The sequence below is a fragment of the Physeter macrocephalus genome, chromosome 1 (assembly GCF_002837175.3).
Source record: "Physeter macrocephalus isolate SW-GA chromosome 1, ASM283717v5, whole genome shotgun sequence".
Classification (NCBI taxonomy): domain Eukaryota; kingdom Metazoa; phylum Chordata; class Mammalia; order Artiodactyla; family Physeteridae; genus Physeter; species Physeter macrocephalus.
In genome coordinates, this window is record NC_041214.2 from 101,315,295 (window position 1) to 101,439,355 (window position 124,061).

A 124,061-nucleotide genomic window follows, 5' to 3' on the forward strand; every position below is an offset into this window, starting at 1 on the left:
AGGCTTAGATTTTTCCCTTTGAGGTTGACATACATCGGCTATTTCTGCTGTAGATTTGTATACGGTAGGAAAGTTTAAATAATTTCTTAAAAATTATTAGTACAATGCATCTCATTTTACATGTTTGTTTTCAGATTGTTTGGAGGAGCTCTTTGTGAAAATGCAAGAGGTCCATGTTACTCAACAAAAATTTAATCCTGAAAAAAGGCCATTAGAATTAATCCATTTCAACAGGTACTAAATGTCATAGCAAATAATTTAAAGTTTGTTTGCAACCTTATCTTGAAATCTGAAAGGAAAATATGAAGTTTATTTCAGATTTAATAAATTGAGTTGTAATTGCAAATGTGCGCTAAATTTCTTTTCTTTTCGGCTGCGCTACGCAGCTTGCAGGATCTCAGTTCCCCAACCAGGGTTGGAACCCGGCCATGGCAGTGAAAGCCCAGAATCCTAACCACTAGTCCACCAGGGAACTCCGTGCACTGAATTCTTAGGATGATGGAAGAGTGACTCACCTGTTGATTTGGGGGACAGTAAGATTTTCCCAACAAAACCGCATAACGTGACCTAGTACCCATCACTTCACAGTTGGACTTTTACAGCACGGTCCCCATGAGGATCACATTTTTAAGCTTATTCAATAGCTTTTCAATGGCTTAACTTATATTCTAAAAGACTTATTTTAATCTGTTGATATCCAAATAATTTTCCCTTGAGGTACCATTTTTTTTCCATTCTTGTTGATTTTCTCTTCTGCCAGATCTATTTGTTAATATCTCTGCATGTAATTTCAGCAGTTCTTTATCACTTCTTATTAGATAAAGGTGCTAATTGATAGGCAAAGCTGTTATATGGAGAAAAATGTTTGGGAACTAACTTTGTAAGTGAACAGCCCACAAGTAAATATTTCTGTGTTATGATGACACTTGCTTCTCTACCTTGTGCCTTTAGAGGCAAACTCTGATAACAAACATTTCAAGTAAATTTTTCTCAGAAAGAAGCCAGGGAAATTCATCATTTCATACATAGTAATCATAGTAACCATAGACTCCTACAGTCTTTAAGGCTAAACTTTCACCTGAGTTAGCCACTCACCTAATGCTTAAATTCTCTGCTAAGGAACCCCTATTTTAACACCTCCAACAGGGAGCTTACTGCTTCTGCATACATCTCTCTTCATCTTTGAACAGCTCTGATATTTATAACATTTTCCTTCTAGCAAGCCGAAATGTTATCTAGTATTTGGGCATATGAAAGTACAGCTATCAGGATGCTGGAAAAACACAGTGGGGAAAGGGAGAAACAAAAAAAATCAATTGGGTTATTTTTTCCACTGAGATAAATTGAGTTTGAAAAGTTGGATGAACATTTAACTGGCTCTACTGCAGTTGAAAACACAGGAAAGAAATTGGTTCTTTTAAGCATCTGTCAGATTGTTATGCTCTGAATATCTGTGAAACAGATAATTTCAAATCTCTTGCTAAGTACTTGTGTCATTTCAATAAACTGGGTGAATATTACTCATTTACACATAATAAAATATTTATTTTTCAAAAAAAAACCTCTTAAAAATAACGTCTGGGTTTAAAATATTGTTTGATGCTATATTTCTATTTATAATCACTTATACAGAAATCTTGATAATTTAGACATACTAGCTCACCATGAATAGTGTACATATGTCATGTTATAATGTCGATCTATTTTGAGACATTAAGTTAAAAATAAAAGTCAAAAAAATAAATTAAAAAAATAGTCACAATCTTTTAAAAATAACATAAATTATTTTGTTTATAAAAATAAAATTAGGGCTTCTCTGGTGGCGCAGTGGTTGGGGGTCCGCCTGCCGATGCAGGGGACACGGGTTCGTGCCCCGGTCCGGGAAGATGCCACATGCCGCGGAGCGGCTGGGCCCGTGAGCCATGGCCGCTGAGCCTGCGCGTCCGGAGCCTGTGCTCCGCAACGGGAGAGGCCACAAACAGTGAGAGGCCCGCATACCGCAAAAAAAAAAAAAAAAAAAAAATTAAAATCACAGTCTTCTTCCTGCCTTTTTCCTTTTTCGAAGTTTTAAATATAACTAGGTTAATTTAGGTCTACTGTGGTGAAAATAAATTATTTCCATCTTATTCCAGGTTTACACTCAGGCAAACTTCCTTATAGCCAAGTTGTTAAGACCCATAATTAATGGAATCAGTGCTCTTTAATTTCCAAATCATGCAGTTGAGCTGCTCTTTAATTGGAAACAGAGGCTCTGGGGCTCTGCTTTCCCTTCATATATGGTGGTGTTCTCTATTCAATTTACCCTGTGAGATGTGTCTCTAAGGGGTTTCATAGTTCCAGTAAATTCTGTGCCACTCACACTCAAAGTAGCAAGTGGTTTTTTCCTGAAGACCATGGCCTTGAGGCCATGCATTTCCCTTGCTCCTCAAGGCATCTTCTACACCATTTTCATCTGTTGGTTAAAGTTCAAAACCTTCTTTGCAGGAGGAAATCTCAGGGTGCCAAGCTCCACTCGGGTATTACATTGCAGGCATAAAGTCTCATTCCTCCTTTCAACTTGATCCAACTTCACACCACCACCACAAGTTTTCCATCATTAATGCTAGCATCAGTGCCTACTTTCCCATGTAACTTATAGGCTAGGAGAGCCCTGAGCTTTCTCTCTGAAGTTCTCTGCTCACTGTTGAAGAATTTGCAGCAGTAATGAAACGTTGATGTTTGAAGAAACTTATAGTGACAATCATTTGGAAGATGGATTGGAAAGGATGAGTCTGGTGGCCAGAAGACCAGTTGGAAGACTATTACAGCCTTAGAAGTGAGAGCCAACAGGAGACACAAAGTGTAAACACTGCTCTGGCTTCTGATTTCATGACAGATTGGCACAAAATACATAATAGGTGAGTCTCTTTCCAATGCTTAGTCATTCCTCTTTGTGTTTGATGCTTAGCACCTCTGTCTGACCCTTTAGCTCCTTCCCATGTTGTTTCATTTGCCTTTTGCCTTAGGCTAGAAGTCTGAATTTATGACTGCTCTTGTGTGGATACCATTTCCCCCACCATTAAGCTGAGTATTAAGCATGTTTCATACATTAAAAATAGCCATTCTCAGTCATAGAGACAGATTCATAGAGACAGAAAGTAGAATAGTGGTTACCTAGAACTGAGGAAAGGGAGGAACAAGCAGTTATTGTTTAATAGGTACAGAATTTCAATTTGGGAAGATGAAAAAGTTATGGAGATGGACAGTGGTGACGGTTGCACAACAATGTGAGTGTACTTAATGCCACTGAACTCTACACTTAAAAATCATTGAAATGGTAAGAGTTGTATATATTTTACCACAGTAAACAAACAAACAAGACAGAGAACTTTTGAAGCAAATCAACCCAAAATCTTGCCATACTTCAGAATGTTTTATTTGTGTGAGCTGACAAATTTCCTGTCATTTACAGCAGTTAGCCGCAAATTTGCTGTTATTTGAACCATGAAACACTGTAATAAAACCATCTTTAGAAAAAAAATTGAATCCTATTATTTATATAAAAAATAACCATTCACATTTTTATAGATGAAGAAACTGAAGTTCAGGGAGGTTGACACTTTGCCCACGTCACACAACTAGTAAACAGTGAAACTGGGATTCCATTCTAAGGTTTGTTTGGCTGCAAATTTTGTGCTCCTTTCTCAGAGGGAAAACAAATCCTATCCAATGAATGAGTGAACTCTCCAAACATGGAAACTGTTCTGTAATCAGGAATTTTTTTTCAATCTAAGCTGTTCCTCTCATTTTGATGCAGTTACTAACATTTATTTGTACTGATTGAATTTTCCCAATAATTAATGCCAAGGTTTCTGCCCAAATCCACCATCACAAATTATTTGTAAAGGGACCACATGTTTTTATTTCCCATACTTAACTTGTAAATAAAAATATTATTTAAAACTTTGGAATGTTACCTGTTAACATATTCAGAACGAATTCGACTTTGAACTTTTTAACTTGCTTTGAAGACCACATTGTATTTGATCTTCATTCTGGAGTTTTTGCAACAGACTTTGGTTAAAAGCATTTAAGTTAGAACAATATCATTTTTTAACAGAGATTTTTGAGATGTGATTACCAATGAATGTGACTTTTTTTTTTTAAACAGCGGAGTTCAAATTAATATCGTTGACTTCAAAGCAGTCATCTTAGGAGACTGTAGAGAGTGATGTTCCAATTATTCATTCATTGAAACACGTAAGTACTTATTCTATGCCAGACACTCAGAGCCTTTTCCTCCAAAACCAATTAAAGAACCATGCAGGAAACTTATTACTTTATAGTCATTTATTATTTTGACCCCAACCAGAATTATACAGTTTGATCATCTACCTCATTCAATAGACTTAGCTCCTTCAGACTATGACTAATACTCACCTCCAAAATCAAAGGTTGAAGAATTGACAAAGTTGAAGATATGCCAAAGATTCCTTGACATGAAGCATATAACCACTTTGATGAGGCTAGCCCTGATCATGTCTGATCACCCCATCTTAAATGGTACATTTCTTCATTCACTATTACTTTTCCCTTCATTGCTTTTCTTTAGAGTGCTTATCTCTCACTAACAGAATGTGAATTCCATGAAAGGAGCGATTTTTGTCTGTTGCTGTATTCCCAACACTGGAATAATGTCCAACACATAAAAGGTGCTCTATAAATAGTTTTTGAATAAATGAATGAATAAAATGAAGATTTATATTACTTTACATAAAATGTTTTGCCTCAATGTCACAATTCCTTAATTCAATGCAAGTATAAGGTTTAATTTTGATGGTTTATAGTGCTATGTCTTTTGTTTCTACTATTATTATTTAATAAATAGAGATAAAGAGACCCTCTGGTTCATTAAGTGTAGTTTTTTCTTTTCTTTTCTTTCCTTCTTTAAAGTGATATGTTGTAGTTGGGTTGTGTTCTGGGGCTTTGCCATTGCTCCTCTGAACTGTAAATTTCTGTGCCTTAACTATAGGCAGGGTGCTGTGAAGGATGCAAAATAAATGTAAGGCTATTCCATGTTCTCAGAAGCTTAAAGATCTGCTTGGAAGGGAAGAACCCATATATGAAGTACAAAAAGATCAGAAGAGTGATGCTATACAGAATGGCTTCTCAGAGAAAGGAAAGTGATTCATATTGGAGTTTCTGGAAAAACCCCATGGAAGAGATAGTTACAGGGCTTGCACTTTGCAGAATGAACTGAATGTGGACACATGTAGTAAGGACTTGTGGAGAAAGGGCCAGAGGTAACATATGGTTCAAGTTGTGAGTGAGAAGGAAGCACCATGAGCTCCTGCCTTTCTCCCACCACGAGCTACTCCTCCTCCCTGTCCCTTATCCTCTTCTCATCTTCTAAATATTGTATGCCAGGCCACAGAACTCTTCGTCTCCACCTATACTTGCTCCTTAAGTGATTTCTCCCAGCCTCATACTTTAAATAACATTCCAAATGTATAATCCCTGCTCAGTCCTTTTTGAAGTTTAGACTCATGTAACCAACAGCCTAATCAACCTTTGTACCAGAGTGTTAAATGGGAATTTAAAAAAAGAAATTGTGATTGTTTCTGCCCCAAACTACCCTTGTTGGCTCTATCTCCAAAACATCTACCAAAGAGGCTGACTTTTCTGCACCTTCAAGGCCCCTGGCACCCCAATTCAATCTACCCGACCTTTCGTTTACACTAGTACAATAGCTTCCTCACTGGTCTTCCTGCCGTCATTCTTGCCCCCATACTCCGTTCTCCGTGTAGCACCCATTTCACACCATGTATCAGGTTTTTGGAAACTCTACTCAATATTTTGCAATAACCTATAAGGGAAAAGAATCTGAAAAAGAATCTGAATCGCTGTGCTGTACACCTGAAACTAACATGACAGTTGTTAATCAATTATACTTCTAATAAATAAATAAATAAATTTTTAAAATGAAAAAAAAAAGCCCTCACCATGTATCAGGTTCTGACACATCCTCACTTAAAGTCTTTCAACATCACTCCTCTGAGACACATTTGTGACATAGTCCCTGCTTCAATGCCTATGTGCTTGCTGTTCCCTCTTACTTAGACTGTTCTTTCCCTCCCGTGATACTTGAGTGACTTGCTCCCCTAGCTTCACTTAGAATCATTATCCTTGACCCTTATCTAATACGGCCTCCTTCCTTTCATCAGCTTATACTCCCTTCCCTTTTAAAAATCTCTTCCAAGCACATGTCTAGGTGTAGGTCTATTTATTTGTTCATATTCTTATAGTCTGTTTCCTATTACTGGCCCAGAAGCTCCATGAGATCAGGGTGTTTTCATTGTTATATCCCTAGTGACTAGAACAATGCCTGGCATTGAATAAATATTTGTTGAATGAATGAATTACCATCCTTATGGCTAACCCCTCCTCATGTAAATAAGGTGATGTCCTGAGTGATGTGATCAAAACCTGAAGTGCCGGGTCAATACGGAGAAACAAATGAAAGGGCAATCCTAGCAGGACAAATGCAGGATACAGAGCCAAGATGGAAACTGGGAAAATGAGGATGAAAGGCCTGTCAGGCAATCTAGCACATCCTGCCAGGCTGAGTATCTTGGACTCTTGTGGACCCTAGCAGACTTTAGAGCCAATGGAATATACCAAGCAAGTTTTCCAGGTACCACTCAGGAGCTGCCACGGGAAGCCTCTTTCACGGTAAAGCCTGCTCCAGGAATCAAAGAGGCAAAATCTCCAAGAGTAGTGGAGCCATAGTCATGCACTGAATTTTTACATGAAGATAAAGTTGGCAGTACTGCTGCAAAGAGTATAACTGACTAATATTTGTTTATCTTCTCCAGTGGGCTGTGAGCTTCTGAGGGGAAGAGACTGCCTCATTCCCTACCATTCCTGGTATGAAGTCTGCACTCTTGCAAACATTTGGGAGAAAGAAATTGGACCATTGCTCTCTACTTGGTTATACCTAAGGGCATGGAGAGCAACATATTCAGAATTTTCCCCTTGAAACCTGATTGATATAAACTTTTGTATGCATTAAATGGCTAATAGCTGACTTTGAACTCAGTACAGGTCACCCCCTCCCAATTCACAACTAACCCTTCAAGCAGCAAATTGAGGGGTTAAAGACTTAAAATTTAAATGTTAAAGATTTAAAATGAGCCGTTAAGTCATTCACATAGTTCCTTAATCTCTGCTATGGCAAAAAACTTCAATTTGCTCTAATAAGGACTTCAACATTTTCTTAATTAAACAACTTTCCATCTGGAAAAAAATGCCTTGGCAATCCCACTACTGGGCATATACCCTGAGAAAACCATAATTCAAAAAGAGTCATGTACCAAAATGTTCATTGCAGCTCTATTTACGATAGCCAGGACATGGAAGCAACCTAAGTGTCCATCAACAGATGAATGGATAAAGAAGATGTGGCACATATATACAATGGAATATTACTCAGCCATAAAAAGAAATGAAACTGAGTTATTTGTAATGAGGTGGATAGACCTGGAGTCTGTCATACAGAGTGAAGTAAATCAGAAGGAGAAAAACAAATACCGTATGCTAACACATATATATGGAATCTAAGAAAAAAAAATGTCATGAAGAGATTAGTGGTAGGACAGGAATAAAACACAGACCTACTAGAGCATGGACTTGAGGACATGGGGAGGGGGAAGGGTAAGCTGTGACGAAGTGAGAGAGTGGCAGGGACATATATGCACTACCAAATGTAAATTAGATAGCTAGTGGGAAGCTGCCGCATAGCACAGGGAGATCACCTCTGTGCTTTGTGACCATGAGAGGGGTGGGATAGGGAGGGTGGGAGGGAGGGAGACGCAAGAGGGAAGAGATATGGGAACATATGTATATGTATAACTGATTCACTCTGTTGTAAAGGAAAAACTAACACACTATTGTAAAACAGTTATACTCCAATAAAGATGTTAAAAAAATGTACAATAAAAAAAAATGCCTTCAAGGTCCCTCCCACCCAAAAAAACCTCTGAAGTAATCAAAACTAAACGAATAAAAAAAGAATATTAAAACTGTTCTTCCCAATAGTTTTGGCCACTATGTATCAGGTAACTTTTATTTTTATTTATCTTTTTAAAAACGTATACACATACCTCAACTTCAGATTAAACCTGCGAGCTTGTTGACATTTCAGAGACAATTTCAGAGTGTTTCTTTTTGGGGATTACCCTTTCTCAGCATTTCTCTGGGCAGCCACAGCAGCAGCATCCTGAGTTCATGGTCATTGTGGGCTTTCCCCTTGACTTTGCTGTTCATTTCTTCAGTTTGTCCTACGCTGTGAATGCTGAGAAAGAGAAGAGTTCATTTTCATTCTGAATGACATAAATGTGACTGAAGACTGAACGCTGATTACAGTCTGCAGATGGAAAGGAAAACCACGCAGCATTGTTCCCCATGTGAATACTGTTTGTGTCTCTGCCACAAAGATGTGAAAAAATGGCTCTGCTATTCTTTCTGCTGGGGTACAGGACACTGAAGAGTTTGCACTTTTTTCCTCTAATTTTTTTCTGGTTTCCTCTTAAGCAAACGCTTTTTTCGGGCAATAGAACAATGTTTTGAATCGAGTCGGTAAGATCCACCGAGGGTTACTCTGTGTAGGGGACCAACTATGACAGAACCCATAGTTCTTCTAGGGTGCCTGGGACAGGATATTTTCCTGAGTCTTGGTCTCAGGTCGCTGCAGCCTTAGGTCAGCGTGGTTCTGATCAGTTAGCACATCAGCTTCCGGATGTCTCCTTACATTTACTCTCATTTTCATCAAATAATCACCCCCATCCCAGTGTCTCTAAAGCAAATCTGTTTTGCACATTCTTTCCTTCCCTCCCTCCAAATTACTATGTGACCAATGTCAAGGCAGTGTCTTGTCAGTGAATCCCTGAATTAGCATTCCTAAAATCTAGTTTTGAATTTCATTCTTTTTACCTTTCTCTGACTCAACATCAATCCCCCGCCCCCTTTCTAAAATCTCTCTCCTTTCTCTCTCTTCTCTGCAATTAGTTAATGTTTCTTTCTTAGGTTACAGAAAAAAAGGGAAAGATCTAGGCGGGAAACGTTTAAAAACAGGGCTCTTAAATCATGGACTAGAAATTGAGAGTCATTGCAAATCCTACATCATTATGGGCTTTTTCAGAAAGGGGTGCATGCTAACTTGCTTCCTAGGCCCTTATCAGACCTGTGCTCCCTGGACTTCGCTGGGAGGCTTTTCTGAGGTCCCAGGGAAGGCTTTGGGTGTTGAGGTTGAAAGCTCCTGAGCACGCAGGAGAAGTCGCATGCTGCCAGTGTGTCTGCGGGGCGTGTGGGAGCTTTGGGGAGACGCTGAGGCGGAGGTATGAGGTCCTCTCCCGCGTATGTGTTTAGCACGCCATCTAGTGGCTGAAGCTCACAGAAGGGAAGAAAGCCTAAGTACCCCAGAAGACCCAGCTCAGAGTTGGACAGGCTTCCCCTCTGGGTCAAATCCAGGTCGTTAAAGTGGCTTTATTTCAACTTTACCAGTGCATAGGTGACAAATGTTGTGCACTTCGTTGGGTGGTTGGTGGAAGCCATGGGACAATCAAGAAAAAGGATAAAAGAGTTTAAGGATCTATTAAGAAAGGCAAAAAGTACTGCTAAACAATTATTCCAGAAAGTAGGACTCTAAAAGTGTAAGTGCTCTGACTGAGAAAAATAAATGAGACTCTTCTATGAATATGGGGAACACAAAAAGAAATTGAAGGAAGAGAAAAAAGAGAGGGCATTGGAAGAAAGTGAAAGGGAGAGGCAGGATAACATAATGCTTTGTAGACAGTTCTACACCTGGGTTCAAATTTCAGGGCCACCTCTTAGTATTTGCGTGACAGTAGGCAGTTACTTAAACTCACTCAGTCTCAGGTTGTCCATCCGTAAAATGGGGATGAACCCACCTATCTCTTAGGGAGGCTGTAAGGGTTAGATGAAAGAGTATATGAAAGTGCCAAGACCAGAGCCTCATGTGAAAATGCTCAATGAATAGGAGTTGTTATCAGCAGGGAGAAGACAAAAGGAGGAGAAAAGAAAGAAGCGGGGAGACCTAGTAAGGGATTGTGTGGAACACATTATGGTATGAGAAAGGAAATCACATCTAGGACTGTCCAACTCAGCACAAGGCATTTGATCAACTTAACAGGTGAATCCCATGAAAGAGGAAATCTCTGCCTCCAGCGGACAGACAGAAGGTCTCTGCCTGAAGCCCACCTTTGTTCTGGACTCACAAGTATCTGAGAAGGCTCCACAGGAGGGCCTTCCTTCTTGGCACCCCTTGGTCTTCATGCTGTGGACTAAGAGCCTGACACTCAGCCCTCTACAGATCTTCAATTCAGTGCTGGGAGCTTATGTGAAGGAAAAGTCAATGACCAGTCGGAGATGGGACTGATCAAAGGGAGCAACCAGGGACCAGGTTTTATTCAGAGAGGGTAGCCATTAACATGGCCTAGCTTTCAAGGAACCTCCTGAAAACCCTGGCTCACCACTGTCCGTGGCAGTTGATGCTGACTGAATGCACTTGGAGAGGCTGGAAGAAATATCTGTATAACCCAAGGCATCTTCCCTCCCAACTAAAAGCTGAATCCTCATGGCAGATCCAGGTGATGGATGCACAGAGCTGCCTCAGTATCTCCTTTGGAAACCCAATATGGCTATTTCTAAGGATTGCCTCAAGCCCTCTGGACACCTGAAGCCTCCAGAGAGCAAGACATTGTGACACACATACACACACACACACACACACACACACACACACTCATGCACATACACTCGTGCCCTCTGAGGAAGCTCTTAGCCTACCACCTCTAGCCAGAGCCCAGAATTGGAGGTCATAATGGCCTTTCCCTGTGTAATAGCTGCCCACAATCTCAGGGGAACAGCAGCCATTGCCTGCATTTCTAACCTTTTACCAGCTTCCTTTCATGCCAAGGAGAAACTAGGAACAAGAACACAGTAATATGATCCCCAGTTAGCATAAAATAAAAACAACCCAGCCATGTTTTCCATGGGCTTGTCCAACCTCAAATGAAATGCATAAAGCAGGGAGAAAGAGATAAAAATACACGCATGGAACTATAAATGTACATACTGTCTGTGTATGTACAGCCAATCATCCTGACGCAAATGAGTATCTGTCTCTAGGAAAACCAAGCAGTCAGATGTAGAAATCTGAGGATTTTCGCTTTGCGAAGTGCAGTCTGTGTACAGACAGGAAGGGATAGTGCCCTGATGACTCAGTGGGGAAGGGGTTAAGTCCTCAGCCATCCTGTTCTAAAGTGATTTATGATGATGTGCAGTGTTTCAAAACTCGTCCCCACCCCACTCCGCCACCCGACCCCAAAGAACAGCCCCTCTCTCTTCCCCAGTCCAGGCTCAGGCTCACCATGCTGAAATGGGAAGGAGGCGGTGTTTTGCTGATCTGTTAAATTCTTAGTGAAGTTTCCTTGATTTCCAGTGGCTGCTGTTGTTTGAGTTTGGTTTGGATCAAAACTGAGGTTGTCCTGGCATTGCTGGGACTGAATCCAGGCAAGAGGAAGAAGAAAAAGGAGAAGGAAAAGAGGAGAGAAAAAGGTGGGAAGAAATAAAGGGAGGAGAGAAGCGTAAGGAAAAGAAAAAAGTCCTTTTTCGACATCACATTCCTGTGTTTTCCCTCAGCCTGGAAACTATATTAACCCCAGCGCTTTTACGCTCGGAAACAAAGGGACTAAGCCAGACTGTGGGGGAAAGGGTGATAAGAAGGATCCTGGAACTCGAAAAAGAGAAAGAGCGAGATTCAGAAATAGCTGGGGCTCCACTTTAAGGGGCGTCCAGTACTGTCGGCCGGGGGCATTGGCACACACAGACACACAAGCCTGAGCAGAAAGAAGCTGCAGACAAATGGAGATGCAAAGACTTAAAAGGACAGCTCCTTTCACCTCATTCTACTTGTCAAGAAGGTAAAAAGGCACAGCCAGAAAGAAAAGAAGAAAGCTCAGCCCTCAGGTCCAGACAGGCGGTGGTCTGCGTGTGGCTTTGGGAGCTGGAGCTGCAGTACACCCCTTTGTATCGGACAGCCTCGCAAAGGAGAAAGAGAGTTGGGAGGAAAAGTATTTCATCTAGGAACTGTCCTGGGAGCACACTTCAGATTGCTTTTTAAAGCCTCTGCATTCCATCTCCATGAGCCACCATGTAAGTGTGTAATTTTGCCTGTCTTTGCTGTGTTTGTTTGTTTCTTTGCCGCTTATTTGAAGAAATGAAATGGGAATGTTGTCATAATTAATATGCTCAGTGTGCATTTTCTCTGGAGCATCAGACAGTCAGTTGAAACAGTGCAAGCATGTTGAATGGGTTTCCTGCTTAATATAACTGTCTCTGCTAAGTACTGACAAATTACAGGGACTTAAATGCAACAGGATCTCATCGGACTTTCCATTCCCTTACCTCCCTCCTTCTTCTCTAACGCCCCCTTCCCCTCCCCTTGGCCAAGACAGAGAAAGAGATAATGCCCAGCTCTGTTTGCAATTAAATGATTTTCTTTCTTTCTTTTTTTACTCTGCCCTCCCCTTTCTGTCTTTTGACCCTGCTGCCTCCCCACAGTGGATTGCACAATGACATGGAGAATGGGACCCAGTTTTACCATGCTACTGGCATTGTGGCTGGTGTGCGGATCAGAACCCCACGCGCATGCCATGAATAGAGGGAGCCGCGGAGGGCAGAAAGCGCCTCCGGTTTCCCCCGTCAACAGAAGGCCAGCTCGGTTACTGAGGCACACGGGGAGGTCTCAGGGAATTGAGAGAACCACTCCGGAAGAACCAAACCTCCAGCCTCTCCAAAGAAGGAGGAGCATACCGGTGTTGAGAGTGGCTCATGCCACGGCACCGTCAGCCTCCCTGGGTATCCACGGGGCCCCAGTGAGAACTGAGCGGAGACCAGCAGCCCGGAGCGCTCCCCGTGAGATGGTCCGAGATGAGGGGTCTTCAGCTCGGTCAAGAATGTTGCGCTTCCCGTCTGGCTCCAGCTCTCCCAACATCCTTGCCAGCTTTGCAGGGAAGAATAGGGTGTGGGTCATCTCGGCCCCCCACGCCTCGGAAGGCTACTACCGGCTCATGATGAGCCTGCTGAAGGACGACGTGTATTGTGAGCTCGCGGAAAGGCACATCCAGCAGATCGTGCTTTTCCACCAGGCAGGCGAGGAAGGAGGCAAGGTGCGGAGGATCACCACTGAGGGCCGGGTCCTGGAGCAGCCCCTGGACCCCAGCCTCATCCCAAAGCTGATGAGCTTCTTGAAGCTGGAGAAGGGCAAGTTTGGCATGGTGCTGTTGAAGAAGACGCTGCAGGTAGAGGAGCGCTACCCTTATCCGGTCAGGCTGGAGGCCATGTATGAGATCATCGACCAGGGCCCCATCCGCAGGATAGAGAAGATCAGGCAGAAGGGTTTTGTGCAAAAATGTAAGGCCTCTGGGGTAGAGGGCCAGGTGGTGGAGGAGGGGAACGATGGTGGAGAGGCAGGAAGGCCAGGCCTGAGCAGAGAGAAGGGGAAAAAGGAGCAGAGGAGACCACAAGTGCTGCCAACCAGAGAGAGTCGGCTAAAGGTGATGAGAAAAGCGGCCACCGCTGCGGGGGCCCCTCCTCCACCGCCCACAACCCCACGGGCCACCACCCTGCCTCCTGCTGCAGCCACAGCAGTGCCTCGGGCCACCTATCGGCTGGTGACGGTAACTGCAAAACCTACAATCCCCATGGGCTTTCCGACCACCCAGAGGCCCTGGACGCCCCGGGTGCACCCTTCCTCGGAGCCTCACAGGGCCTCCGCAACAGCCGAGGTGGCCACTGCCAGGGGGCCCGTGGCCTCCAAGAACCTCTACCCTCCACCCAGGAAGGAGCAGCCCAGGGAGAGGCCGCAGACCGCCCGGAGGCCCAGCAAGGCCACCAGCTTCGAGCGCTTCACGGCTGCCCCTCCCACCACCGTCTCCGAGCCCAGCACCAGGGCTGGCGCCGGCCGTTTCCAGGACAACCGCACGGACAGGTGGGAGTACGGCTCCCGGGACCCAAATGTGGGGCCGGGTCCTCACAAGCCAGCGAAGGGGAAACCTCCCCCAAAGAAAGCCCGGGACAAAATCCTTAGCCATGTGTACGAGGGTAAGTATGGCGTCAGCCGGCCGACCGCCTCTCAGCTGGAGGAGGAGTTGCAGGTGGGGAATGTTGCCCCCAAAAAAGCGAAGGAGTCTAAACAGCACGAAAAGCTTGAGAAACCCGAGAAGGAGAAGAAAAAGAGGGTGAAGAGTGAGAAAGCAGACAAGTTACTCAAGAGTGAAAAGCAAGTGAAGAAGGACAGGGCTGAGAAAAAGAGCAGGCAGGAGAAGGAGAACAAGAAGAAAAAGGCGGGGAGAACGGAGCAGGACGGGCACCTGAAACCCACAAAACACTTCGCTCAGAGTCCCAGGAAGTCGGTGACCGATCTGCTGGGGCCCTTGGAAGGCAAACGAAGGCTCCTTGTAAGTAATCTTCTCCTTGGCATGGTTCTGTGGGCCGAGGCAGTGTTAGGGCTTGGTGTGTTATTTTTCTAAAATCATATTGTTGGATGGCAGCCTGTGGCTGAACGGGTGCTATGTCAGGAAGATCATGAGGTTTGTCAAGGAAAGCCAGCCAGGCCAGTGGTTCCTTTTGGTTAAGATATTCTATGAACCTCTATCCACACAGACCCACGGCCCTAAGTACAGAATCAATGACTGGGGGATCTTAGCCATGAGCCCAGGGAATAACCTGTACTCAGCTTCTTCCAAACCCATCAGGCCCATCCCCACTTTACTGCTCTCTTCCACAGGACAGTGGAAAGATACACAGGAGGATACCACTCCCTTTTGCCAAGTGCAAAGAATAAAAGAAGAATAAAAGAATACCTAAAGTGGAATGCACTGGCCATGGTCACAATTTAGGAAAAGCGTTTCTCTCTGCATGAGCTTAAAAACTAGAAGCATGTGTATGGGTAAATGGCAGGTGTCCTCCTTTCCCCCCTAGTTAGGTATATATCAGCAGTTGGAAGACTCAAAGGGGAAAGTAGGGCAGCCTGGGTGGGGAGTGGGTATGACAGGAGTGGGGAAGGGTCCTTGCTGGTCTGCCTCCAAGAATATACTTTTAAAACCAGCTGGCTAACATCTTCTCCCCTAAAGGCTCCCTCCCCAACTGCTTTGCCACCGTGCAAAGAATGATACCAGAACCTAGTCAGACACAAGAGGGCTTTGGACGGGAATAAGCACCATCTTAAACGTACAGGCAATTCTCATCAGTGTAGAGAAAGGCTCCTCTTCTCTCAATGTCTCCTTGCCCCTATTTTAGTGCCCTTCCAAGAAGAGCACTAAAAAGGGGCTAGGGGCCCTTTTTTTCCACTAGCTTCTTAATGTTACATTTTACTCCAGGCTGTCTAGGAGGAAAAGGGCATAATGCAGTTAATTCAGAGAAAAAGATCAGCAAGTTGATGTTGGGTAACCTGAGTCAGGAATAATTCTCTCAGCTAGCTGGGTGGAAGGGAGCTGTCCCATGCCATTGAGGACAGCATCTATCCTGCTGAAGACACAAGGTGACTCCATGCCCTGCATTCCTGCCACCGAAAGAGATGGCATCTCTTAGAGGGTCTTTTAGTTTTTCCAACTAAATTTGGATTAACGATCTGGGCAAAGTGACTCTGGTGTCCATGTATCTTTAGTGGTTTCACAAAGTTAAATGTGCATTTGAAATGCTATTCAGAGCAGAGTCCCTTGTGATGTTTATCATGGGTGGGGCATATCCCCAGATTCTCTTAGCTATTTCACCCATAGTGTGTGTATCAATGTTATTAGAACAAAGCCTAAGTTTTGGTTGATTCTACAAGTTCATGTGTGTGTGTGTGTGATGTGTGTGTCTTTTTACATATTTTTTGTATGTCATTACCTCGTTTTTCACCAGAGCCTTAAAGTAACTATATAAACTTAGGTTAGCAGAGGATGGGCTGACTGTTAGAGTAGTTTAACAGCTGCTTGGTTATTCCCAGAGTACACAGGTTTCCAGTCAGAACCAGAAGAATCACTGATTTCAGAGTAGAATTCTACCTAGTACAGAAACTCTGGGGGCAAAGTGCTCTCTTTGGGGTATGGGAAAGCATTAGTAGTGTGCTCTATTGCTCTCTTCCTGAGTACCTGGGACTTTGTCCAGCCTACTAAAGCATATCACCCAACCCTGGCCATTTGGCCAGCAGGGCAGACATAGTGTTCCTCATGGTCAGGTTTTAACCAGGGGGGAGATAATCATGGGTAAAATGTCAGGATTGTAATTGTGCACCCATCTGGCAAATACTTCCACCGCCCCTAGCTTGTCAGAAGAAAGGGGTTTTCATACTATATCCCTGATATTAGTCATGCCTTTCATTTCTCTCTCTTTCTCTCCACTCCCTTAGTCAGGGATTTGAAAGCCCAGCTGGGTCTTTTCTGCTTTTAACAGTATCCCTGATCATAAATTTCTAGCAAATGAAACTCAAACGACAGGTTCTGCTGATGTCATGTGAGGCAAAACAGAAACCAGCTGGGATTGCTCATGGCAGTGTTGCTCTTTGGGCTTGGACAGAGAACTGGGCTTGTTATTAGAAAGAAAATACCAACAGGAGGCATTTCAGTCTTGCATTTCAGTCCCGCGTGTGCTCAGCTGATGATCATATCGGAACTGTGTTCTCTGAAGAGTTAATGATGTCTAAAATAAGAATAGATTAGAAAAGACATGATAAAATAAACACAACATAAAGTCAAAAGATGGAGAGAAAAGTGTCTTTTTCACCAGACAGAGAGGAGACCAGTGTCTCTGGGTGAAAGATTTTGCTGGTGCCATTTATCTTTTTTCCATTCATTTTTCTTGTCAAGCATGGCTGATGTTATTCAGGAAGTTTCAGTGATTCAATTAATATTCATTAAGGCTCAGCAGCCTCCAAGCTGTTAAAGTACAGCTGACAACATAGCCCTCCAACTGGCCTCAACCTAACCCAGTGTGCTCAAACTGAAATGAGGTTTGCATTCCAAGAAATTGTGCTGGCCTTTTAGCTCACCTCTCCAGATTTTCAGTAACTTGGTGCCCAACTACAGTTAACCTACTGCTTTGCATTTATTTATATCATTCTTTAGATGTGAAAACATCACATAACTGCTACTTAACTACTTAGAGAAACACTGGCAGAGATGGTATAGGTTATGGTCAGGTGAACAGCATCCTAATGGTCTTCAAAAGGAGCTTCAGGTAGAGCCAGGGGTCCTATTCTTAGGCCAGAGGTCAAGCCTCCAAACCCTCTGCCTCTCAGCCTGTCAACAGAAAGGGGCACATCCTGCAAGGTGCTTTGCTGAGACTGTGGATTAATTTTCACAACAGTCCCATGAGGAAGGACTAATCAACTCCATTTACAGAGGAGGCAACAGAAGCTTAGACAAGTTGAGAAGTTTCCCAAGGTGTATAGCTAATAGGTGACAAAGCCAGAATTAGAACTGAGGTCTGTTTGATTTTTAAAACTGAGGGTCAAACAACTTCCCCGTTCTGCCTTCCCATGGGTGTGAGCTTATCATGGGCATATGCCATAAAGAGAAGGGGAAACTGAGAAATGAACCTGTTCGTTAGTAATACGGATGTTTTAAAATTCATTTTCAACCTTGAATTACTCATATGAAGGGTGAGGTACACCAACTGTCAACATTGTGTGTTGAGCACCAATGTAGAGTTTCTGTCTTTAATACCCAGCTAGTTCTTTGCACCTCAACTCACCGGCTTTCCACACAGTCAGTGGAGAACAGTAGATTGAATGCCAGTTAACCTAATCCCTCAGACTGGTTGGTGTTGGTTTGGGGATGACAACAGTGAGAATATAGATGAGCTGTTTATCACTAAAACACTGGACTCCGGAGTGTAGCTGAAAAGCCATCATGTTGTGCCCTGAGATCTACCTACTTGTCAATGAGCAAAGAGGGCTCATCACGCCAAAGTACGTAGATTCAAGTTCAAGTTTAAGCATTCTTTGGCGACCGAATCTCCCGTAATTCAAGTACGTTAATACTTTTAACCTTACCTCAGAAATTTGGATATTGGGACAACAATCTACTTATTTGGATTAATTTTAGAAAAGGATATAAAGCTCCGGTTTACTAAGGCAGACTACCAGCTGGGATGCTATTTCTCAGAATCCTGTCCTAGTATTTTGAGCTTAACACAGTATTTGGAATAAGTTGAGACTTAAAATATCTTCCCCCTGACATCTTCACATTCCTGTTTGTGCCCTTTCCTTATGCAACCTGGCTTCATTATACTCTGAAGCTGCTTGTGCCAGCACACCCGTTGGAACAGAAACATAAAAAAGAACAACACAGTTCTAAATTCACTTTACATGCCCTGACTTATCACCACCAAACTGGAAAGAGGCCAAGTGCTAGACAGTAATGTTTACTGAGAAGTTCTAGAATGCTCTTTTTAGGAAGCGGGGACTGGATACCATTTTAAACACTGTTTGATAGAAAATGAATGGGACGTAGATGTCAACACACAGGGAAAGAGTCGCTGAAATACGTTTAGATGATCAGCCTCTTTTACTTTCTGTGCTGCAAACTCGAGGAGCAGATTGAACATAAGGGAGAGTGTCTTTACCAACGGTTCATGGGCTGCATCTAGACTTTCATAACCAGGGAACCACTCCTCTGGCTGGAATGATCTGTGTAGCCTGAGGAACGTGGGCCAGAATTGTGCTTCTACTGTCTGCAGGGCAGCGGTGGGGCTGGAGCTTCAGTGCCTTGAAGAATGGATCCTCTGGTTGGGGAGATACGACATAAACATAAAACAAAGTGGTAAAAGGAAATACATAAATTTCAGGTGAGCCGTGCAGACAATAAGAACAGTAATTAAAAGGAGAAAGTGAGCATTGTGGGCTAGAAGACACTTTAAGGAGGATGCTGCATTTGTAGAATGACTCAGATTCTGATAAGGTGGAAGGGTGGGGAGGACTTTCTGGGTGAGAAGGGTGACATGGGTGAAGGCAGAGGAAGGAATGTGAGTGAATTATTCAGAGGCAACATACATCTATGATGCTCTGGTGCACGCAGCCTGTATATATATTATATGTAATATATATACTAATATATATGCTTGATTCTCACTACTTTATGAGCTCATAGGGAAGTTGTTCCATAGTAAAGATGAGAAAACTAAGGTTCAGAATGTTAAGTGGCCTTGTTGAGGTTTCAGAGTAGCCAGGGGTTGAACTAGGGCTAAAATGCAGGCCTTCCTATTTTGACTGCAATCACCCTTTCTCTGTGCCATTCCGTACAGATTCCTCTCATTTTACAATTTAGGCCGGTCTGGCTACAGGGTGAAGAGGTCACGTAAGGGAGGAAGAGGCCAGGTTGTGGAGGGCTGGAAGCTAGGAAATGAGTCATGCTAAATGAATGTCACCTCACGGTGGGTTAAGGCTTCCTTGGGCAAAGGGCCTGAGGTGGAAGTAAACATCAGAGCCCTTTATTTATTTAAGTACAGTTCCCACTGGGTATCCAAGGCCTAAGGCTACTGTATTCAGAGATACATGGGAGAAGCTGCCAGGCAGGGGAGAATGAGGTTCTATTTGATTACATATTCTCTGAAATTCTCAATTATGCACAAGGGGGAGAAAAAGACCAAAGGGGGCTTTGAGGACTCTTAAAATCCTGTCATATCATGGTCTGTCCATGTACTGTAAGGGTCCATGAAGGGAATGGAGTCTATGTATGGATTTGAAGTTACAGAGGCAGGTAATTATCAGTCATCTAGTGTATATTCTAAATGTGGGCCTATCCTTCTTTTAGAACAGGGAGTCCAGACTCATTACCAGTAACTCTTACCTTCGTTTTTTTACTCGTTTGTGTTCTCACTTAAACATTCCTTTTATTTATTTTAAAATAGCGTATCTGTGAACAAAAAAAAGCCAGAAAGAAAAACCTAAAACATACCAACTAAAAACAAAACTCCTGGATATGGGCTACCATGAAAACCTAAAGAATTATTTTCAAATGTCATGTAGCTAATTAAAAAACTAACAAACAAAGCGAAAATACCATCACTATATCTTTTTATAGCCACCTTAAATCTTTTTTAAGGCTAAGTATGAATCAATGAATAAATAAGGGGAAATTTTATTATTTTCCTCTTGGGAAATTATTTTTCGAAAACAAGCATTTCCTATTCACCCTGTCCATCTGCAGAGGTATATAAACACAAAATCAAAAATAGATGAAATCATGTCTATTTAAGATAAATAACAATCTCAGAAAAACGAAACAAAACAAAACTTCATTCCGGAAGAACGTTGTTAATGTTCCACTCAAAAGCTATTGAACTCATTTTGATTTCCACGAGGGATAGTATCTTCTCAAGCACAGAGAATTCTTAGAAGGGAAAGCCTGCAGGCAGCAATAAACACATCTCTGACAGAGCAAAATAAACAGCAGGATGAGCTGGGACCAGATTTATTACCATTTTGATAAAGTATTCGATAAAGAGGTTAACAACATGGTGACTTTCCCTCTGCAAAATGCCAAGCTAATAGCCACAAACTTCAGAAATATTTTATAAGGTTGGTTAGATGGGTAAGTAGAAAAGTGGTTGACAAATTTGAATTGGTCAAATGAAAGAAACCGTATAGATGGTGGTCCAGTGGTTAGGACTCCATGCTTTCACTGCCAGTTCAATCCTGGCCTCTGAGCTAATGATGAGCCTGCAAAGGGTGAGTAGACAGTGTTTACTGCAGACATCAGCCTAGTGAGCTAATGGGGTTAGTAGAGAGGTCAACAAAGACCTGTTCATCATCAGCATAAAACTTCACGTCCTTCCACTTCCAGGGTGAACAGCACATGCCCACACACTCATGGATTGTGGTACACAGTTCTGGTTTCTGCTCAGAAAGAACCTGGTAAAATTGGAGAAAGCTCAGGAAAAGGCAGCAAAAATAATCACCAGAGTCAAAAGGCTTTTATTTCGGGTTCAATTAAAACACTGAGGCATTCTTAGGGAGAGGGTTCAAGAGGAGCCCTAAAAAATAAGAGTATCCTCATTTTATCCAAAATAATGAAATATGTTTTCCCAGATAGCTGGTGACTAAAGCATCTCTTTCTATTGCTCTATCTTCTCTTTCCCCAGAAAAAGTCAGAGGTTCAAAGTGAGTGTGAGAGACACAGGGGCTAGGTGAAAAATACCAGTTCTGAATTGGAGAGAAGGCTGAACTGAAAGAGTAAAACCCATCCTGTTCGAGGACTCCAACATCAGACATCCACCATGAGCTCTATGCAGGCCCAGTGTGACAATGACTATATTCTGTGACAATACTGGGCCAAAAGGCTGTCCTAAAAATTATCTGCAAGGTTGCCTGATAAAAATTCTAAGCCGTTGAATGTTCCATAGTGCCCAAGGCCTGTCTATGAAACTCAACCCCGTGAGACATGAAATAATAGTGGTAACCATTGAATTCATGAATGTCTGAGCAGCCAATTAAGATAATGAAGATCAAAGTAGAGGAAGAAATGGGAATTCCCTGGTGGTCCAGGGGTTAGGACTCTGTGCTTCCACTGCAGGGGGCACGGGTTTAATCCCTGGTTGGCGAACTAAGATCCCGCATGCCGTGGGTGGTGCAGCAAAAAAAAAAAAAAAGAGAGAGAGAGAGAGAGAATACAGTCATTTAAAAAACAAATAAATAAAACATAAAACGAGAGATAGCATTTATTGAACAAATGTTGCATGCCAAGTATCATGTAATGCTTACATCAGCCTTGTGAAAGAAGCATTCCTGTGCAGAGTTCACAAATGAGAAAACCAAGACACATGGAGACCGGTAATGAAGGTAAACAATAGTGGAAATGAATAGAAAACTCTAAGCTGTCTGGAGTCATTAAAAAAAGCCCTTTCCAAATAGTCTCTTTTGGCCTTAATTATACTATCTATTCAACAAAACAATCAAGTTTCTTCGTTTAGGTGTCAGTCACTACCAACCCTCTATTCCAAATCATCCCTTTGGCTTTTGCCTCTGTGTGAAACTATCACCGTGAGTTAATATTTTCTCGCTTTCACCCTCCTCCAGCTGATCACCGCTCCCAAGGCTGAGAACAATATGTATGTGCAGCAGCGAGATGAGTATCTGGAAAGTTTCTGCAAGATGGCCACCAGGAAAGTCTCCGTGATCACCATCTTTGGCCCTGTCAACAACAGCACCATGAAAATCGACCACTTCCAGCTAGGTTCTCTGAAACACTTTATAATAATTATTGCTTTTCTCTCAGCTAAGTTGGGGCACACCTTATGGGAGAGGTCGGTGGGGAATCAAAAGGAAAATCCAGGTTTCAAGAGGGCTCTTTTCTTGTGGTAACAAAGGTCAGTCTGCCTAATTACTGATATGTAGCCATTCTGAATGGTTCTAGTTTAAGTTTTGGGCGCTTTAAAATGAAAAATATGAAAGCAGTCTGTGGTTTGAAAGTCAGTAAGATGGAGGAAAATGGGAGAAGTAATAATACAGTGTGTTGGGGGCAGCCAGAGAGGTATCCTGACACTTTCTTCTGGATCCTGAGTCTTCTTGCCTGTGAGCAGCACCATCTGATATTCCTGCAGCCTTTATGCTGCAGGCGACTCCCTCACAGATGGGGTTCCTGCAGACCCTTGGGGGTCCTTGACTCTGGCCAGGCTTGGGGGGAATGAGCCGGGGCTGAGAGAAGCTGTGAAGCTAAATGAAAAATCACTGGAAATACAGACTGAATGGCGCCCATGTCCTTTTGGAAAGCAAAGGGATTTGGCTGAATGTAGAGTTTTCACAATTTTTCATATTAATGATGCATGTGAGGCGTACAGCTCAGCGTTGGGCAGCTGAGGTCTAACTCACTGCGTTCTCATGGGAACATGGCAAGACTTACTGTGAGTAGTTATGCCTCATGATCAGAAGCCCCACCTCTAACCCACCCAGTTTCTTTTATAACCATTACATCTCTAGAGCTTTATTTTTTAAAAAGAAACGTTTTTTCTTACATGATTTCTCTACTTTTGTTTATTGTTGTTTCAACTATAATGAAAATCCTTCTTCTTGTACCATTTGTGTATCCTGCATATTTTTCATAAAACATATTTCATCTGAAAGCATATAAAACATATTTTTTCCATTAGTTAACTTTTGTTTTTCTGGCCGCACCGTGGCATGTGGGATCTTAGTTCCCTGACTGGGGATCGAACCCGCGCCCCCTGCAGTGGAAGTGCGGAGTCTTAACCACTGGACCACCAGGGAAGTCCCTCCATTAGTTAACATTTAACTTCATTACATGTAACATGTTACCTCACATATTTTTCTGTCATGTCATCTTGGTATCATTGAACACATATCAGTCATAATTATGTCACGATAATGTCAACTTGATTTTAATATAGTCTAGCTTTCTAAATCATATTTTTTATTGTGGTAAAAACACTCAGCATGGGATCTATCCTCTTAACTAATTTTTAAGTGCACAATACAGTATTGTTTAGTATAGGTACAGTGTTGGCCAGCAGGTCTCCCAAATTTATTTGGGTTTGAAATTTCAGTTATGCATTCTCTATTTTTATTAGCTCACTTTTCCCTGAGATAGTTCTAAAGGAAAATAAATAGCATCCTTTCCAATGTCCTCTCATAAATTATTGTGGATCAGCGATTGGTTTCTGGACATTTATCTCTGTGCTGTATGTATGTCTGGGAGGGAGAACAAAAAGAGAGAGAGAGAGAGAGAGAGAATGTGTCCTTACCAACAATAACAATAATCATACAAACAAAAGACACAAAAGAAGTTCTAGAGTTAAATAAAGAGGTTCAAATCCACAGTCACAATGTATTTGTTGTGTGACTTTGGGCAAGTTACTTCCTAAGTCTCAGCTTAGAACATAGTTATATACATTTCACAGATCATGGTGAGGATTTAATAGAAATTATATGTAATTACCTGTAACATAATAAGTACTACTATTGTGGTCATCACCACCATTTGATCTGGCAGGCATCTGGAGATCAATGAGCTGTCACAGGGACTAGAGCACATATAATTGAAAAATACTTGTAATTGCTTTCTGCTAATTACACAGGGTTGACAGGGAACCCTCACAACTGCTTCTCAGAGTCAGGCTGCATTACTACTCTTGGTGACAAAACTGAAGCCCAAGAGGGACCTCCCTAATGGTCCTGTGGCTAAGACTCCACGCTCTCAATGCAGGGGGCCCGGGTTCAATCCCTGGTCAGGGAACTAGATCTCGCATGCATGCTGCAACTAAAGATTCTGCATGCCGCAACTAATGCTCCCACATGCCGCAACAAAGATCCTGTGTGCCGCAACTAAGGCCCGGCACAGCCACAATAAATAAATAAATATTAAAAGAAAAAAATTTTTAAATGGTGTATTAAAAGAAAAAACAACTGAAGCCCAAGAGACTAATACTTCAAAGCCACATATTCTGTGGTTAACTGGGAGTCAACCATTGGCTTCCTGGATTTTCAAATAGTAGCATGAGCCAGTGAGCTTGGTTATAATCCAGATGTCTAGAGAGGAAGTAGGTATTCAATCCAGTACAGAAACATGCTGGCTGGTGATGAAAGCCTTCCTCCACCAGGTGTTCCCAGTGTCAGATATGTTATGTACCAACTCACACAAAGAATTATCACTCCTCATTTCAGAGAAGTTTGGAAAAATCATTATATCTTCCACCTCAACCTCTACACGGTCCTAACTCTTACAAGCATTTGGTGCTGCCTTGGCAAAATTTTAACATTAATCCTGCTGTCTTGTAGACATCTGGATTGAATATGAACTGTAGAGGACTGAGATTTTCTTTTCTGCCTTATTGGAAATCAGGTATTGTGATTTGGGTGTTTGCCACTTACTGAATGGCAGCTTGGACATGATTTGGGGGCCTTTTACTTTGTTCCTCATCTAATTCCTGGAAGGCCTTTCTCTCCTTGTGTCATGTCCCAGGTTACCCTTATGGGAAAGGCTGTAGTACTTTCAGCCAAGACTGGGAGTCAGCCATGGGAAAACAGGAGTTGGCATGTGCCATGGTCTCAGTGAACCAATCTTCAGCCTTGACCGATTTTCAGCTGGAAATCTATCAGATGGCCTTACTTTCCTCAAAATAAATCAAGCACTCTCTACTCTTCCAGTCTTTTACTGGTCCTTAAAAGCAGAGGCCCACATCCAACTACAGTGTGGGCTGTACTCATCAGCTGGCCTGTCTTGCTAAATGTATTTGAGTTATAGATGATGGACCTACAAACACCAGGAAATTTACTTTAAGGTTTCAGTCATTATTCATTCTTAAGCAAATTCCAATGCAGAATAAGCCCATCTGGTTTTGCCAGCCCAGAGTATATTATACGTGAGGGTTTAGAATGACCTAACACAAAAAGAAAATAAAAATTAAAAAAAAAAAACCCAAACCAAAAGACGAAAAATAGAATGACCTAACACATAAAGGTATTCTTAATTGTTAGAGATATTTAAAGTATCAATCAAAGATAGGAATATTGGTGTCTATGTTAAGAGAATGAATTATAGACGAAGTTTGTCAGGTGGGAAGGAGTTCCTAGCTAAAGGCATTTTATTGCAGAATGAAAAGAGAAGTGGGAGGAAAGCACAGCAGGCATGTATATATATATATATTTATGTGCTTAGCAAAATGTAGAGATGAAAAATATTTTGACAATGGTATTGATCACCAAATTTTAAGAGTTAGAACACAGGACATTTTTATGGGCAAAGGCAGTTTTTTGATAGTTTCTTTTGAAAGAAGAAAAAAAGGGAGGTGGAATAGTTGATGGAAGTTTAATGTGGCAACAAGGAGAGACAGTGTTGATTCCTTATTCATGTGAGTAGAGAATTCCTAGGTGAATCTCTAACACAACTTTCCTAAGTGAGAATAGAATACATTTCAGCCTAAAATACTCTACCTTCGATCCTGTTGAAGAGAATTGTTCTTTATGGACAGCCTCACAACCATCAGGATCCATAACAATGCAGAAATGCTGCTTTCCCACAGGAGCACCTGAAAAATTGACCCTTTGCCCCAATTCCTCCTTTCTTCAGTGGTGACTATGCCCGGCAGCTGCCTTCTCTAGACCCTGCCACTCTGTGCCAGGAGACAAGGCTGGGTGAGTGATCAGATTTCCAGACACTGCCTGTGGTCTCCCTCTCTGTTTGTTCAGTCTTTGATTATCAATCACTCCGTGCCCTAGAGGCTGGAGAGGCTGCCCCCTAACTTGTCCAGTCATCCCATTCAACATCAAGTGTATCAGTGTCAAGATTAACCCCTGCAAGCAAGGGGTGAAAAACACCTGATAAGTCAAGTGTATAAAACAAGTGCTTGAAGAATGTGGCAGAGGAATAAGCTCTTCCAATTGCAGTCATCACAGTACTGTATGTATCACAGAATTTTGAAAAGGGGGTGGATTTAAAGGAGGGGCCTTGAAACTGAGTAGATTTTTTTGATAGATGGTGACTCTATCATAGGTACTTTTTGTTTTTATTCTTTTTTTTTAAACAAATGATACATTTTTTGGATTCCAAAGTCAAAGCTACATAAAAAGGCATACACAGACAAGTCTTACACCCATTCCTGACCCTTTACCTTATTACTCTCTGCCCGCATAGGAATATTTATGATTCCTTGTTTATCCATTTAATGCTTGTTTGTGCAAACACAAATAAATATAAATACCTATATTCCTTTTCTCTCTCTCTCTCTTTTTTTTTTTAAACAGGAAACTGTTTTATTACCTTGGCTAGGAAAGACCTTTTTTTTTTTAAATTGAAGTATAGTTGATTTACAAAGTTGTGTTAGTTCCAGGTATACAACAAAGTGAATATATATATATATATATATATATATATATATATTCTTTTTCAGATTCTTTTCCATTATAGGTTATTACAAGATATTGAATATAGTTCCCTGTGCTACAAAGTAGTTTCTTTTTGTTTTCCCCTTCTTTTTTATACAAACCATAGTATACTATATGGACTACTTTGCGTTTTGCTTCTTTCATTTAAATATATTTCCTGGAGATCTTTTCTTATGAGTACATAGAGACCTTCCTCATTCTTCATTAAGCCATTGTGAGATTCTACCACAGTTTCTTTAACCATTACCCTTGATGGACATTTGGATTGCTTTCAGTATATTGTTTTTATAAACAATTTCAGAATTAACCTGTACACAAGTCACTCCATGTACGTGGGTATATCTTTACAATAGATTCTGAGAAGTAAGATTGTTGGGCCAAACAGAAAGTGTATCTAGTTTTGGTAGATATCACCAAATTTCTCTCCATACAAGTTGTATCATATTGCAGTCCCACCAGAAATGTGTAAGAACGTCTATCTCCCCAAACCTCTTCAATAGACTGTGCGATCAAACTTGTGAATGTTTTTAGGGAATGCAGTGTGTGAAAAATGGTATCTTAGTGTGATATAGTGTTAGGTTGCATTTCTCTTTTTATGAGCATGATCGAAGATATTTTCATATGTTTCAGGAACATTTATGCTTTGTTTTTAGTGTCCTTTGCTTATTTTTCTATTGTGTTGTTGGTCTTTTTAATCTCAGTTTATATGCATTCTTTATAAAACAGAAGGAAAATTCAGACTCCCTGGTCCTCTCCCCACTCCAAGATGCTGACCCAGTTTGGGGATGGGGTCCAGAAATCTGTTTTTAAAATGTTGCTCAAGTGATTCTGATTTGCAGCTAAGTTTGGTCTAGAGCAGAAGGTTGGGTGTAGGATAGAAGGGAAGAGAGGGCTGGAAATATAGATTGGCACCCGATTTTAGAGGATTTCAAATACCAGGACAAAGAATTCAAACTTTATTTGGTAAACCATGTGAAGTCACTAAACATTTCTAAATATATTTTTCAAATAAATTTTAAATAACTTTTAAGGTTTAGTAGTCAGTCTGTAGGATAGAAAAGCACCTGGCAGAACACATTCCTCATAGACAAGACAAATCGGCAAATTGGTCTTTCTAGACAGTTGAGACAATTGATTAAGGCAGAGGAATAGTGCCCCCCGGGGAGCATGAACCAGATAGATCTGGATTCAAGGATTGTAATTTTAACATGCACTCCAGGTTCATGATGAAGGTAGACAGTGACTCATACTTTGAAAAACTGCAAGAGGAAATTGGGAACTTCTGAAGCAATGGGAGAGCTGAAGTGGTCCCAGGACATTGGAGGAATGGCCTGAACTTAGGGATGAGAAGAAGGAAGAGGAGAAACCATAGATGTCACAGAGATGCAGCAGTCACAGAGGGAGGCTTCAGATACAATGCCTGGCACACAGTTGGTGTTTAATAAGTTGTAATTGGAGCTGAATTTTTCTGCAGTGTCATTGCTGTCTATAGTCAGACATGGAAGAACAAATACATGAAGAAACTTAATACTACCTGAAGACCACTGACTTTTGGAGTTGGAGTTCTTAAAGGGTGGGAAACTAGGCAGGTGTTTCTCTTCTAGGGCCAGTCCTCGAAGAACAAATACATGAAGAAACTTACTACTACCTGAAGACCACTGACTTTTGGAGTTGGAGTTCTTAAAGGGTGGGAAACTAGGCAGGTGTTTCTCTTCTAGGGCCAGTCCTCATCAGCACACAGCAGAGTTCATCCTCCCTTCTGTCCCTCCTCAAAAATCTTAGGTCCAGGGGCAGGTTGTGTGGAATGACCAAATCCTACCAAATGGGCTTGGATCTGTGAATCATTTTAGGTGGATCAGGACCATACGGACAATTTATAGGATGTGTTCTAAAGAATGTTTGCTTTAAGCCCTGCCACCCTTGAGGAGGACTAGAGATCTTTGGCAGAACTTGGATAAATTTAATAAGAAGCTGCCAAATTTATGTTGCTTTTCCAGACTGAAGAGAACCTCTTGTTTACCCAGCCCTGATTTAGACAGAATGCAGAGCGTAACAGAGACCTGTGTCAGGAGTAGGCAGCTGGAGACGGGAACTGGCCTCACGCTTACCCTCCTCAGAATTCAGCCAGAGGTAGACTCTGTCTTGCTCTAGAGTTGTCCCCATCCCAGTTGGATCCAGTGTTCATCAGGCCTTTCATTGTTTTTCTTTGGCAGATTCTCTCAGCACAAACATTGCTTAGGGATGTAGATCTTTCTGTAGGCTGGGAGTGCAAAATGTTTTATCATGTTTAGTTTGATCAAATCATTTCACAAAATATTCTAGTTGAAGGGAGAATCCAGACCATAAAGTTGGTTTTTTTTTTTTCCCTCCATATCTTAGTAAAATAAAATTTGGTTTACATCTTGGTCTTGGGTCATCTCTATCCTTGAGTGTGATGCATTTTGTGAAAGTAGAGAGAGGACTGGATGGGAGTGAGGTCATGTTACCTGAGTCCTAACTTGCAGTCTGTTATTAACTAGCAATGTGAACTTAAGCAGATTGCTCCCTTCATGGTGTCTGTGATAGATTGGTTCTCTGGGAAACAGACTCTGAGATTTGCATGCAAGAGGTTAATGGGGAGTATTCTCAGGAATAATACCTATGACGGGTGAGGGATACAAAGTGACAGAGAGAGAATTTGAATGCAATTGGCCCTTCAGCGTTGTTCACTTTGAGGCAAGGGGGCAGCTGTTATATCTACTCCCTCCCGCCCCCTGCAGCAACCACTGAATGTGGGCTGTCTCTTTGTAAGGGTGTGATTTGAGGAAAGGCAGCACTTTTTTAAGGAGAGCAGTTTTCAGAGAGGGATTCAGCTGCTAACATTCACAGCAGCTTTAGTCCTGAAGGTAGGATCTGGCCAGCACTGCAGTTTCCACTGCAGTCCTTGGTTTCATCTTCAGTAATGTGACTGGGTTGGGCCAGATAATGTCTGTAGCAGTTATCTATTGCCACAATAAGGCTATGTAATAAAGACCCACACACCTCGGTGGCATACGACATTAAACATTCATTGAGTCACAAGCCTGAAAGGTTCAGCTGATTTAGGCTTGGCTTGGCTAGGCTTGCCCATGTGTTTGCAGTCAGCTGCCTATTGGTTAGGTGGTTCTGCTGATCTTGGCTGGGCTTGCACACATGTTAGGGGTCAACTGGCTGTCAGTTGATCTGGGATAGCCCTGGCTGGGGTGAGACGAGAGTAACTTGGCTTGACTTATCCTCTACAAGGCTAGTATGGACGTAGTCTCATGGAAATGGCAGAAGCAGCAGGAATCCCAAATGTGCAGGCCCATTTCTAGCCTCCATTTGTGTCACTTATGTGAACACTGGCTAACCCTGACCGAAGCAAGTTATATAGATGAGCTCAGAATCAAGAGGTAGGACAGTTCAACCCATCCACCATAACAGGGAGCTACAGCTACTGGGCAAAGTGTAAGTATAGGGAAGGGTGGAGAATTGGGACCATTTCTGAAATCCACTACAGTCTCCAATTTCCTTTCTTCTCAGCCATTCAGTGGTTTTTGTGACTATCTGTTAGGTAGATATAAATGTTCTTATTCTGATTCTACTTAGGAACTTGAACTCTGTCCAAGTTACTTATCTCTGAATTCAGCACCCAGCACAGAATCAGCTTAGGACACTGGCAGCAAATATTTTGTTCAATGAACAAAAGCAAAAATGAATGTATGTTATGGATTAAAAATAGCAATTCCTAGGTTCAAAATAAAATCTGGTTTGTAAAGTCTTAGAATCAGAACATTAGTTGTTGAGGACATTTACAAATCAGTTTTTTAATGATTTCCTTCATTATTATTATTATTGTTGTTATTAATCACAAAGTAAAATATGCTCCTTGTTAAAATTTAAATAATATAGACTTACATGGAGTAAACAGTGAAAATTTCTACCTCACCTCCTCCCACTCCCCAGAGGCAACCATTTTTATCAGCTGTATGTCCTTCTGGACTTTTTCCTATGCATATTCCCATACGGATGTATTATGTTTTCTTTTGCTTTATTTCCTTTTAAGAATAACATCATACTATGCATTTTATTCTGCAAGTTGCTGTTTTTATTCAATGAGCTATACTAAACAAAAACCAACACCATGAACCTAACAATTCTTTTACTCTTCTTTTTTTTTTTTTTTTTTTTTTTTGCGGTACGCGGGCCTCTCACTGCTGTGGCCTCTCCCATTGTGGAGCACAGGCTCCGGACGCGCAGGCTCAGCGGCCATGGCTCACGGGCCCAGCCGCTCCGCGGCATGTGGGATCTTCCCGGACAGGGGCACGAACCCGCATCCCCTGCATCGGCAGGCGGACTCTCAACCACTGTGCCACCAGGGAAGCCCCCTAACAATTCTTTTAAATTAATTTATATTTTATTAATGATAGCATTCTCTCCCCTCTCATTATGATCTGCTTGGGAGAATGAAGCTTTTTGTTTATATACGTTCAACAATCCTAATCAAATAAACCAAAGTAATACTTAAATTGTAATTGTCCCCTTTATATCAATAAAAGAGTAATAGTCTGTGGTACTCAGCTGTATAACCTCTGTATCTGGAAAATTGTGTTTTTTTCTACTGTAGTACTATTCATTGGGTAGCAGTATTGATAATAACTGATAGATTCCCTTCTGTAATAGATCTGTTATCACATATTTTCTAACTTTAACTTTTGCACATTTTTTCAAAATACAGGGGATTATTTTGCAGATAAAAATTTTAATAGGGTTGAGGGAAACACTGTGACCTGTATGGGAGACAAGAAGTAAATAAAGCTGTCCTATCCTTTCCAAAATGCTTTCCAGACATAGTAATTTGCCATGTTCATACTTCCCATTAACCCAGTAGCACCTTTAGGAACCATTCTGAATTATAATAATTCGTTTTCAGGGCTTGATATTTGAAAAAATACCTCACACTAAAAACTTCCATAAATTCAGTAACATTTTACTTAAAATTGTATTCACTTACAAAATTTATATTATGAATAGCTTGACTTTTTTTTGGAGCCAAATGACCAGATTTGAACATAGGCTTTTTATTTTTCTCTATTGCAATGACATAGTTCACTGAGTCCCAAAGTGATTCTCTAAGTGGGAGGAACAGACACTGATTTTAGACTTAAACAAATAACTAAAACTAAAATAAAATTTAAAATGAAATAAAACTTAACCAAAGAATCTGGGTCTGGTTCCCTGGTGAGTTAGGGTGATGACTCATCCCCAGAATGAGTTGGCAGTCTTCTTCCAGGGATGACTCAGCAGCTTCACTCTCACGTTGCTCCTTCTGATTCACTATGACCAGGGTGGGCAGAGATGGCGGTTTGATCATCTTTGGAAGAGTGATTTTCAAAATGAGTTTATTCACTTGTTTCTGTATTTATTTGTTCACTTTGGAAACGCTTGTTCAAACAAAATGTTAGTCAAATGTGTGCAACTAACGAAAACTCTTCTAATTAACTTGGGATGAAGGCTCAGGGCCTCTACCCTTTGGTTTCCCACTGATTTCTGTTTTGTCACATCCATATTTATTCACATTTCATTTGCCTTAAGATAATGAGAAACCTATGCGTGTTGTGGATGATGAGGACTTGGTAGACCAGCCTCTTATCAGCGAGCTAAGGAAGGAGTATGGAATGACCTACAATGACTTCTTCATGGTGCTCACCGATGTGGACCTGAGAGTCAAGGTATGGGTTCCTGTTTTGGATGATGCAGTGACATTCCTTAAGATAGCAACTCAATTTTTTGTCAATGAGTCTATTAGACATATGACTAAGCACAAGTTATTTCATAAATCAGAAGGTTTTGAAATGGTCCAAATAGTTCCCATTGTCCTGTAGAATTTGTGTCTAGAAATGTGGTCTATGGAAAATATTGGATTGGATGACCACCTATGGCCCAGCTACTTGACCCAGACTAAATTCTTCTGTAACATCAAAGTCATGCATTCACCAGACAATTGTTCAATAGCTATGATGTTTATCACCAGCCAGGCCCTGGTGATAAAAAGTAAAGAGTATTTAGCTTCTGTTTTCAGAAAACCCAGATTTAACATAGGCCTACTTTGAAAGGGCCTGGAAGTTTACCTCCTGATCCAACATGGGCAAGACAGTAGGGTTTTACACCTACTTTCTTCCTATGATAAGGACAGAGATTCTGAACCCTGAAACACTGTGCCATGTAGTCATAATAATATTAACAATAATAACTAACTTTATTGAGTGCTTTCATTATGTCAAGCACTCACCTCAGATGTTTACAATCCTTGTCTCAAACCTCTAAGATAAATAGCAAGTATTATCATTGTTTCACAGAGGACAAATAGAGACCCAGAGTAGTTAAGTAACTTGCCCAAGTTCACCCAGTTAGTGTTGGACTTCATACCCACGCAGGTTGACTCCAGAGCCCATGCTTACATGAAAATCCTTTTAAAAAAAAGCTGTCTGGGCTATTAGAATAGCTGATTCAACCTGCAGTATTTTTCTGGATCTGGAGAGAGATCCCTTCAATAATTCATTCCACATTTGTGTTGTGCCACCTCTAATGTGAGAGGTTGGACTAGATGATCCCCAAGGTCTCGGCCAGCTTTCACATTCCATGATTTACTAAATTCCCATTGAGGGCACTTATGCTGATCAGCCAGCCCTCAAATCCACCTCAGGTTGCTGTTCTAAGTCCAGACAGCTTTGATGCAGGAAACTGAATTTCATTATCCCCAAAAAAGTTAGATCCAGCTTTTTTTCTGAGAATACATAAGCAAACATGACCTAATTTTAAGTAATGCTTGCTCAATAAAATAGTCTCTGGGAATCACAAAGAGTTTATGTAGATTTCTGATGACCACAGAGCAGGCCTCCTTCTGGTGGAAAATTACCCTTATTGCTCAGGTCAGATACTCTAACATGTTATTCCATTTGTTTTCTTGTGTTTAGTACAGTGTTTCTGACCTACTCTCCAGTTGTATAGTGAAGAGGAACCAGCTTAGTCCCAGAGGTAGTGAGCCTAGAATATGTGTGGTGAGGAAGGCATGGACCCTTCCCAGTAAAAACAGTGAAGTTAAGACCTTCATGGAAGGTAAAGGCTTTTGTTTCGTGGATTCAAAACCTCAAAAAATCAGCAGAGGTACTACTGCAGGAGAGAATTTATAAATCAAAGAGCCCTCCAGGCTCTGATTTCCCCGGAGCCACCCTGAATTCTCTCAAGCTCTCTATCCTCTGGACATAGGGAAGAAACACCTTTATACATTATATACTTTTTATTTTTCCTTCAATAGCAATATTATGAGGTGCCTATAGCAATGAAGTCTGTGTTCGATGTGATTGATACCTTCCAGTCCCGAATCAAAGACATGGAAAAGCAGAAGAAGGAGGGCATTGTTTGCAAGGAAGACAAGAAGCAGTCACTGGAGAGCTTCCTATCCAGGTACATCACCTTTGGAGACCCCGAAGAGGCAGACGGGAGAGTGTTCTGAGTGAGCTAATGAAAACCCCAGAGAAACACAGAGCAGACATGTGTGTGCAGAGTGACCTTCCCTGTGAGACGTCTGTCCTCTTCACGGCACTCTAGCCACCAAGCTTAGTCTTGTCCTTTTGGAAGTTGCTCTGGTTGCAGGGCTGGCTGGGGTCAGCTCCAAGCTTGAGTGTTAATTTGGTGGCTTTGGATAGGTCTTTTCTTTTTTTTCTGCCTTTTTTTTTTTTTTGGCACAGATACAGAATTCTGAACTTCTGTGAGGGTTAGTTTATTCAGTCAGTCAATTTGGAGGGCTTTGTATACTGTACTTTTATTTTACATATTTATTGGGCCCTTTCTAGTTCCAAACAGGATTTGGAACACTGCTTGATTTTCTGCTTCCTTCCAACTCTGCAGAGAACAAAAGCTCCACTAAGACCTCAAAAGGAGAAATCCTCTTGACCCAGCTCCCTGATTCCTTGGGGAGTATGGTTTATTGACAACCATTATAGGGAAACTCTAGTACATACACAAAAAAGAGTATAAAAAAAAAATCACTCTACTTTTTCCCTTCTCCATCCCTTCCCTCATGTTGGATGAAAATTCTACAAATCCTTGGGACCTTAAGAGGTGCAAGGATGCAGAAATTTCACCTAAGCATCAAGAATTCTGTGATTAGGAAATGGATAATCTGAATTCCTCTAGATTCAGGAAGCTTGGGTCTTTTAAGGGATAACAACATGATGTGTAAAGAGCATAGGACTAGCCATTCATCCAAATTTTCAGTTTACAATTTTCTAGGTATGTTGCCGCTATGCTTCCAATTAACCCTATCTTAAAAATCTCTCACCCATGAGAATAACGACAGCAAGTAGCCCTACTTCCACTCCAGGGTTGCTGTCATCACCTTTTGTGCCAAGTACTTCTTCTTCCCTCCTGAGTTTAATCTTCACAACAATCCCATGATCTAAATACTGTAACTACTGTCTTGCTGCAGACAAGACAACTCAGGCTAATGGAGATTAAATAACTTTCATCACTGAGCTAGTGTCAGTTCTAGAACTTAGTGGCCCCAGGATAATCTGGTTCCCAAAGTCCACGCTCTTATCTAACACTCATTTTGAAAATATAATATGAATTATTTTTAGTGTGAACCCAGAGGCCCAGAGTTTGAAGTGAAGAAAGATACTCCTAAAACCACAAGATTTCAGAGCTGAAAGGAACCCAAGATTCTGCCTTCATCCAAATTTTCAGTACAGTGCAAATACCTGGAGTGGAGATGAAAGGTGCATGCCTCCCTAAGGACATAAGGCTCATTCAGTCTTCAGGCCACTCTCCTGGCTGAAAAAGGGCTCTAGGGCTCTACTGGGCCGATGGCTTCTTGTCCAATCCTGGGGGCTCTGAAATATCAACTTTTAGTTCAAGGTCATCCTTCTAGATGGCAGTGATTTAGAAGATTGAGGATAAGAGCTTGCTGTTGTCCTTGAGGTATTTTCTTCCCCTCCCCTTCCCTTTCCTTCCCTTCTTTTTATTTCTTTTACCGTTCTGTCCTTTGTTAGGCAGAAAAGATTCTTTAGAAGTTTACTTTTGATTTTAACCAATAGTGTTAAATATATCCAAGTTATAAATTCAAGACCTTAGTTTTCTCTTAAACTTTTAAGTTAGGCTTTTAAATCTTATCATTTTATTTATAACCTGGCAAATTTTAACTATCACTCTTATTTAATCTCACTTATGAACTCAGTAATTAAACAATGTCATTATGCCAAACAGCCATTTTACATTTAATATCTTTCTTTCAATTCCTTGAAATAATCAAAACCTTTCTGAGTACTTAAATGAGCCATAAGTTTAATAAGTTAATCTTGTAAATACAGTGAATCTAAAGTTTTCTCAGATGTTCTAATAACTGTATACGCTTAGTAAGATTTCAACCTAAAACTATACATCTAAACCAAACACTCAATTACACATTCTAGTTTGGAGTTTCAAGGCTATCATTTTAAGCCAAATTCTCTTAAGTTTCACAAGAGCATAAATTATATAAAGAAAATCAGAAATGTATATTATTACTACGATTTTGATTCTTTGCAAACTTCCTCTTCTTAATTCTAAATCTTCTAGGGCTGAAAGAGGCATACCCACTGAACCAACCCATTAAACTCACATAGCCTGATCTCTAAAGCAGTAACTATCCAGTTCATTGATATTATTTATAACCAAGGATTTAGGCCAGCCATGAGACCTGCAACTACAGACATTCTGAGGGATTGTTCTCACCATTTCCAGGCAGAGGGTCTTTTTATAATCACAGTGTCATGGGTTTCAAAACTTGAAAGGGAAAACTGACGTTATGTCACTTTTGTTCACTCACAAAGCTTGCAATGCTCATTCAAGTTGATCACTGATTTGAATTTGTATTTTTTTGATTCTTAAGACATTACACGTATTTTGCATTTAAAGTCTTTTGAACTGGATAGGGCCCTACATAATGTAAATCTATTTTCCTTCTAATGTTAGAGCCTTGTGAGCTCTTATATTTACTACTATTTCAGGAACATACATCTTTTATGGATATTCAGAATGGCATATGATTATAAGTTAGATGTCCTATGGCTATCTATGACCTGTGGTCATGGAATCATCGTGCTGACAATTATCACTGATCTTAAAAATTAAAGTAGAATAGTGTGTTACTTAAAGGCATGAGTAAGACAGCCCTGAAGTTGATTCCTGGTTTCTCCACTTATTAGCTGTGTGACCTTGGGCTAATTGCTTAATCTCTTTGGGCTTTAGTTTTTTCATTTGCAAAATGGGCATAATAAATTTATCTATTCTTAAGATTGTTATGAAAGGTAAATTTGATACTAAAGGTAATGAGCTAGAACCTAGCACAAAGCAAGTAATCAATAAATGGTGGTTATTAGTAGTATTCGGGCCATTTATTAAGGTCCTAGTTAGAGAACTTTGTCATCAAAGGAGAGCTAAGAGGAGATTTAATAAACACCTTCAGAACTGAAACCCAGGCAAAGAGAACTGAAAAAAAAAAATTTTTTCTACCTAGCTGTTCTATAAATAAAGGAGTATCCAAATGGAAATTTTCCTTCATATTTGCTGAGCTGTTGATGGGTCTATACAGCCTGGTTTCAGCTGACCAGACTCTGAAGCCAGTCTAGTTTTTAGTGATACTCATATGGTTCAGGCAATAATTACCTTTCTCTGAGACAGAAGCCCTAAAGAGTGGGCAAATGCACACTAATTTGGAAATGCCAGTTAAAAGAAGCAAACACACGCATAGCTTGTAGACTTTCTATTTACTGACAAAGTAAAGTGACGGAAAAACAATTTGTCCCAAATAAGGATCTGGGCCACATTCACATCTCTTGTTACTTCCTATAGAAGTTAGTTCCATTAACATTTGTCCTTCAGTACTGGGAGCTGGGGCCTTGTATCTTAATGTAAAGGTCTGTGGGATAAAGAATCATCACTTAGGGGAAATGACCTTCTCTTGATTGTGTCTGGGACAGGGAGTCTCAGATCCCATCCTTCTCCAGTCTGACAGCATTCAGTGGTGCACACAGGTAAACAAGCCAAAATAGACCTCACCCAAAATAGCTCCCTCCAGGATACCCTGAAGCTCTGCGTGAGGCCAGGAAGGCTGGCCTGCTTTGGGTGCTGGCTGGGGTACCGGTGCCGGTCTGGCATGCCTCCTAAGGAAGCAGGGAAGATACAGGAGACCCTTTTCGTGATCCGAGAGCAGTCACTGTTCCGTTTCCCAGGAAACCTCAGACAGTCTCAGACTCTCCTCTCCCCTCCTTTATGCAAATACATTCATCTTCCTATCCTCAGTGGAGATTTTAGTTTTTCTTTCCCTTTGAAGCAAAACAAGCAGAGGAAGCTAATGTAATGTCACAGCAAGCAATTCTTGGCGAGCCTTGCTACAGGCACCCATTCAGAGGTTGTATTTCATCAGACTATCATTTTCTCTCATTCATCCAAACCACTATTCCCCTAAGAGGCCATTTTCTTTGGGACTGAAAACTCTCCTGTTCACTGTGAGGCTTGAAGGGGCACAGGGAGAGAAGCCATGAATAAAATCAACTGGCTTCCGGCTCCATGAGTGCACTGACACCCCGCAGTCACCAGCACTGAGGGCAGAAAGCAAAAAACCCTTCTCCAGTGAAGGTGGAATTTGAGACAAATGCATGCAGCGGCCCCTTGGAGGCACACCCTCTCTCCTTCCTATCCTCTTTGGGACCCTGAGGCGCCAGCCAAGCATCAGTACCTCTGAGGGGGTAGACTAGGGAAAGCACTGCACCAGGAGTCAAAGAAATCTGTATTTTGGTACCACCTCTTAGATTTACTAGTTAGGCAAGTTACCTCACTTCTCTAAGCCTCGTTTTGTTATCTGTAAAATGGGGAAAACAAGTCATGCCCTCACTGAACTCTAGTGAGGATCACATATTGTGTAGGTAAAAGTGAGCTGTAAAATGATACACAAACATAAGGATTAAATCGGTTGTTGTATGACATCATGATAGATAATGTCCAAGATCTGTTAATGGGGAAATGGACATTATCCATCTGTAGGACAAAGTTCTAAGTCAAGAAGCCTGCAGATTAAGACATTAAGACAGATCTATATCTGTGCCATCACATGCCTAACTTACATTGATGGGTTTTAGAGTTTAATTCTTATAACACCTCTTTGAGGTGGATGCTCTTTTTGATTCTAGAGCTCAGGAAAAACTATGACTTAGATGAACAGAGTGACATGCTCAAGGAACCCAAAAAAGTGGCAGTGACAAAATGTGGACCAAGCTTCCTGGCTGTAAGACAAAAACTCTTTCCACTGCCCTGCCGTGTTGGAGCTGTAAGAGCAGAAACAAGTTTATCATATAATCTAAAATCCTATGGCTCTAGGTTTAGCCCCATTCTACTTCATAGGGGTACTCTGTAAGTGGTGGTTCTTACTATGATGATAAAGTACATTTTATTTTTAATTTTTTTTTTGCGGTACGCGGGCCTCTCACTGCTGTGGCCTCTCCCGTTGTGGAGCACAGGCTCCGGACGCGCAGGCTCAGCGGCCGTGGCTCACGGGCCCAGCCGCTCCGCGGCATGTGGGATCTTCCCGGACCGGGGCACGAACCTGCGTCCCCTGCATCGGCAGGCGGACTCTCAACTACTGCGCCACCAGGAAGCCCAAGGGTACATTTTAGAACTAGCATTTGCCTCTGGAAGAGCCACTGGCTATTGAGGAAGGTACACAGGGCTTTATTTTCCCAGGAACCCTCCTTGACCCTTTAAGACACTTTCCTATTTTCCTTCTTCCTGTCACTGTCATCTACTTAAAATTCAGTTCTTTTTTTCCATACTATTTCCTGTCCATATATTCACTGCTCCCTGCCCCACCCAAAAACCCTAGGGAACTCTACCAGAACCTGAGTTTTCTTCAGTTATTTTCTGATTCCCTTATTTCTGTTGCTACAATTTAACATACAATATCGGCTAGTTTTCATTGTATCTGAGAGCTCCGTCTCTCCCTAAGTGACCTCATCAGGCATGGGGACCAGACTCATGCCTGATGACCAGACTCATGCCTGACACATCACGCCAATGTCACAGTAGGCAGACGGTGAAGGTACAAAAGAAAAAGTGCAAGAAATGTGGTAATACAGTTTAATATTAGGCTTTGAGGAGCTATGAAATATTTCTAAGGGTCACTGTTTTTTATTGGCACAGGAAAAAAATGACAGCCGAAGTTACTCTGCGTTTTCACACTGGCCTCTATCTTTTTTTTTTTTTTTTTTTTTTTAACTCCAGGAACTTTATCCTTCAAGCCATAGTGATCTAGCCATAAAGGTCTACATGTTTTGCTACAGAGCAGGGTACTGATCAGATTTCCCAGTTCACCCCGTGTGTCAATTCAAGGCCTCCGGGAAGTAGTTGCCAAGATGGAGTAAGAAGTATAAGAGATTTATTGGGATGTGACAAAGACTCTCCTTGACCAAACTTTACATAGGCTCCTCTGAGCCCTCTTTACTGCTAGGCCTTGTCCTTGGGCCTTGTCTTTGGCCTGCCTAACTGACTTTTATTAAGAATCCTGCTAAGTCAGTTTAATGAGAATTCGAACCCGTGTCCCCTGCATCGGCAGGCGGACTCTCGACCACTGCGCCACCAGGGAAGCCCTGGCCGCTATTGTTTGAAGCAGCAATTGTGGCCTTCTGCTTCTTTTCCAGGTTCCGATGGAGGAGGCGGTTGCTAGTGATCTCAGCGCCCAATGATGAAGACTGGGCCTATTCACAGCAGCTCTCTGCCCTCAGTGGTCAGGCATGCAATTTTGGTGAGTGGGAAGCCTCACTGACCTGCTTGTCTTAAAGCATCACTGCTTTCCCATACCACTCTCTTCCTGGTCAGTTCTAAAATGGAACATTAGGTCATCCAAATATTCCCCAGTCCAGACTGTAGATTCCTAGACACTTACTCAGTTATACTGAGGATAAAGTTGCTTTCAGACTGGAATCTTAGTCAACTGGGGTCTGTTTTTCTTTTTTCTTTTTTCTCAATATTCTGCCCTCTCAGGTTCTTCATTAAAGTGTTTGAAAATACCTGCTGCTTTACTTTAAGTGATCTGTATTATGTTGTCTTCTTGTTTGCTTTTTAAAAACTTGTCTCAAGATCATAAAACTCGGGTGTTATCACTTACTTAGGTAATAATTAGGTACCAACATTGTGTACTTCTCCATAGATTAACTATCTTTTGTAAAACAGGAATGGCTTTGGGAATTAATGAATGAATTGAAGCACACTGTACTATATTGCCATTCCCTTAGAAAGGATTTTGATCTCTAATTGGGCACCAGGAAGACAGCAAGATCTGTTCAACAGAACCTTATGCTTTAAGACAAGCAGGTCAAAGAGAAATGCAGTTTATTATTACTATCATTATTTGCAGTAAATTGCTCAGTGTTTTGAAAACTAATGTATGCTTTTTTTTACTAAACATTATTATCCTAGCGGTCAGAAAGAGCTAGTATCATTTTGAATATGGACATATAGAAAGGAAAGGAAATGCATAATACACAGAACTTATTACTTAGTTCTGTTTTGAACCAAAGAGATAATGGCAATTTCAAAAGTGAAAGAGATAATAGCAATTTCAAAAGTGGAAATCACAACTGAAGTCTCATGTAAGATACACCTCTGCAGAGGAAGAATTTTGAGAGAGTCATTAGAGGGGGGAAGAGTAGCTAGGGGGCCACAGATTAAAAAATTCATAATTGGAACATAGATGAATCTGTATTATTTCGATACTTCTATTAGGAAGAAGAATCATTTATTAGTTATAAAACTGTTTTTGATTTATAAAAGGTGGTGTGGTGGTATAAGTCTTGTAAAACATTACCAGAGCCTGGGCCCTTGCTATGACCCAGTACCTGAACATTATAAATACATTTCAGTTTTAAGATGTGAAATAATAACTCAAAAGAAGGCAGAAAATGAGCTCATAACAGTAAAAACAATTAGAAAATTCGTGAATTTTTATTTATACTCCTATTAACAAGGTTAATGCTTTAAGAATTTATATCAATATATGTAAAGAAGATTTGATTGTGTCAGTATTCTTAGGCAAAATTTAAATTATGTATAGCCACCAACAGTGCTGGGTAAGACAGAAGTTTTTAGAGCAGTTAATGACCCTCCACAATAAGAATATAAACAAAATCATGGTTTGCTAATTTTCTAAAGATGTCTTTGCAGCAGCTATTAGGTGATGTTTCATTTTGAATCTCTGCACAGAGCCCAAGTCAAACACTTTTGCAGTAGACAGGAAATGTGAACAAGTCATGTTTTTAAGGAATAATTAAATTCATGATCTTCCCTTTTGAAAACATGACTCAACAACATGTAGAACAGAAATGCTTCACTTCTCTGAGAGAAGAGTAAAAGCCACAAAATTTTTTTGTAATAGCATTTTGCCTGGATTTCAGCTCTTCCTTAAAAGAGCCCTCCATGGTGGCTTTCAGTTTTCTCCCCTGGACAGTCAACACTGTCAACATTCATATTTAGTTCCAAGTTACTACCATGACTAGGCTCGGATTTTGTCTAAAACCACGAAATCTGAATAGGATGAATCTAGAGCCTCCTTGTCCTCCTATGTTCTTTCTCCTGAATCTTTTCATATGTGCTTCATCTTCAAAAGAATTCCAACTAGCTACCAAGGCATGACCTTCTTTCCTTTCCTGAAACTTTAGCTGAGGCTGGGAAGCAAGCTGTGCCTGCTGTGCTACCCCTTTGAGTCTTCTAAAAAAAGTGCTAAGAACCTGCCCTTTAAACTGACAAACTTTTCTTTGAGGAAGCCAGAATGATTTCTTAAACAATCACAACGGCTAGGGTCTGTAGTCTTTTCTTTGAGAGAAAATTAAATTATCCATGCAAGCTGTTATAACTTTAGGCATGACTTTTTTCCAGAACACTAATCAGCTTAGATCATCTTAGATATTTTAAAGTTCTGATGGCTTCATTTTTGTTTTGTCATTTAGTAGAGTGAGAATCACAGTTTAAAAGCAAATTCTTCTATTTCAATCTGCAAAAACAAAACAAAACCAGACCACATCTGATCCTGTTGTTAATCCTAAAATCTGCAATTAGTCTTTTTTCAAGATTTTATAAGTATTTAAATATATCTTTTAATGAAAAAACTTTAAAAAAATGAATTATTTTACCTAATCAGGTTATGTTTTATATTCTTTTTAAACTTAGAGATTTTTAATTCTTAGACATCCAGTCTTTGGAAGTGAAAGAAGACTTACAGATTCTACGGTTTTCTTTTTTCTCTTAGGTCTGCGCCACATAACTGTTCTGAAGCTTTTAGGTGTTGGAGAGGAAGTAGGGGGAGTTTTAGAACTGTTCCCGATTAATGGTAAAGTGTTGTTACTTTAAAACAGTATAAACTACTGATAAGTTCAGTTAAATTATGTTAATTTATATGTAAGCAGTGGGTGTGCCCCTAGGTGAAGAAAGGTCACAAAATCCTCCCTCCTCATGTTTGCCTGTGTGTGTGTGTGTGTGTGTGTGTGGGGAGCACAATCACTAATATTGTTTTTACTAAAAATATCATAAGTGACAGCAAAAATATCCATTTTTTTAACTGAAATAAGTAATTCTTTTTTGTCTGCATGGGGCTTTATTGGCTTACAAAGCATTTTCATCTATGTTATCTCATTTAATTCTCGAAATAGTTTTATGAGGCACAAAGGTCATATCTCACTGATTCCCTTGCAACAGATGAGGACATATACTAAAAGGCTCGGAGAAGCTGAAAGAAAATGACAGTGACTAAAAGTTTCAGAAAGTAAACCCAGTCCTTCCATCCAAGATCAAGCACTTTACCTGAGATAATGTGTATAAATCCCTGGCACAGTGCTGGACAGAGCAGATACCCAGAAAGTGTCAGTGCCCTTCTCCCTTCCCTTTCTTCTTTTCACTAATGATAATAGTTTAAATATATTCCCAGCTCTTAGATAATTGGTATTTTTCACCTTTGACAACGAAATGAGAGTTTTGTTATAAAGACAACAGCATCAAAAGTAAAACTGTAACCGCAAACAAGAAACTAAGCTAATTGGAAGTAAACTTAGAAATATAAACAATATAATCTTTGTTAGTGACAAATTTTTAAGCAGTTGATCTTGCCAGGATTAAATGAAGGGACTGGTTTTATACTTTGTAACATTCCTATAAGGAGACATTATGTGCCCCAAAGTTTGATACACTAATAATGTTGTAGAACAGCAGGGACATTTCTTTGCTAGTAGAAAAAACAAGCAGACTTTTTAAATTGGATTTTTGAGCTGAAGAGAAGAGACTCCTGGGTCCTCTCTCTATTCTCACGGTGGTTTCTTCTCACTTTGATGCTTTCCTGAGTGCTGCCTCTTCAATCCGCTAACAACTTTTCTAATCCTATTTTAGGGAGCTCTGTTGTGGAGCGAGAAGACGTACCAGCCCATTTGGTGAAAGACATACGTAACTATTTTCAAGTGAGCCCAGAGTACTTCTCCATGCTTCTAGTTGGAAAAGATGGAAATGTGAAATCCTGGTATCCTTCCCCAATGTGGTCCATGGTAATTGTGTACGATTTAATTGATTCGATGCAACTCCGGAGACAGGAAATGGCTATTCAGCAGTCACTGGGGATGCGCTGCCCAGAAGATGAGTATGCAGGCTATGGTTACCATAGTTACCATCAAGGATACCAGGATGGTTACCAGGATGACTACCGTCATCATGAGAGTTACCACCATGGATACCCTTACTGAACAGAAATATGTAACCTTAGCCCCAGCCAGTTTCCCCTGCAGCTGTTGAAGCCACATGTGGCCAGCTATGTAAAGGAGAGTTCTTCCACACTGCCTACATTCCCTGCCTTTTTCTTTCAGTGTTCTTCCAAGATTAAATAAATAGCAAACTTTTGCCTACTCATGAGTTGTTACTGAAGCCTTAAATCATAAAGATGTTTAAAAGAATTGTTTGTCTAACTGGAGAGGATCTGGTGCTGAATAATGTTATTGAAAATGGATATTTTCCTTTTCTTAATACGGTGGACGTGATTGGGAATACAGTATTCTATAGCATAAGTATTTATACCTCTCTTTTTAGTATTTTTAATGGGTAAGTGAAAAGCATGACTGTTAAAGAAAATTAAAGATCGCAGCACAGATATTTTCAGATGAACATCTGAGCAGATGGGACAGAGCAGATAGCTTCTTAACCCTTTGTGAAATGTTAGTCTAAAAATGATTAAGACAGCTCTGCTCTATACTGTGAATTTCTTTCCTGAAGTTTGAAATTTTGAAACTACAGGAGTCCGGTGATATTGGCTACCAAAGCCAGGGCAAGTACCAAACTCAGATTTGTTATCATAGCCACTTCCCGCCCTGTTTCTGTTAACTTTTAGTGTCCTTTCAGGGAAAAGGAACTTCTAAATCACCACCAGAATCTGGCTGTGCAGCTAGAGGTGCTACTTTCAGAGTTCTATCAGGTACCATGGAATTCCCAGCATGGGAAACCTTGACTCTTCACGTTTGACTCCCTAATGGGCCCATTATCATACTGGCACCTTGTAAAATAAAATTACAAAGGAGATTATCTTTAGGGGTTCTTTTTGTTTTCAAAGGAAAATGTTACTAAATTAACAGTGGCTAAAATTGTAACTGGATTGCAGAATATAATCCTTGTCTTTGAAATAGAGCATTTATTTTTTACATATGGCATATAAACTAAATATTCTCCCTTCCTCCCTCCCTCTTTCCCTTCCTTCCTTCTTTCCTACTTTTCTTTTTTTTTTCAGCAAAGACCAAGTAATATTAACTAATATATATGAGCTTGCCCTAAGGTGATCAGATTCCCCAGCGTTTAGCATCCGGACAGTGCCAGCCTCTATCAGTAACAGGGATGCTTATTTTTTGTCACTGTTATTAACAACTAATTCTCCAAATAGTCTTGAAATTGGTTATTAACTCTAGTGAGCCTAGATATTAATAACTGCATTCAAGCCACATGTGAATACTACTAGCATTTAACTTATCTGTGCCTATTTGTACAAGTTTGTCTTTACATCATCTAAACTTTGTTATAATTATAGTAAAAGTAGAATTTGTACCTCAATGAACCTGAGGAATCACTTGTTTTGTCCCTATTCTCTATGAAGAACATTCATTCTTACCTGTTTTACAGGTAACTGAGGTCCAGAAAGTACAAGTGACTTCAGAACACAGTTTTCTTATTATATAAATTATGCTCCCACCCTACCCCTCTCCTATGGTGGAGAGCTTTCCTCCTCTCTCCTTCTAGAACAGTCTGTACCAGCTGCCTGAAGGGTGAAGGTGCAAGAACCAGGTTGATGTGCATTGCTCTTACATTTTTGCCAAGGTGAAGCACAGCTTAAAATTGCCAATAAGAATGGTTTTCTTTATGATTGTTTCTGAAATTACATAGGGACAATTTCTAAGGGCCCCAAATTGTCTCAATTTCAGGAAATATAATAATGAGGGAGTTTCATCTCCCAAGGAAACTAGGTAGGGATAATAGAAAATTTACTTATAGAATAATATGAATAAGGTTCTAGTTCCTACACCCAAAGAAAGACAACACTTTTTCATAACCTGAGATTACTTTTTCAAGAATTCTTCTGGTTTCAGTGACACTGAGATGATCATTAGCAAATACATTTGAAAACTCCTTCCTCTAATGAGTGGATGCAGAAGTCGTGTATAATCATTTGGGGGACTGTAGTATAAGCCATAGCTCAGCAAAAGGACACATTCAGAGGAAGATGTTTTTGGTAAATGTCCTCAAATTCTATAATCTAGAAAAATACAGAGTAAATCTCAGCAAATGGGAGGATTGGAGAATTAGGTAACCCGAATCTCTGTCTTCCAGGGGTATAGATGAGGTTGTTTGAAATCTGAGTATTGTTTTTTTCCTATAAAAGCATTTCCTTCCCAAAACAGCAACAACAAAAGGTAAGAAATAAATAAAATATAGTTTCTGAGAAAGTTTATGGTATTTAGAAAGAAAAGCACCCAGTTGAGTTAGGAAAATCTGGAAACCTCTGTAAAGGACACAGCCTCACCAAAGTTGCTGGTTGTCATAATTCCCTTCCATGAATTTCCAAGAATTGGTTTCCACTAGAGAAATCCCAGGGCTCTAAGGTGAATATTAATTCAGCAGAGAGATCCTCCTCCTGCCTGCTACAGAGGCTGGTGGCCCAGACGCAGCAGAGTCGGTGGAGCCCACTGGTCTCATTTTCTGGATTATAGTTAATAACGAAGCTCACACCTTCTCAACTCCTAGAGCCTTGAGGATAAAAATAGCTCAGGACCAGGGTGAATGATGGCCTCAGCTGACCCTGATTGATGATCTCAGCGCTCAGCACTGTAGGGAGATTCCAGAAAAGGAGAAGCCTCTTGAAAAGAACCTCTGTCCAATTCTGTGCCACCACGAATTCCCCTTTCCCTGCTGAGGAATCCTTTCTGCTCCATGGTTGCTCTGTACTTGACGGTTTGGTGTGTGTGGACAGAGGGTGTGGTTGCTGAGTACTCTTTAACTCCAAGTGAAGCTCAGTTAAAATGCTAACTACTTCTCTTCAGTCCTCTCAGAGTTGGTGCAAAGCCCCTAATGCCAGACTTTCCTCTTCATTTTGTACACTTATTAGTTATTAAGAACTCAAGAATCAAGGTCGGAGTGGTGCTTCCTGATGGTCTCAACCTGTCGATAGTGATGCTGTCAGCCAGGAATGCCCAGGGGCACTCACCTGGGCCTGTATTACAGACGTTTCCCCATAGGAACCAATGTTGTGGCTGGACTGGCCTTTGTGGCTCTTATGATCGCAAAGTGCACTTTAGCAACAACCATGTAGATGAAAAATTAATCAGTAGCAGATCTAAGAAAGAAATGGAAATTTTTATTCAAGCCAACCTGAGGCTTATAACCTGGGAGGCAGTCTTTCAGAAAGCTCTGAGGTTTGTTCTACCAATTAGAGGTCAAAGCTCGGTTACATACTTTTTTTGGAGACAAATGGTTATGCATCATTTGACAGTTTACAGATCAACATGTACAAAATGAGTAGTGGGTCATGGGTCACAGTGGCCCCTTACGAGGTTAAGAAGGAAGGTTATCTCCTAAGGAGGTCTGGTTAGTGCAAATGCATAATACACACTAAAGGGGAGGGAGGAGGCCCAAACAGGCAAAGAAGAATTTTAAGTTTTTCTCATCTTGCCATAAAATATGAATTTTATTTCATCAACCATCAGGAAACTTTGTAAAAAAAACAAGATTTATTATTCACAGGTCCTGGAGGATACACACAGCAAGGCTGCAGGTAGAGAGCAGAGACCTGGGGTTCTGCCTGTATTGGGGTTGAGGGTGGGGGTGCCTAGGGTTTCACGGGTTTACTTTTTATTAGTGAATTTAAACCTAAGAGTGGGAATTTAGGCACATGAAGGGAAAAGTAGGGTCACTCAAGGGGTCAGTTATGTAGGTCACCCAGGGCTTTCCAATAGGGGAACTTCATGGGGGTTGCTGGATCTTTAGGTAGTTGTGTAGCTGGCAACATGTTTATTCGAGATGGATTCTTTGACATGGATGCCTTAACAATCAAAAGATTAATGTTAAGCATTTACATTACTCTCAGAAAAGCTAATTGTCAGGCACTTACACAGAAGGTGATGAAGCGCAAAGGGCGAGTTGTAACAGAATTCGATGGGTGTTTTAAAAGGGCCGCTGGACTTGGGAAAACTACTGGTCTTTGCCCTGACCTGAGATGAGTCACTTTACCTCCGGGACTCAGCTTCTTATCTCCAAATGAGAGAGTGGGACTAGACATTTAAGTTTCTTCTAACTCTGTGACATTTATGCATCTTTCTTGGTCTTTAGGGAGTAGAATGCTAAGCTCAGAGAAGCTCAGAGATTTCCTATGATCCAATCAATGTTAATTCTCAGAGAACCCAGACTTCGTAGTTCAGAATCCAGTTCCAAGTTGTTACGGGAATTGGGAAAGGTATTAAGCAACTTCACTGAATTCTTCCCAGCACAGTACTGCTGCTGTGGCTGTGATCCAAAGCAGTCATCACCTCTAACACACAGAAACCCTCATCATCACCTTAACAGCCAGGCTGGAGCTTCCAAGGAATTCAGGCTGGCAAGGACTGTGAGCTTCCTGAACATTTAAGGAGTCCCTTAATGTGGTCCCCAAATTAGGAAATTTGTGTTGCAGCATATGCTTGTGCTTCAGCACAAATTTCCTAATTTGGGGACCAAAAATGCATCACCTGAAGCTTGGAAACTGGGCAGTCCCTGGGCAGACTTCACAGACCTTAAATATTAGTACTTCCTTCTAGAAAGCAAAAGAATGGTCCTCCACCCTCCACTCCATGGGTTGATACATGTGCCAAGGAGGCTGGGTGAAGGGGTGGGGTGATTTTAAACAGCTAAAACTGACCCTGGGCAACATTTTCTTTGGCTTTCCTCCTCCCCCATAAGCATCCCTTTCCTCTCTCCTGGCCCTTTTCTCCTTTCCCTGGCCCCTCTCTCATGAACCATTCTGGCTCACAGATGACTACAACTGATTAGGTATAACTGACATGCTAAAGGTACCACCCTTTCTAAGGACATCTGCAGCACAAAAGGAGATCCTTGAAGAAGGGCCATAGGGAACAGCTTGGCAAACCATTTCTGAAACATTGCTAATCCCTGGAAGCAAGGCTCACTTTCCTTCCCAAAAATGTTAGAGAAAGAGTAAATTCCTCCTGTGGATTTCACCATCATTCTGTTTGTCTCCTTTAGTCCTCTTTTCTATCTTTGGCTTGCTTCTTTTTGTGAATACTCTGTAGAGAGCCAAATTAGAACAGGGTAGGCAGAGGCGGGAATATACCCACATTTGGCAAGACGTGATCAAGAATGGCTGAAAGCCTTGAGGTGTGAAGAGAACCATCTAGTCATTCCAGGTCTTAATCCAAGATACTCATTTTCAAGTTATGCTCGTTATATGATGATTCCAACATTTATTGTATTTATATTATTTTCTATCTACTTTGCTAGAAACCAGTAATACAAAACTGACATTTTCCAGTACAGATTAGTAGAGAACAGCCATGTACACAGTCAATTATAAGATAGTATATATAATCAATGATGGGGGGAGAGGTATAAAGAAGGGACCAGGGAGATATAAGTGATGATAGCTCTTCAATCTTTTGGAGACTAGAATTATTACATTGCTCTTCCTGTCAGCCTCGACATGATTTGAGCAAGTACCTCATATTGACTCCACTATCACCATCGTCAATGGCTTTCGGATACTCACAGTGTAGGCACTTCTTCTTCTGGGAACTTCTTACCTCTCCCAGATTTAAGAAGTTGTCTGGGGCTTCCCTCGTGGCGCAGTGGTTGAGAGTCCGCCTGCCGATGCAGGGTACGCGGGTTCGTGCCCCGGTCCGGGAAGATCCCACATGCCGCGGAGCGGCTGGGCCCGTGAGCCATGGCCGCTGAGCCTGCGCGTCCGGAGCCTGTGCTCTGCAATGGGAGAGGCCACAACAGTGAGAGGCCCCGCGTACTGCAAAAAAAAAAAAAAAAAAAAAAAGAAGTTGTCTGGATGTCCATGAAAGGATGGTGGCACTAATATACATTCATTCATAAACACTACCCCCTCCCTGAAATAAACGGAAATGAACAATAAGCATGAATTTATAGAAGAAAACTTCATCAAGATTGAAACTAGGGAATAGCTTAAATCTCAAAGCATGAACTTCGAGTAATGTGTGTCTGTCTACTTACTATCCCCAACTTGGGGAAATTGAGCACTAGGAAAGATAAGAAATACACTTGTAGTCTATTGCTCAGGCAAGGATCAGCTGTAGCTGAGAGGCCAAAGTTAAGTGTCATGGCTATACCCTTCCCTTCTTTCCCCCTAACTTCCTAATTGGAGGAAGGAGGTTTGGAGATAAGGCTATATATATGCAGGGTGGAGTTGGTTTACAGCTAGACTGGAAAAGCTCTATCTCTGGGGACATGATGGTATCTTTTTCGACTCTTGGCCAAACTAAGGGCAGTGGGGTTTATGATGTGCTGTTTAAAGTTTGAAACTACCCCGGGGATCCCCAGGGTTAATTTCTTTAATGATGGTTTCCAACTGGCCTAATAGATTACGTAAACCTGACTGATTAGCTGGCTAGAGAGGCCATGAAAATCCTGGGAAATTCTACTTTGAGCTCTCCCAAAGTCAAGATTCCTCCCACAGATCTTGGTAGTTCCAGCTGGAGACAGTGGAGACAGTGCGGTCTCTGTGTAATAAGGACCCTGGGGAGCTCAGGCTTCGGCTCTCTTGGAACCCCAGTGTCTACACTCTCCTTTTCTTGCGGCACCATGTCCTTCACCCTTAAATAAAAGTCTTACGTGAGTGTCCTCTGTGGAGTCTGGTGAGTCCTTTCAAATATATGAACGTGGGAAATCTTTGCAGCAGGGCAGTGTGTATAAATTTTACATATAAAAACTTACAAAATATGACATGTTAAAATATTTTATACAATATGTTAAGTGTCTGTAACATATTAAATGTAAGAATATATACAAATATTATATAATTATATATAAGTATACAATATAAAAATTCTAGTAGCAAATTTCACAGTTGTAGAGAAAGTGTGTGCTGCTTTCAAGGCACTTCACTTAGCCTGACTTCTTACCAAAGCAGGGGGCTCAGTCTCAAACAGAGGAACAAACTAAAAGTCAAGTGATACCCTCTCCTCACAACAGGAGACAGTACTACCCCTATCTCTATGGAACTGGCACTCAAAGCAGGCATTTCAACCGAGATAGAGGAAAAGTACACACCCAGAAAGTTCCCTCGTTGCAATTTTCTATGGTCCTGCTTCCCTTCCACCTTCTTAAAACAGCTTCTAGCTTTAACACAACTTCAAAGATGCCATTCAGAGTCCAGATAAAGAGCAATTGGGTAAGGGAGATTTCACCTACACCATTTTGTGGGCAATACTGGGACTGATTAAAATTTTGTTTAAAGATGAGTACACAGAAATCTTAAAGATCTATACAGAGGCATCCATGCACTCAGGCTTAGAATATCAGCTCACCTACAAAAATGGGGAAAAAAAATATATATATACGCATACACACACACTTAGACATACATACACACATACATACATACATATGTAATAGAGCAGGGAAACAACTTTTTGGCAACACTAAATGATAAAAAAGATTTCTAAATGGAAAAAAAAAGGTGACTTAAGAATCATTTTTCAGACAAGCCATTATTTATATTAAATAGCTATAGGAAGTAATAAAAATGCAAAACCTCTGAACAATAATATGACTCGAGAAAACCTGCAGTAAGTAGTTATTAGACACCAAAAAAACCTCAGAAGTGTATCAGTCGAAAACACTTTCAGAAGAGAAAAATCTATTTTAAGACAGCTCCCAGCTGAGAGATGAACTGGCATTTAAAGTTATGAATAAACAAATTATGTCATGAATGAATAAAGTTTAATTAGCTGTGATAATTGGGATTACAAACTAAAAGGCAAACTATTAATTCTTGAAGGAAAAGGTGCATAATAAAACATTTTAAAAAGAACTTCCAAATTTCATCATATCCATGACAACATCAAATCTAAGAGACACCACTATTTCATGTCCTGCTAAGAAACACACTGTCAATTAAACATATTACTTTCTTGTCATTTAGAATTTTCATTTTAAATCTCTTTTTAAAGCGCTTTTAAAGACTTTGCATTTAACATGTAGCATTTTCTGATTACATAAAAAGGGAAACTATAAGTTAAATAAATTAAGCTATTTCTAGAATATCTTCACATTTTGAGCCAGAATCTCTTGAATCACTTTTGACGCAGTCGTAGATGTCTGAGGTTTTCCAGGCAGATAGTTCCCTGCACCACTGGGAGACGTGATGATGATGAAGCATTTTAAGAGAGTTTCTCTGCTGTCTCCAGGGTCTTCTTCCAAGCTATTGACACTCATTCTGTAAAATTTGATGCTGGCATGTTCTTGATCTTACCAGGAGGTACCAATGAAAGATTTTCAGACAACAACCAGAACTCTCATCCTCTCCTCAAATGGTCTTTAAGTGGTTTGTTGACTGAAACATCAAGAAGTTGTATGCACGTGCCAAATGCCTGCATGTGCAACCAAAGACAATTTCATTACTGCCAGGAGGCAGCAGCTATATTAACATGCCATTGCTTAACACACCCCAATTTCAGAGATGGTAATGTGAAAACATATGAGTCCTAGAAGAGATGAAATACAGCGTAGCAGACCTAGATAAAATTCTCAGAGCTTATTAAGAAAAACGAGGAGTTGGAAGGAAATATAATAACCTAAGTTCCTCATCTTTCAATGAAAGGAGTCAATGACTATATTTTAATTTTTGAGGTTGAAACATTTATAAATAAGGTTCTATGTTTGCTTTTAAAAATGTAGAAGTAACTACTAGCAGTGAAACAGACTAGAAATGCAAGTTGAATAAATCTAAAATATGACAAGAAACTTTCAAACTGCTTCAAAATATCAAACCAACATCAACTTTCTCAAAAAAGTTTTTACACAAAGGATGAGCCAAACTACAATAATAAATTCAATAAAAATATGCAAATAACAACAGGAAGAGCACAGATCTCATTTTCCAACCAAGTGTATAAAAACTAGAAATTAACAAAAGTAGGAATAAAATCCTCAAGGACACTACTCTTGACTCGAAACAGAATTAGAAAAAATAACAATGATAATGCTATATTTTAAAGTCTTTGGGGATTGGCCTGGAATCTACTTACTCCAAGGAATTTTTCTACTAGTTATAAACATGTTCATTAACAAGCAAGAAAGAAAACAAATACATTTGAAGAAGATGGAAAAAGAACAAAACAAACTTTAGTAAAACAGAAAATAATTTTAATAAAGTAAAAATTAGAAACTGCTCACTAACCTATTTTTTAAAAAACCAAGAGACACCATTCATACACAAAATCAAAAATGAGAAAGAAAACAGAACTATAGTAAGAGAGGAAATAAGCGAAAGAATTATGAGCATGATTCACAAATTCCTGTGCAAATAAATATGAAAATCTGGATGGTTAATTTTTTAGCAAAATATTGAATATAAATGATCAAGAGTGAATCAAGAAGAGGAGGAAGAAACAAAGAATGTTGTAGGGAAAAAAGTACTCCTCAAAAAAGTGCCAAGCCTAAGCAATTTTATTTGTGAGTACTTTCAAAGCTTCAGGGAACACATAAAGCTGACGTTTTTAAAATCTTTCCAGGGCATCGCGGCCAATGGGAGTTGGCAGCCTGACGCACACCACATCCGTATGGGATTGTTAGGGACATGGGTTGATAAATCCCAGCAGGATTAAATGCATTACCAGCATTGTCAGCAGGTTTCAGTTATCTTGGCAGAGACAGGATGGTGCTTGAAGCAAGTAAAATAGCAAGTGAGGACAGAAGTTCTGCAGATCTGTTAGGGAGTTTATTGTGATTCCATTTGAGCAAAATATCACCTTCTCACTAAATTCCTATTTGAATTGAAAATTTACTGCTTTTATAGCTTTATACTTTAATTGTAAATTTGTTTTGGTTTTCCTATAAAAACTATAAGAAGTTTATACTTTATGTTCATATGCATTTAAATTACAGTAAAGTGAAAAAAAGGTCAACACTGATCTATGAGAGGTTTTTTTTTCCTTTAAAGGAGGGATATATATTACTCAGTTTTAGAAAGTCTGCTCTCGGCTTTAGTGAAGGAAAACCACTCTCTTTCCTTTGGGTTTGACTTTCTCTGCCCCTTCACCATACTAGAATGGTAAGAGTTTGCAGGAAAAATCAGGACTTAAGTAAAAGGAGAAGTTGCCAAGGAGGACCTGGGCTGTGTCTGGTCAAGGTTGGGCCTGTACAAGAGCAAAAGGTTTCCCTGCAGCCCCACATAGTCTAACCAAGGTCACCAGCAACAGGGCTTCCACATGGGGATTCAGATGCAAAAAGCCTTAGAGTTATAAACAAAGTAACTGTTGCCCTGAGTCTCCTCTGCATATGGACCTTGAAAACCTATGGCAGCAGGACACAGCTGGCCAAGCATTTGGGATCTGGGTCTAATCCATCTTTCCCTCTATAACCAACAGCCACATCCTGCTTCCCCTCAGGATTAGGCACATTGCTGGATAGAAGTTTGACCCTAGGACCAGTGACAGAGCTGGAATCAGGTCACTGTAGGCCATACTTGTGGTCCAGCACATTAGTTGTAGGTCAAAACTGCTTAGAAGAGAATCTAAAAATAGGAAGGGACTTGAGAAATCACTTAGTCCAACTTCTATACCAATGATGGAATCTCTTCTAAAACATAATGCTGATACAATCTCTCCTTAACACTTCAGTGATCGAGAATTTACTACTACTCTCTACTACCCTTCCGGAAGGCCTTCTCCATTATTGGAAAGTATCATTTGTTAGGAGCGTCTTCCTTATAAGGAAAGAATAACCATCACCCTGTAACTTGTTCTTTAGAACAGGAAAGAAGACTACTTCTTTTTCCACATGACACTCGTTCTCCCCAGATTATGCACTTGATCCAAGAGCACCTAAGATGATAGGATATGGTTTCTAGACCTCTCACCTTCCAGTTACTCTATTAAAACAGTAACCCCCACAAAATACAGTTGTCCCTTGGTATCTGCGGGGGATTTGTTCCAGGACCCACCGTGGACCAAAATCTGAGGATGCTCATGTCCCACAGCCGGCCCTCCATATCTGCAGTTACGCATCCGAGGACTCAACCAACCGGTGATTGTATAGGACTGTATTTATTGAAAAAAATATGCATATAAGTGGATCCGTACAGGTCAAACCTGTGTTGAGGGGTCAACTGTACTCCAGTGCATCCACATCAGAACTTCACATTTTAGTCCCAGCTCCTTCCCTCTCTCTACTTAATTTGTAAATTAACATGAGTAAACCTTCCTTTGGGCAATAAATGCTTTCCTGAAAAGGAGGGTGAAAAAGCAACTGTAAATGAGAAAATCAATCTCCATGAATTAGTGGGATCTGCTATTTAATATATCCCATAGCAATACCTTCACAAGTAATACTGTTGCAATTTTATGTTTCATAAGTATGTTTTGTATGCTATATTTCCTAAAAGTGAGGTCTTCCTATAGCTGATTTTCTTTACCTTAAAATGAATTGCCATAATAAAGTAATCTTCCTGTTTCACATTACTCTGATGGAACGCCTATGATAAGGTAAAGTTTTGCTATTCTCAGAAGTCAAGATCTACTGAAAAAGAGACAGCTTTAAAAGTTCTTTTGAAATTACGGTTTGAAATTAAAAATACTCTGCATTCCACCTCATATAACAAAGCGGCAACACAAGGTAAGTGTTTAATAGTTATTTTATTTATAAATTTCCACCAACTCTTGCCATTCATATTGTTCTGGATATCACAGATGGATTATGTAATAGTATTATCTTATATTTATCTGTATGAAAATTAGGGGAAAGAAGAGATGTACAGACTGCATGAAAACGACAACTTAAAGCTCACATTTACAGTGTAGTGCTCTATAAACACACAGGCCTATTAGCTGAAGCCAACACTTGTCCTATCACCATCCAGCTATATGGCCTTGGGCAAGTCATTTCTGTTTTCTCATTTTTAAATTATCTTTCACCTGACTTCTCTACCTCATAGACTCAACTGGATGCATGCAAAAATACCTCAAAAAACACCATGCAGTTTAAGGGTGAAATATGGTTACTATAAAGTGCTTTATTTATTACTGGCCTTCCTCTTTTTAGAGTAATACTATTCATATTTCAGTAAAAGTCATTTGCTTGCAAAGTGACTCTTTTAAAAGAACTCTTCGGCAGTAGTCTTACTGACAACCTGGCATGATTCTGAAGCCAGTGTTTCAACCTTTAGGAACAGAGTATGAAATAAAGATATAAAATAGTCATAAGTTCTACTTAATAACTAATAAATGTGGCTTATTAGTTCTCCAAAATAGAATAATCCAAGAGCCATGTGGTCAAACTGAGGAGAAAAAACCCACCATGGCTGGTTTAAGTGATGTAAAATACAAGTGATAACTGTGGGGACTGGAAACCAACTTTCACCTAAACTGAAGCTTATTTGTGTAGAAAAACATCAAAAGACAACCACTAAAAATAAGATTTCCTACAAATTCCTAAAAATTAAAATTCTGAGATTTTTGTTGAAAAATTTGCTTCTTTGGCAAAACATTTAGCACAGACTACACTACTCTCAAATCAATGTTGTGGCTGGTTATTAAGGTCCTTCAACCAAATTTTTAGAGTCTCATAGCTTTTTAATTACAAAATGACTATCTCCATGGCCTCAAAATTCAAGGGTCAACCTAGGTGATATTTATAATGATAAAAAAGGGAAGACTATGGCATGCAGAGTAGAACTACACAGTTCTGAATATCTGGCAAGCTGATCTCTATTTGTATATTTATAGGGTACAGCTAACATGATTATTACAAGTTTTCTGGAATGGAGGAACAAGGAAAATAATCTGCAAATATATCTTGACCTACTAAGGACCAGGCCATTAATGCAGTCTCCATACTATTATTCTTACATCAGTTCCTTAGAACTTTTTAGCCTTTGGGTATTCTAAGCTTTGGTTGGAATTATTTAGGGAGCGGTTAGATATATGCAAAGAGTTTTATGCTTTAGAAATGTTCTTGGTTTATCAAAGTGGAAAGATAAATATCACACATGCTGAAAATGTGAAGATAAGGTTTGTGAGAGCTGACAACTATTTGGGTACCAGTTAGAAAGTATCTTCATCTGATTCAATATCACTCTTGGGTTTGGTAAGTCTCTCCAGTTCTTCTCCATCCTAAAAGGAAACAGGAAATCAGTAATTAATTAGGACAAAACTAGAAATGTTCCATTTTTAATGATTACTAAGGAGAAACCTTACTAACAAATCATGGATTTTATTTAATTAAACTATAATCTTGTTAAATGAAATTAAATAAATAAGTTCTTGGAAAGTTAACCGCAGGCATATAATGAGATAAAAAACTGGAATGCACTTCAGTACATTTGAATTTCAAAGTTAACAAGAGCAAAGTAAGGAGCGGCCTCTGCTGGTCTTGGAGGGAAATGACTAAAGGCTGCAGAAATAGGTATAAACTAGGCCTTGTTACCTACATTGATTTTCTTCTACCTAAAAAAGTAGGGCAAGCAGTGTTATGAGACTGTTGGAAAAGAATACAGGATTTCTAAATCTATATTCTAACTGAGATCAGAGCAGGCTTCTAATTTTTTCATCTGTTGTAAATATCATCACTTCAGAGGCATTACTGAGGGAAGCTCTGCCATGAACTCTAATAATAGGTTAACTTTCCCGAAGAGTAAAATGTTCATTGTGTGAACTATCTCATATTTTGTGTGTTCATGAAAACTTTAAATTTAAACCTAGATAAAGGACTCCATTTCATGTTTTATTTAAATATATATCTCCTAACTTGAGCCTCCAAGAGATCACTATGCATTTGCAGCGATCCTTTGGGGAACCTTGGGAACCACCATCTTACCGAGATAAACAAGGTTGCCCTTCTGGCACACTCTGGTTTATGAATAACTACCGGGAGAAGAAAGAAGCCAGGCTTTTGACTTATATTTAATAAGACTTACTAATGTCAAAGATCAACTTTTCTTACGAATGAGGCTTTTTTCCCCAACTACAGTGGAGTGGAAAGAGTAATGAATGGATTAGGAATCAGACCTCATGGGTTTGGTACCAGTTCTTTCACTTACTATCTGTAACCCAGTTAGCCTCTCTGAGTCTGTTTCTTCACTTGTAAAACTAGGAGACTAGATAACCTGTGATGCATCTTCTGGTTCTGTGACTGTAATATTCTATGATACAACTAAAGCATAAAGTCCTTGAGACTGTGATTTATACTTTTTCTCAACCCCTGAGAGCATTATCATGAGCCCTTATACATAAGGAGTCCAACAAATGTTTGTTGAATGATAAGTCACAGAGATCCAATATGCCCGGTGACAAATCAGCACTGATCTATTTCTTTTCTTGTATAACTACACTTTGAATTTGGGAAGAACAGGCAAAAATGCAGCATCCTCACAAACTTACCCCACTGGAGCGCTCCCAAAGACTGCCACTTAGATCTCGGATCCTTTCTTGCCTAGGTGCGTATTCCAGACCTTGAGGCTTGCTGGCATTATAAATAAATATGGAGAGAAGAACGGATGGGGCGTCTAAGAAAAACTCCAGGGAGGGCCTGAAGTCAAAGACCAAGACAGACACCGTTGTGATGATGACAGTGGTGACCTGGGCCATCAAGACATGGAACATGTTATCCAGGAACTTCAGGATAAAGGCCACCGAGAGGCCCTGGAATGCAGTTACAAAAATAAGGGCTACTGAAAATGCATTGTGGCCATAAAAAAACCCACAGTTCTTAACCTGATCACGGTTACTGCTCTGAAGGCCCAGGGTCAGCCCATTAAAAAGAATGCCAAAGAAATAGAGTTTGCTATTCTGTACAAAGATGCTTTCAGTGAGCTGGTTCCCTTCCTTCAGTATCTTTTCATTATAGATATTGGCCATCGAAGAAATAAAACACTGGACTATAATAAGAACATGGCCCAAGCCAAGACGGATATGACTGAAAACCCTGGCCGTGGTGTTCCACTGAGCTTCAGAAAAAGTCCACTCCTTTGCTGTGCAATTGTCTTTTCCGGAGCACTCACTTCTGAAAAGAAGACAGGAATTGGATGGGCTGAAGAAGGCATCGTGATGAAATCCATGTCCTGCCAGGTTATGCTGTGAGGTCTCAGTCCCAGAAGTGAGGGCCACAATAGACAAAAATAAAATCAGGAGGGAAGCCCACTGTATCCAGTTTAGATGCCTCCTGTTCAAAGATGAAAAGAGATTTTAATACTAGTCTTTTTTCCTCCTCCCCTATCAACTGTGTCTACTGAAAACTCAATCACTTGAGTACTTGGTTGCACGAACCATACTGTTTTTGCCAGCATTCCCCACAATTCAAGTTCAAAGGAGACCTGTTAGGGTGTGCCTGCTTCTTGAACTTATTATCTGCTTTTATAGTAGCTGTCCCTTAAGGCCATTCAGTTATTTCTCCTCATTGTAAGTTTCCTTTTAACCTATAGGTTTAACTAAGCCTCCTTTCTACCTTGGGAGCTGATCTTGGTTGTTTGGTACGATCACTTTTTAATCTCACGATAAAGTTATAGCAGGGATTCTCAATCTAGTTTCCATGAACCAGAAAAAATGTGACGAGCTTCTGCTATCTGTGAATTCTTGCAGTGTGTGCCAAATCTTCTACATAGGTGAATTCCTGGCCTTCCCCACCCCCACCAGGTGATCCTTGAAAGATCTGTCAAACTTTCAAAGGTATTCATGACCCAGAAATGATTTAAGGAGGAAGCTAGTTCCCAGATTCATGGCCTGATCATAAAATATTATACAGCAAACTGTTTGATAAGGCAAGGAAAAAAATATTTTCAGTGTTTCAGTTGATGAAGTCCTAACAATGCTTTATTTATTTCTTTATTTTGCCTAACAACAGACTTTTCAGATGTGGAGGATGTGATGATTATTATTCCATTTTGCAAATTCATGCAGTTCAACAGACACTTAATAAGCAGCAACTATGTGCCAGGCATGCTGGGAAGAGAAAAAAGACTTGGTCTCCATCCTCAAAGAATTTACACTTTAATAGGGAGTGAGCCATAGAGCTAAATGATGCCAATATAATGTGTGACATATGATACACAGAACAATTGGGGTACACTGAGGAACAACACCTGAGTCTGGAAATAGAGTCAGGTATTGCTTCGAAGAGGAAATGACACTTAGGCTGAAAGATGAAAAATAAATTGAAGTTTCCCATGTGAAAAGGGAGTTGGCAATATACCCAGGAAGAGGCAAGAGTCTATACAAAGGCTACAAGAAGGTACACTGACTAAGGAAAGAGGGGTATGGGACTCAGGTGGGGGCATCCAGGGAGGCTACTGCGGGGGGACAACATCTTCAAGTTTGAAGATCGATTAGTCAGGTGGAGAAGAGGCACACCAAGAACAGAGAGTAACATGAGCAAAGGCAGACGTGTAAAGCAACAGGTGAGAACTGAAGTTGTAAGAATTTTGGAGCCTTTGTTGAGCACCTACAATGGGCCAGGCAGTTTCTGTTCTAGGGGAGGAAATGGTTCTCAGAGGTTAACTGACTTCTCTAAGGTCATGTATTTATGAAGGAGCAAGGAAGGAGTCTGAGCCATGGTTTTGTAAGTTCTCCTTCTGGACGAATGCACCTCTTAAGTATAATTCTGAGTTCCCAGGATGCCTGTACAGGAATATGTCTGATTTCACCAATGGTTCCATAGAGCTTCATGCTGTGAAACTGCTAACTGCACAGATAGCACACACAGACAGCAGCACACCTGTGCTCCCTTTATGTCTTCTCGTGTACACACTTTCATATAACCAGATCTAGCATGCAGTGATGAGACCAACATAGCCCTATAGTCCATGAGGTCAGAAACTGTCAGCTAGTCACATACATTTCTGAAGGTGCAGGTGGTACACGTTTAGTAGTAGAAAGCAAATGGAATGGAAACCGAAAAGACAGAGATGAAAAATGGGTGCTCAATTTATAAAAATCATTATATAACCAAGTACTGTACATCAAGATAAATGAGGCAATGATATACTCTACAGGTCCTTTAGAAGTTTTCAGTTCTGATGGCTATAGATTTTCCACTACTATTGACATGGAGAAAAAAGAATCCAAGGAAATAAAGCCTTAAATAAGCTAACCAGTACCTACTGCAAATAATTACTCATTCAAGATAATGTTTTCGGAAGGTAAAAATTATTAAGGATTAGGGTGAAAATAGATTTTCAGCAAAGAAAATAAAACAATAAATCATCTATAAAGTCAGCTGCGGATCTGCACTCTTATAAATGATGACTGATTAGGCACGAAAGAGTTTGCTCCTTACAGTTTAGGTGATACAACAGTAGAAACTCACTTAACCGACCTCTCCACTGCCCCAGTAAAACATTCAGATTGATGCGCAGAGCTGAATGCCTCTGGCTGGAAGGCTGCTGAACCTGAAGGCCTCTGCTCCCAAGTGAACTGTGTGCTCACAAAGAGTCTCTGTTCCAAACCCTGTTTTTGCCAGGTGACCTCATTATTGTAATTATATATTTTAATGATTACAGAAATCATAAATTATGAGTGAATGAAAAGGATTGCTGTTTTCATGAAAACTAAGTTGAATGCTTTAGGAGGATTAAAGGCAAATCTCAAGACAAAAAAACTGCCTTTGAATTAGGTACAGGTAAGTTAGTTTAAGCTTAGGGAATGAATAATAAAAATCCAGAAGAATCTACTTTAAAAATATATTTAAGGCTTGCTCCATTATACAGAAATAGAAACCAGAAACCACAGATGATGTGTAATGAATGTAGGTTCAAGCAAGAGAGAAGCCAAAGAACTCCAATCAGCAAAGCCCACACGTATGCAAAGGAAAGGTCTTAGGCTCTTCATCAAAAGAATGATGAATCGACACTTACATACCTTAAGTTAAACTGTCTAAAGTATGTATCTTTTTAAAATGACATCCCTACTTTGAGTTTTCCTAGTAACTCAACAATTAGGTCCAAATTGTGTCAGATAAGAGCACTTCTACCATATCTGGTGGTAAACCAAGGCAGAGCAAGAAAATATTTAAGTGGAAAGACATAACTTTTTTCAAGAAACCATGCATCATACCTTTCTAAATAGCACAGAGAGTGACCAGGGGCAGATTTATCATGGGAAATTATAAATATTTATCAAGTGAATGAATGGTTTTGGAGAAATGCTTGTTATTACTGAGTGGCACTTTTATTTTTTCTGCTGGTTCAGAAAGTAAAGTTCATCGTAACTTCTAAGACATCCAACATATGTTTCAAAATGTGTTTTTTAATAATTTTTTCCCTTCCCTTTGAAGAAATCAGAGAAACTTATATACATTCTTTAGGTAAATGTAAGTGCTGGTCTTGGTTCTGTTCTCTAATCTCCCAAATCTCAATGGTCAGGCTGACATTATTATTCCCTAAAGCCTAGCAAACAAGATTATACAACTTTGCCAAGCCTTAAGAGCAAACCAATAGGGCTTAGAGGCATGCCTGCCACATTTCCACTTTGAACCAGTAACTCTACTTCAAGGAGGAAACCTATGCATTCACATGGGGTTTAGAATAAGACATTTGAATGGTGATACTTTTCACTTTTTCTCACTTTCAAATTCTTACAAGTGAGTTTTACATTAGTCACTGGACTCATTTTTTTCTACCTGTACAGCCTTATATCCTTTACCTGTATGGGAAAGGTATTTGATGGCTCTGCTAGAGTCAAGTATAAGACAAGAGCTTTGATATTCTAAATGAGTTATTTATGGGAAACAAATTAAGAACTTGTGATAGAACTCAAGCTATTCTTAGGTCAAAATTTTATTGCCACGGGTAAAAGACCGTCAAATAACTCACAAAGAGTAAATAGGGAAAAACTAACAAACAACATACACTATCACCAACAAAAAGATCAAAATAGAACAAAGCTGATTTTAAAACATAATAATATGTAACACTTAAAAGGCATTCCCATAAAAGATATTAGATTTATTACCACATTTTAGCTCCACTATTTAGAGTAGCTTCAAGTGCTGATTTGTGAATTAGTCAAACTAAGACCCATTCTGAGAACTAGCGCTTGTGGAAATAATAAAAATGGAGTGATTTTATTGTTTCTTTAATCTAAAGAACTTCTAAGGATTCAAAACAGAGTGGTATTAACAACAAAGCAAACACATGCCTAAGAATCAGTATTACTGCTTTGAATATTAAGAGGTAAAGTATGTAAAAAAAAAAAGTTTGAACTGTAGTTCATAACGTTGTTCGCCCCTCTGCCCCCAGCCTATCCACCTAGACCCCCTCTTCTACAGCCAAAGGGAGCTGCCCGAGGGCTGCAAAATGCTTAGTGGCTCTGGGTTCCAGGCACAGACTCAGCCTAACTGCACCTATCTCATGGGGTCATTGTGGGGTTAAGTCGAAATAGGGTAGAAAGGCCCTTAGGAGACCTTAGTGTTTTCTAGTCACTGGTGGAGAGCCTCCCCGCGCAGCCGCCCACATGGCAGTCGGGCCACCCTGGGCAGCGCTTTTCCAAGTGCCCCTCACCTTGGCCCACAGCCCTGCTCGTGCTCTGGGGTCACTAAAAAAAACAAACAACCACCTCTGGGCATAGCTAGAGCTACTGGCCAATTTCAAGTCAGGAAATACATACCTTTAAACTTCTCTTTGGTAAATTCGGTTATTAACTTAATTTTGACATAATACTTATGTATTATATAATAAGTATAATACCATGTGTACTCATAAACTGTCACTTCACAGGAAAAAAAAATTTTTTTACTTAAAAAAAATAGTTAAAAAAAACAGCCCCAAACAAAACAAAAAAAATACATGTTTTTGAGACCATCGCTCCCCTATTAATAGTGAGTATTTTATTGTGTGTCAGAGCCAACAATTATTCCTTTATGGAAATGCATCCCTAATTTTATCACAGGAATCAATACAAAAATATTATTGCTTACATATGTTTTCTCAGAAGCCAACTTTTATCCTACAAAGTGACTTTCGTGCTGACTTTAAAAACTTGAAAATGTTCTTTTGGATTAGCATTCTTTAACTTGCTAGTTCAATTAAATTATTCTCACAATTCATAAATAAAATGAAGAAAGTGATAGCAAAAGCAAATTTCAGTGACTCTAACATTTAAATTGGATGAAATGCTATGTTCATTTTTTTCCCATCTCTTACATCAACTATTAAATTGAATGTTTCCTCAGGGTAAAAGAAAACCTTTCAAGAATTTCATATAATTTATGTACTGAATGCATCATGGGATTCAACAAATAATTACTGACTGCCTACGTACCAAGCCCTTCATCCTTCTGTACACATCAATTATGAAAACACACTATGACATAGTACATTGAGAAACAAATTAAAAAGAGAATGTGAATGTAAAATTAAAATAAAAACAATCACAACAAATAAAACAAAAAGTTAATTTTATTTTCATCATCATCATCATCATCATCATCATCATTAAATAACAAATTAAACTGGAGTTAAGTACCCAGATCCTGTATCACCTTAGGACATTCTGGCCTTTGCTTTGCAGCAGAGCCTATCTGGACTAAAAATGTTTATTTTATTCAAACGTTCTCCTGGAGATGAATTAGTGATAGCACTTGGAAAGTTTAATAAGTTCACTCTTATTAATTGTAATTTTAACTAGATTCCTCATGCAAATCCTCCGCCAGTTAAAGCTTAAATCACGTAGTCATCTCAAAGAGTTTAATAAGGCATTTGCCACTTTTTATCACCTCCAAACTCCAAATAACAAATATATTAATCTTAGGAACTTCTTGGTTCCCTACAGAGAATACAGAGAATCTGCCAAAAAAAGCTAATGAATTCTTTGTTGAAAATCTGGCACTAAAAATTAAAAAATTAAAACCCAATCATCTCCTTTTTTTGAGATGCTAAGAAAAAACATTTCAAACATTGAATCGCAGAGGATTTAGACAGGCTAACACTGCAGCTGCTTTCCAGATGGGTTAAACAACTTGCCCAACACACAAAGCAAATTAGGAATAAAATCCCGGCCTTGGGATTCAGAGGGTATATCATCTGAAACAAGGTGGTGCCATTTTAAAGTATGATATATGCTTTCACAACAAGTTACTTACTTCAGCACTATCCTGAATAGAAGAGCTGTTGTTATAATGCTAAAATTTGAGAAGATAACAGCCATGGCCTAGAAAGAAAGAGAAGATAGAGTTACAATCCAAGCAAAGCACTGACCTCAGAAATCTCCCAGCTTGGTGCAAGTTCACCTGACAAAAAAAGCTTTTTGGTCAAAACCCAGAGGGGTTATTAGGGCAGCTACTTCACTAGAGGATTAAATTCTATTTTTATTGCTTGTTAAACTTACGTAGATATGATCAAATTATTGTACAGGCTTTGAAAATGTGTTGAAACTCAGCAAATGCCTGTGTAATAATCTTTATGTGCAGATCTGGAAATACTTATAAACTCTATAGGTTTAGGTACAGAAATAATGGTTACAATGATTATAAAGCATACTTTTTCAAGCTCTCAGAGACTTTTAACACTGATTCTATGGGTAGAGAGAAAGCAAGTACTGATAGGCCCATTTATACATTAAGAAGATGGAGATATAGGTTTTTAAGCGTTTTTAATGCTCTAGGAATTAAATCAATTTACCTGGTTGAACTGTAGTGATTCAATACCAGTGATTCACTACAAAACTTATATTCGACAGTCCTTTGGATTTATTCACATTGTTCTAAACACTTAGAAAGGTGTTAACCAGATTTTATTTAGGTTTGTTTTTGTGAATTTAGTTAAATTTCACATATGAGAATATTAATCTGAACAGATACACATTTTGGCCCAGAAAATATGAAATTTATCACTGCTCCCATAACTGGATCTGACAATAATTTCTAAAAACAAATCCTACTGCCTTCCTCCTTGCTGTCACTTTAAATTGACCAAACCCTAAAGAGTATCCACAATCTTATACAACCAGCAAACACAACTAATATGCAGCTGAATTAACGAAATAAGAGTAAAATCCAATAACTAGCAAAAATTCCAAGAATACAATATTGCTCTTTTTCTACTGAATTTTTATGGGAACCATTATTTTAAGGTTTTCTTTGCAGACGAATGCTTGTGAACCCCTGGTTAGGAGACAAGTAAGAGGAGATAAGAAAAGTACGTGGCTGGTTAAGAGTGGGGAAGTGGCGGCTCTGATCAATCACAGTTACAGCGCTGCAAATGTATCTAACAAAACAGCCTGCTGGCCTGGGGAATTGTGTCCACTCTGTCCAGGCAATAGTATAGAATAAATAAAATATCACAGCTCTTTGCCCCCAAACTTCCATGCATCTCTATTTAATTCTTTCCAACTAGGCTTGGGCATAGCACTACACAGAATATGTATGCCAAGTAATTTATTTTGTAATATCTGTGGTTGTACACAATCAGGAAGGAAGAGCAAAGCAATAAGCTGTAAGAACAGGAAGTTGCACTCCTGCTTTGGTACTAGGGATTTAGCAAAGGGATATAAATTTAGAGCTAGTCTGTTGGATACAAATAAAACACAACAAATATACACTTATTGAATGTGAATAATTATGTTGTTGGGAGGAATTCTCAGATCTGAAAAACAAAGTGAAAGAATTTAGGAGAGGACACATTTTAAATGGAATGAACTTTTACTAATAAAATGGATCACAGAGCTGAAAGCAACTTCAGGTGATCCCCTGGCCCAGGTCCTTGCCTTTGGGCCGGTATGGTAACACTATTCTATTTTACAGAGCAGTTTGGCCTTGCCTGGTTCTAATCTTTTAAATTGTGCAAAAGGATCAAACTCCTGTTTTCTACCTCAGTGCCCTCTTGATCCCTCCTTTTTATCCCACTTCCATACTGATTTGGCTATACTTAAGAGGCTTCAAATAGAGGACTAGTGTCAACAGAAATTCTATTTATGATCAAAATGCCTGAACTTGCTCTTTAAAGAAAATTAAAACACATTTTCTTAAATGTGGCAATAGAAACTTTCATTTTATAAAGAAAATATAGAGGGGAAATATACACGTGATCCAAACTGAGTAACAGGTAAAAACAGAAGACCAAACTTTAATTCTGATTACTAACAGCTCTCTAAATTGGCATAGGGGATGCCAGGAGAGATGAGAAGTATACCTAGTATTATCAGTTATGGATAGCATTTAGATTGGGAGGATATAATCTCTACCCTTAAAGAACTTCGTTAAATGACAGGACTAACAGAAAACGAAAATCATATCAAAAGAATATATACCACATTAAAACAAGTGTAAGAAAGAGCGGTACACTGAGTGTATAATTTTCTGAGTTAATCATGGGAGTCTGCTTGGAGGTCCTGGATGTTGAGATTAATATTAGAGGTGGGTGACCACAGGATGGCTTAGAAAATAGGCAGACTGGTTAAGGTTACACAGAGAGAGATGGCTCTAGATTCAGTGGTCAGGAAGCAGCTCCCACAGATCAGTCAGCACAGTTTAATAGTTATCTTTCACAGCGGGAGAGTCTTGCAAGTGGATTGGTAAGTCAGTGCTTATATGATTCTGCTCAAACCTCAGGAAGGCCAGTGAGGCAATGAGAAACTAACAGTGCCAAGGAAAACAATTAAAAAAAAAAAAAGAGAAAGGTTAGTTCCAGTATTCATTTCTCTGTCTTTTCAATGCTGTCTTCTTTGTCATTATTTACTTACAGGCTGAAGATAGGAAAGGACATAGAAGACAATCAAATTATCCAGGAAATAAAGAAAGGCAGGAATGGACCACTTCATGAAATTAGAGAATTCCTTCCAGGAACCACATCTCAAGTTTCTATTTTGATGATCTTCTAAAGAAAGAAATACCGCAATAAATATATGAGCTTGATGAGAATGCACATATTTTTAGAGAAAGCAAATTGTATTTAATTTCTGATATAATTCTTTAAAAGAGACTTAATGAATGTGCTTTCATAAGTGACTATTAGCCTTGAGAAATCAAGGACTACACAGGATTCCATTACGGTCTTTCTTCACCCCACCACCGTGCCCATCTCGGACAACAGCAACACTTTAGGAATACTGATTTTCTTAGTTCCTGCTAACTTGAGACAGACGTATTACTGAAGAAGGCAACTCAGGACACACTTATGTTTTCTCTTACTACTCTGAGCATAAAGCCAAGAGAGATCAACAAGTTAAAATAAGTGGAACAAAAAATGTAGCATTCATGCTGGGATTTTTTTCCCGGGGCCAGGGCGGTGGTGCTGTGGTGGGTGAGGGAATCAGGAAAGGGAGATACTAAGTGAAAGTTTATATACAGGGGAGTAGAGAAAATTAACTTTTACTCATCCTAGTATGAGTTATTCTCCTATCTCTAGGTTTACAAAAACTTAAGAAGGTACTATAACGGAGAATATAAAATAAAATGAAAAGATAGAAAACAATTTAAGTCTAACCCCTGTAAATACTTCATAAATTTCATGAGATTAAGAAATGTATTCCACTAACTAGAAACTCTGCAAAGATTGAAACCTCTGAGAATGAAAAGACATCTTTTTGGGCAAGCCCTTTAATAGTGTAAATTCTATGTCTACCTCATGTGGGAAGGTGAATCATAGTACAGAGAGCTAAGGTTCAATAACTGGAGAATTAATAGCCACAGAAGGGTACATACTTTTGATGTGAGAAAGGATAAGTACCCTTATTTGATACTATTTGTACCCTTATTTGATACTACTTGATAGTTGATGAAACTGGAGCTCAGAAAAGTAAAATAATCTGCCGTAGAATACAGTCTCTCTGACTCCAAAGCACTATGCTGTCCCCCTAAAGGCAATGGGGACTGTTTTGCAGTATGCTACATATCACGTCAGACAGCAGTGATTTAGATAATCCCGAATTTGAATAAAAACTAACTCGCTGTGTGACCCACCACAGGAACAAGTCAAGAGGCAGCACTGTGGACGGGACACTAGGACATATGGGTTGGAGTCCAGGCTCTGCCCCCTCCTACCCAGCACCACATTAACACTTACTACTTACTCTCTGAGTCTGCTCCTCGCCTGCAAAACATGAGTAATCATATTTCTATTTGTATCTTAGTATCCTCATATATAAAATTAATGGGCTAGGCTAACTGATATAAAATGTTCCTTTCAGTTCTAAAATTTTTTGATTCTGTGATTTTTAACCAGTATATAGTACCATTTCAAGACTCACCTTTCTTTAGAACCCAGAATGACACAAGCACACAGAAAACCAGCTTCACCAGTTCTGAGCACACATTCACAGTAGTTGGAAGATAATCATATTTGTTCTCTGAAATGTAACAGAAATGATTTTTAATTATAAATTTTGCTCTATATAATGCTTACATACAGTAAATAATTTAGAGCTGTTTCTAAACTTAAAAGTTGGACTTTAATACTGGTTTTATTAAACTTCATCCAGTTGGTTTTGGCTCTTTTGGATTTTTGAATCAATTCACCTAATGTGTTAGCTATCCTTACCTCATTGAGCGTTTTATTATCCTTGAAATTGAGAGATATGCCTCTTATGTTTTCCTTCAAGTTCCTGAAAAATGTGTTGAGGAGGCTAGGGCTATAGGCGAAGAAAGCTTTGTGGCATGGCATTAGAGACTACCTTCTAAGTTGACCATTAACTAACAATCGGGGCCTGACTTATCAAACAGCTATCAATCTAGGTGGCTGAATTATTACCCAGCTCATGATTCCTCTTGTGTGACTTGTCTGCCTTGCTTAAATCAAGGTACACTCTGTCTGTGATATTCCCTTTACTCAGAGTCTTCCAATCTGTTTCATATCATGGTACACATGGAAAACAATATTTGTTAGGCACTCTGGGACAAACAGTATGTTGTGGTAACAGAAGGAAGCGGCTTGAGGCAAGAGGCAACTGGTCCAGGGCTCTTCGGTGGACAAACACACTGACACATCCAAACCCACTGACCAATCAGGAAGCTATATCCCAACCTACAAGTCAATCTAATTAGGAAATGAGGTTTGGTTAGTATATCTTGACTTAGCTGTTATTTCTCTCCTTTTTCTAAATGCTTACAAACAATTTGCTCTATGATTTTGCCAAGGACAAACATAAATTTTATTAGTTACTATTTTGAGGAATGCATTTTCTCAAAAATATTTGCTTGTTTCCCTTGGTTGTCATATGAAAAACCAAAACTGGCCAAGTACAAAGGAAAAAAGCCAACTCGACATTCTTGCTCCCCAGAACACTCTTTCTTCCTCTTTTCTGTGGTTTTCCCTGACCTTCACAACCTATGCATAATCAATCCTTTATTCATCTCCGATCCTGTAGCACTAGTGTAAACAGTTAGGGTAGGGGGTCTCCGGAGAAAGAGAACCAGGCGTGGCTTTCTGGACATAAGAGAAGCCATTTTTGGCCTAAGCTATCTTGTGACTTAAGCCTGGCCATAATGCTTGTCCTTGAACAGGTCTCAGTAATTAAGGATCTTAAGGGAACAAAAGAATGCAGGAACAAACTGTTATCCAGCAAGAGAAGTGACAATAGCAAAGATAATGTATCAGTTGTAAAGACTCCCAGTTCAGTTTCAATGGTAAAGATGAGCCTGCAGTGCTCAACCACCAGATCAACTAGAACTGGATGATGATGTTGACCTTTTCTGACCCTCCTGACTTCAATCAACTAAAGCTGGATTCTGTCAACCACCCAAGCCCCTTCATAAAATGCATGTACCCTTTAGCTTAAAACTTCCCCAATTCTGCTGTTTGGGAAGACACTGCTTTGGGAAAGCTCCCTGGTGTTCTCCTTACTTGTTACAAGTAATAATAAGTCCTTCCTTCTCCCGATCTTTGTCTTGGTTGTGTCTTTTGGCTCAACACCTACCAAGAGGTGAACCCAGTTTTTGGGTAACACTACCTATAAACCTCTATAACAGTACTTGTAACATTGTATTATAGTTATTTTTTATGTTGTATGTCTTACCCTTAAAATGTAAGCTTTGGGGCTTCCCTGGTGGCGCAGTGGTTAAGAATCCGCCTGCCAATGCAGGGGACACGGGTTCAAGCCCTGGTCCGGGAAGATCCCGCATGCCGCTGAGCAACTAAGTCCATGCACCACAACTACTGAGCCCGCACACCTAGAGCCCGTGCTCCGCAACAAGAGAAGCCACCGCAATGAGAAACCCATGCACCGCAACGAAGAGTAGCCCCCGCTCGCTGCAACTAGAGAAAGCCCGGGCACAGCAACGAAGACCCAACACAGCCAAAAATAAAAACAAACAAACAAATTAAATAAATAAATTTTAAAAAGTAAGCTTCTTACAAGACAGGGATCATGTCTTGTAAGACATCCTAAACCTGGCAGTTAAGTGTTCTGCACTTAGTAGGCACTTAATTGCCTGTTAAACTTTCTCCATCATTCAAAGCTTAGTTAAAAACATGTCTTCCTCCCTTTTATGAGCTCAAAGCTATACTGAAATCACATACCATTATCCTCCAACAATACTTTGCTTTACTTTCTAGCATGATACACATGAGCAAACGTGCACGCACACAAATGGGGGGGACTTCATATCACAACTTTCAAACTCTTGTCACTGCTCTTTAACTCATTCTTGCTTTTCAACGTTTTTGTTTTTCTCCTTGCATTTCTCTCATGGTTGATCCCAAATAGTATCACAGCATCATGTGTGACCTCTCTCCACTCTTCTGCCCACACTCCAACCTTATCTATGCCACATTCATCCTTATTGGTTTCCCTTCACTCCCAGAGAGAGGAGCCATGGCCCCACTATTCACCCATTCTCCCCATTAAAACCTTCCCTTCTCTTCAGAGGCTCTGCTCCAATAATTATTTCCTCGGGCTTCAGTATATCTCCTTTATCTTTCAATTAACTGGCTTCCTCTCCTTTCCTACAAATATGTTCAAAACGCCAACCGAAAAAAATAAAATATAAGATCCTCCCTCTCCAGCTACCATACCTCCTCCTAATCTCCATAAAAGTGTCAATATTCATTATCTCCACTGTACCCATTTTCCACTCAGATCTTGCCCCAAGCAGTTTGGTTTCTGATCCCACCACAGTACTCCAACTACCTAGTTCCTGAGATTACCAAACATCTTCTAACTACTAATTCCAAAGAGTGGGTTTTAATCCTTATCTTATCCTGATGTTGCAATTTCCTCCCAGTCAAACTCCCTTCTATAAGTCATATGCATTTAGTTCTCTCATCTCTCTAATTCCTTCTTAATGTCCTTCTGAGTGTCAGTACTCCTGTTAAATGCTGGCATTCCTTGGAGTTCTATCCTTGGCTCTTTGTTATTTTCTCATTCTGTGTGGTTACCCTGAATGAGCCCTCCGCTCCTTGGGTTTTAAATGTCAATTTAATATAAATGTTTCCAAATCTGTATTCTGGAACATTTAATGCTCACTAAACACATCCATATGAATAACTATCTCTTATTTATTCACGTAACTGGCATTTCCTTGACGTGTGTGCAGTGCTAAACACCACAGGATACAGCAGTAAACAAGGACACAGCTCCTGGCCTCATGGAAGGTACAAGAGCTAAAACTGTTAATTTCTCTGAGCTCTGTCCAACCTGCTCTTCCTTCCTTAAGTCTACATCTCAGTTGAGAACATCATTGATCTACTCAGCATCCAAACCAGAAACCTCTGAACTATCCAATACTTCATCTCCTTTAATCTCCACATTCCACACATTCTCCAGGTCTTGTCTTTTCTATGTTTAGAATATTTCTTGAATCTATCCTCTCTTCTCTATTCCTACTTCAAAAGCCTTGGTTAGTTTTCATCATCTGTGGCTTGAATTTGTAATAACCCCCTAACTGGCTACTTCTCTTCCCCTTTAGTCCATTCTCCATCCAGCTACCATAATAGTCTTTCTCATCTTACCCTGCCGTTTATATTCCTCCAAGTATTCCTTGTCCCCCAGACTCTAGGGCCTAGAGAATAAAGTCCCAGATGCTTAGCATGACATATAAAGTCCTCAGCTCTCTGATGATTACTGCCCTCTCTGGCCAAGCACTCCTTCCCCCCTCGTCCAAGTCCTTAAAACTTTTTGCTCGGTAATTCTGAACTACACATTCTCACAACCAATCCTGCTTTTTTAATACATCTGTTCATTTTTACAGGCTGTTGCTTCTGTTTTGAATACTTCTGCCCACCTTGTCTTCTTGTGGATCAACTGTCACCTTATCAGGGAAGTGTTCCCTGACTGCTTCACCGTCCACATCATGCTCTCCCAGACAGAATATATCACTTTCTATGTAAAACTACCTCTGTATCTTTGGTATAGAACTGCACTTATTATACTGCATTTTCATGATGCACTTACATGTATTTCTCTTCTAATCAACTGTGAATTTTTGAGAATAAAGTCTATATCTTATGCACTTTGAACCCTGCTAGTAATATCTAGCCCAGCGCCTGGCAGAGAAATGTTAACTGAAAAAGAGACTTATGTACACATCTGACTCCCCAGACAGACCATTAACGATCATGATGTCATGATTTTACGTGTACTCAATAACTAGTGAGAGGTTCTCAACACAGTTTTGTGGAATTAAACTGTTTGAATACAAATTCTTACATTAAGAATAATAAAAGATTTCCTGAGTACGTATGTATCAAAGCTAATAACCTGTACTGCTCCATTGATAATGTACTTAAAATAGTACCTCACAAACGCCAGGTGACCAAATATAGCTCCTATTTCAAAATAAGTTATAATATATATTGCTATAGGCCTAGAAACCCTGTTGATTAAACCACCAGTCAGATGTTATGATCTGTTCTGCAAAGGTTTTGATTCTGTACTTGACTGACCCAAATTTCACTCAGCATCAAAAATTTTTCTTGGTAAGGAATGAAAGTTTAAAGAACCAAATTTAGACATGCTTTATCACTGACATGAAGCAGAGTACTTTTAAGGATATTACCCCCATTTTATATCCAAGGGAAACTAAAGACAAGAAAGATAAAGTGTGATTAGATGGCAGTGCTCCATACATATTCCAAATCTTAACTTACCTTCATTGGCTGAATATTTTACAAGTAGGATTCGACTGGAGCTTAAAGCAATGAATATGGCCCCCAGCAGGAATGTATACATTGCTGAAGAGGAGCTTAACACGGGATGACCACAATAATTGCTTTCCATTCCACTGTTTTTTAATTGCCTTAAAGAGAAGAACAAGTTCATGAGCAACCCTGCTGGCAGATTAAGCATAATGCAAATATTTCTTTGTGAAGAACAGAAAAGGAATTTTTTAGATGTTTGGTTATGCCTATACCCAAAGCAAAAAAGTTGGGGAGTACAAGAGAAACTATGGGAAAAGGAAAGGAAAGAGTCAAAATTTGATAGGAGGGGGAACTCTAGAGATTGAAAAGGCAAGAGCCAGGTTAGAAGTGCTGCCAAAGGTAGGACATTTTAGGACTGCAGGATTCTGCAGAAAAGCAATTCTTTAACTTTCATTCTTATGAGCAACTTTGCTCTAGAAGATAATTTCACATTTGTATTTTTCTCCTCAGTAGCAGTTTTTCCATAGAAGGAAGAAAAAGAGCTTGATGGGAAAGATTTCGTTACAATAATGACTGAAATAGAAATATCTGAAACACTGTGTTAATTTATACTGAACTACTGTTGGAAGTATAAGACAACTTACAAATCAATGACTCTAAGGCCCTCTTTTGATATGTTAAGACCATTAAACTCCAGGTCGGGTAACTACCCAAAGAAACCCAGAGTAAGGATAGTGCAAAGTGCCTGGGGTATTGGTGAGAGATGGGCTGGAAATACCAATGCCCACAGCCCAAGTGGGGCGTAAACCTACCAAGGCCAAAGAAACACCTCCCCTTCTCGGGAAGAGAAGCTTTCCTTCCAGGATCTAGGAACGCCTTTTTGTCACACATGCGCAGGAGGCATCTCGTCTGGCGCGCCCTCCCCTCAAACGCACGCGCACTTCTTTATCCCGGGGGGCGCGGTTACCTCGGTCCCTTGGAAGAGGTTCTAGTGGAAGAGCGTACATCCTAAAGCTGAGACAGTAACTGTCTAGGTCCGCAGCAGCAGCAGCGGTAGCTTTTAGGGTCCATACGCGGAGAATCTATGGGAGAAAAAGAAAGGCGAATAAACCTTTGGACCCGACCCTCCTATTCCGGAACAAAAAGCACAATAACGACCCGACTAGGAAAAAGCAGACCTGGCGCCCATTGCGCAGGCGTGCTCACTGTTACGCTTCCGGAGGGAGGGGAGAAGCGACCCGATCCCGCCCCAGCGCGGCCTTTCTCGCGTCACGTGCCCGGAGACTCCTGTGTCACGTGAGGCCCAGGTGGCGGCGGAGCTACGGCGAGAGAGCGAGAGTAAGAAGCGGAAGCCGGAAGGGGCGCGAGTGAAGGTTGGCAGAGAAGACTCCTCCCGAGAGGGCGAGGGGTGCGCGTGCGCCCTCTTCTTCCAGCGCAGACCCGCCGCCCTCGCTCGCGGCCAGGTGACAGCTGGGCCCGGCCTGCTGCGCGCTGCCTGGGGCGCGAGGAGCGCGCGCCCTGCCCTTGCGCGCCGTGCCGGCCGCCCCTCCCCCTCGTCCCGTCCCTCCCGTCGCGTCCCGTCCCGTCGGGTGCAGTCGGCCGGTGCTGAGGCGAGTCGGCGGCAGCAGGGACATTTTCTGACTCCCGACCACTGTCCCAGCTGCCCTTTCCTCTCCGACGCGGGGCCGGCCGCTACTCCGGCCCCAGGATGCAGAATGTGATTAACACGGTGAAGGGAAAGGCACTGGAAGTGGCTGAGTACCTGACCCCGGTCCTCAAGGTAAGCCGGGCTTGCCGGGGGCTGTCAGGGTCACGCTTGGCTCTGCAGGGACCAAGGACCGAACGCCGGGGGAGTCATGGTGTTGTCCGGTGGGGAGCGGTGTAGGAAGCTGGCAAGGGTGGTACGCGGGAAAAGGTGCAGCCCCCTCCTGCGGTCTTATCTAGCTGTTCTCTAGGGTAAACTTGGAGCGACGCTCTGTGCGTACTTCACCCGCCAGAACTCAGCTCGTCCGGGTACATCGGGTTGGAACGTAGTCCGCACCTAAGTGGGTTTTAGAACATTAAATCCTAACATTGGAAGTCTTTTGAACTTTTTAAACAAGGATTTTGCTTATTTTAAAGAAATGAATCAGTGTTTGGTACTAAAATGACATGTTACTTTTTTTCTTTCAAATTTCGTAGTAAGGCTTGTAATTAGGAGTTTGAAATAGTAAGTTGTGAATGAGGTCGCAGCTTATTAGATTTCAGTGGAACAAGGTGAAATTTGCAACATTATTTCTTTCAGTACCGTTAAACCCAGTTTACAGGCAAAACCCCCTTTCCCAAGTTTTAAAATAGCTGAAACTAGTTCATCTTGGACGTCAGTGATAATACGGAGCAGCTTGACCCTTCTAGATACATAATTTTTTTTACATTGGCAATAACAGCATTTTTAAACTAAAAATTGTGACACGTTAGCTTTTACAGCAGTGACTGACTTTCTTATTTTCAAAGATAAATTTCTAGAATTGCATTCGAGTTTTTCTTTTATAACCCTTTATGGTAAGTTTTTTGTTATTGTATCTTTATTTTTCCTTTCTGAAAAGCGAGCAGTGATAGTAAATGAATAGCGATTTCTTGCTTAAGTGTTTTTTTTCTTGAAGCTTTTATTAAAATTTTACAAATCTTAGTGTAGGATGAAATATCCATGGAAATGGTTGCTCCTCTCTAGTCAAGAAGTTACTCTGGTGAAGATTTTACTTTGCTCCCTTTCCATGACAAAGCGAAATATTAGTCCTGTAGTTTTTAAATACTTATTTCTAAGAATGGTTTAAAAATGATATCTTGTTGGGCCAAGTTAAAAAAAAAGTTTATAAATGAGAACTCCAACATTCGCTACGCTTACATTTGTTTACTGTGAAACCCATCATAATTAAGATTATTCAGTCAACTTTGAAAATAATTTTTTTGACATTTGAATCGAATGATTCTTTTGCATATTATGTCATCTTATCAGAAACGTCTAACTTACTAGGCATACAGCATTGAAATAATACACAATTATTAAAACTTTTTAGTTTCAGGGAGAGAGGAGCAAGAGAAAAAACCTCCCAAATAAAGTATAAAACTGCTATTTTGAACTTATAGGATTATGTATTGAGAAAGCATTCTACTTGTTCACCAAACTGAAAGGATGTGTTAGCTTGTATGTATTTTTAGTAATAAGGAAAGCAGAATTAATGACCCTATCCTTGATCTTCCCTGTGCACACTGTTGGTTTACAGAGTGAATTCTTGTAGTTTCCTACTAGACATGGGAAGGCAAGGAGAAAAAGCTAAATCCCTGGGAAATAGATGATGATTTATCCCAACGAGTAGAAATTAAGAAAAATCATGGTTTGGAAGGCACATGTATAGTAAAAGCCAAAGTCCTTAAAATGATCTTCAAGCCTATACTTGTTTGGCAGAGGGTCCTTACTACTGGCTTTTAAGCAAAAGCCCTTGTTCACTTTTGCTTAAAAGCCAGTCGGAGCTCTATGTTATCCATCAAGCACTCTCTTGCCTTGGGTTTTGCATTTGCTCTTCCTTCTGCCTGAAATGCTCTTCCCCCAGACAGCCTTGTGGCTGGTTCCTTTCCTTAAGGTCTCTGTAGTCACCCATCAGTGTGGTCTTTGTTCTGTTACCATCCTATTTTAAATAACCATCTCTCTCCCTCCACCCCTGACCAGTTTCCTCTCTGCCCCATTTTTCTTTTTGATATTGATGACCATTTGGCTTTTCTCCCTGAACTAGAGTTTAAACTTCTTATGAGGACAAGGAGGGGTATGGTCTATTTTATTCACTCTATGTCCCTATTACCTTAAATAGGGCTTGGCATATAGTAGTTATTTGGTATTTTTTGAATCACTAATGTTCATAAATGAATCTTCATTTTTGTAGATTTCTACCATAAAATTTGGTAAGTAACATCCTTGCTTTAGAGGAGAGAATATTGTATAATATCTTGGTGGAGATGAGAATAATGGGAAAGTATTAAATGATTTAGGACTTCTAGATTTGGTTTCTAATGTTACTCAAATGAGACATTGGCTGAATTGTAATATATTTAAACATCTTTAAGACATTTTTCTGTTCTGTAAAATAATGATATTTTCATTTCACAAAATTATTTTGAGGTTTAATGTTTGTATAAATCTTTGAATGTTTTTCCAAAGAACTTTGCTCTAATATAGCACTGATCACATTATGTTGTGATTATTTTCATGTCAGTTTCCTCTGTTATACTTACATATTCCTTGCGGTCAGGTACCAGTGACAGATTGTTTTTTTGCACATGCTCCATTACCTAGATGGGTACCAGGCAAATAGTTGCCCACAAACATTTTTCAGTTGAAAATGATAGATAGTGTAATACTGTTACTCTTTTTACTTTCTTTAGGAATCAAAGTTTAAGGAAACAGGTGTTATCACCCCAGAAGAGGTGAGTATTGAAGATAACAGTATAAACCTATTATATTCTACAATTACATAAAACTGGGTGGCTTTTGTGTTTTATAAGAAAACATCTTGAAGTTTAATCTTGATTTGAGTAAAATTAGATCTTGTTGACTATAAGCAATTTTGTAATTGTAATTACAATTTTGTAATTGTAATTATAATAATAGCAATTTCTATTTCCCATAAAAGAAAATGTAACTTCCGTCTCAGTTTGTCATTTCTCATATTTTTCTGTAGTTTCTCTTTATTTAGAGATGAGGGTGGGAGAGGAAATGGAAAAGATTCCTATAGTGACTTATCCTTCACTCATATTTGTATTATATTGAGCTGTGCCCTGGACTCTGGTGTTTGTTGTCTTGCTTTTTTCTACCCCAAACATGAGTTTTCATGGCTTTCCATTTGGAAACTTTGTCTCAATGCTTGGATATTAAGTTTTCTATCAGTATTCAGCTTAAATATTTTATTGCTACATATTTAACATTGATTTTTTTTTCCCACCATTCTTTCACTTTTTCTACTAACCAGACAATGATGAATCTGCTTAACGCAGAAACAAATGGCTCTTTTATAGGCCAGTTGTGTTTTATTGAACTTTTAATATAAATTTATGTTTTGAGGAATCATTTTACTTGTTCACTAAATCTGTATAATAAAAGTATTGTCTTTCCTTTAGGTAGTTTATTTTGTTGTCTTTAGAGAAATGCATTCTGGTCTAAAAATCCTTTTGGACTCCAGTTTTATGAATAGTTAAGGTTACATCAGACTTATTTTTTAGTCTTAATGAATGGCAAATAATTTATTTAAGCTTCACCTTTAACTCTCATTAAAAGTACCAGTCATTGGCAATGAAACTTTGTTGAAATGAGCCATGTTGTATGATCTGGTTGTAAATTCCAAGACCTCAGGCCAAGGAATTAACTGATCTTTTAGTTTTCAATTGTGATGGAATCTCTTCAGTCCCAAATCCTTGTAAGGTCAAAGGATGGTGTGCTTAACTGACAGTTTTATCTAAAATTTTTATCTAAAATTGTCTTTATGTTTAGTGAAAACAGAATAGTATGGATAAAACCTAGAAGACCTGCCTTCTAGACCCATTTCTCTAATTTCTCCTATTCTGACTCAGGCAAATCAATTAATCTGTCTAGGCACAGGCCTCATGTTTCCTCATCTTTAAGATGAGGGATTTTGACTCGACATTCTCTAAAGAACCCAGTCTGCCTTAGGCATCATGAGTTTAATACCTTGAATGCCAAATAAAACTAAATTTTGAGCTTAAGGATATCATTAATGTTCTTGAAACTCAGTATCTAAAATAAAGAGCAGAGATGAAAGTGCGCTGTTTTTCTTGTACTCTTCGGCTTTATCTCCTCTATGTGAAAATGGCTAATTGGTAAATAGATGGTTGGATTTAGAGATACAAGTCTGTGGTCATTGAATAGAATTAAGCAAACCATTTTAAAACAGCTACTAATCCTACAGTGAATAACTCTTACACTTAATTGTATCTGAAGTGATTTATGAATTTCCCCATTTTTAAACAAATGCAAGGCAAAAACTAGCTCAGCTGGGTACCAACCACATAATGCTGAATTGAGATAGAGTGCAATTATGGGATTTAATTAGATTAGAATGAGTCTAGAGGAAGAAAACCAGAAGACAAAATGCTTTGGATCAGTACTATACTGAGTTGATCTATTCATTTGTTTTCTCTTACTGTTTCTGGGCTTCTGGCTGTCAGCCTCTAACTATCTTTTTGTTTTCATTGAGAGGTGTGGAAGTATTGTGTTTAAAAATAAGGACAGGCATTATCTAATATGATACTGTCTGACTAAAAATACTTTAATATACAACATGTGTATGACTTGAGTAGAGTACTAGTAATAGAGGATAGCTTGAAGAATAAAGTTGCTCATCAGAATGTTAATATTGATTCTACCTTGTTAAAGTTATTCAGTCTTATCCAATATTTAATCACTAAGAGAAGGCTACTGTAAGCAGTATTGAGAATTTAGAAACTTGAATCTTTTGTTTGAACATAGGAAGCATGTAATAATAATAATGGCCACTGCTAATGAGAGCAGATATATACATGTACTAAATATCATTAGTAGCATAGGAATTCTATGTTCTTTTATATTTTTCCTTATCTTCTAGTGTTTTTGTTATTTTTTCAATGGATGCCACCGGGGTGCTGGGGAATAAAATATTAGAGTCTTGTGATCTCAAGGCAGTATCATTAAAGAGTTTTTAAGTTTTTAATTCTTTGCTTTGCTTGCATTTTGTTAAATTAATACTTTTTTGGTGATGATGAATTAGTTCCCAATAGCCATAGAGTTATGCAGCATCTGGTTGCAAAGACCCAAAATGCTTAAAACCTGGGGGAGAGGGTATTGCTTTCATTTGGGTTTTTGTCTTTACCTAATCCCTTTAAGTAGTAAAGAAATTATTTAAATAAAAGAACAGAAACATTTTGTAAAGTTACTGTTGGGAGTATGCTGCTAAATCTTATCTTGTTAATCTGTCTTCTTAAAAGAAGTTACTGTCAGAATTCTTTATAGAGTTTTATTCTCTCAAATTAAAGCAAAATATCATACATAGACATACTTTTCTCAGAAAGACATTAGAAGGTTAAATATAATTTTTTGCTGTGTAATAAACCCATGAACAATATATGATTTTAAGTTAGAGCTGTTGTAAAATAGTAATTGGGGAAGTATGTGTGCATATAGCTTGAGTTGGGACATTGCAGTTATGTTTAACAGACTTTCATTTTCTGCTCTCAAGAATAAGCAGGATTTCTGTCTTGCGATAAGATCAGTCCATGCTCATCTATAATGGAAATTCTCAGAAGATTAAACCCTTTATTCCTGAGTCTGTTTTTCATTTCTGAAGAAAAACAAAAATTTGTACAATGTTCAACCTGCCCAGAAAGTCCAAGATGTGTTAGAGGATTCAATTTCTTAATTGTCTTGGTGTTTTCTGATTCAATCCAAAAGCTTCTAACTTTTTCCCCATTGTTTGCCAGTACATTTCTCACTTTTATTAATGATTCCTTTAATAGTGTGGAAAAGCTTTCAAAATTAGATGTTACTTAAATTTTTTTTAAATGAGGAAGAAAAACTGTGTGCACTGTGATGTAATAAACAATTCTTACATCATAGACCTGTAGTTATTTAGTAATTTTTTCGAAGATCTTCATTGACTTTTCAACCATTAGCAAGAATCACTCTACATTTTATTCATCCATAAAGTGGTTTTTGGCATTTTAAAATCCTATTGTGTTACCCTTATTCATTTCATGGTACTGTATGCTTTTGGCATTATCTAAATCCAGTGATTACAATTGAATAAAAAAATTAACAGCACTCAATATTTTTTCTTCCAAAATTAATTTACATTTTCATGGATGTTAAAAATTTTGTAGTTTATTTTAATAAATACTCAAAAATAAATCTTTAGGATGGTAGAGCAGGTTGGTGCTGTTTGCATTTTAATTGATTATTTTGAATCAAGGTTACCCAGGATGATCCCTTTGGTATTTTGCCACCTTACATTCAATGATGTTCACTTTTTCTTTTTTCCTTTTTTCATATTTCTTCTAAATCTTCAATAGTTTGTGGCAGCTGGAGATCACTTAGTCCACCACTGTCCAACATGGCAATGGTAAGTACTCGAGTGAGGAACAGAAAGTTTATAAAAGGTGTGATTTCATCATTTTGGCAGTTTACAAAATAGATTAGTGCATGAAAATTAGAATGACCTGTTTAACCCTCCTCTAGTAGATTTTTCTATTAAATAGTGCTCCAGTGTTGCTAAAGTAAAATAAATGAAGAAAAACTGAACATTATGCCTGTTTTGTTTTGCTCTGTTAGCACAAAAGATGGAGATTTTTGAGATAAATGCCTTACTTCCTTTACCAGTATTCCATTTCTTTATAGTGTCTAAGTCTGTTCTTGTGGTGGGTCTTTAAAAAATAATTTTCAGAAGTTTAATAACTTTGATTAGCTTTTTTTTCTGTTCATAAGCATAATATTTAACATCTTTATTGGAGTATAATTGCTTTACAGTGTTGTGTTAGTTTCTGCTGTGTAACAGAGTGAATCAGTTGTATGTATACATATATCCCCATATCCCCTCCCTCTTGCGTCTCCCTCCCATCGTCCCTATCTCACCCCTCTAGGTGGTCACGAAGCACCGAGCTGATCTCCCTGTGCTACACAGCTGCTTCCCACTAGCTATCTGTTTTACATTTGGTAGTGTATATATGTCAATGCTACTCTCTCACTTCATCCCAGCTTACCCTTCCCCCTCCCCATGTCCTCAAGTCCATTCTCTACATCTGCATCTTTATTCCTGTCCTGCCCCTAGGTTCATGAGAACCTTTTCTTTATCCATTCATCTGTCGATGGACACTTAGGTTGCTTCCATGTCCTAGCTATTGTAAATAGAGCTACAGTGAACATTGTGGTACATGACTCTTTTTGAATTATGGTTTTCTCAGGGTATATGTCCAGTAGTGGGATTGCTGGGTCATATGGTAGTTGTATTTTTAATTTTTTAAGGAACCTGATAAGCTTATTTTTCAAATTAAAATGTATTGACTTTTTTTATGACATTAATAAATGCAGAGTTTTGCAGAATCTTATGGTTCTTTATCATAAGACCTTCTTTAAGGTTCAAAAGTTTCTCCCCTTTTTAGGAATGAGCTCAAAAGTTGAGAGATTCATGTTACCAAATAAGGTCTTAATTGGAAATCTACTTGTAACAGACTTTTCAAATTTTTATTTTCCTCATTAACTTTTCTTTTAATTATAAAGTAATTTAAGCAACTAGCAGTTCTCGTAATGTGTTTTTTAAATATCTGAATAATAACAGAATGTTTTAAAACAAATTCAGTTTCATTACTTTGAGTACTTACGATAACAGCAACTGGCAGTAGCTGCAAAACTGATCCCAGTACTGGCAGACTATTTCAATTAGGCTAGAATTGTTTGGAATTATCATCTTGTTTGGATATGAGTGGTTCAACTTGTTACATCCTTTTTTTTCCCTCAGTGACACTTTTTCAATTGTAGTTGAAAGGTAGAGTTTTGATTTGGGAGCAGGGGTTCTAGAATTAACAAGATTCTAATTGATAATGTTTTCCTTAATATCTAAAGAGCTTAAATAATTAAACTATTTAAAATCACAGGAGCAGGGGTTCTAGAATTAACAAGATTCTAATTGATAATGTTTTCCTTAATATCTAAAGAGCTTAAATAATTAAACTATTTAAAATCACAGTTAGAATTCTCTTTCATCTGTGGCCTATTCTATTACCCTTAATTTTTTTTTTTTTTTTTAACAAGTCCTTGCCCCTCTGTGAGTTTCATGATTCTGTCTGTCCCCTCTTTGGGGACCGTGGGCCTTTTGGGATCCGTAAAATAATAAAATGGGTTCCTGGACTGTTTTCAGTATTTCAAAAGTCAAAGAGAAACTGCATTTGTGTCACCAAGCCTTTGGCCAATGCCCAACCTACCCTTAATTTTTATGCTTAACACATATCCAAAATAGTTCTTACTGCTTTTGATCAATTGCTCTTTATCTTGTAGAACATTGTTTTTTATGTACCAAGGAAGGCCAAAATGTCAGGTTCATTTATTTTTATGTCCTTGTCTTTCCTATGTGTATTTCTGTTCCATATTTTAAATTATGTTCATATCATAGAAGCTCTCTGATTTTAGACTTTTTTCCTCCCTAATTGTTAAAACTATATTTAGCTGTGTTGTGGTCTATAATATATATGTATATTTCAAGTCATATAGATATATAAAATTTAAGGTAATAGTCATTTTATGGAAAAAGAACTAAATAAGGATTTTCTTCAATACACATGTGATAGATATACATTTTCTTTATTCAGATTTCTTTGTTGAAGCCCTTAGTAGTCTAGTTAGTTTAGTTATATAATTTATAGTATTGTTATAGGGGTTGGTATATATGGACAGGATCTTCTTTTAGCAGGTGGTAGTTTATAGTTCCATTTCATAAATTGTGATGGTTAAATAATTTTATTGTAACTTAGAACTCAGTTATATCACACTCCAATGTCTATATTTCTGGCTAAATTGTTGGGGCCAAAGGAACAATTCATTTTAAATCAATGCTGGAAACAGACCATTTCTATGCTATACGTTCATGTTTACAGGTGCCATCATGACTGTATTATATTATCTTCCCGCAGAACTTGAGGCATTACCATGATGTTGTTGAATTTGACACTTGGAAATGGCCTAAAGATACTAGAAGCCTGCCAAATGGTTTTAGGACATTTCCTGGCTTTATCTTATGCTCAAATCTATGGTTTGAAGTTTAGACTGAAGCTTAACATGGCAGCGGAACTCAAAATTTATGCTCATTTATATTTGTGACAGTTACAACATGCCACTCTAGCTCTGACCAATTCCCCTAGGTGACCCACAGAAGAATCTTTGAACAAATTTCTTAGTGAGATATTCCAGAGTAGCCCCCCAAAATCAAATAGCTGGCTCTGACCCACAGAGGGAGCAGTGTTCAAGAGCAGGAGCCCTACAGTCACTTGGCTCCATCCTGGCTCCTCTACCTTCTGGTTTTGTGACTGCGGGCAGCCTGACTTCTTTAAGCTTTTGTTTACTTACTTATAAAATGGGAATATAAATATTACTCACTTTTTAGATATCTGAGGATTATATAAAAATACTGCGTGTTACAGTTCTAGGTCCTATACTTAATAAGCACTCAATAAAAGGGTTTTTTGTTTGTTACAACCGTTATTATTCTCAACATTATCATCTTGTGATTCAAAGCATCTTTTATCTCTTAGTTCCAGTTTTAATACAGTGGTAGGAATGTGGACTTACGAACCACCTACTTTGTTATGTAATGTCATGGAGCTATTTTTCTGCCTCCTCTTGGTCTTCAGATGAGCAGTACTTTAACATTAAAAATCTGAATGAGATTATATTTGGTTAGAGGCAAACACAATAGTTTCATAATCTAGTTCTGTATTATTCTACCTTTTTGTCTAATATTTAATCCAAATTCTTTTGGTCTGTCTGCATATCTTGGTACATTTCACTTACAATAAATATTGCTATGCTCTTCATTGCCGTGACGTATGTCACTTATGGCATCCTTCCCAAACCAATCCTAAAATAATTTTCTCAGGGGTGTGGATTGTGTAGTGTTGAGATTAACATGTGATATCTTCTGTCTTTGTCTTTTAAAATATTTTTTGTATTTTGGTGCTTTTCACTCTTTTTAAAGGGCTACAGGGGAGGAATTGAAAGTGAAGGCTTACCTACCATCAGGCAAACAATTTTTGGTCACCAAAAATGGTAAGAATTATGTTGTATATATTAGTTAATTTTAAACAAAGAGTTATATTTTTAAAAAAACCTTAGCACTTGCTGATCTTAATTCATGCCTAAAGTGGTACTTGCAGCTTCCCTCAGACAGAAATTTGGGAATTTAATGAAACTCTGGATTTTCTATGGGTAGGGTATTTTTTCCATACTTGATTTTATCTCCTTCCTTTTTGTTATTTCTTTTTGCCAAAAAAAGTCTAGTTTTAAGATATGAAGGAAAAGAGCTGTAAGCAAAATTGGACTTTTTTCTCATTGGGCTTTTTAAGCAGACTTCATAATCATAATCTTTTTAGCTGTTTTAATCATCTTTAGACTTAAATTTTTCATGGAAAGTATAACAGATACTATCTTTGATATCTAAAATCTCAAAGCCAGAGGTTTTATTGTCCATTGTGTCGTTGAAAGATTGCCTGTAGGCACAAAAATGTTTCTGAAACAGGTATTTATGAAGTTAAAGAAGTTATTTATGAAGCTAATTTGAAAACAACATCAAAAGGTTGTTACAGTCCCTATGTAATCACATAACAATACATTGATTTCTATTCTAATTTGCTCACTCATTATAGGAAAGGGAAAACATGTACAAAACATCAGTTCTTTATTTCCTACAATATGTTTTTTTGATAGGATTGGTCATTTATATCTTGCTTGTTTTAAAAAAAAATCAGGAGATTAATAGCATTTTTTTGACCCCATGTCGTAATGTTGTTACCTTATAATTTTTCAATTTTAGGCTTATATGAATTATAATACCTGTTAATCGATGCATTTGCTATATGAAAACTTGGCACCAATTTGTATAAGAGAGTAAAGTTTAGCAGGTTAGTGAACTTTAAACTGGTTTATCCATTATGAATAGCTGGAGCTTAAATGTGAATTATGAAATACATGTTGAAAGTTACTTCAGCATTGCAAACCAGAGGTCACCTCTACCACCTCCGAGTATAACAGGTGGTGCCTCCATGTTCTGAGAGTAAAGCTGTTAAAATAGTATATTATTCATTAGCCTGAGGTTGAACAATGTCATCTCTGACTTTAGCTTTGTTGATGTTCACAGATCATCAAGGTAGAGAATATATAGAACACTCCCAGTAGAGCCTTTGTATTTGTCTTCTAACAAAGCTATTTAGAGAAAGATAAGTGTGGTCAAATAATTTTGTCTGTGGGTTGAATGTAACTGTTAAATTAAGTACTCCTATTAGAAGTAAAATATAATATTTACCTAATATTTTGGTGGCAGAAATATATTTTATGGAATAAACTTTCTCTTTTTTTAATGGATTTATAGGAAGCAGATTACGTACCAGTAACTGTTTTTGCCATTTTTTATAGTGCCATGCTACAAGCGGTGCAAACAGATGGAATATTCAGATGAATTGGAAGCTATCATTGAAGAAGATGATGGTGATGGGGGATGGGTAGATACTTATCATAATACAGGTAAGAGGAGAGTAGAACGGCATGTATTTAGTTTAAATTGTTTTAAACTCCTTTACAATCTTTTATAACAGCCTTGATTTAAAAAAAAAAAAGGCTACATAAAGGCATATTATGACTTAGTTTTCATAAAGAAAATATGTTCTGAGTTTAAATCTAGGATACTAAAAACAAGTTTTCTCCCTCTAACTCCTAGAGAGTAGGAGGTATATCAAATGTAGTGCTAGAGCAGGGTTTCCCAGTCTTAGTACTATAAACATTTTGGGCAGGATAGTTCTTTGTCATAGCATTTTCTGTGCATTGCAGAATGTTTAGCAGTATCTCTGGGCTCTACCCACTAGATGCCTGTCACATCCTCCCAGTCGTGACAACCAGAAAAGCCTCTAGACATTGCCAAATATTCTGCGAGGGGCAAAATTGCTACTCTCAGTTGATACTTACTGCAGTAGTCAGAGGGCTAAATAATCTGCACAGGAAAAAGTACCTCATTAAGTCTATTTTTCCACTTCTCTGAATAAAAGATACTGCCATCATTTCCTTATGATGATATAGAAACACATTTAGGAATTGAGCTCCTTGATTTGAAGCTCTTTTGTTCCTTAATGAATTGAATGTTGTTTTGTCAAGGCCTAGAGAAAATAGATTGAACAACTTCTTAAAATAATTTAAAAAATCATCCTCTTTTCTTCACTGAGTAGTGCTGTTGGACTTTTTTTTAAAATTTTTTCCCCTGGATCTTTCCAAAGTCTTTTAGCTGCTCTGCTTTAGTCTTCACGTGACTGGGAGATGTGAGTAGCACATCTGTAGGAAATTGCCTATTGACTGAATAGAGCCATTGGTTATAGCACTGTATTTCTGATATCAAGTTAGTGAGTTTCTCAAGTTGTCTAGTTGTATTGTATTCCATAACCCCTACCCCAAAATCCAGGTACATATTTACAAAGGCATTCATCACAGAGATAAGCAGGTGCCGGAATGATTGGATTGACAGAAATCTATTACAGAAATTCTACAACTAAAGAAATGTTTGCCATGTTGACAGAAGACAAGTAGCATCATTTTCTTACATAGAAAGCAACATGGTATTATACTTCAGTTAATTTGGTGTACATAAATTCTAAGTAATGTTTATGAAAGATACCTTCAGAATTTTAGGTTTAAACTATATTCTGATTGGCTTAAAGCAGTGCTTCCAGCTGACTCACAAGGCTAGGTGCCTGGTTCTTTATTCACCTCAGTTCCCTTTGCTTCATCACTGCTTTTCTTCTCTCAGGTTTCTTTTATTTCTGTTAGCCCTTGTATTAGTCATGGTACTCCAGAGAAAGCATGGATATAGATATAGACAGGTTTGTTTTGAGGAATTGGCTTACGTGATTGTGGAAGCTAACAATTCTGAAATGTAAAGGTCAGGCCGGCCAGCAGCCTGAAGACTCAGGGAACAGTTGATTGCTGCAGCTGGAGTCTAAGGGCAGTCTGGAGGTGGAATTAATTCTTCTTCTTGAGCACTCAGTCTTTTTCTCTTAAGGCCTTCGACTGATTGAATGAGGCTCACCCACATTGTGGAGGGTAATCTGCTTTACTCTAAGTATACTGATTTAAATGTTAAGCACATCTAAAAAATACCTTCACAGCAACATCTAGACTGCTTTTTGATCAAACTATGGGACACAATAACCTACCCAAGTTGAGGTGACATATGAAATTAACCATCACAGCCTTATAGAGTATTACCTTCATTAGAATCATTTGAGCTTTCTTTTTCTTTGCCAGTATGTCCTACTTTTAGGAGAGTCTGGTTTAATGAGATACTACTACATTATATTTAAACAGATTGAAGAGGTTTATTTTCTTTTGTTTCTATGTAGTAGATTCAGTGAATTTTTTTGTAATAGCAATTTATTATGTTAATGTTTGGGCTTTACTGTTATAAAATAATCATACCTATTATAAAATAATTTCTAGAAAAACTGTGAAGTAAAAGTTTTATGCCAGAGCTGTGGATTGTGACATTTTCCATTTGTGAAAATGAGTCATTCTTTGGTTTGGATATATTGAACAGATATATCAAAGCTTTAGAAGATTAACAAAGGAGCAAAGCATATTTTGTATTTAGGGTTTTTTTTTCTTTAATATTTCCCATCCTTGTTGAACTATTTAATTGAGAACATTGATGGGTATTTTGAATTAGAAATATTATTTAACTGACTTATGATGCTGCCATCTGCTTAATGTCACTTTCATTGAGATAAGTAGGTTCCAAGGTAGTTGCTTAATGAGGTGCACTGGACAGAGCATTGAACCAAAAAGGTGTAGGTCGAGTCCCAGATTATTCATGTAACTGTCTGTGAGATTCATGCAAATTACTTTCTTTTTCTGGAGACTTCATTTCTTTATAGGGAGAAATCATTACCTTATAGAATAGTGTTTGTAAGGATTATATAAGATATAGAAACAGTAAAATAGAAAGTCCCATATAAACCTTATATGATATTACTACCTCTGAATGTCCTGGATTTCTGAAGCAAATAGCATATATTTTTTTAATTTTTAAAAATTAATTTATTTTATTTTTGGCTGTGTTGGGTCTTTGTTGCTGCATGTGGGCTTTCTCTAGTTGCGGCAAGCAGGGGCTACTCTTTGTTGCAGTGCACGGGCTTCTCATTGCGGTGGCTCCTCTTGTTGCAGAGCAGGGGCTCTAGGCACGCGGGCTTCAATAGTTGTGGCATGTGGGCTCAGTAGTCGTGGCTCACGGGCTTAGTTGCTCCACGGCATGTGGGATTTTTCCCAGACCAGGGCTCGAACCCGTATCCCCTGCATTGGCAGGCAGATTCTTAGCCACTGTGCCACAAGGGAAGCCCCTAAAGAGCATATTTAGTATAACCAGTATCTTGTTGAAAAAATTTCATTGCAGGTTTAAATGTAAATACTGGGTTGGCCAAAAAGAGCCTTCGGTTTTTAAATAAAAATAAAAGACACATTTTTCATTTTCACCAAGAACTTTACTGAACAACGTATTCACCCTTCTGTTCCACTACCTTCTGCCATTTTTCAGGCAACTTCATAATTCCATCTTCCCAAAACTTTTATATATTTGAGCAAAGAACTGTTCCAGATGCCTTTTACAGTCTTCCAGGGAATGGAAATTTTTTTCCATTAAGAGAAGTTTGCAAAGACCAAAATAAATGGAAATCCGAATGTGCAATGTCTGGTCTGTTGACTAATTCTAGACGCTTTTCACTGAGTGCTGCTTTCAGTTCGTCTAATTGGGAGCATTACTTGTTGGAATTAATCGTTTGGTTTTCCAGAAGGTGCTCATAATAGAGGACTCCCTTCCAATCCCACTGTATACACAACATCACCTTCTTTGAATGAAGACCGGCTTTTGGTGTGGTTGGTGGCGGTTCATTTCGCTTGCCCCACAGTCTTTTCCATTCCACGTTATTGTACAGTATCCACTTTTCACTGCCCGTCACAGCTTGTTTTAAAAACTGAACGTTTTCATTATGTTTCAGTACAGAATCACATGTGGAAATACAGTCAGGAAGGTTTTTTCCAGGGACTTCGCAGTGGTTAAGAATCCGCCTACCATTGCAGGGGACTTGGGTTCGATCCCTGGTCCAGCAAGATCCCACATGACGCGGAGCAACTAAGCCCGTGCGCTGCAGCTACGGAGCCTGCGCTCCAGAGCCCACGTGCCACGACTCTGAAACCTGCGTGCTCTAGGGCCCCCGTGCCGCAATTACTGAAGCCCGTGCACCTAGAGCCCATGCTCCACAACAAGAGAAGCCAACGCAGTGAGAAGCCTGCACACCGCAAGAAGAGTAGCTTCTGCTTGCCGCCAACTAGAGAAAAAAAAAGCCCACACACAGCAACAAAGACCCAATGCAGCCCAAAAAAAAAAAGTTTTCTCTGCTTATCTTATGTGGAACCCAAACATCAAAGTGATTAACATAACCAAGCTGTTGCAAATGATTTTCAACGCTTGATTTTTGCGTATGTTGGCTCTCTCCCACGTGGTATAACGTTGATTGTTCTCAGTCAATGTCTCGAATTGATCGGTATCAACTTCAACTGGTCTACCTGACCGTGGAGCATTGTCCAGAGAGAAATCTCCAGCACGAAACTTCACAAACCACTTTTGACATGTTCGATCAGTCACAGCACCTTCTCCATACACTACACAAATCTTTTTTTGCATTTCTGTTATGTTTTTACCTTTCTTGAAATAATAAAGCATAATATACCAAAAATGTTGCTTTTTTTCTTCCATCCTCAACAGTAAAATGGCTACACAAAAATTCACCAATTTTGATTTTTTTTTTTAAATGCATGCTGATATGACAGCTGTCACATAGAATCTATAACAAAATTGTTTGGAATGAAGTTAAAGATAACTAAGTGCTATTAGAGCCATCTTATGTCAAAAACCGAATGAACCTTTTGACCAACCCAGTATGACTCCTGTAATCTCTTAATCTGTTCATTTTCTGAGGATAAATATTTATTTAGATAGACTCACAGAAGGAAAGTAAATAAGTGAAGAATAGTAAATGAGGAATGATAGAGTAGGCTAATTTATGGTAAAATATTAAATTGGTGTTTAAAATGTTTTATTTTTAATATGAAAGGTGCCTTTGGGATTATTTATTCTTATTAGAGTTCATTTGTAAAAGTTCTGCTAACATTGCCTCCTCATTTCAAAGAACTTTGAGAATTTAGGTAACGTTAAGTATTTTTATATTTCTTAAATCAGGTAAATGGAGGATGTTTACAATTTAATTTTAGTTATATTCTGCTGAATTTTAAACAGGTATTGCAGGAATAACTGAAGCAGTTAAGGAGATTACACTGGAAAGCAAGGTACTGGTTGTTTACTTACGTTTCTAAATTCAGTGACCTAGTTATTTGCATGTATATTTATTTTGAGATTATTCATATCATTTTTATGCAAGCTCCAATTATTTATTATCAAGCTCTTTTAAATTCCAGTTATTTTATTCCCTCTCATTTTTCTACATCAACATACCAAAACACTGCTGTTTCCCAGTGCTTCTCTTTTCTTTAATCTGTCAAATGGTTAAGAAGAACATTTTTTGAGATTGTAACTGGTTAAAATCTACAAATTTTTTTACTAATTGGGAAGATTTCTAGACCATTTTAAAAGAAACGGCTTTTTTAAGTATAAGTACCAAATGGTCTTCAAGTGGAGGTTTTGAGGGGATTTATTTACTTTCTGATCAGTAGCTGCTGATGGTATCGTGTTTAAATTTGTAGTTTAAACATTAAGTAATTTACTCATTTCTTCTGTAGTTTCTTAATTTACTGCTAATTTGAGGGATTCTTGGTTTTTTTGTTTTATTTTTTGTTTTGAAAATTTAAAGGAAACTTTAGTTTATGTCATCCAGAATCAACATTTTGGATGAGTGGAAGCTAAATGGGTTTTATTGTACAGTTTATTTGAAGGAAGGGTAAAAATATATAATTGGGTAGAAATTTTCTGCTTGAAAGTTTTCAGTTAATTTAGACTATCTGTATTACATTAGCTTTTCCATTTCTAGAGAAAGAATGATTATAGTTTCTTCGTATTTTTGATTCAGTTGTTTGAAATAATATTTAAAAAATATGAAATGCCTTCACCCTTTTCTTAACTATTTTGTTCACAGTCAAATCTCTTAGAGGATAGAATATTTGGACAGAATAATTGTGTTCCTTTTGTCCTTATGAAACATTCAAATACAACAGTTCCTAGTTTAAGATAGTCTTCTTTATGTGTTTTTGTCATTTGGATCTTTTGGGATTTGTTACTGGGGCTTAACAGAAGGTGTGAGAAACCAAAACAATATTTTTTTTCTCTGTGTACAATTTTATGCTTGCCAGGGATTTAAGGTTCAGTTCATTAGTCTGAGAATTCATCCTTTTGAAGTTTTACTTTTTGGAGAATTTGAATGATAAAGGAAAAATTACATAAATGGCTTTGCTGCTTCAGAAGCTCTTGTTTACTCCAGCCATTAGTATGTATGCTTCAGACTTTGGGAATGATAAATGGCAGAGGAGTGTGGATAGCATTGTTTGATAGGTTTATGGTAATTCTTTTAAGAATTTTTAATAAATGCAATAATGGTTAATATGGTACTTTGTATCCCACTTAACGTTCTTATGTCCTAGTAAATGTCGAATATTTAGAATAATTTACAACTAGAATATGTCTTCCCTGTCACTTCCTGTTTAATATAGAATTTACATGATTATTTATAATTTAGTGTTTAGAATACTTGCTATCCAGAGTAAAATTATAAATTAGGTGACACTAAATGTCCAATTTTTTTACCTACTGTGACTTCAGATTTTTAGAATATTAATTTTGTGAAAATGATAATTGTATATTAGGCTTGGCTTTGGTTAGCATTTCATTCTAGTGCAAATATAGTTAAGAACTGAAATCCTATGTGTTCTAATAACTGTAATTGCTTAATTCAGTCAGGAATGTTAACAAATTAGAGAATATGATATTTATTTATAATAATAAATTTAACTTATAAATGTATTGTGATTTATAGATATATAGCTTTTTCTCCTTTAAGTGTGCAAGTTAACTTTGAATTGGTTTTCTAATACTAATGAATTGCTTAACTAGAAGTATTGTTTTGTTGGAAGTGAAACTGGCAACTTTTTTAGATGACTTGGTGCTTCTATGATACTTTTATATTTTTCAGTCACAGCACTTAGCACATCACTCTTAAAGATTGGCTTATGGGTTTGTCATCTGAAGGAGGAGTTTCTTGAGCATAAGAAATACCTTATCACTCTTATTTGTACAGTGGTTAGTTAGCACTGTGCTGGTGTGTGGGTGCTTGGTATTTGAACTAATGAACATATTTAAGTGACTTTAAATATAATCAATTTCAAAGGACAGTATAAAACTCCAAGATTGCTCAGCATTATGTGAGGAGGAGGAAGAGGAAGATGAAGGAGAAGCTGCAGATATGGAAGGTATTCGTGTTCTGGATTTGCTTTAATCACAATAGAATATTGCTATTAGAATTTATGTAACTGATGTGAGTTAAGAATTCTACTCCATTGTGTTCTAAATTTAACATTTAACAGCCTAGAGAGGATTTGTTTAGTTTAAATTTAATCAGCACAGAACTTATCTTGGTCTTGGACTCTTCTGCTTCACCCAGAGCATAGCCGTGATAGCATTATTTCTGCTGAGATCAGTACTGGTCATAAATCTTTAATGCTGGGTACCGTAAGACACAGATTCTTAAGCTAATTCTTAAATTCTTTCAGAACAGAACAAAATTTGTTCTGGCATTTAGTATTTTCTCTTTCCTTTTTGATAACATCTTACTACTAAAACCTTATGATAGTGATTCTTAATGGGGACTTTTGAACTACATGGAATCCCCCTCACTGCTCCCTGAAAATCTGAAGTGCCTTCCTAGGATTGCTAGCTGAGACTCACTGCATTAGTGAATCATTGTTACAAGAGATTGAAACCCACTGTACTAACAGAACACGGTAATACAGGTCTAAAAGTATACGGCTATTCAAAGCTTCCTATTTCATTAGCATGATAATCTTTAATACAGGTGAAACCTCAGATATTTAAAATTAGATGAAGAAATTGCTGTCATCAGGACAACCTCTCTGTTAAATCCAATCTGTCTTTATTATACTTACCTTCTTTGCATTATTTATTTGATTCTATTAACCATTTCCTCCTCTTTTTTTTCCTCCCTGATTTTTTGACACAGGATTTTCCTCCTCTTTCCTTGACTGTTTCTTTTAAGTCATCTTGCTGGGCTCTTTTACTTCTGCTTCACTGTTAAATATTACTATTTCATGGGGTTTCACTTTTTTTTTTTCCTGCTCACTCCCAGGTAGATTTTTATCTACTCTTATGACTTCTGTAATTGAATACTGTGGTCTGGCACAGAATTGTTTACAACAGGAAAAATTGTGTATAAGTTACATTAGATTCTCTATGAGAGTTTATGAGTTTATGAATATGTGTATGTATATAGAGAGGGTTAGTTGGAAAAAGGAAGAGGACATAAAAAAGACAGGGCAGGTATTTTGGAGGCTGTAAGGTGGCTAAATCCCCCCAATACATAGGATTTAGTGAGAGAGAATGCAAAAGTAGAAGGTAGTATCAGTAGAGTTGAAGCACCATAATGGCAAGTGGTGTTCGATGATGAGGAGGTGACAGCATAGCCTAATCAACCAGAGTAGCCTTTACTTAAAAGTACCTTTTTCAGTTTTGTTTCCTAAATTACTTTTGAGTTTCTGTGAAACCTAGCTGTATATCTGTTCCTGAATTCTAGTAAGAGCCTTGTCCTTATTTCCACTGTGTACTCCTATTCTGTGAGGAAATCCAAATGAGTTACTTGTAACCGAAATTGCTCACAGCAACCTCATATACCGTTTCTGTGCTCAAGATATCCATGTCTAAACCCCCAACCCAGATCTCCTGAACTTCACATCTACTTGTTTAGTTTCATTTCCACGTGGATGTCTCATAACTGTCAGAACCACCTTCTTGTACAAATCCTCTTTCTGGGTTCCATTTGTCTCTGAATGGCATACAGTTCCGGTTGGAGTGGGGAACCTTGTGAATAAAGCACTGTTTTTAGAGTACAAGCTGTGGGACTGCCTTAAATATCTGGCAACCTTTTAGTATGTTACATTTCCTTTGAATAGAGTTAAAGAAACAATTGCTGTATACGGAATTTTGCTTAAAAACAGTGTTGTTGGTATCTAAAATAACAGTTAATTTTCATCCATCATTCATCAAATATTTATCGAGCAATACAGTATCTATGTATCAGATACTGTATTTGATGCTGGAGATAAAGCAGTAGACATGATCTCATGGAGCTAATATTTGATTTAGGGGACACAGACAAAAAACAGTAGATAAGCAAAACATATACTGTCTTAGATGGTTATAAGTGTTAGGGAGAAAAATAAAGGTGGGAGGGGATAGGGAGTCGTGTAGTACGATGAGTGTTGTAATTTTTAAATAGGTTAGTCAAGGGAGAACCTCATTGAGGATATGCCTTTTAAGTAAAGCCTGGCAGGAAGTGAATGGACAAGCTATTTGGATATCTGAGGAAGAGTGGAAAGGCCCTGAAGTGGGAGCATGTGTGGCTTGTATAAAATACTGCAAGGAGGCTCCTATGTCTAGAGAGGAGAGAGGGGAGAGTAATAAGGCATGGAGTCAGAGAGGTAACCCAGGGACCAGATCGTGTAGGGCCCTGGCTTTAACTCAGAGTGAGACAAAAAGCCATTAGAGGGTTTTTCTAAGTAGAGGAACAACTGAGAATGAGATTTAACATCTCAATAGAATCAATGTGACTGCAGTGTTGAGAATAGAGTGAAGGGATAGGGACAACAGTTAGGTGGCTATTTTGATAATCTAGGCAAGAAATGACTGTGGCATGGGCTCAAGTAGGAATTGGAAGGGATGAGAAACTGCAGATTCTGGACATATTTTGAGGGTAGGGCTGAAAAAGGATTTGTTGCTGGATTGGATATGACATGAGGGAGAGAGAGTACTCAAGTGTGACTCCAAGGTTTTTGACCCAAATGTCTGGAGAGATGTCATTATTGAGATGAGGAAAACTGTAGGAGTGAATGGCTTTGGAGTGGGAGTCAGGAGCTCAGTTTTTGACATGTGATATTTGCTCTGCTCCTTAGTCATTCATTGGAGTCATAAGTAAACAATTAGGTATCCATGTTTGCAGTCAGGGAATAAATTTAAGAGTCATCAGCATTTAAAGCCATTGGGACTAGATGAAATCATCAATGGAGTAAGTGTGGGTAAAGAAGAGACAAGGTCCAGAAACTGAGCCCGTAGTTACTGTAGATGATGAAGGGGAACCAGCATAGGAGATAGTGAAGGAGAAGCTAGTGAGGTGGGAGGAAAGCCAGGAAAATGTAGTATCTTAAAGGCTGAGGAAAGAAAACGTTCCAAGGAAGAGGGAATAAATCATGCCAGATGTTCCTGAGAGGTCAATTAAGATGAAAACTGGGAATTTACCACTGGATTCAGCCAAGTGGAAGTCAATGATGACTTTAATGAGCACGTTTTATGCAATTCTATAAATAGCCTTGTTGCACCCTATGGAGTCACCTAGGGCTCTACAGTATTATTGTGCCAGTTGGTATTAGTGATACTGTTGTAGCACAGACCAAGCCTTAAGCCTGCTAACTTTCTCTGGCTTTGTCAGGTAAAGTGTCTGCTGCTTTAGAAGTATAGAATTAGCTCCCTCATATTTATTCAATATCTTCAGTCAGAACAAAAGCAAAAACCCAGGTTTTGAATGATACTCTGAAGTAATATGTAATTTGGTTTAGGAAATTACTTCGAACTTGATTAATCTTTTGTTGCCTTTTTAAACAGAATATGAAGAGAGTGGATTGTTGGAAACAGATGAGGTTTGTAAATCAAGTTTTTTCTTTAGTTAATTTTTAATGAGTAAACCTGGGAATTAGTGTTCTTAATATCTTGATCTATCAAATGAGTTTTTAATATGTGTACATTGTTTACAGTATATAACATTTTAGCTTTAAATTTTGTTATATCTGCTGTTGAATAAAAAATATTTGGGATGGGAAAAATAGATTTTCTAAAACATGACATTCATAGTGATTTTAATGGTTGTAAATTTTTCTCCACTATTACCAGGCTACTCTAGATACAAGGAAACTAGTAGAAGCTTGTAAAGCTAAAACTGATGCTGGAGGTGAAGATGCTATTTTGCAAACCAGAACTTATGACCTTTACATCACTTATGATAAATATTACCAGACACCACGACTATGGTTGTTCGGCTATGATGAGGTAAAAATAAAGACAGACATTTTAATGTAAATATTTTAAATTTTTGTGTTGAATTCTTTTGTCATTAGGCCCATGGATATATACTTTTGCCTTTTAAATTTTACAAATCATTTGTTTTATAATTTTGTGATAAATGTTAAGTTTGATTCTTATTTTGAAGAAACTGTGAATTATTCATTGTAACAACACCACTGCTAAGAATTAAACAGAAATAATCTGTTACATTTATTTCTTGGTCCCTGAGCTTATTTATCCCTTCAAAATGTGAGGAAAATTGAAGTTGGTTTGTTGTATTAAATTTTGTTTGGGATTATATCTATTGGATATATAGGCATTTGCAGAGTGATCATATTGCATGTAGTTTTTTTCCTTAAGAATTTCACTTAATTGAATTAAAGGATAACTGAAATAAAATTAACTTGTTTAACCTGTCATTCCAGTGACTATAAATGGGAAACAAGAACATAAAACAAAATCGGCCTAAAAGATGTTATAAAGTTATAAAATGTTTTGATAGCCATGAACCTGCCTTTTTGTGGGATCTTTTCTGTATTAGATGGTGGCTGATGTCACATAGCCTTGATGGACAGACTCTCTCCTCCCTCCCTCCCTACCTGGTGTAAATAAATCCTTTGCCCAGAATAATCTGGTGATTCTAAATAGTATAGACTTCAGAACTGCAAGTGATGTGGGAGGTGGGGATAAGTATAAACCCTGAAGTTTAGACCTAAAAGTTTTTAAACAGTAATTTCAAAGCACTTTTTATGGTTTTAGCAACGGCAGCCTCTAACAGTTGAGCACATGTATGAAGACATCAGTCAAGATCATGTGAAGAAAACAGTGACCATTGAAAATCACCCTCATCTTCCACCACCTCCTATGTGTTCAGTTCACCCATGCAGGTGTGTCTGTGTGTGTATTTGTGTGCGTGTGTGTGTGTGTACTTCATGGATTTACTACTTGGGAGTCTGTATAAACATGGTGGCCAAACAGAAAAAATTTACTTAATAAATAAAATTCTCTTTTGTCTTCCTTAGGAATGTTTTTGTGCTTAAATAATATATAAGACAAAGAAAAAAAAAACCTTACCAATTTCCTTTAAGTTTAAATTCATTAAGAAGAATTTTTGTCCTTTGTGTGTGTTTAGTTATAGTATAGATCTTTGTGATTTCACTCCTGTTATTAGCTCCAAGAATACTTTGGAAGATCCTTTTTACATTAAAAAATACTAATCATTTAGACATGGTTTGCTCTATTGTGATATATCTTTCTGCGAACGTGCAATGTAAAGTTAACTTTGTGCTTTTTCTAGGTGACCTATTTATCTCCTTTTATTGGTTAGTGAAGGGAGATGTATGTAGAATTTCTCTTCCTTTACTTTTAAATTAAGAGGTTTTCAGCCCTACCAAATCAAGTACATTTTATAATTTGGGATTTCTTTGTATTAATGTTTCTTCACAGGGCCAAATAAGTGAAACTGAACCTATATATATGATCTGTTTAGAATTTTCCATAAAAAAAAGTTACATGCTAAATTCTTTCAGTTATTTCTAATGGGTAACTTCTACAAATCATTGAGCAATTTTGGTAACAGTATTTTTCAGATAAAAACTCTGATATTCCATTGACTAATTAGAGGCAACAGTCTTGTTTTTAAAAATCCTTTAATATTTTCTTCTCATTTTTAACAACCTTTTTATTCCAAAAATCTATCCCATAGGAAGTCTAGTTCATTTTCAAGTTTATGTTAAGAGTGTTAATAATGCTAACTATGAAAAATATTTCAAGAGTCATTAGTTTAAAACTAAAACTATCTAAAATTATCTAATCTAAAAGGTTTTCATTTTTGAGAGTTATTTTTTTGGTTCCTCTTATGGCTTGAGAGTTTAGGACAGAGCTTATCAAACTGAGGCAGGTCTCTTTCTGAAGTATAAACTTTACTCAGTGGGAAAAAGAGATAAGTAATTTAACTGGTGATGTTAAACAGTTTAGTAAATGACTGTATTATGGAATATAATGTAAATAAGGCAAAAAAAAGCTGGGGGCCTGTAAAATGAGACTGCAAGGGCATTTTAGGCCTTGCCCTTGGCTGCCTCAGATTATGTCTTCATATTCTCAGGGCCGATACATTTATTCTCATCTTCTAAGTTGACTGCCTCTTTCATAAAGGTTGTACTCATAAAAATTGAAGTGGTGTTATTTAAGCCAGGATATGTGTAAAAGTTCATTTCTTTTGTACAGTGCCCTTTTGTCAATTATATGCTCAGGCAATTACTTTGATGCCACCTTTTTCTATAGCATAGGAGATTCACCAGTTGGCCACAAAAAAATTTGTGGAAAACTTCAGATAAATATCCTTCTTTATATAAAGCCAAAAACATTTTTCTAAATAGAATCAGATAATTTTAATCTAAAAAAATATATATATAAACCTCTTAACTCTGACCAGTTGGCTTTTCTTTAACTCAGTTTTGGTTTACTCTCTGTTAAACATTTAAACAGTCAAAATCACAGCCTTATAAATATCTTTGTGTTTTTTTTAACCAGCTGTTACCATGTAGCTTTTTTGAATTTGCCTGTTTAGATTCTTTTTTGTTTCTCAGAGCAGGAAGCCCTTGCTCTGTATTTATGCCCTGGCATGATTTCCCTTTCTCTGATTTTCTGCCCTACCCCCCTTTTACCCCCATTATAGGAAAGTTAACTAGTCCCATTGTGTTCATTTGTGACTACTATGGCTACAATAAAACTGTCTGCATGACTCAACAATCTGGCTTGTTGGGGAGTAGGGAGGAGAATATTTTACAATAGTACTGTTATATATTAAAATGAATTCACAGACGGTAATAACGTAGGTGTAATAACGTAGGTTTCTTCGCAAACAAAAACTTTCTTTTCCTACTTTGATCCAATTGATCTATACTAATAAGATGTGTTCTTTTGCTTTTAGGCATGCTGAGGTGATGAAGAAAATCATTGAGACTGTTGCAGAAGGAGGGGGAGAACTTGGTGTTCATATGTATCCTTACCTGTGTATGTGACTAGAGGCAAATTGCTTCTGGGATTTTTTTTCCCCCCTTTTTGGGAAATTTAGTATAAACTTTAAGGCACAGTAGTATAACTTATTTTAGCCCCGCATATCTGGAAGTCTTAGTGGGAGTCCTTAATTTATTTAGAAAATGTTACATTGTGATAGTTCTGGCCTTGTTCAGTTGATAAGCACATGTCCCTGTGTGCACCAGTTAGCTCTGCCTTGTTACAGAGCTTCAGAGCAATATGTACTTCTAGGTAGCAGCTTGCCAAGTGCTTTTGTTTGTTGAGGCAGTGGCTGAGAGTATGCAATTCCACAACTGTGAACTCTTTATGGAAAAGAAACTCAAAGTGCTTGATCTGTTTATGAAAGATGAATAACCTGTGAATTTAGAGGATAACACGTGAATATCTTTTCAAGTATATTTCTGATTTAACATGTTATCAAAAATGTACTTTTCTATCAGGTAAAAGTAAAGTTGGGTTTTGTCAGTCTGAGGTCTCTGTGAAGCAAAGAAAGAATTCAGATTAAATAAATAGGTTAATTAAAAAGTCAAGCACCTGAAATCTATTTCAGGTAGTCTTTAAATATAGTATTTTCATTTTTCTCCAGATAAGAGCACCTCTTTATTTCTCAGGGGTTGACAAGAGGAATTAAGTAAACTACTGGATCCTGAAATACACGTACCCATAGCATGAATTCATCAAAAGCAGTCAAGAGTCAATGATTTAAATACCAAATAGCTTGAATTAGTTTGATGCTAGATTGACATTCGACTTGGTGGTTCCTGCCACTCAGTGTTAGATGTAGACTGAGGGGTCACCACTGTCTTGGAACTACAGATAACCTAAGCATTGCTAATAGAATGTGTGCCTCAGAGAAACATGGGGCTGATTTGATACTGAAACAAACCAAGAACTTTTGGTCCAAACCAGAATTACTCTTAAAATTCTATTATGCATAATTTGAGCATTTATCTCTGTTTTGGAAGCTGTGTAGCAACTTGGAAGATTCTCTATATAATTCATAATTGTCATCAATTCCCCTGAGAAAAATTAATCTCTTAATGTTTCTAAGTGCAGTGGAACATAGAAAAAGATTCAGGAATTTATTAAAGACAGTCCAGTATAGCAGATTTATTAAAGACTATTCCAGTATAGTATATGGCAAGTACATATACTAACCAAGAATCATTCCTTATGGAGGGTTTTTACTTATTTTTTGTTCTTTTCCTTCAGTACTTTTATATTCTTTACACTGTCTCATTTTCTAACATACTCTAGCAAACTTATAGGCAGTAAAAAGACCATCTCCCACTCATTTAAACATGTACAACCTTGTCCTTATTTTTATATTAAAATATTTGGGGTAATATGAACTTGTACTCATTAAGAAGTCTTACATGCAAATATTAAATGCGGCCGGGTCAGTCATTCTTATAGAGAGCCTCATGTTGAATAGACACCAATTGCATGAATGAATTTTTTTAATATAATATAATTGATTTAAGATTTTATCTTCTGTATTTTTTCTGAGGAGTTATTGCTTGATAAAATGGATATTTACAATGTTAGCTTAAATCATAGAACTATTTACCAATCTGTTTTCCTTAGCTAAAGACCTTTAGGTATCTTCTAATTTTCTTGAAATTTGTACAAGCTGTCATTCCAACAATAGAATATGACTACACAAGACACTTCACAATGTAACAAAGAGAGCATAGAATCTATCCTAATTATTGGTTCTGATTTTTAAAGAATTAACCCATAGATGTGACCATTGACCATATTCACCGATATGTACAATTTCTCTAATAAAGAGAATTATATGTTTATGCATTAAATAAAAAGTTCCTCTACCAGCCTTATTTGTTTAATAAAAATGAGTGTAAAGAGACCGTTTTTCTTCTTACCAAAAGATGATAATCTTTAAGTGTAGAAGTATCTCATACAGAATGATGATAAGAGTATTTTTGGTTCACACTTATGAGAAGGTATATAAATGTGTAATAATGTGAGAGCTAGGGCTAGAAAATACTGCATGCTAGACTCACCTTCCCTTGTTCGTCTTTCTGTTCCTTTTGTTTCCCCTCTCTGACCATCTCCTATCTGCTAGTAGTTAATATTGATGAAGTACTTACTGTGTGCCAGGAAATGCGTTAAGTGCTGTTACTTATTTTGTTTCTGGATTATTTTACTAAGTTGGTATCACCAAAGTTATTTTTTTAATTAAGGATTCAGGAATATTTTTCCTATGGTGATTGCCTGATAGAATATTAGAATTTAAAGGGATCCCTTTGTTGTATCACATCAGTTTACAGATATGGGTCTGAGAGTTCAGAAAGGTTAAGTGTGGTTCTACTCAGGGACACGCGCTGAGAGCCGAGGAGTAGAACCCAGGCCCTTTGAGGACTCCTCTTACATTCTCTTCGTACCCCACATTGCCCTCTCGTCCCTTTTCTTTCCATCTTGCATGTAGTGGGAGTGGCTAACCCTGCCTCTAAGGAACCTTCGTTTCTTGGTTTGTTTTTGTATTCCTCATCATTCAAGAATACTCACCTTCAATGCCCCTTTATTTTTACCCCTTTCCAATTGTAACCCAATTTTTGTGTTTAAAGGAACTCTCCATAATGAAAATCTTGATAGAATTAAGGTGGTGTTTGATATGGCATAACAGAGAGATGTAAACATGGGTGTCATCTTAGAATATACATCATATATCCTGCTTGCTCATGTAGGCAGCAGGCTACTCTCTGGCTTTATTTAAATTAATCTTCTGAACTGATTTTACTGAAATATCCTATTTTTGAATACCTGTAATCTAAATGATACGTAGTAATAGATATTATCACATTGTCAACATTTTTCTCCCAGTTAAGCCTTATTTATAGTACAGATACCTTCAAATCTTTTTTTTTAAGCCAACAGTCATATTTATCTCAATCACCACTAGGTGGCATAAATCAGAAGATCTTTTTTTCCAATTGAAATCTTTGCGTGGGTGCCTAATGCATAAAACAAAAGTGGATTTTTTTTTAACATCTTTATTGGAATATAATTGCTTTACAATGTTGTGTTAGTTTCTGCTGTATAACAAAGTGAATCAGTTCTATGTATACAGACATCCCCATATCCCCTCCCTCTTGCATCTCCCTCCCAACCTTCCTATCCCACCCGTCTAGATGGTCACAAAGCACCGAGCTGATCTCCCTGTGCTATGCAGCTGCTTCCCACTAGCTATCTGTTTTACATTTGGTAGTGTATATATGTCAATGCTACTCTCTCATTTCATTCCAACTTACCCTTCCCCCTCCCTGTGTCCTCAAGTCCATTCTCTACATCCATTACAAATAACTCAATTTCGTTTCTTTTTATGGCTGAGTAATATTCCATTGTATATATATGCCACATCTTCTTTATCCATTCATCTGTCGATGGACACTTAGGTTGCTTCCATGTCCTGGCTATTGTAAATAGTGCTGCAGTGAACATTGTGGTACATGACTCTAAAAGTGGATATGTTAATAGTATAAATGTGTTTTTATGAGTTCAGATGTCTAGAACTCATTAAGAAAAATGGGGTTGGTTTGAAAACAATGAAGTTGTTTTAATGAACTTAGAATTGGGATTCAGATTACACACAGCAATCTTACAAGTCTTTGCACCTAGTTTATTTTTTATATTAGCTCTGTGGCATTTTTAAACATTCAATTTGCATAAGTAGTAGCAAATGGTAATGGTTTTTTCTTTTGTTTTATAACTTTTTATTTTGAAATAATATTAGATTTACAGAAGAATTGCAAGTCCTATACACCCTTCATCTGGCTTCCTATAATGTTAATATCTTATATAACCATGACACATTTATCAAAACTAAGAAATTAACATTGACAATACTACAAAACTACAGTTTTTTTTGAGCTGTTTGTGCATTTTATTTTTGTTCTTGCCTCTTTTTTTATTGAAGTATAGTTGATTTACAATATTATATTAGTTTCAGGTATACAACGTAGTGATTCAGTATTTTTATAGGTTATACTCCAATTAAAGTTATTATAATATATTGGCCATATTCCCTGTGCTGTACAGTATATCCTTGTGGCTTATTTATTTCATACATAGTAGTTTGTGCCTCTAAATCGCCTCCCCCTGACTTGCCCCTCCTCCTTACCCTCTCCCCACTGGTAACCATTAGTTTGTTCTCTATATCTGTGAGTCTCTTTCTGTTTTGTTATATTAATTCTTTTTATAAATTTTTTAGATTCCACACATAAGTGATATATAGTATTTGTCTTTCGCTGACTTATTTCACTTAGCGTAATATCCTCCAGGTCCATTTGTGTTGTTGCAAATGACGAAATTTCATTCTTTTTTATGGCTGAGTAGTATTCCATTGTGTATATATACTACATCTTCTTTATCTGTTCATCTGTTGAGAAACACTTAGGTTGCTTCCATATTTGGCTATTGTAAATAATGCCGCTATGAACATTGGGGTGCATGTATCTTTTTGAGTTATTTTCATTTTCTTTGGCTATATACTCAGGAGTGGAATTGCTGAGTCATATGGTAGCTCTATTTTTAGTTTTTTGGGAAACCTTCATACTGTTTTCCACAGTGACTGTGCCAGTTTACATACCAACCAACAGTGTGAGAGAGTTCCCTTTTCTCCACATCCTTGCCAACATTTGTTGTGTTCTTTTTGATGATAGCCATCCTGAGAGGTGTGAGGTGATATTGTAGTTTTGGTTTACATTTCCCTGATGATTAGTGATACTGAACATCTTTTCATGTGCCTGTTGGCCATTTGCATTTCCTCTTTGGAAAAATGTCTATTCTGTTCTTCTACCCATTTTTAAATTGGGTTGTTTGTTTTTTTGATGTTTAGTTGTATGGGCTATTTGTATATGATGGATATTAACCCCTTATCAGTCATATCATTTGCAAATATTTTCTCCCATTTAGTAGGTTGTCTTTTCATTTTGTCAATGGTTTCCTTTGTGGTACAGCCATTTTAGAGAGGAATCTGGTAGTACCTGGTCCCATTATGTCTCCTCAGATTCAATTATCTTGCTGAAGTGGCTAACAGAACTCAGGGAAACACAACATTTATCAGTTATTAAAGGACATGAAGGGTACAGATGAACACCTAGATGAAGGGTGAGGTCTAGGAAGGCCCTGGGTCCAGAAGCTTCTGTTGCTGTGCATTGCGGGTGCATCACCCTCTCAGAGTGGATGTGTTCGCCAGACTGAAAACTCTCCAAACACCATACTATTGGGATTTTATAGAGGATTCCTCACATAAGGATTCCTCACATGATTGATGATTAACTCTGTTTGTAGCCCTTCTTCCCTCTCTGGAGGATGGGGAGGTGGGGCTGAAAATTCTAAGGTTCTAATCATGGCTTTGTCTTTCTGGTTATGAGCCCCGATTAAAGAGTCCACCTAGAATTACCTTGACAGAACAAAAGATGTTCTTTTTTTTTAAAACTTTATTTTATTTTTAAAAATATATTTATTTTATTTATTTAGTTTTGGCTGCATTGGGTCTTCGTTGCTGTGCGCGGGCTTTCTCTAGTTGTGGCGAGTGGGGGCTACTCTTCGTTGCAGCGCACAGGCTTCTCATCGCGGTGGCTTCTCTTTGTTGGGGAGCACGGGCTCTAGGCATGCGGGCTTCAGTAGTTGTGACACACGGGCTCAGTAGTTGTGACTCGCGGGCTCTAGAGCGCAGACTCAGTAGTTGTGGCGCACAGGTTTAGTTGCTCCGCGGCATGTGGCATCTTCCCAGACCAGGGCTTGAACCCTTGTCCCCTGCATTGGCAGGAGGATTCTTAACCACTGCACCACCAGGGAAGTCCAAAGATATTCTTAGTGCTCTTATCACTTAGGAATTTTTAAGGATCTTAAGAGCCCTGTATTAGGAACTGGAGACAGAGACCAACATATATATTTATTATTATATTACAGGGAACCTATAGAATGGTCATTGCTGTTTTGTTTATGGTGACAGGAGTTGGAAGCAATCTGGGGGTTAATCATTGGTAGGGATACCAGGTACTGTACAGCAATTGGATACATAATAGATACACATGAAACAACATGGATAGATCTTAAACATATTGTAAGTTTTAAAAGTCAGTTTCCCTTGTAGTTTCCTGTTTTCCGTTTTTATTTGGTTATCCTATTTGACATCTCAAACATAACATGTCTAAACCCAAACTCCTGATTTTATATTCACTGCCAAACAGCAACTACCACAACTGAACTGCTAACAATAAAAACCCACTCACTTCTTCCAATTTTCCACACTTGACGTCACTACCAGCACCCCCCCCACCAGTTACTGAGCCGAAAATCCTGGAGTCGTACTCTTTCTCTCTGTCCACCCCTCTCCCACTAATACATATCACATCTCTCAGCGGCAAGTCCTGTCCTCTCTACTTCCATGACATCCTGGTGCCTGGGGTTCTGTGTATTGAACCAGCAACTCAAGATTTTAATGAAGGAGGTTGATTCATGGATCACACTTTGAGAAACTCTTGAGAAACACTCTTGCCCTTAGTTGAGGAGTAAGCTTCTCCTTTTTGATAAATTTTGGGGCTTCTTAAGGAAAAATTAGAGGAAGATATTTTGGGGGAGCTTTTTAAAATAAAAATAATTTTTGTGATTCCATTGTTAATAGTGAATCAACTGGTCTCAAAAGGTAATACCTTTCCAGATTTATCTCCCAGTACAGCTGATAGCATGAAGTTTATATTTAGGGAACAGGAAGTAGCTAAGAGCTGTCTCTAGAGCCAATATTGAATTCCCAGTTCCCTTTAATTGTGACCTTGGTTCTGAACCTCCAGATACCTCACCTACAAAGAGAGGCTAACGTTTTCTAGCCATAGAATCGTTAGGAGGGTTGAAGATGATGATGCATGTAAAGCACTTAGCACAGTGCTTGACATTCATGCTGTAGCTAGTGTGATGACGATAATGATTACAATTGCTGCCACTCTAGAACTTCTGGTTTTGAGGTCAAAATTATCACATCCAGCAGAGGGCAGTGGAATAGCACAAGATTAAGCATTTAAGCATTCTGGATATGGCAGAGTTATCAAAAACTGCTTCTCCCACTTTCTCTTTGGGTTTTTTATTTTAATGGGGGGAAGGAGGTGGATGATATTGGTCAACATCCTTTATGTTTGAGATCCTCACCCCTTCATTTATTGAAGAACAATGAGATCCAGTTTACCCAGTGTTTGCTTGCAGTTATTTGCAGTTTCAATCACCTGACATTTTCCCTGAGATATGTCCTTCATATCTACCTTTCTAAAATGAGAATGGATTAATTTTTTTTGTTTTATTGATGTATAATTGATAAAATTATAATGTATTTCAAGTATACAGTGTGATGGTTTGTTATATGAATAATATGTAAAGGATTCTCACAACATACCCATCATCTGACATATTTACTTTTTTTTTTTTCTTTTTTTGGTGAGGATGCTTAAGATTTATTTTCTTGCCTAAATTTCAACTGTACAATGCACTGTTATCAACTGTAGTCACTGTGCTATCCTTAGATCCTCATACCTTATTCATTTAATAACAAAGTTATATAACCTTTCACCAACCTCTCCCCTTTTCTCCCAGCCCCTGGAAACCACCATTCTACTCTTTATTTCTATGAGTTTGCCTTTTTTTAAAAAAAAAAACATTCCACATATAAAGGATAACCTGAGGTATTTGTCTTCTATCTGGCTTATTTCTGGTGAAATGCCCTCCTGATTAATCCATGTTGTTGCAAATGACAGGGTTTCTTATTTTTTTTAAAGGCTGAATAATATTGCAGTGTATCTATTAACAGTAGTCGAGGAGAGACCACAATGCAGGTGAGACAGCTGTGAAAAGAGAAAGAGAAGAAAGGAGACTTGGGGAGAAAGAGTCTCATCTTGCAGTGCAGCACCAAGAAAGTCTCAGACAGATTAATGGGGATCGAGGAGCACAGATTGCCTATTAGAGAAGCACCCCATCTGCCAGGAATGTCCTGGTTCTACTGCTGTGTGCAGATCCCAAAGGTGTGGCAGCTGGAAGCCATCAGCTTATTACACTCCTTGCAGGAGGCTCTCTCCAGTAGGGGGATTTGAGTGGCATGCCTCCATGACAACCACAATGAACACATTTTGAAAATGCTAAAGAAAATTGTTGTTGTTGTTATGATTATTATTATTCCCCGTGATATTGCTGCTGCTACAACTACCACTACGGAGCCCAAATATGTTCATTCACTAAATAGAGGTCAAAAGCCTCTGCTGGGTTAGATACCAGTGGACTCCAGAATTCCAATCCCCATGTACCACATCCCCTTCAAAGAACATTTGGTTTGTTTTGAAATCTTGGCTATTGTGAATAATGCTGCAACAAATATGAGAGTACGTATATCTCCTTGATATAAGGATTTTATTTCCTTTGGCTATATCCCAAAGACATGGGATTGCTGGATCATACGGTAGTTCTATTTAATTTATTGAGGAATCTCCATACTGTTTTCCATAGTGGCTGTAGCAGCTTACATTCCCTAACAATGTACAAGTGTTTCCTTTTCTCTGTATCTTCACCATCATTTGTTATCTCTGTTTTTTTTGGTAATAGCCATCCTAACAGATGTGAGTTGATACTTCGTTGTGGTTGTGATTTGCATTTCTCTGATGATTAGTGATGTTGAGCATCTTTTCATGTACCTGTTAGCAATATGGATGTCTTTGAAAAAATACCTATTCAAGTACTTTGCTCATTTTTCAATTGGGTTGTGTTTTTGTTGTTTTTTGATGTTGAATTCTATCAGTGGTGATAATGGGCATCCTTGTCTTGTCCCTGATCTTAGCTTTTTGCCATTGAGTATGATGTTAGCTGTGGGCTTATCCATAAATGGGTTTTATTATGTTGAGATACCTTCTATCTGTACCTAATTTGTTGAGAGTTTTTATCATGAAAGGATGTTGAATTTCATCAAATGCTTTTTCTGCATATATTGGGATGATCATGTGATTTTTATCCTTCATTTTGTTAATGCGATGTAACATTTATTGATTTGCATATGTTGAACCATCCTTGCATCCCAGGAATAAATCTCACTTGATCATGGTGTATGATTCCTTTAATGTATTGTTGAAATTGGTTTGCTAATATTTTTTTTTTTTTTGCGCTACGCGGGCCTCTCACTGTTGTGGCCTCTCCCGTTGCGGAGCACAGGCTGCAGATGCGCAGGCTCAGCGGCCATGGCTCACGGGCCGAGCCGCTCCGCGGCATGTGGGATCCTCCCAGACTGGGGCACGAACGTGTGTCCCCTGCATCGGCAGGCGGACTCTCAACCACTGCGCCACCAGGGAAGCCCGATTTGCTAATATTTTGTTGAGGATTTTTGCATCTATGTTCATTGGGGATATTGCCCTATAGTATTCTTTTCTTGCAGTGTTATTGTCTGGTTTTGATGTCAGGATATTGCTGACCTTATAAAGTAAGTTTGGAAGTGTTCCTTCCTCTTCAAATTTTTGGAAGACTTTGAGAAGGATTGGTATTAATTCTTCTTTAAATGTTTGGTAGAATTCACTAGTGAAACCAGACAGTCCTGGATTTTTCTTTGTTGGGAGGTTTTGATTATTGATTCAGTCTCCTTACGCATTATTGTTCTGTTCAGATTTTCTGTTTCTTCATGATTTAATGTTGATAGTTTGTGTGTTTCTAGTAATTCATCCATTTCTTCTAGTTTATCTAATTTGTTGGCATATAATCATTCATAGTAGTTTCCTATGATCCTTAGTATTTCTGTGTTATCAGTTGTGATGTCTCTTTTATTTCTGATTTTGTGTCTTCTCTTTTTCTTAGTCTAGCTAAAGTTTCTTTGATCTTTGCTATTGTCTTGCTAGTCTCTATTTTTTTTTTGCTGTTCTGATCTTTGTTATTTCCTTCCTTTTGTTAAATTTGGGCTTAGTTCTTCTTTTTCTAGTTCGTTGAGGTGTAAATTTAGGTTGTTTATTTGTGCTCTTCTTTTTAACTTAGCCATTTATCACTAAAAAATTCCTTCTTATTATTGCTTTTCCTGCATCCCATAGTTTTTGTCATGCTGTGTTTTCAGTTTTGTTTGTCCGGTGGTACTTTTAAACTTTTCTTCTGATTTTATCTTTGACCCAATCGTTGTTCAAGTGTGTGTTGTGTCTTCTGCCAGTATCCATGACAGGCTGATTTGTTAACTTGTAAGTAGAGTAAAAACTGTTTACAGTTCTTGACAATGACCTCTGTCAAACTGTGGAAAGTCCCTTATATTCATAGTTTATGAGTTTTTTTTTTAAAGATCTGATTCTCAGGACTCTCTCTCTCAAATTGCAAATCATTTAATATAGTAAATTTAGAATTTTTGGTATACTTGGCTACCATGCCTGTTGCCTTGCTGAATAATGATTATCAATGTTCCACCACCACATTAACTTTTGCAAATTCAAATAACTTACTCTTTGTGACATTGAAGGGACTCTGAAAAAAAAAATATATGTACTCCAAGTAGGGCTTGCTTTTCCAATTAAAAAATCTTAGACTTTTAAAATCATGAATGAGTTGAATTTTGTTAAATGCTTTATTTTTATCTATTGAAACTATCATTTACTTTTTCCCCCTTTTTTGTGAATTACACTGATTTTTGAATGTTAAACTAAACTTAATACACACTATTTGGTTATAATGCATTATCCATTTTATATATATCTGAATTTGATTTGCTAATATTTTGTGGACATTTTACATCTATGTCCGTGAGGTATATTTGTCTGTAATTTTTCCCTCTACCTCCCTCCTTCTTCCTTGGTCTCTCTCTCTCTGTCTCTCCTCTGCCTCTCTCTATCTTTATTTCTCCTTTTTCTATATTTTATAATATTCTTGTCAGGTTTTGATATTTTGGACACACTGGCCTCATAACACTAGTTGGGAAAACTTCCTTTCTCTGCTATGAACCGATAAGATTTATGTAAAATTTTTTCCTTAAATATTTGATAGAATACACTAGTGCAGTCATCTGGGTCTATAGTCTTCTTTCTGAGAAGATTTTGATAACAGATATAATTTCTTTAATATATATAGGCAGGCCTATTCAGATTTTCTATGTCATTTTGTGTCTGTCTTTGTTAGTGGTATTTTTCAAAGACTTTTTCCATTCATCTAAGATGTCAAATTTGTATAAACTTATTCATTATATTTCCTTTATTGTCTTTTTAATGTATGTGTGATGTTTGGGGATAACTTTTTTTATTTCTTATATTGGAAATTTATGTTCTTTCTAGCTAGAACTTTATCGATTTTGTTGTCTTTTCAAAGAACTTACTTTTGTCTTTGATAACTTTCCCTGTTGTTTGCTTATTTTATTTCAAGGTATTTATATCTTCTCTTTATTATTTTCTTCCTTCTACTACTTTAGGTTTATTTTGCTTTGCTTTTGTTAGTTTTTTGAGCTCTAAACTTAGTCCATTAGTTTTGACCTTTCTTCTTTTCTAAAATAAGCATTTAAAACTATAAATTTTCCTCTAAGCACTGCTTTAGCTGCATTTACAAACTTTGATATATTTTCATTATCATTCTATTCAAAACAGTTTCTAATTCTTTTTATGATTTCTTCTTTGACCCATAGACTATTGAGAAGTCTGTTGTTTAATTTCCAAACTAGGGAGTTGTTCTAAATATCTTACTATTGATTTGTAATTCAATTCAGTTTTTGTCAGAGCACATACTCTGTATGTTTTCAGTAATTTTAAATTGATTGAGGCTTGTTATATTCCAGCATTGGTCTACCTTAGAGAACACACCATATGCACTTGAAAAGAATATATATTCTACAGTTGCAGGATATACTATTGTATAAAAATCAGTTAGATCAAAGTGATTGACATTGTTATTCAGATCTGCCTTTACTAACAATGGCAAGTACATAACAAATATGTCATTCACTTCAGGCTATGTAGTATGTATGAAAAGGAGGGAAGAGAGGGGGAAAAGCACCTTTTATCTATGAGTTTGATATTTTAGAACTCTGACTTTATTATAATTTTACATTAAAGCTTTCTCTGTATAGTTACTAATTATTAGAGCTACTGGTTGTGATAATTATGGTTAATTACCCATACCAGCTAATAGAAACAACAAAAGGTCCATCTTAAAAATTACATAAAGGTAAGGGGTTGTTGGTGAAATGAGTGGGAGGAAAAATAGTTAAGAGCAGGAAGAAGTAGATCAGAGCCATGGTAGTTTGAGACATAATGTGATGAGCTGTTCTGTGAGTCTGTTGGGCTTTGGCAAGTTTGCTACACCATCCATTTCCAGTGAAGAAAAAGAATCCACCATCACTGGGTTCCCACAATGTGCAAAACATTGTGCAATGAACTTTACACATGTACATTCATTTTATTAAGTAGATATAATTATCACCATTTTTCAAATAAGGTAACTAAGAAAGGTTAATTAAATTGTCAAGTTTATGTGGTTAGAGAGCATAGCAGAAGACAATGCTTTGTGTTCATCAACATTTAGTGTAATGTTTTTCCTTCCTAGACATGAAAAGTTTGCTTCCCATCTCCCTGGTAATTAAGTGGGGCTGAGTAATAGTTCTTATCAATGAGATATGAGATGTAGCAGTGAAAAGTCCCTCAAATGTCTTCAGTCTCTCCCCTCCCCTCGTACTCAGATGATGAAACTATGTATGGAGAAAGCCTGTTGAGTCACCACTGAAGGAGTGGTGCCCTGTCGTTGCACCAAGCAGATACTTGAAAAGTGAGAAGCAAACGTTTGTTAAACACTGAGATGTGGGAGTTGTTTGTTAGTATATTAAAAAATCTGTTCTGATTAAAATAAAGGGAGCTGGAATTTAAACCCAGATTTATTAAACTCTGAAAGCCATTATTATTGTACTACCTCTTCTCTTTCCCCAAAGGCATAGGAATCAGTGTGGATACAGAAGGAGTGCATAGACATCTTTCATTAGCCAGAGGGGTTGAGCTGGATATGTATATTAAGAACCTAGAAAGCACTAGTTGACTACTTTTTAGACTACAGAAATTGGGCTTTTTATTTGCTCTGTGTTACTTCTAATTACTAACCACACATCAACTGTACACTGAAAAAAAATTCATTCTTGCATAGGTCTTTGTTTTTAATACAGGTCACCTGACCTGAGTAGATATTGCTGTTAATGGATGTTACTGGACTCCCCAACACTGGCTTGCAAAATTTTGAGTGTAAGTATATATATGCGTTTTTAGAAGCCTAGACACTAAAGAGCTGTGGTGTACAGTATGGTAGCCACTAGGCACGTGTGACTATTTAAATTTAAATGAATAAACAAATTAGAATTAAACTGAATTAGAAATTCAGTTCCTTAGTTGCACTAGCCACATTTCCAAAGCTTGATAGTCATTTCTGGCTAAGTAGCTTCCATATTGGACAATGCAGATTATGGAACATTTTCATCGTCTCAGAAAGTTCAGGTAGACAGTGCTACTGTAGAACTTCCATCAGTTTTCAAAGGAGTCTATGACTGCAAAAAGGTTAAAAACCATTTAATTAGTATAGGTGTTTGCCTCACGGTATATAAAAATTTCTTTGTCCCTAAGAGGTGGGCTATGCCTGTGTTGATGATTCTGTGGTATGAAATATAACGTCCCAAAGCATAATCCCCTGATCCCCTCAGGTTGTGGTAAAGGGAAGTTAGAGGCTTTCTATGGGGGGGGAATCTCAGTCACTTTTTTCTGATGTTTGCATGGGAGAAATCAAGGAAGGGCATTATATTAGTGTGCTTGGGCTGCCATAACAAAATATCACAGACTGGGTGTCTTAAACAACAGAAATTTAGTTTCTCACAGTCCATGATCAAGATGCTGGCAAAGTCTGTTTCTGGTGAGGACTCTTCTTGGCTTGCAGATGGCCACCTTCTCACTGTGTCCACACAAGCCCTTTCCTCTGTAGTGTGCAGAGACAGTGGGAGAGAGAGAGGGAAATCTCTTCCTCTTCTTATAAAGACACCAGCCCTATCAGACTGAGGCCTCATCCTTATGATTTCATTTAATCTTTATGGCCTCCTTATAGGTCCTGTCCTCAAATATAGCCACAGAGGGGGTGGGGCTTTAACATGAATTTGGAAGGCAGGGGAATGGGGGGGACACAATTCAGTCCAAACAGGTATTTTCTAGAGATGTGAATCACAGTTCCTAGGAATGGCAGGAAATGGGTAATTTCCTCAGAGTAAGTGCTAAGGGGACACTGAATAAGGAAAAACTTAGTAGTGTCAGCCTGGGGGTATGGAAGGCTTTTGAAGGAAATGAGTGTTTCTCATTCGTTTATCTATTTGAGAAAGAGTTATTGAACATCTACTGCATGCCTCGCATTATGTTTGGCATTTGGAGCATATAAGATGAACAGGATATGATAAATGCCACTGACCATGTCAGGTCAGCTGGTGGATGTGGAAATGTGCACACTCAGATCTGGGAAAGGTGCTGGTAGCCTGGAATCTTGAGCTACTGAGTCATGGATCATGTTGTTGTAAGCTGGGATCTGTGGTTCAGGGTTAGTGTTTTTGTTTTAGATTTCCTGTGGTTTCTATGTGCCGCAATTAGAGATAATTAGAGATTAGCTCAGAATAGTTCTGCAGAAAATCTGGCCCCCTGGAGGCTTGTTTTTCTCTGATTAGTCCTCCAGCCTCAACACACAGCATTGCACCTCAAAATACTAGAAAGGAGGGGGAAAAGGCTCCCAGAAGAAAACCTTACTTGGGCAAGGAAGCAAGTATGGGCAGAATGATAATTTAGTCAGGCCCTTTCAGTGTCAACTAATGTTTAAGGACCGTATGTTCTAGACTTTAGGGCAAATTTAATTCCCTTACTTTACAAACAAGTGAATGTAAGCCCAGGGAAATTAAAAAGCTTGCCTACACAGAGTGCTAATGACAGCACCCAGAATAGTATCCTGACTCAGTTCTTAGTGCTACTTGGGCGTACTGGTGTTTATTTTATATTCACAGTGTTAGTACAGAAATTGAAAGTAAGCCCACAGAAAATTTTACAGCAATTTGACATTGCCACAACATCCAAGCACTTAATCATTTTTCTATTAATTAACTTTTATTGATTTTACAAAAGTATTGATGACAACAAATTGGAAAGAAGAAAACTGGTCTTTCACCACAGTTAGGTTGTGAAGCACTGCTCTATAAACTGTGCCGATTCTCAAATGGAACCTGGCAGATTGATTAGGTTGATTTAATCCGTGTCTGGGGGCAGCCTAAACACTGGGAGACTCTGGCATACCCAGGAGAACAGCGCTGGGTCTCTGCCCTGCTCCATCCTGCTCTCCATCCATTCTTGCCCACACTAAACATCAGTCTCTCCCAAGGGCCTATCATTAATTCCCTTCTTTTCTTTCTCTGCGCTCCCTTGAGTTCTCATTTACTCTCTGAGAGTCGAATTTATAGACATGTCTTCCAAAACTCTATTTCCTCCCTCAGCCCTTCTCTCTGACTCCAGTCTCTTCATTTGCATTGTCCTGTTCCTCCTAGTAAACTCATTTCAGGTTTATAAAGCACAAAATTCTCTTCTCCCCAACCCAGTCACAGCTCTTTGCAATCACTAAGCTCAGGCCCTCAGTTATCCTTACTCCCTTCCAGTTTCTCAATGCCCTATCTAATCATGCATCATCATTCATCAAAAACCCATTTTGATTTTTCCTTCAGAATATTTCTGGCACCTCTCTCTTTTTACCTCCTCCGCATCCATGGCAGTTCAGTTCTCTGATTGCCGTGGCCTCCTCACTGGTCTCTCTGCTTCCATATGCCCTTCCTTTTAACGCATCCTTCAGGCATCCTAAAATGCTGTTTTAGTTGGTAGAAATTTCTCCCATTTAAAAACCTTCAATGATTGACTGTAACATAAATTCCAAATCTTTAATAAAGGCCCTGTCCAATTTCCTGGTCCCAATCCATCTTTCCAGCCTTGCCTCTCACTCCTCCATCATATACCTTCTCCTTCCAGACAAGTGGAATCTCTCATTGTGCTTTAAGACATTCCCTACATTTTCTATACTGCATTTCTGTTCAAGCTATTTCTTCAGGCTAGCATGTTCTCCCTCTCATCTCTGCCCACTAAATGCCACTCTTCCTTTAAAGACCAACTCAGATCTTACTCTTCTCTTTCTCTCAGCATTGTCAGAAGTGATATTTCTGCCTACCTAAGTGTGGAATTTTGATTGTGCCTCCGTTGTGGCACTTATTTCATACTATTTTGCATTATAGTTATTTGTACACATGTAAAATCTTTCCTAGATCACCTGCTCCATGGGGACAGATTTCATATATTTATGTGTGTAACTGGTATGTTGAATAAACATGACACGTGGATTATAATCAAAACATAACTTTTTCGTAAAGCAATTATACTCCAAGATGTTAAAAAAATCATAACTATTTTTGTCTTTCACCATTCCTTCAAACTTTATGAAGTAGCAGCAATCTTCCCCTTACTCTGGGTAAAGTTCCAACAGGCCCATGGCTGTTCTGATCTTCCTTGAGTAATAGATTGTCCTAGAATCATTTTTGCAAACAGAGTCATAATTCGGTAGTCACTATGTTCAATCTAACGTGGAAGACAAAACCCTTGACTTAACATTAAGCTTTCTCTCTTGGCCTTGCTAGTTTGGGCATGCTGTCTATTCTCTTCCTGCTTACTTCATTCCTCACATTTGATTTTAACAAATTGCAATTATCCATTTATATGCTTATTTGTCTCACCTTTGGCCAATAGGAGCCTCTTCAAGTTGGCTCTGAATCCTTTTGTATAACCCTAGTAATCTTTCATAACTTCCTTGCTCTTTTTCTGACAAGATGTTCCAGGTTTATTTTGTCCATTTCCTGCCCCAAGTCCTGAATCGACTGTTTCTCCAAGAGGCCCTAGTTTTTGGTTGCTGGTTTTGTTTGTTTTGTTTTGTTTTTAAATGGGAAATATTATGTCAAGACCACAATTCGAGTTCTAGAGATGCTCACTGCTACTGGGTTGGTCATTGTTTCTAGGCCTCTTCAGTGGGTAGAGCTTGGAAAGATCTCCTTCCCTCCCTCTCTCTCTTTCTTCCTTCTTCCATCTTTCATCCCTTCCTCCATCCTTCCCCCCTCCCTCCCTCCCTTCCTACCTTCCTTCCTTCCCCCTTCCTTCCTTCCTCTCTCTCTTTCCTTTCTTTCTTTCTTTCTTTCTTTCTTTCTTTCTTTCTTTCTCTCTTTCTTTCTTTCTTCCTTTCTTCCTTTCTTTCTTCCTTTCTCTATCCATCTATCTCCTAGCTCTGTGCTTATGTATATACATATTTTAGGATAAAATACTTTATACCTCCAATTAAAATTTGGGAATGCTACAGCGTCTTGGACCTTGATATTACATCTGTATTTCCTTCCTGTCACAGAGACTTCTGTTCTCAGAGACATAGAGATTGGAACAATTAGATTATCCTACACTTACTTACTTTATCCCATATTACACACATAATAGTCTTAGGATAACAATATTTTTTATTTCAGAAATTTTTTAAATTATATTTTTTAGTTTCTCTTGCTTTGATTTTTCTTCACCAGAAATTTACATTAACTGTATAGTCAAGGACTTTCCTGGTGGTCCAGTGGTTAAAAATCCACCTGCCAATGCAGGGGACACGGGTTTGAGCCCTGGTCTGGGAAGATCCCACATGCCATGGGGCAGCTAAGCCCGTGCGCCACAACTACTGAACCCATGCTCTAGAGCCCAAAAGCCGCAACTACTGAGCCTGCGTGCCACAACTACTGAAGCCCGTGCACCTAGAGAGCCCATGCTTCGCAACAAGACACACCACTGCAACGAGAAGCCTGCGCACTGCAACAAAGAGGAGCCTCCGCTTGCCACAACTAGAGAAAGCCTGTGCGCAGCAACAAAGACCCAGCACAGCCAAAAAAAAAAAAAAAAAAGACTGTATAATTGATCTTTTTTTCCTACTTTCAATACTGCTACTTTCTCTCAAATCCTTTTTTACCTATTCATTTCTTTTGAATTTAAAAACTTGTCTAATTTTTCACCTTCTATTTTATTAAGGCATTATCTGTTGTTCTCATTCACCCTTGTGTTCCTTCTTGTTTAGTCTTTGTTTCTAAAATAAATTTCTTTTAGTTCTAATTCTTTTCTGAATTGTCACCTCATTTTGAGTTTTTCTGATCTAAATTATGTTGTTCTTTCATGTCTTGTGTTATTTAATTTCTTTTAGGTCTTTTTAATCTGTTCTGTGAACATGTCTTTCCGGCATGCTTTCTTTTTTTTTTTTTTAATAAATTTATTTATTTTTATTTATTTAGTTTTGGCTGTGTTGGGTCTTCGTTGTTGTGCACGGGCTTCCTCGTACTGTGACATGTGGGGACTACTCTTCGTTGCGGTGTGCAGGCTACTCACTGTGGTGGCTTCTCTTGTTGCGGAGCACGGGCTCTAGGCTTACGGGCTTCAGTAGTTGTGGCAAATGGGCTCAGTAGTTGTGGCACACAGGCTTAGTTGCTCAGCGGCATATGGGATCTTCCCGAACCAGGGCTCGAACCCGTGTCCCCTGCATTGGCAGGTGGATTCTTAACCACTGCGCCACCAGGGAAGTCCCCTGGCATGCTTTCATTGTTGGTAGGGAAGTTATTTTGTTCTTTATTCTCTTTTCTTGTAATAACTTTGTATGGGATTTGACCTCAATACTTTCCTATTTCTTAATTAGTTTTTCCAAATTTTTAGAAGGAGGAATGATTCAAGGTAGCTTTTCTAACTGCAGAGAGCTCTATTGTCTGTTTTTTGTCTTGTTTTTGTTTTTCCTTCAGAGTTCAGAAATATTGTGGCTTGCATTTTGAACTCTGTTTTCCTCCCCCACCTTCATATGACCCCTTTCTTCTCTTCACCTTTATCACCCCTGTCATCTACTTTGATGCCACCCTTAGTAGTTACTGCTTAGGGTAGGGCCATTGTCCTGGGATACAGCCATGCCCTGGGATACAGCCATGTGGCTAAGTTTTGAAAGTTCACAGAGACTATGCTTCTTCAGCCCTCTTACAGCAGGCTCCTGTGATTACCTGCTAATGGAGTAGACATGCCCTCCCAGTTTCAGCTGCTATTTCCTCTAGGCCCACTGTGTGCTCCAGTGAGTTCCTTGGCTATTTTGGGATTCTATTATTCTCAGGTCTGTCAGATGCCCTGTTGCATCCCTCTACTTCCTCTTGCACAGAGCGGATACCATGCAGATTTATACCTGTGTGTAGTTTGTCCTCGTTTGTGGCCTGTGGGGCAGTTTGTTACCTGGGGTCTTTGGGTTTGTTGCTTTTGGATTTTTTGTAAATGCTAGGAGTTTTTGGTTTTGCTATGTAGTTACTCTGTTTGTTTTGATGTGGGAATTTGGAAACATTCCAAAACCATGCTGCTACCACCCCCATCTTCCCAAAATGTACAATGAACTCATGAATTACATTGAAAACATAAAACTTTCTAAAATTTATTGTTTCTCTTAATAAATCTCTTTCAAAGGGAGGCAGTCCCTTTGATTCTCTACAGTTGCCTTTCTTTTTTAAAAAATAGTGTTAAAAAATATGGTTCCTTGCTTATTGAACTCTGTGTCCCTCTTCTACCTTTATATGAACCTTTTCTTACATATAAACAATATCTTTACATAGATATACTATGATTTTTATGCTCTCTCACTCCCTCCCTTCTTTCCTTTCTCTCTTAAACCAAAACCAAAACTAATAAAAGGGCTGCCTGTGTTTTCCATTCCTGACTTATATTCAGGAGGAACTGCATCAGATGGTGTCCAAGCCCCACCTATATCTTTCATCCTCACCACTTTGGTGCAATTTGCTGGCACCTGCACTTTTTTGCTTACGGGCTTTCCCTCACCAGAGCCTGCTTCATTTATCTGAGTAGCAGTCTAGACATGCTAATGCCCCTCTTGAGAGTAGTCTTCAAGTAACAACTGATGAGAATAGATATATTTGGTAACAAAAAAATGACCTGCTCAAAGAGGTGCACATCCTAATCCAGTTAAAAATGGAAGAAGGTAGTCACAATTACAGGGAAATTTGAAGATGTTATGCTGCTAGCTTTGAAGATGGAGGAAGGGGACACCAGCCAAAGAATGCAGGTGGCCTCTCGAAGGTGAAAAGGCAAGGAAATGGATTCTCCCCAAGAGCTTCCAGATGCAGCCCTGCTGTCACCTTGATTTTAGCCAATATGACACATTTTGGACTTTTGACCTCCAGAACTGTAAGATAATAAATTGTATTATGTTTGTGGCAGTTGGTTACAGGAGCAATAGAAAACTAATAAAATGGTTAAATACACCAGCTTCCTCAGTGCTTGAGTGGGGTGACTCTGAGGCATGTGTTTTGTGTTGGATCTCAGAGTTCCTGGAGGTGGGGATTAAGTGCCTTATCTACAGTGGTACTTTTCTAGAAAACAAACCATTTATTTGCTTCCTTCCCATTCCTCTCCAACTTCTTCACTCCCATACTGTGTTGGAAACACCACCAAAAAAACCACTTACACTCAAGTCCTTGAATTGGGATTTGCTTCTGGGAAAATGCAATCTAAAACAGAGCTTGAGATGGTTTTGGTGAGAGACCGATGTAGGTACTTGTTTAGATTCTTCAAGTTTGGATTGAAGAAGAGAGTTCTATATTTATCAGAAATTTTTATCATTTCCAAGGTGCCGGGATGGAAGGGCCTTGGGAAGTGGGTGGAAGTCTGAGACTCAGGTGGTAACAAAACGTAGTCCCTGCCTTTTTTCCCCCTGTCTTTGGATGTGTTCATTGTTTGGTTCTTCAGTGCTTAGAGTAAGGCTCTGTGTTGTGAGTCTCCAGAAGTGACACCTAGGGCCTCCATGGTCACCAAGGACTGTGAATCTGAGGTGGAACTTTAAGGCAGATACTATAGATTGGCTCACTCTATACCAGGGTTTCTCAACCTTGGCACCATTGACATTTTGGGCTGGATAATTCTTTATTTGAGGTCTATCCTATGTATTGTAGGATGCTGAGCAGCATCCTTAAACTCTACCCACTAGATGTTATTATCACCGCCGCCTCAGTTGTGACAACCAAAAGTGTCTCCAGACATTGTCCAATATCGTGGAGGGACAAAATCACCCCTCAGTGAGAACCATTCCTCATGTAACTCCAACTCCTTTTCATCCTGCCTTCTGGTACCCTGGAGGCAGCAAGTGAAGATCACATTCCCCAGACTCTCTCGTAGTAAGGATTCTGTGTGTGAGACTCGGAACATGGCAGTGAACATCACGAGGCAGCAGACAAGTGATTTTTATGACAAGCACTGTCATTGAGGTATTTGTTTTGCTTTGTTTCTAGAACAGTAGTGGTGATGGCCTAGTCTCTGGCTTCACATGTGTTGAGTGCTGTGGCAGCAGTGTGATTTTGTTGTAACAAGCCTACTGGATAACTGGATATTTCTCTTTGCTGTATTCCTTCTCATTATGTAACCTCTAAGTTGGTTTCCTGGCACTTCAAGAAATTTGAAATGAAAAGAATTCTTTTGATTAAACTAACTACAGATGCTTCTGCTATCTGAAACGCAATCATTTTTATCAGGACTGTGTACAGAGAGCATCACAACCTAAACTGTGGCTTTGGCTTCATGAAGGAAGTAAGGGGAAAGATACTAAGAATTTAGACTTTGAAGAGTAGAAAGCTTGTGAACCTAGTTATATGACATCAGACAATCCTTAGATGGCAGAACCCATGCTGCCCAAGCTCGTTACATTAACCAATATGTCAGGGAAAATTCAAAATGATAATGTGTGGGTGCTGATTCTTGCTGCTTTCAGTGAAGTCCTGCAAGATACAGATCAACTCAAACTATAGGTGTAAGGAACTAGCACTTGGCTAAGAGAGGCCATGGGCTTGTTGCCTGCAATCTAAATAGACTGAGCCTTTAGTAATTGGGAATCTTGCAGAGTTAAAAGATTCAACTCTGGGGCTTCCCTGGTGGCGCAGTGGTTGAGAGTCCGCCTGCCGATGCAGGGGACACGGGTTCGTGCCCCGGTCCGGGAAGATCCCACA

The 124,061-nt window shown here is 38.6% G+C and overlaps 3 protein-coding genes across 7 annotated transcripts; 2 read left to right on the forward strand and 1 right to left on the reverse strand.

Annotated features, from left to right (window-relative positions):
• The first annotated feature begins 11,947 nt into the window (after window positions 1-11,947).
• On the forward strand, window positions 11,948-44,915 carry CCDC80 (coiled-coil domain containing 80). The gene is made up of 8 exons (XM_007104000.4): window positions 11,948-12,213; window positions 12,622-14,519; window positions 22,121-22,277; window positions 32,534-32,670; window positions 34,257-34,405; window positions 40,672-40,775; window positions 43,275-43,355; window positions 44,405-44,915. Exons 2-8 carry the CDS (start codon window positions 12,633-12,635, stop codon window positions 44,749-44,751), a joined length of 2,862 nt encoding a protein of 953 aa, XP_007104062.1. The 5' UTR covers window positions 11,948-12,213; window positions 12,622-12,632; the 3' UTR covers window positions 44,752-44,915.
• An 11,540-nt stretch (window positions 44,916-56,455) lies between these two features.
• On the reverse strand, window positions 56,456-76,019 carry SLC35A5 (solute carrier family 35 member A5). Of its 5 annotated transcripts, none has more exons than XM_055085271.1 (8): window positions 75,978-76,019; window positions 75,584-75,853; window positions 74,781-74,929; window positions 69,946-70,044; window positions 68,440-68,573; window positions 65,843-65,910; window positions 59,152-59,932; window positions 56,456-57,885 (listed from the first exon to the last, which is right to left on the reverse strand). In XM_055085271.1, exons 3-8 carry the CDS (start codon window positions 74,908-74,910, stop codon window positions 57,817-57,819), a joined length of 1,281 nt encoding a protein of 426 aa, XP_054941246.1. In that variant the 5' UTR covers window positions 74,911-74,929; window positions 75,584-75,853; window positions 75,978-76,019; the 3' UTR covers window positions 56,456-57,816. The 5 variants fall into 5 exon arrangements, with proteins under 5 accessions (XP_054941246.1, XP_023975967.1, XP_007104066.2 ...); XM_024120199.3 differs by having other exon boundaries at window positions 75,950-76,009; XM_007104004.4 differs by lacking the exon at window positions 75,978-76,019 and having other exon boundaries at window positions 68,440-68,570; window positions 75,584-75,941.
• A 44-nt stretch (window positions 76,020-76,063) lies between these two features.
• Window positions 76,064-103,827, forward strand: ATG3 (autophagy related 3). The gene is made up of 12 exons (XM_007104001.2): window positions 76,064-76,551; window positions 79,188-79,229; window positions 82,860-82,909; window positions 86,531-86,601; window positions 87,964-88,071; window positions 92,879-92,928; window positions 94,977-95,058; window positions 98,477-98,511; window positions 98,762-98,917; window positions 99,692-99,819; window positions 101,865-101,933; window positions 103,573-103,827. Exons 1-12 carry the CDS (start codon window positions 76,480-76,482, stop codon window positions 103,652-103,654), a joined length of 945 nt encoding a protein of 314 aa, XP_007104063.1. The 5' UTR covers window positions 76,064-76,479; the 3' UTR covers window positions 103,655-103,827.
• Window positions 103,828-124,061: the final 20,234 nt, after the last annotated feature.

Bases quoted from the DNA above. Each gene is read 5' to 3' on its own strand.
- CCDC80 (XM_007104000.4), top strand. From the start codon at position 12,633: ATGACATGGAGAATGGGACCCAGTTTTACCATGCTACTGGCATTGTGG. The intron at 34,406-40,671 runs GTACATCACCTT...CTTCTTTTCCAG, and splicing joins CTGGAGAGCTTCCTATCCAG to GTTCCGATGGAGGAGGCGGT. The intron at 43,356-44,404 runs GTAAAGTGTTGT...ATCCTATTTTAG, and splicing joins AGAACTGTTCCCGATTAATG to GGAGCTCTGTTGTGGAGCGA.
- SLC35A5 (XM_055085271.1), bottom strand. From the start codon at position 74,910: ATGGAAAGCAATTATTGTGGTCATCCCGTGTTAAGCTCCTCTTCAGCA. The intron at 65,911-68,439 runs GTAAGTAAATAA...CTTTCTTTCTAG, and splicing joins TCCTTTCCTATCTTCAGCCT to GCCATGGCTGTTATCTTCTC. The intron at 59,933-65,842 runs GTAAGTAACTTG...ATCTTTGAACAG, and splicing joins CTATTCAGGATAGTGCTGAA to GAGGCATCTAAACTGGATAC.
- ATG3 (XM_007104001.2), top strand. From the start codon at position 76,480: ATGCAGAATGTGATTAACACGGTGAAGGGAAAGGCACTGGAAGTGGCT. The intron at 88,072-92,878 runs GTAAGAGGAGAG...AATTTTAAACAG, and splicing joins AGATACTTATCATAATACAG to GTATTGCAGGAATAACTGAA. The intron at 99,820-101,864 runs GTGTGTCTGTGT...TTTTGCTTTTAG, and splicing joins TGTTCAGTTCACCCATGCAG to GCATGCTGAGGTGATGAAGA.